Below are 138094 nucleotides of genomic sequence, written 5' to 3' on the forward strand. Positions count from 1 at the left end.
ACCTAGCAGTTCGAAAGCACGTCAAAGTGCAAGTAGATAAATAGGTATCGATCCAGCGGGAAGGTAAACGGTGTTTCTGTGCGCTGCTCTGGTTCACCAGAAGTGGCTTAGTCATGCTGGCCACATGACCCGGAAGCTGTACGCCGGCTCCCTCAGCCAATAAAGCGAGATAAGCGCCGCAACCCCAGAGTCGGCCACGACTGGACCTAATGGTCAGGGGTCCCTTTACCTTTACCCACCACCCAAAAGTACAATAGAAGTTCCTGTGTCTGGAGCCTGAGGCGAGTCAGGTGGTGAGATTTGGCTTCCCTTGGCTAACAATGAGCAATTGTCACCTCTGGGCACTTCCTGGAGTCCTTTTTCAAGGGAAAAATAGCTTTGGAATGGAGGAAACTGGCAAAGGAATTGATTTTATATTATTTTTAAAGCTAGGTAACTTCCCTGAGCTGTCAAGCTGAAAGGATACATTCAGGCATAATCTTCGTAATATTTAACTTTAAAGATGTGCCCCCCCCGGTAATTTCCGTAACACAGCCAAGACACCACCTGTGCAGCCAGGTATTCAGAGGCATGCTAGCTTGCCATTGTGCCTGAGAGCCATTGAAAGTTTAAATATCAAAATCTAATTTGTGCTGGAGATGCAAAACAGATAGGAACCATGTGTCTGTCATATGTGGTGGGAGTGTGTGTATATTAAACAATTTTGGAGTGACATTCAAGAGGAACCTTAAAAAATGTTTAAAATATCATGTAAAAAAACAACACAGGCATACCTCTTGGGAATTATATTGACTGATAGTCCTTCCACTAGGAAAAAAGTTTTCTTATATGCAACCGCTGCGGCCAGAATGATTATAGCAAAAAAACTGGAAGGGAGAAAAAACTCCCTCAATAAGAGAATGGCAAATAAGATTTTGTGAATATATAGAATCAGCAAGACTTACAGCAGTGGTAAGAGGCCAGTCAGACCAAAAACTGATAGAGGAGTGGACTTGCATTAAGGAATACATCAAAAACCATTGTTCTGGTATTAATATATCAATATGCAATGAATGAAACTTATAGAGTAAAAAATTAAGAAGAAATGGGTATAAGATGAGATAGTCAAAAATAATATTGATAACACAGCAAAAAGAACAAAAGAAGCCACATATAGGTGGAGGGAAGTCAAAATTTATGTCTGTATGTTTAGTTTGTATGTTTGTTTTCCTTTTTTGTAATCTAAATTGAGAGATGTATGTATCTATGTATAATAACTCTGTTTAGTGTTCTGGTTTGTGTTTGTAAGAATTGCATTTATTAATAATTTAAAAAAAAAAAAAGTTTAAATACCCTCCATTAATTTGTCTAGTCCTCCTTTAAAGAGGTGAAGGTCCCAGAGAGGAGGGACTAGGTGCCCCAGGGTTGCGACTGTCTCTTCCTGCCAGGAAGGGGAAGGCTGCAGCAGTGATTGCGTCCCTTCCCAGAAGCTGCAAGGCTCAGTCCCCCCCTCCTCTTGCGGAAGCAGCCCATAGAAGGTCAGGCCAGGCCAGGCCAGGGCAACCCCCACACTGCCCTTTGCTCCAGTGCCAGCTGCGGAAGTCTTGCCAGAGGGCACAGGAAGGGGGATTTCCAATGTGTCCTTGTTCCTTTATTTGGGAAGAAAGGCGGTAATATTTGCTCAGGCAGGGATCATGTTAACCCATGTAATTCTGAGAAGGAGCTGGTGGACAAACATGCCCCCCCCCCTGCCCGCAAGTCACAATGTGCCAGACCACAGGGGATGTTTTCCTCGCTGAAGCAATTCAAATTACAACAGACCTGAAGCAGGTTCTGGCCCACGTCCATCCAGGCTGGATGCTGCTGCAGATGTGTTTATCTTGTGTTTGAAAGACCTCACTCTGTCTGGCGGGTGGGATTTGACCCAGGCACCTCACCTCCTCTCTCTGGTTCTCTTGGCATCATGTTCTGGGCAGGATGGGGGATGCACTGACAGCCAAAACGAGGAAGGGCTTTGGCTTGGTGACAGAGCATCTCTGCCTGCTATGCAGAAGGTCTCAGGTTCCGGTCAGGCTGCAAGGAATCTCAGCTTGAAGACCTGCAGAGCCACTGCCAGGAAGTGTCGGCAGTCCTGGGCTCCCCAGATCAGTGGCCTGCAGGTGACATCTTCCTATGTACCGTATTTTTCGCTCTATAACACACACCTGACCATAACACGCACGTAATTTTTAGAGGAGGAAAATCCGTAGGCATGCCACCCGTAGGCATTCCCTCCATAACACGCACAGACATTTCCCCTTACTTTTTAGGAGGAAAAAAGTGAGTGTTATGGTGCAAAAAATACGGTATGCTTGGAAGGCAGCTGGCAGCAACACAGGGGATTCTTGCACAAGAGTGGAAGGGGGAAGCACAGAATGAAGCAAGTGGTTCTTGTTTCTGAGCAGCAGGGTGTGGGGCAATGCGAGTCTGGGGCGGAGAACAAGGTGAGTAAGCAAGCCGTCTGTGTCCAGTATAAACAGCAGCCAGTCATCCGTCTGTAAAGTGCAAAACCACAAAATGTCAATGGAAGTGAACCATCCTCTTTGCTCCAACCTGACCTGCAAGAACCTGATTTGTGTGAGCTTAACGCCCTCCCTTCAGATGTGAAGGAAATAAGCAGATATCTTCTTTTTAAAAGACATCTGAAGGCAGCCCTGTTTAGGGAAGTTTTTATTATTGAATGCTGTGTTGTTTTTAACACTCGATTGGGAGCCGCCCAGAGTGGCTGGGGAAACTCAGCCAGATGGGTGGGGAATAAATAATAAATTATTATTGTTGTTGTTGTTATTATTATTATTATTATTATTATAGAACCAAGCTCTGCCAGGAGCTCCTCTGAAATGCAGGAAAGGGGAGATCGGAAGGCAGCACAAATTGCTCACCGAGGGTCCTCCCCCCCCCCCAGCAATGAACAGGATTGACTTCTTCTTCCCCATTTCTGCATCTGGCTATATGAAAAGCTGCCCCTCACCTTGGCTAGAGTGGAAAAGGCTCTCTGTGTTGGGGTGTCACAGATGTGCTGTAGCCAAACCAACCTGCCTCCATGATCGCTGACATCATCTCCCGCCAACAAAATCCTGCAAGCCAGGTTTCTTGCTGCCGCCGTTTTGCCACAGATCTCAGTGAAATCAGCCTGGTCAACAGGAGTGTCAAGATTGGCACCACCCCTTGTCCTCTGTGGTTAGGAGGGTTCAGGAAGGAGCAGGGCTTGGAGTGGGTTTGAAGCCCAGGTTTGCACCAATCCTGATAACCACCTTCATTCAAGTAGTCTTCAACTGGTGTATGTGTGTGTGAGAGAGGGGGGGGGCAAATGAGTGAGGCATCCTGCTAGCTCACAAGAAGACCAGAGGTCCTCTCCCAGCCTCACCTACCTGGTGATTGAACTCAGGGCAGTGGCTCAAACTTCCAGGTTTCCATGGGAAACAATGGGGGCCCTGAAGGAACTCATTCTCCGCACTCTGCAGCAGCTGAAGGCCCCCCCCCCCTCCTGCCAGGCAGCCAGCGGAGCTTCCTAGACTGGAGCTCTGCACTTCCAAACTGGGTTGCTACTGGTGTTAGGTAACTGTCAAATTATTCTGCAAAATGGCCACATACAGCATACTATTAGAATGGGAGACGAAAGATGAAGAGGTAAAATCAGTTATGAGTAAATGGGCACAAGATGTAGGTGACAACATCATGATGGAAGATTGGGAAAAATTATGGAAAACTGATTTAAAATTTACAGATTGTTCCCTATTGAAGGAGAATTACATGAAGATGGTGTATAGATGGTACACGACACCAGTGCAGTTAGGGAAAATGTACAAAACTTGTTCAAAAAACGTTGGAAGTGTAAGGAAAACGAAAGGACATTTTATCATATGTGGTGGGATTGTAATGTAATTTTAAAAAATTGGGAAATGATATACAACGAATTGAAGAAAATGTTCCATTTAACATTTGTTAAAAAACCTGAAGCATTTTTGTTAGGGATTGTAGGGAAAGATCTGCCAAAAAAGCTGAAAAACATCTTCTTGTATGTGACAACGGCCATGAGAGTTTTAATAGCACAAGGATGGAAGGCTGAAGAAACCCCAACTAAAGAATCACAGCAAGAAAATTGATGGACTATGCAGAACTGGCAAAATTGACATATAAGCTACAGGACAAGGAAAACTGTGACTTTAAGGATGAATGGGAATTCCAACTCTACAGTTCTATGATTCTATGATTCACAAACCTTTTATTGATAATAATCAGCTAAATAGTTTGAGGATCTATACAACTTTGTAACATGCAGAAAACAGCATTCTCAGAGAAATCAAAGACTGGAACTGAGGGAAGCTGGGGGGTGGGGGTGGGTGGGTTTTGTGTGGGGGGAGGAAAAATGGGGGGGAAATAAGGATGATATGTTTCTGGATAATATGTTTTGTTTTACTTTTGAATAAAAAATAATGAAAAAAATTCTTCTGAAATTCCAAACTGCCCTGATTTGGATGCTTCTGAAAGCCTTGCTTCCCACTTGTGTATTGTGGTCCTTGACATTGAGAAGGAGGTTTGGATCTATAACTGGATGCCCTTTGGAATCAAGATGGTGCACTGACCCATTCCAAACTGCACTGATTTAAAGCAAGTTTGACAGGGAACTAACAGGGCTGTGCGCCGGATTAAACTGAGGTTCAGATTCTGAACCGAATACCAGTTGCCAGAAAGCGCAGGAGGTGAGATTGCTCCTCTTGGACTCAGGACCCATAGTGGGCATCTGGTTGGCCCCCGTGAGGACAGGATGAGACCTCCTTTGGGCCTGTCATGTTTCCTCCCAGTCCCTCCTCTCCTCCCTGTCAAAAGCGAAAGTTGGCAGGCACCTGGGCACAAGCTCAAGGTGAGGGCAGGCACACAGCTCGGGCAGAACTTGGATTAAGGATTGTTACTGAAAAATAACTGTTATATAACAAATTGCAAATTGTGGAAAAATAAATGTTACACAGCAAAATATACAGGAAGTGCAAATGCTGGAGCCAGGTCAAGCCTACCGCAGGAGGTCACAGTGATCCTTCTCAACAAAATCCTGGCCCTTCCCAGGTCCATCTGGTACGCAGGATGAGACCCTCCCTGCCCGCAGACTGTCTCGCCAGAGTGGTGCATGCTCTGGTTATCTCCCGCTTGGACTCCTGCCATGCGCTCTCTGTGGGGCTCCCTTGAAGGTGACCTGGAAACTGCAATTAATCCAGAATACGGCAGCTAGACTGGTGACTGGGAGTGGCCACCGAGACCACATAACACCAGTCCTGAGAGATCTGCATTGGCTCCCAGTACGTTTCTGAGCACAATTCAAAGTGTTGGTGCTGATCTTTTAAGCTCTAAATGACCTTGGCCCAGTATACCTGAAGGAGCGTCTCCCATCAGATGTCAAGGAAATAAACAACTATCCGACTTTTAGAAGACATCTGAAGGCAGCCCTGTTTAGGGAAGCTTTTAATGTTTGATGTTTGATAGTCTGTTGGGAGCTGCCCAGAGTGGTTGGGGAAATCCAGCCAGATGGGCGGGGTATAAATAATAAATTCTTCTTCTTCTTCTTCTTCTTCTTCTTCTTCTTCTTCTTCTTCTTCTTCTTCTTCTTCTTCTTCTTCTTACTGTTCCCAATCCTAATCCTGAGGAAAGCCATCTAATTAGACTTAAATTTGATTTAGACCTGTTTTTAGGAGGTAATTTAATTATTGTTTGATTTTATACCAATGTTATATGTCTGATGTTAGCCATCCAAGCACTCACAAAATTCCCTATGAAGGGGCCAGGCACCCACAAATTTTGGTGCCAGGGCCATGCATGCTGCATTGCACCCACAGCCCCGGGCACCCATGGTCACGGGACCAAGGTGGCATAAGTAACTTTGGAGTGCCACATTTAAGCCAGCTGGGTCTCTGTGTGATAATTGGAAGGAGCTGATGCTGCTTCCCATGTGGGCTGTTTTTGTTTTTTAAAAACAACAACAACAACCCCCGCCCCAGCCCTCTGACTTGTTATTTCCCCAGTTTTGGGAGGGAAAAGAGCTCAGTAAGAGCCCTGAAGGAAGGCCAGGCCAGTGGTCCATTTGGTCCAGCCTCCTGTTCTTGCAGTGGCCGGCCAGATGCCTCAGAGGGAAGCCCATAAGGAAACAGGACCGAAACACAGCAGCAGGACTCCCCCCACATGGGACACCCGGGAACCAGCATTCAGAGGCCCAGGGGAGGACAAACAGCCATTCTGTCTGGTAGCCAAGGCTGTTCTCCTTTATGAATGGTTTCCTATAAAGCATGTCAAAGTGATTTCACAATACAATCCAAAAACACAGGGAACAATTGCAGATATGAAAAGAATTACAAACCCAATACAGTTCCTGGCTGGGAGGTGCCAGGAGGTTTGTTGAAAGAGGGAATTCTTCACCTGGTGCCAAGAAGCCAAAAGAGACAGTGGATTGGAAGGTGGGCTGCAGATAGCAGGGTAGACGGGGCACAAGGCAGAAGGCCACCAGACTCTTTGTTTTCCTTTAAAAGGCAGTAAGCCAATTGGGAATCTATAAAGAAAGTTAGGGATGCAGGTGGCGCTGTGGGTTAAACCACAGAGCCTAGGGCTTGCCGATCAGGTTGGCGGTTCGAATCCCCTTGACGGGGTGAGCTCCCGTTGCTCGGTCCCTGCTCCTGCCAACCTAGCAGTTCAAGAGCACGTCAAAGTGCAAGTAGATAAATAGGTACCCCTCTGGCGGGAAGGTAAATGGCGTTTCCGTGCGCTGCTCTGGTTCGCCAGAAGCGGCTTAGTCATGCTGGCCACATGACCCAGAAGCTGTATGCCGGCTCCCTCGGCCAGTAAAGCGAGATGAGCGCCGCAACCCCAGAGTTGTCCATGACTGGATCTAATGGTCAGGGGTCCCTTTCCTTTAAAGAAAGTTAGAAAGCAAACGTGAGCGCAAAGTTCTAAGGCTTCTTAGGGGCAGAAGCAGAGAAGCTGCTGGTGGGGAGGGTGAATGGGAGGAAGGAATGCTGACCATCCTCATCTGGGAATTTGTAGGGAGGGCATCCCAGGGCAACAGAAAACAACAACAGGAGAAGACCACAGTTGCTGAATGGGAGCCTGTTCTAAGGGTTGGGGCCCTCACACTGTATGCCCAATTCTGACCTTGTGCAAAACAGACCTCTTGTAAGATGCAGGTTAATAAAGCAATGAATTGCAAGTGCCTGCAGGTTAATTATTAATAATAATTTTATGATTTATATGCCACCCATGTGATTGGATTGCTTCAGCCACTCTGGGCAGCTCCCAACAAAATATTAAAAACACACAATTCCTGAACAATGTAGGTCCAGGGTCCCTGAGCTCTTCTCAGCCGCTGAGATCATCTGCCGTAGCATCACTGGTCATTCCACAAGTTCGCCAGACTCAGCTGATGGCAGTATAAAACTGAGCCTTTGGTGTCATTGACCAAGTCCTATGGAACTCTCTGCCACTGGAGATTCAGCAGACGCCTTCTGTGCCAGATTTTAAATGCCTGCTGAAACCTCTTCTTTTCCTCCAGGCCTAGGCAGGCAGCTAAAAATACAATCCCCACAATGGTCAACAGAATATTGTTTCTAATTCTTTTGATTTTCACGTGTTTTCAACTTTTTATGATTTTACTGTATGGTTTTATATTGTTGTAAACTGTTTTGATATATTTCCATGGAACAGCAGTATACGAATACGTATTTTTAAAAAATAAAGAAATAAGCAAATAAAAAGATAAGGGCCGCTTGGCAGGTGGTCGAATATCTTTCCTGGTCGGGGTGGGGAGATGCGCGAGATGCCTCTGCCAGCCCCTCCGCTCTCTTGGCACCGGTCTCCGCGCCGCGCCCACCCAGTTTGCGCAATTGACCGCCGCCCGGGCGCTATAAGAGGGCGGCCGCCGGCTCGACGGGGACCTTCCCTTCCCGGCATCGAGGATGGCGCAGCGCTCGGTCTCTCTCGGCGGCCTGGCAGGCTTGGCGCTCCTGGGCGCCCTTCTTGCCCTCTCGCCAGCCTATTCGCTGGCGCTGGACGTCCAGAGTAAAAGCCAGACTCCGGCCAAGGTAGGGCCAGGCAGAGGCGAGCCAAGGAGGACGGGGGGGCAGGCGGCCGCGCAAGTGGCGCCGGCTGCAGTCGGAGAGATCTCCGCATCTGGGCAGAGGGGCTTTGGTGGTCTCCGCCTCGCTCTCCCCTCTGCGAAAGAGACCTGCGGCAGCGCCTCACCGGAGGGGCGGAAAACGAAGCCCCCGTCAGGGCGCGAAGGGAGCGGAGACGTCCGGGCGCCTGCCGGCGCGCTTGTGGAGCAGGGCGGGCTGCCGCTGGCTTCCTTTCCTCTGGTTTAAGGCTCCTTCTTTCGCAGGGTCTTAATTTCTGACCTGCAGCTGCAACAGGCGCCTTGGAGGGGATGGGATTGGAAAATGTTGCGGGGAGGGAGGCAGTAAAAACTACTGGCTTTGTCGAGCGGGGAGCTGGAGCAGGCGCGATATTCACGGGGCGCAAGGTGGCCACTGGGGTCTCCGCGCCCGTTTGCGTGAGGCCGAGGGGTCCCTCTCTGATCTGCTGGGGAGTCGCCTTTGGGGTTGGACTTGATGACCCTCTGGGGTCCCTTCCCCCTGTCCCTTCTCTGACCCGCTCCTCTCCGCAGTGCAACCTGGCGGGGACGTGGGTGAACGATCTGGGCTCCAAGATGGTCATCGGGACCACCAACGAGGACGGCCAGTTCTCGGGCTCCTACCTGACCGCAGTCTCGGCTACCACCGACGCCGCCATCCGGGAGTCGCCTCTGCACGGCAGGCAGCACCACACCAACCGGCGCGCCCAGCCCACCTTCGGCTGGACCGTCAGCTGGTCCTACTCTGGTAGGCGGGGGGGGGGGGGGCAGAGCCCCGCGGGGATGGGGGGGCAGAGCCCCGCGGGGATAGAGAGGGGTCCGAGCAGCTCTGTGGACGGAGAAGGGAAGGGCCCCCAGTCGCCCTTCCCGGTCATGCGGTGGCTTCTCGGCCTCCGGCTGGGCAATCCCCCCACCCTGCCGCCCCGGAAGCCCCTCGCAGGGGAAGCAGAGCGGCCTCGGCGCCGGCCCACCGACCTCCCTCTCTCTGCCCCCTTGCAGACTCCACCGCTGTCTTCGTGGGGCAGTGCTTCGTGGACGAGAAGGGCGAGGAGACCCTGGAGACGACGTGGCTGCTGCGGGAGGAGGTGGCGACGCACGCCGACGACTGGAAGGCCAACCGGTAAGCGGCCCGAGGGCCGACTGGGAAGGGGGTCCCACTCCAGCCATTAAAACAGGCAGGCGAGACCCTCGAGGGGCGCCGTCGGGGCTGAGCATCAGTTCCCTCCCTTTCAGGATCAGAAGGAAAAGAAGATCTTCCTAGGAAGGCTCCCGCTCTCCCCTACGCTTCCAAGCAGATCTCAGGGGCCATTCAGCTCCCTCCGCCCCCGAGAAGCGGGGAGCAAAAGTCCCAGCTCGACTCCCCTCTGCAAAGAGGGTATCCTCATAAAAACGCAATCCTGCCAGAGGCGTCCAGGCACTCGCTTGACTTAGCCCAGTCCGCGAGAGCTCGGGGCTGAATTAGGCTCCGTCTCAAATCCCCTTTGCTATCGGCCAAAGAATGCCTTCAGCCTCTAACTAGGTAACTGCAGCCCATGATGCTCTCAGAATACGCTGCTTGCTTCCGAAGAATTCAATCTTAAATTTGCCCAAACTGGAGCGCGGAACCCTGCTTGCCTCACCTCTAACGCGCATCCACGACTGGTCTTAATTTTATTTTAACCTGGGGGGGGGGGGGAGAGAGAGAGAGAATAAAACTGCTTACTAACCTTAGGTGATGTACACCTCCTCCCCAAGCAAGCAAGCAAGCAAGCAGCTAGACTAGCCGGACAGAACATCAACCGAACGAGGCGTCTGGCTAGCCTTCCCGCAACGAAAATGCTTTCAGCTGCCCGCCTCCCGTTAGTAGGGAAGGCATTGGGAAGCCCAGCGATGCCGCGAGAGCACTTGGGGAGGGAGCGCCATGCAAAATGGTCAAGGAGGCCTGTGGGGGGCGGGCCAGTCCTCTTGAGAAAGATGCGAAGAGCTTTGCAAATTCTTAGCCAAGCCCAGTGACGGCATTTCCAGGACCAGCCGCCAAGGGGGGCCTCGCCTCACACGGGGCTTAGGAGCAAGACCCTCTTGGAATTCCCCCGCCTGCAGGACGGCGACCAAGGCATCTCAAGAGCAAAAACAGCCCCCACCGCACCCGCAGAAGCCAGCAAAAGGTTCTCCGAGGCCAGTTCACAAAGGTGGCTCCAGGAGCCCCGTCAGCGGGGAGGACAGCCCATCCAGGTCTTGGCTATGGAAACTCCTCACCCAGAGAGCTTCCTCTATCCTGGGGGGATTCCAGCTGTTTATATTACCCCCCCCCCCAGGTCTTAAGGGGGCGAGTGTCCTCTGCATCCTGATGGCACCACAGCCCAGAAGGTGGTCCTGCCAACCGAAGACCGCTTGGCTCGTCCCTCACAGAGCGGGAGCTCTTTCTGTGGTTTAGGGTTAGCCTAAGAGTTGCCGTCAGGGCAGAGAAGAGCTTTTGTGCCGCTAACAGCTGTGTGGCAGGCAGGAATCCAACAGGTTACTCCTTTTTACTATAGAAAAACACCAGGAAAGATTTGCCTTTTGTTATCTGTCAGGGAACTTGGTCCGTGAGTTAACAGCCCCTCAATTCCTCATCCCTGCCAGGGGCCAAAGAGGAGCCCCCCAGGTTGAAACTCCAGCTGCAGAGAATCCCCACCCCATCAGCCACTGGAGCCAGCTCCAGGGGGCCATGACAAGAATACATTTGTGGGTCTGGGCCCCCACAAAGTCAACGGGCAAAGTTGATGCCCTTCCTTGCAGGCCCCCACAATCTTCAGCAGACCTGGGACTGGAGCAGATAGGGACTGGCCTTCTCCCCACTGCCCGGCTCAATATCCCTTGGGGACAGGCCTACAAGTGAAGCAGGGCTGCTGCAAACATCTCCCTCTGACTGGCTTGTGGGGAGGGGGGCTTACCCAACAGCAGGACAGCCCCTCACTGCCTTGGGTGAAGAAATGGGGGCTGGCAGCTCTGTGCCCCAGTCCATGCTTGCTTGCAAGGGGGCTGCCCGGGAGGCCATCGCTCGGCTCCTGGCCCATTCTGGTGCCACTGCTGAGGGCGCACGTGGAGGAAGAGGGCAAGGCTGGCAGCTCAAGGGGCCGTGGGCACAGGGAGGCTCATCCACGGACACTGAAGCCAGTCCTGGCACCCACAAGGCACCAAAATCAGTGAAGGGCATTTGCTGGACAATTCTCAGCCTCTCTCTCTCTCTTTCCTTGCAGGGTTGGCAAGAACGTCTTTGTACGTGTCAAATAAAAAGGAACCAGGATCCGGGCCTGCTTCTGCTACTCATGCGTAGGACCAGCTAGAAGATGGCTCCCCCTCCCTCTGCACTGCACCAGCACTGCCCCTCTGGCCTCTTCTATGGGGAAGGACAAAAATCCCCCCTCAGGGGTTGCGTGTGTGTGCGTATATGTTGAGTGTCTCGCTTTTGGTGTCACCCCCCCACCAGCCTGCAGCCCCCCCTCCCGGTTTGGCCAAGGGTGGCTCAAGAAGGGCTCACCATTGCACTCGCTAGAGCAGGGGTCAGCAATCTAAGGCCCATGGGCCACAAGCGGCCCATGGGTTGTTTAACCAGCCCACGAGCCGCCCCCAAATTGAGCCGCCTGCTTGGTGAGTCCCCGCGCGCTGCGCTAAACCAACACAGTGCGAGGACTCCCTTCTGTGGCACCGGAAATCGCGTCTGCGCAGACTCTGGACATTGTGGCCGTGCACGCGCTCCGGCCCACGGAGGTTTCTCTGCTGGAGGGAACCAGCCCAGGCGAGGAAAACCTTGCCGACCCCTGCGCTAGAGAGGGCATTTGGTGGGGGAAACGTCTGATGCAGCGGTTGCCAATAGTTTATTCACTGTGCTTGCTCGGGGCTTTTTATTGGCCTTTCTGTATTCTTAACCAATAAAGAAACTTTTCCACCATTGTCAATGAGAAATCACTCTCAAGGCTAGCTTACTATTTGCATATTGGCATCCCAGAAGGGAGCCAGACCCCACCCCACCCCACGACCCCCCTGGAGAAGGCCGAGGGGCAGGCACTCCCTGGAAACACAGAGGATCACTGGGGGGGGGGCAGGACGTTGATGCAGCCCCTCCCCACATTTAGGGAACTATGCTGGGCCACAGACCCAACAGGCCAGGCAAGCCCCAGGAATGGCCAGGGGAGAGGGAGGTCAGCCCCACCCCCTAAAAGCACACCTGGAGCAAGAGACATCCGCCCACAAAAATACACAGAGAGCCCCCCCATGCCAACAACTGTTTATTTTAAATTAAAATTATTCTGCATCTAAAAATAACTCTGGGGCAGCCCCCAGATTGTACAGAGCTTGATTGTGTGCAAATCAATCGTAGGAGAGAAAAAGGGGGGGGGGGGAAGCAGGTGGTGAAGGGCCCCTTCCTCCACTCCCCCTTGAAAATGGAGCACCGCTCCTCTTGTGAACTGGGGGCGGGGCGGGGGCAGGCAGGGACACCTGCCACTGACCCCCAAGAGGAAAGGGCAGTCAGAAAGGGGGGGGGGCAGAGAAAGATCCTTCATACACACCGTGCAGCAACAAGACCCCCCCCCCGCCGGGGAGCGGCTCAGCCATGCAGGCCCCCCCACATGCTTAAGAACACCAAGGGGGGGCCTTGCCCAACAGGGAGGTGGCAGCAGCCCCACCCACAGGCCCCTCCTTCCTGGCTGGCCAGTTGTGGGACCCCCACGCCTGCAGTGAGAGGGAGGGAGCCGCTTCATGGGCTCACGGCAATGGGGGAGTCAGAGGCCTCTGAGGAAGCGGGGGGCGCCTGGGCCTCCCCTGCCCCCCTGCGCTCCAGGGCCAGCTGCATGCTCCAGATGCTGAGGGGGCGCATGTAGGCCAGCGAGCGATAGACCCTCCTCTGGCAATAGGCCTCGGGGGTCTGGAAGGCCATGCCCAGCCTCTCCCACACCGTCCGGTAGCAGCCCTCAGCCGTCCGGAAGCCCTCCTGGACCAGCCCCTGGAGAGGAGGAAGAGGAGAGGGGGGTGAGAGCCAGCCCCCAGCCCGCCTCTCTCGCCTGCCCATCCCAGCGCCCACCCCCTGCTCACCTCCTGGATCATGGTGGCGGCCAGGGCATACACCACGCCAACCCAAACCTCGTCCGACTGGACGCTGGAGCGGTCCGGGACCCCGCTGGGACGCATGCCGTTGACGGCGCCCATCGTCCCCTGGGAGAAGCCCATGACGTTCCGCTCAAAGATGGTCTTCAGGGCGCTCAGCACGTGGCTCTGGGGGAAGACCTGCAGGGAGGGAGAGCAGCGGGGGACCCCAAGGGCCATCTAGTCCAGCCCGCTCGGCAATGCGGGAGGGGCAGAGGGAGGGTGGGCAGGACTCTGGCCTCCTGACACCCAGGGGACCCTGGCCCCTCGCTTTGCTTCTATTCTGCATTTTGTCTTTTGACTGTCTGTTTTTATGCTGCGAACCGCCCCGATATCTTCAGATGAAGGGCGCCATACAAATCTTAATACTGTATTTTTCTGTGTGTTAGATGAGGCTTTTGACTCAAAAATCATGTCAAAAAACTGGGGTCGTGCTGCTACAGGCGGAAAATGATCTAGGGAGTGTTTCCCACCCGCAGCGGCAAGGGGGTAGAAGCTCAACAATTTGGGGGCATCTCCCCTCACTTTCTTAAAACTGAGTCCCCAAAATAGGGGGTGGCTTATACATGGGGGTGTCTTATAGACGTGAAAAAACGGTAAATAATATTAATAATTATAGTTATTATTCATATGCTGTCCATCTGACTGGGTTGCCCCAACAAGGTATTAAAACCACAAGCCCTGAACAACGGAGGTCCAGGGTCCCTGAGCCCTTCTGTCCCAGCGCAGCCACTGAGATCATCTGCTGTAGAATCACTGGTCAATTGAGCTTGCAAGACTCAGCTGATGGCAGTATAAAACAGCCTTTAGTGCAGGGTCAGCAAACGTTTTCAGCACTGGGCCAGTCCACTGTCCCTCAGGCCTTGTGGGAGGCCAGACTGTATCTTGAAAAAATATATGAATGAATTCCTATGCCCCACAAATAACCCAGAGATGCATTTTAAATAAAAGAACACATTCTACTCATGTAAAAACATGCTGATTCCCAGATCTTCCACAGACCGGACTGAGAAGGCGATTGGGCCGGATCCGGCCCCTGGGCCATACTTTGCCTACCCACGCTTTAGGGTCCTCAACCAAGTCCTATGGAACTCTCTGACACTGGAGATTCAGCAGGCGCTTTCCCTGCACAGGGCTGCTTTCGGGTGTCTTTTGAAAGTGATCTGATGTGAGCCTCCAAGAGGGGTGCCTGACCCCCCACCAGCCCCTGGGAAAAGGAGGGGGGTCCCTCCACAGGCTGACCCTCCACTGCCATGGAAGCTGACCAAGGATGGCTCCCTGCGTCCTGGTGGGACCCTCGCGACTGCGGACGAGCCCCCTCCCCCTCTGGGACCCTCCTTGCCCTCCTTACCTCAGACTTGCCCTCTCCCAGGCCGCAAGCGCGGAGGAACCACTGCCCAGCCAGCTGGTCAGACATGATGCTGTCCGATGAGGTGCTGTTGCTGCTGTCGTAGTTATAGTACTTCCCTGGAGGAGAGGACGGAGGGAGGGTGATCCCGGGTGGGAGAGAGACGCCTGCAGACATCCCAGAGCCCCCCCTCACCCCCAGAGAAGGCAGGCAGGCAGCCGCCTTTGCCCCCACGCACCGTTCCAGAGCAGCTTCTCAAAGGCCGCTGTGCCCTTCGCCAGGATGGCAGAGTACGTCTGCCGGGCATCCTCCTCGCCCAGGAGCTGCGCCATCTGGCACATCATGCTGAGAGCCGCCAGCCACAGGCTTCCGCAGTAGGAGCTGCCAAAGCAAAGGAGGAGGAGGTTGGCAGGAGCCGGCCCTGGCACACGGGCACCGTGGGGAGCCCTCCTAGCTGGGAAACCGGGGCCCACGCTGGGGCCACCACCAGAAGGGGGGCTGGAGGGCAGAGCAGCTCTGGGGCTCTGGGGTCCTCAGACCGGTGGGCTGCAGCTGAGGAGGGACTCACTGCTCAGGCCTCTTGCTGTGTCTAGCCAGAGGGGGGCGCTGTTGGCTATTTGCAGATTAGTTGCTGTGGGGCCACATGCCAGCCATGCCCTGGGCTGGCATGAGTAGAGATAAGTTCATGTTAGCCCAGAGTTGTCGTGGAGGTCTTAGTTTCAATCATTGAGTGGAAGTCAGAAGTCAATTATGGATCAGAGACCAGGACAGGGCCCTGTATTCACCTTTATCAGCTAATTTTTAAAGGGTCATGTAAGTTTGAAGACTTTCGGATAAATATATCCTGTTATTTTCTACATTTCTCAAGGATAACAACTACGTGTGGGTAGAGCAACATGTATCTTGAGCACAGAAAAGCTACCACGACGAATCTGGACTAACATGAACTTCTCTCTACTGATAAACTCTTATCTTTAATTCTGTAATGAATTATTGTGTTACACATATTTTTATGAGTTTGTTTGTAATCTCTGTTAGAGTTTGTAATCCTTGTCAGAATACATACTTTTGGATTAGTTTTTGTTACTATTGACTATTGATTTGTAAGTAGGGACCAGCCCCCAACTCTGGGCGCAACTGGGCGTGCCTGCTCCTAAAAGACTCTCGTTTTGAGATGGGGCCAGTCTAGTCAAGATTTGCCAAAAGAGAAGAAAAAACTTCTCATGTATGCTACAACTGCAGCTAGGATATTGCCAGCACAAAGATGGAAAAGTGTAGAAGAAGAATGGCAAGGGAAATGGATGGAAGACGCTGAAATGGCCAAGTGAACGGAAAGACTTCGAGACAAGGCAATAGAGATTTCAAGAAAGACTGGGAACCGTTCATGTCATATTTACAGAATCAATGCAAAGAAATGGACTCACTTGCAGGGGTTCATTAAACACTTGCAAATAACAAAATAAATGACGGAAATAGAATATGCCAAAATGATTAGAAAATAATGATAAATATTTTAAAAAATCTTAAAAACTAAGAAATAACAAAATAAGCAGGAGGAGTTCATATGCCAAAAAACCAGAAGAGGAAGTGGAGGGAAGTCATGGGGGGGGGGAATTGGGGAATGGTATTTTTGTTATATATTATGATATTTTGATGTTAAAAAAATGTAAAACTTTAATAAAATTTATTTTTAAAAAAGAGAGATGGGGCCAGTCTTGCTACTTGACACATGAAATGTGGGATATGAAATGTGGCTGGAAAAGCTAAAGAAGAAGCCAAGAGTCCTCTGGGGCCAAAGAAAAAAAAAGGGGGGTTGTAGCTGTCTGCTTTGCCTTTATTTCATTTGTAAGAAAGGAGGAACATGGCTGAGGACCACCTCCTTGGCCCACAAACCAAAAGAGCCACTGACTCGCAGGGTTATTTGAATACTGCAATCCTTTCCCTTGGTATGGCAAGGCCCGTGTTTTACATTCCTGCCTTGTTTAAACATCAAATCTGTGCCATAATCTGTTCCAGTTGCTGCCTTCCAGGCACCCAACACACCTCTGGTGTATTTATTTATTTGGGTTTCATTTTATGTCTGTACTTGTTCAACTGCGGTCTCTAATTGCATATGGATTCTGCATGTTGCCATCAGATCCTGTGTAATGACTCCGGAACAAATTAAGTACTTAACCCAAGGTACCACTGTATTGGACTCTGTGAACAGACAGGTGGAACAGAAACTTATATATGTGTGGACCTTATGCATGAACTGACTAGAGGATGAACTCATCCACTGGGTCTTCTGCTTTTTTTGTTGAACTTTATGAGACTTCTGTTGGAATCTACAGTTTGATACAATGAATAATATACCTTATTTATTCAAAAGTACAGCCGGTTACGTCTTGTGGTTTATTGAGTGTGTTTCACGTAACCAGAGGTTTGTTGTTCTTGTTTTGCCCTCTCAGCCTAGGCAGCCATTTTGGCAGAGGGAGCCCCTCCCCTTTCAAAGCGCAGATCCTCCCCGCCAGATGCCCGCCTGGGCCTGCCCCAAAACTGACCACTCTGCCGCTGCAACCACCTGGGGGTGTTGAGCCCAGCTCAGCACTTGGCCAGGGCAGCCCTCCTCAAAGAATCCCGGTTGGAAAGGGCCCCATGAGGGTCATCCAGCCCATCCCCTCCTGCCTGCTCACCTGGCGCCCGTCACCACCCAGGCGTCGTAGGTTTGGTCGGCGAAGCCAGAGTTCTCAATGAGGCCGTCGCCGTCCTTGTCAAACTTCAGCTCAGACTCCATCACGGCCTGCAGGGAGTGGAAGGGAGGAGGTGGGGGGCGTTTGGGGCCTGCCCCCTGCCATGGCCTGCCCCAGCCTTGCCACCGCCCCCCAGCCCGCCTCCTGGCGTTACCTGGCAGACGGGCCACATGTCCCGCAGGTAGGCAGAGTCTTTCGTGAGGTAGTAGTCGCGATACACCTGCAGCACAAACTTCAGGTTCAGGTCCTTCCAGGCGGCCGTGTCGTGGATCAGGTAGGCGTTGAGGTGCTGCCAGGGCTCGTCATCTGGGGGGGGGGAGAGGGGGGGAGAGTGAGGCCCAGGGGGTCCCCCTGCCCGTTGCCCCACCCCTGCACCCTTGGGAGTCTGCACCCAGGGCACGATCCGAGCACGCGCCTGAGAACAGTCAAGCAGAAAGAGGGCTGACAAGGGAGACAGGTGGGAGAAGCAAAGGAGGAGGACCAGGGTGGATAAAAATCAATCGTGTCTTTTTAAAAAAATTTAAAAAATCAGATTTTTAAAATTTAAATCTGATTTTTAAAATAAAATGCTTTCAGAAGGAAAATCTTTCCAAAGGTTTTCTGTTCAAGTTACATTATAGACCAAAGGCTATTCATCAGGAAATAAGGATTTGTTTTAAGTTTTTTTATGTGTGCTAAAACTCAGTTCAAGTTGCTTTTTAAAAAAGAATTGTTTAACCACATCAGTTAACAAACATGGATACATATGCTATAATGTTATTGTTTTAGTTAAACAAATTGTTTAAATTGTTATGAAGGAAATTATTGTTTTTCTCCAATAAAGTGCAGCAGAAAAGCTGTCCAAATCTAAACAATTAACTTATTAAACCTCACTGTAATTTCATAATTCTCTTTCTATGTATTTCTAATAGTATAACCATATCAGTAATTTTTTATATAACTGTAAAAACTACTCTGAAAATTTATTATTCCAAAAAGGAAACCTTCATCTGGTTGTAAATATTAAGATTGTACCAGCAAGGAGGAGTCTTTCTGTAAAAAATGATTGAAACCAAGTCTTACTGACTAGTGATCGAAATTGTGATTGAAATCGATTTAAATCAAATCCACCCTGAGGAGGACCCCCTCCAAGCGTGTCTCAGGCCCCTCTGAAGGCAGAGGCAGCCCCACGGAGAGAGGGCAAAAATGCACAGAAAGGACCCCTTTCACCCGAGATCAGAGGGGGCACTGGGGGGCAACTGAGCTGGCGGTGAATGCCAAGCAGCAGCAGCGGCTTAGGGAGACTCTCAGGCCCCATCCTGCCTGACGTGGGGCCTCGGCTGGAGAGCCAGGGAGGGGCAGCGGGTCAGGCGTTGGGCTACTGAGACCTGGGAGGGAGACCCGGATTCCAATCCCCACTGGGCTATGACAGGAGAGTCTCAGACCAAATGTAAATGAGGTGCAAACAAGGCTCTTGGAACCGATGGTGGAGACGCTCTATGTACCTTTCCTTGTTTGTTTGTTTTGTAACACAAGAACTTCTTTAATAAAAACTATTTTTTTTAAAAAAAACCATGGGGCCACTAAGCTCACTGGGTGTCTTGGGGGCCAATTGCTGCCTCTCAGCCTAGCCTCCCTCGCAGGGGTGTAAGGTAAAGGGACCCCTGACCATTAGGTCCAGTCGTGACCGACTCTGGGGTTGCGGCGCTCATCTCGCTTTACTGGCCGAAGGAGCCGGTGTACAGCTTCCGGGTCATGTGGCCAGCATGACTAAGCCGCTTCTGGCGAACCAGAGCAGCACACGGAAACGCCATTTACCTTCCCGCTGGAGCGGTACCTATTTATCTACTTGCACTTTGATGTGCTTTCGAACTGCTAGGTTGGCAGGAGCAGGGACCGAGCAATGGGAGCTCACCCCGTTGCGGGGATTCGAACCGCCGACCTTCTGATCGGCAAGTCCTAGGCTCTGTGGTTCAACCCACAGCGCCACCCGTGTCCCTTCGCAGGGGTGTGGTGGAGACTAAATGTGTGCAGGGAGAATCGCTGGCACCCCTTTGAGCTCCTGGGAGAAAAAGGTGGGATAGAAATGCAATACGGGAAATAAATGAGATGAGCCCCCAGCTGGAAGGGGGGGTTCTCGGATCTGGCAAGTGGGGGCCGGGGGCCATCGCTGTGCCTGCGGTGAGATCAGCCTGTGCCTCTTTTGCCAGGGTGGGGGGCTGCCCTTTGCCCAGTGAGCGCCAGGGCGGCTCTGGAGGTGCGGCCTCACCAGGCTCCCCGATGTCGTGGGGCACCACGTTGCGCAGCTTCACTTGCGCCGTCTGCCCGCTCATCAGGTACATGCGCGGCCGGGTGTCCTCGCTCAGGATGGCGGCCGCTGCGGGAGAGAGAGAGGGGGGGTCCAGGGTTGAGGGGTCTCTCTCTCTCTCTTGCCCTCCCCCCTTTGGCTCAAGGGGCCTTGGCCTCCCCAGAAAAAGCCAAGGCCCAGGGAGAAGCGATGCCCTGCTGTTACCCCCCCCTCCGTTCACCCCCGGGACCCGACTCCAGCAGAGGCCCTCCCGTGGGGCGTTTGGGGGGGGGGAGAGACGACTGGGAGGGGGTGGGCAGACGGGCAGAGGGAGGGGGGAGGCTCACCCACCCATGTCGTACTGCAGGCTCAGCTCCAGTTTGGGCCACAGCATGGCAAGGGCAAAGGAGGCATAGAAATGGACGTCGTAGGTGTTGTACATGAGGTACTCCTGGCCTGGAAGCAGCGGAGGGAAGCAGGCAGGTGGGCACCGGCGGAACTCCCGGCCCCAAGAATGCACACACCATACGTCCAAAGAACTCCCCCCTTCCATAATCCTGGGAACTTTAGTTTATGGCTGCTGGGAAGGGCAACTAAAGTTCCCAAGGTGCACATTGCTTTAAATTTGTGGTGCCTCAGTCTGACCCAAGGCTGGGGGTGGCAAAGCCCCTGGTGCCCTTCCCTCTCCCCTCCCGCCACATGCCACAGACCCCCCCCCTGCCGCTTGGGGCAGAAGCCGTGGCAGAGGGCAGAGTCCTGCCCCTCACCTTCCAGGTATGCAAACCTCCCGTACTCCTTCAGGACCGCAAGGTGCTGGGAGAGTCCCAGGGGGGCCCCCAGGGCGGCCGCGGGGTCTTCCGGCTGAAGCTCCACCCACAGGGTCCCTCCGTCTGCCAGGAAATACAGCTCATTGAAGATGGCAGACTTGTACCAGGGGGGCAGGTCGCTGCAATGGGGGGCGGAAAGAAAGGCACTTGTACATGGGCCCCCCAAGGAAGAGCCAGGAGGGGGAGGACCCTCCTTTATCAGAGGCTGGACGACCCCCTGCCAGGTGCAGCAGGTGGGAAGAGATGATCCCTGGGACCCCCCTCCTACTCTGCAATTCTGGGATTCTGTCACAAGGAAGGAGGCGCAGGGATCCCCAAGCCCCCACCTGGGAGCAGGGCTAGAAATTCGCCAGGGGCCAGACATCTTGGCTACTGGCATGGGTCCAACCCAGAGGTTTCTGGGCACCAGGTTGGCAACTGCAGTTCAAAAACCTCTGCCTTAGTCCATAGTTCACGCCATTTTCACTGTGCATCTTTCTCCCTCTTGCAAACTGGGACAAACGAATAATTTTATGAGCAAGTGATGGCCAAGCAATGTAGCTGAGACCATAGAATTGGAGAATTAGAAGCAACTTGGAGGGTCATTTACCAGATTTTTCGCTCTATAGGACACACCGGACCATAGGACGCACCTTGTTTTAGAGGGAGAGAACAGGAAAAAACAATTCTCTCCCTCTCTGCGCAGCGCCCCTTTAGCGAAGCGGTAGGAGAAACGGAGCCCCTTCCATTTCTGCTCCCGCTTCGCTGAAGGGGCGCTGCGCAGAGAGGGAAAACTGTGCAGCGCCTCTCCAGCGAAGCAAAGCCTGGAGAGCAAGAGGGATCGGTGCGCACCGACCCCTCTCGCTCTCCAGGCTTCAGGCGGCTATCCGCAAGCCTTCGGAGCACAGAGGGAACTCCCGCTGCGCTCCAGGGGCTTGCAGGTAGCCGCCTGAAGCCCCCGGAGCGCAGCGGGAGTTCCTGCTGCGCTCCGGGGGCTTCAGCGAAAGCAACACGAAACCTCCGGAACGCTTCGGAGGCTTTGCATTGCTATCGCTGAAGCCAAGGAGCCTGCATTCACTCCATAGAATGCACACACATTTCCCCTTAATTTTTGGAGAGGAAAATGTGTGTCCTATAGAGCGAAAAATACGGTAGTTCAGGCACCTGCCGGGCAAACAGGTGTTCTGTTGGGTTTAAGGGGCCATTTGGTGCCTAGCAGATATATCGGAGGGTCTTGCCCTATTAGGGAAGGAAAGGGAGCTGGGGGGGGGCAGAGGGCCACACCACACTCAGGGAGGGGCAGGACTGTCCCATGGGGGCAGCTCACATCACGGACCCCCATGCGGGCTTGCAGACAGTCACTCGCCTGCCCTGGCCTGGGCCCTCTGGCCTGGTGTGGGTGCCTGAGCAGCCTGGCCAGGAGAACCCCATCAGGCGGGGGGAGCCCCCCCCCGGCCCTTCCTGGCAGCCAGGATCTGCTCCCGGCCTGTGTCTGCCAGCAGAGGGAGGGCTGTACCTGTTCTCCAGGATGGGGCGCTGCCAGGCCTCAATCTTCTCCTCCCACGCCTGGTAGCACGAGAGGGTGTAGTGAGAGAGAGCCGGGCAGGCATCTCCCTTGCTGCCAAAGAAGCGCGTGTACCTCCTGCAAAGGAAGAGGAAGAGGAGGAGGAGGAAGGCACATCAGGGCACCAGACTCAGCACTCGCCAGAAACAGCAGGCAATGATTCCTGGACTAAACTCAAAAAAATAGCAGCAACTATTTGCTACAGGACACAAAAGAACAAAGTGAGTCAAGGTCACAGGCTGGGTCTAGTTATTTCCTGAGCCAACAGCTCAGCTCCCGCCTCTCCCTTTGTGAGCCTCGGTCTGGGAATCTCCCTGGTTTGGGGAGGGATACAAGGGCAACTCCGGGGGGGGGGGGGTCTGCACAGAGCCCCGCTCAGTGGTTGGGGGGGCGGTGCATGGGTCACGGGGGGCTAAGGGAGGCCACAGCCAGGACAGTGGAGTCAGGATGAACCAGTCATTTCCTAGGGGTAAGACTGTGCCAACCGACCAGGAGGCCTGCAAACAGCAGTCAACACAAGGTGGCAGGTCAGGGGGGCTGGTTTCTCTCCTGCCTGCCTGCGTTGCCCCCCCCCCCATGGAAAATGCCTCAGAGCAGGTTGGGAACAAAGGGGGGGGGCACAGCTTCTTACACTGGACACAAGGACATAGAAGAATGCCTGCTGGATCAGGGCCACCATCCTCTTCCCGCAAGCCGGGGTCCAAGCGCAAGAGCAACACTTTCCCCTGGGGGGGGGGGATTCAGAAGCATCACTGCCTCTGGCTGTGGGGAGCAGAGCAGCGCCAACATGGCCAGCGGCCCTCGATTGCCCACTCCTCATCCTCCCCCCTGAATCTCTCCAGCCCTCTTGGAAAGCCCTCCAGGTCGGGGGCCGTCCCTGCCTCCTGGGGCAGAGTGTTCCACAGTTTAACTCTGCGCTGTGCAAAGGACTTTCTTCCAACATCCAGCTTCCCTGGGTGCCCACAAGTTCTCGTCACCCGGTCTGGGTGAGGCTGGGTGTGTCAGCTGAGCACACTGTGGCACAGCCTGCCAGTGCAGCCAGCCCCACCCGCAGCAGCAGAATGCCTGGCTGAGAGGAGGCTGGAATCAGGCCCACACTTGCCTCAGGTGATCCCTCAGCTATGAAGCCAAACCTTAAGAAATGTATCATCCGGCCACAGCATCAGGCGCTCACCTGCGGTGCTCCTTCTCTTTGGAGCCAAACCGAATGCAGGGCATATCCCAGGCCAAGGCAAACTCCAGCGTTGAGTGCCCGGAAGCTGGCACCGTGCAGGTGGCACACACAGCTGCTGCACAAGCCTCCCCCTTCTCCGTTGGGGGGCTTTTCCCTGAAAGAGAGAGCACACTCTTTGCATGTCAGGGCGCCTGGCCTTTTGGTCCCTCCCCGCCCCCTCTGTGCCACCCCCTCCTGGGGGGCCTGGGGCTCACCTGGTGGGGACGCCAGCTTGCCATCTGCCAGGAGGTCCTGCCACACTTCCTGCCCAGTGCCAGCAGGGTTGAACGTGGTGAGGTGGGTCACGGTGGTGCCTGCCTAGAGGGGAGAGCGAAGGAATCGAAACCCGGCCCTGTGGCAAAGACCGGGCGCCAAGGGAGGGGGCCAGCAGGGATAGGAAGCCCAGCAGCCCAGAGTCCCACCTGTGAGACAGGTGAGTTGAGAGTGGAGTGATCTGTGGGGGTCAGGTGGGATTGCTATGAGGAATTATGAAAAATGAAGCAAGCCATTGTGTCAGCAATGAAAGCATTGTGTTGACTGGGCTTGAGTCATTGACAATACTTTCTGATCAAATCCCATAAGCCTCTGCATCTCTGCCCATCTTCTCTACTGTTCATTTTCTTTCTCTCTGCCTGACAGGCACGTATCAGCATTCTGAAACACAGACTGGTTGCTTCACCAGGCATCCTGGGCCATAAAGATAGAAGGTAGCTTTGATGTAGCTTTTGTTAGTCTAGGTAGATCTTAAGGGCCAGGAAGAGAGTTCACAAGGAGATGCTAAAGATGCCTATCTTTCCTTGCCATCCCTCCTCTCCTGTTTACTGCTGTTTATGACCTCCTGGGCTTGCGAAATGCATTCCTCCTTGATCCCTGTTTTATTTAGCCTAAAAACGTGTATGCATGCTCAAAGTAGTTTTTGTAGTTAAAAGGAGTTCTCTGATCTAACTCTGTACCACGTGGTAGGTTTTTTTGAAATGCTCAGAGGACATCTGATTGGTTCTTACAAGCGCTGTGTTATAAGTTCTTTTGTTAATAAAAGGGACCTGGGCCAGGGTTTGACAGATTATTATTGGCACTTCCTCCCAGAGCCTTGCTGGCCAAGCCCCGTGTGTATTTTATTCATCAGGGTCCAATCCTTCCTTGCCTTCGGAACGCAACAGTGATCTCCTCCACCATGGCAGGAGGGGCTGGCCTCCCTCTGGACGTCCTCCCTGCACGACGCCCTCCTCCTTACCTTCTCCCGGGCGGAGATGGCCAGTGTGTAGGGGTTCACTGGGAGGCAGTGGTGAAGCAGCACGCCCCGGACGCAGCGGCCGTCCTTCTCCAGGCAGAAGGGCTCGTTCCAGTGGCCCCCACTCCGGTCCCCCTTGGACTCGGTGCCGTTCTGGAAGGTGAACATGAGGGAGACCTCCATGTCCTCCCCGCTCTGGTTCTCCACGTCCCAGAGGAAAGCTCCCACGGGCAGGCTGGTGTCCTGGAGGTGACAAAAGGCAGCGAGGGGGTCAGGGGCTGCAGAAAGGAGGCTGTGTGGGGCAGGAAACAGGGACAACCGAGCATATTGATATGTATGGTAATATTGATTAAATATTGATATGTGTAGTAATATTGATTAAAAGTGTAATACAAAGGTAAGTAAGTCTCTACTTGCTTTATCAATCTTAATTTCAGCTTAAGAGCCATTTTAGTTTATTTGCCACTCACTGGTGATAATATATTTGGAACCTAGTCCTGGGTTTTTACTTTTTGAAAAATACAAATATTACCCTGAAGATCTATTGAGACATAGTCAGAACTGTCAACCCCTCTCTTGTTAGCAACATGCTTGGTTGAGTTTGCATCCGTGGTTCTGGAATGGAGAAAGGCTTCTCAGCTGTTTGATGAAGAGCGCATGGCTAGGCAGCATTGGAGGGAAGGAGCTCCACAGTTTGCTTGGTATTCATACAAGAAGTAGAAGTAGTTACCTTGGGCCTGCCACACTTGAGAACCAGCTAAACAAGAGAGAGACGTTTGTGTGTCAAGATAACAGCAGACCAGGAAGTTTGAAAGAAATTGAAGTGAAAGAAATGGGTAAGTTTCAAGCCATCCTACAGAGATAGCATTGTGCTTGCCACACATGGCTTTTGGCATGTGAATTCATAGCTTGTGGCAAGGAAGGAAAAATTGGTTCGTTCGTCCCCCCACATAGTTTTGGGTTTCTAAAAGATTAACGCACACCCCAGTATGCGTACAAGAGCTGGTCAAATCAGAGTGTCTCTGCTGTTCACGGCGCTGCTGGCATTAGCGGAATGGCACAGCTCAGGGGTAGAGAACTGGGCCCAAAGTAACAAAAGGAACTTCAATAGGGGCAAAGTTTCAATAGGGCCCGCAGACTGACTTGCCAGAGTGGTCCATGCTCTGGTTACCTCCCACTTGGACTACTGCAATGCGCTCTACATGGGGCTCCCTTTGAAGGTAACTTGGAAACTGTAATTAATCCTGAATGCGGCAACTAGACTGGTGACTGGGAGTGGCTGCTGAGACCACATAACACCAGTCCTGAGATCTGCATCGGCTCCCAGTACATTTCCGAGCACAATTCAAAGTGTTGGTGCTGATCTTGAAAGCCCTAAACTGCCTCGGTCCTGTATACCTGAAGGAGCGTCTCCACCCCCATCATCCAGTCCAGACACTGAGGTCCAGCGCTGAGGGCCTTCTGACAGTTCCCTCCCTGCGAGAAGTGAGGTTACAAGGAACCAGGCAGAAGGCCTTCTCCGTAGTGGCGCCTGCCCTGTGGAACGCCCTCCCAGCAGATGTCAAGGCAATAAACAACTGTTTTACTTTTAAAAGACAACTGAAGGCAGTTCTGTTTAGGGAAGCTTTAATGTTTGATGCTGTATTGTTTTTAATATTCGGTTGAAAGCCGCCCAGAGTGGCTGGGGAAACCCAGCCAGATGGGCGTGGTATAAATAATAAGTTGTTGTTGTTATTCTTATTCTTATTCTTATTCTTATTCTTATTACCAGCAAGGATGCAGGTTGCGGGACTTTAGGGCCAGCTGCTCTCTGCATTGGGCTTGGAACTGCTCTTACGTAAAACAATTTGCATTGTGAAACCGCCTCAAAACAGTCCAGTGGGAGCAACGGGCTCCTCTTGTTTTCCACAGGACTGCCCTCTCCTGACCTGGCCCCGGGTTCTGTCCCAAATGGCACCCAAAGGAACAAGTTTCCAGCCTGCCTATCAGGAAAGAGTCACAGGATGTTGGACTGGGAGTTTCTGCCTCATTGTCTCAGTAAGACAATTAACGTTTCAGTGGTAGAGACACTGTTTGCTAAAGAGGTTATTCCAGCAGTTCTGGTTTGGGAGCGAAACCCCCAAACTTTCTGCAACCCTGGTCAACAGCGCTTTTGGAAAGGACAACATGGAAGTGAGCAGGCCCTGAAAACTAGTATTTCAGGTCCCTGAAGATTCTTCTATCGCCACTTCCTCTACTTAAGGCATGTCATGATGCTAGTCCAGAGAGCCAGAGCTGCAATGTTACCTGTGAACTGAGCTGGAGGAGAGTCTGCCGATACTCTCTCTACATTATTCTTATTCTTATTCTTATTATTACTACTACTACTACTACTCTCTCTACATTAGTGACAAATCCGCTTACCACATGCTCATTAAAACTACCACATGTAGGTTTAATAAAGATACTAAATCCTGTTATGCCCTTATTGGTTTGGAACAGCAGCTTGTGCCAAAACCACAAAAAGGTGTTTGTTGCCTTGTTCAACCCTCTGAATGGAAGCCTTTTTGTTACGTATCTCAAATCAAGAGTTACCTAAAGAGAAATGGACATTATTTACAACAGCGGCAAGAATCTTGATTGCACAATACTGGAAGACGGAAGAAATACCATCAAAGGAACAATGGCAAGAAAAGCTGATGAACTATGCAGAATTGGCTAAGCTAACAGACAAACTATGTGAGAAGGACAAAAAGGACTTCAAACAACAGAAACAGAAACAACAGAATGGACTGGGTTCACTGGCAGGATTTGAATAAACGTTCACAATTTCATTTGAGTAACAGATATTTTAGATAAATGATAAGGGATTTTATTTTTGTGTAGGAAAAGCAGGATACAATAAATAAAACTAAATAACTCAGCAGAGGGGGAAGTCCAGAGGAGGGGAGGGAGAATAATTGTATATAACACGATGAATGAGATTTGTATCATTATTTGTTATAAAATTCGATAAATATTCATATAAAAAATATGAATGGAAGCATAATTCCTCTTGCCTCTTCCCTTTCAGAGCAGCCACCAAGACCACCATCACCTCCGAGGGGAAGCGGTGTCACCTGAAGCCACCTGTCACCTGCGCCTTGCCGGCTTGTGGACCCTCACCAAGCCCGGCCAGCTGCTCTTGGCCCTCAGGTGTCTGAGGATGGGCCCCCGCTCTGAGAGGGGGCCAGGGTCAAACACCCCGATGGAGGGGGGAGCCTCAGGGTGCTAAAGAATTCACCCAGTGCCACTTAATCAGGAGGTGCTGGTTCAAGATACAAGCTGGGACTGGCCAGCCTTCCAACTGCTGCCAGGATGGGACACAGCCAGTGCCAAATTTACATATAAGCTCAACAAGCTCTAGCTTAGGGCCCCACTCTCTTGGGGGCCCCAAAAAAATTTAAAGGGAAAAGAAACGATGTACATTTCCAAAATATAAGATAAAAAACAAATAAAATGAAACCTACATACAGCAACCATGTTTTGTGTTGTGGAGGTGCCTATGATGTAAGTCATGGGCCCCACCTGCTCCCTCAAATATCCCTGCTTTGCTCCTTTCTATATATAGGGTGCCAACGTTCTGCATGGACTGGTTGCAGGGCAACATATGCAAATGGCTTGAAATACCACTTAGGTCCATAAATTGCCATATAGCATATATTCAACACAAAAAACTGCAACTATTTGTTGTTGACAAAGCTGGACATACAAAGGGCCCCATTACCTTCAGGAGCCGAGGGCCTCATCAAACCTAAATCTGGCCCTGGACACAGCTGGCCTGCCGGCTTTTCCCAGCTGGTCCCAAAAACTGCTCTGCAAAGAGTTTCTCTCCAGAGAAAAGCATGCAATAAAAGGATGAGCATGCAATGAAGGGCCAACAAAGTGAGCTGAAAGGCTCCCAGGTGCCCCCACCTCTCTTTCCCTGCCATGGAACAATGCAACCCACCCTCTGCCCCACAGAGGTACCTTCACAGGCGCGGAAGAGGCTCACCTGGTAATCGTGAGGGATGATGGGGGAGACCTGCCGACAGGTGAGCACCACGTCCTGCCCGGGCAGCTGGTAGACAGCCCAGGCGCGGGGGTAGAGCGCGTGGTAGAAAGCGTAGTGGCCGCAGAAACCCCAGTTCCATTCTTGCAGGCGGCTGGGCTTCTCTATCGACAGCACCTGCTGGTAGACGGTCTGGCCCTTCCGGCGCAGGCAGACGGTGAACTGGTATGGGGGGGGGTGGAAAGCCAGGTGAGGGGCAGCCTGAGCACAGGGGAGCAAAGGCAGGGAAGGGAGGCAGGTTTCCGGCCAACAAGGCAGCTGATCCGAGAGGGCAGAGAGTCCCAAGACCCCCAGAGCCTCGGCCAGCCGCGCCAACTCTGCCACGCCCACCCCAGGGGCACAGACCAGGAGGCCAAGTCCTCGCACAGCTACGCACCTGGTCAGCGATCACCGTCTTGTAGTGGTAGAGCCCAGGGTTCAGCTGCCACCGGCAGAAGTCCCCCCGCCAGCCTCGTGTGATGGTGCCGCCGCCAAAACCCCCCAACGGGCAGCCTGTGGGGAAAGCGAGGGTGGCAGGCTGGTGAGCTCCAGCCCTGCGGGAGGCAGGCAGACCCTTCCCCTTCGCCAGCAAGCCATGGCAGCGGCCCAGCCAGGCCCCCTTCTGCTCCCTGCCTCCCACTGCAGGGAATCCCTGGCTGGCTCTGCCCGTCACCCTGGGCACGGCTCCCTGGGCACAGGAGAAGCCAAGCTCCGCCCTGCTCACCATAGATCTGGCGCAGGGGCTGGGAGTTGAAGAGGTTGATGAAGGGGTGCTTCTTCTCCACGCGAGTCTTCCGGTACCACCACCTGAAATACCTGGAGGGAGAGGCACACCTGGACGGTCACGGCCAAGCTCCACGGATGCATCATAGAACCTGGCTAGGGGCCACCCCAGCCGCGCAATCTGTTTTTATTCTCTGCTATTCTTTACATGCGCATGTGTGAGCCTGCACATTTATTATCATCATCATCAATTTATTTAGTTAGATGCTGCCTTCATTGCTGACAGGGACTCAAAGCAGCTTACAGATAAGAGCAAGAACATCTGTGACAAATCAACAAAAACAGAATAAAATAAGATGACAAAGGCCCAGAACCAGCACACAGTTAAAGGATGGGTGACATTCCGCTAAGTTAGGCCCATTAACTTCAGTGGGTCTACCGGGAGTAAAACTAAACAAACCCCACCCAATGGAATCCAGTCCCTGCAGAGGCCACGAGGGTCCTCCCTCCGGTTGGGTGGCTTTCAAAGGGGACTGGGCTAAGTCACAGAGGGCAGCTGGGCTTCCAAAGGCTTTGGGGGGGTGGCTGTCAAGGGCACTGTTGGGGGCATCCTGTTGGGGCGCCTTTTTGGCCAAGATGAGGGCGCTGGAGCCCCTATTTGGTAGCCACAGAGGCTTTCGTCTTTCTGAGTGCCAGTGGCTGGCGCCGCAGGAGGGGAGTGTTGCTGCAGCGCCTAGGTCCTGCTCGTGGGCACCAGGTTGGCCGCTGCAAAATCAGGCTCCCGTGTCTGATGCAGCACGTTACGCCTTTGGACCCGGGGCAGCAGAAGAGGAGGAGGAGGAGGAGGAAGAGGAGGAGGAGGAGGAGATCCCCTCGCGGCTCCAGCTCCTCTCCAGCGTCAGCTGCGAAGGGAGACCCCCCCCCATCCCGGAGGAGCCCCGCGCCGCCTTCCTCCCGCCGGGTCGGGGGGCCTCTGCGCACGTCCAGAGTGCCCCGGGGAAGGAGGCCCCGCTCCCGGGCGCGGCTTCTCCGCCTCCGCCCGAAGGTCTCCCTTTCGCAGCTCCGGGAGCGCGCCCCGGGCACGGCGCCAGTGCTCGAGCCCGGCGGCGCTGCAGCGGGAAGCGGCCTCCCGCTCGCCTTTGCCCGGGCGCGCCTTTGCACGGGGCGCTGCTCCCGACGGGGCGGCCCAAGGCGGCTCCCCCCCTCCTGCCCGGCGGCGGCGGCTCGTCTGCCGCGCCCCCCGGCCTCCCCCGTCGGCGGCCGCTGACCTGAGCGCGAGTCCCAGGTGCTTGACGGCGTCGGCGGCCGAGACGTCGGAGGCCTGGTAGGGCTTCCTGCGCTCGGCGAAGCGGTGCGCCAGGCACAGGCGCCAGCCCCAGCGGGGAAGCCCCCGGCCCGCCGCCGCCGAGCCCTCGAAGGCGCGCATCAGCTCCGGCGCCCCGGGCGGGGAGCTCCCCCGACGACGGGCGCCCGGCCGGCCAACGCCGCTGCTCTCCTCCTCGGGGGTGGCCATCGGGGCAGGCGGCGAGTCTGCGGCTCCCCGCTCGGCCTCGGCTCGGCCAGCAACGGCCCTCCGCCCCCCGCCCCCCGCCCCGCCCCCTGCCCGCCCGACGGGGCGGAGCAGCCGGAGGGAGCCGGCAACGGCGCGGCGGGGGCGGAAGGAGCCGAGCTCGGCCGAGGAGGCTTGGCGGGCGGGGACTGCCGAGGCGGAAAGAGCCGAGCTGCGCCGAAGGCAGGCGGGGGGGCGGGGCCTCGGGCGGGCGCTTCCGAGGACAGCCGAGCGGGTCCCCGTGGCGCTCTCCCCTCCCGGACGCCTGGGTCCCTCGCCCCCCCGCCCGCCGGCCATGATCGAGGTGTCGGCGGCGCTGCTCCGCGGGGCGGTCTTCCTGGCCGGGGAGCCCCTCGAGTGCCTCGTCACGCTGCGCAACCCGCTGCCGCCCGACGCCACCTCCGCCTCCAGGTAGAGCCGGGGGCCGGGCGGGCGGGAGGGAGGGCCGGGGCCGGGAAACTCCTCCGTCGGACCGGCGAGCGTGGGCATTTCTCCGTCGCGCCCGCCTTTGGCACGAGAAACGCGCAAAGCAAGCGAGACGGGCGAGGCAGGAGCCGGAGGGCGCCCGAAACGGAGGTCGCGGGCGCAACCTCGGGGTGTCCAGGGGCGCTTTTTGAGAAGCAGAAAATGAACGAAGTGCAGCTAAGCTCTTATGCTCTTTTTCACATGCTCTAGTGCAGGCTTCTTCCTCAACCTCGGCCCTCCAGGTGTTTTTTGGCCTACAACTCCCAGGATCCCTCGCGAGCAGGACCAGGGGTCGGGGATGATGGGAATTGTAGTCTCAAAACATCTGGAGGGCTGAGGTTGAGGAAGCCCCGTCTAGTCCTTCCCCCGGTGCCGGATTGACATATAAGCTCAACAAGCTCTAGCTTAGGGCCCCACTCTCTTGGCCCCCCCCCCAAAAAAAAATTAAAAGGAAAAAAACCTGGATGTACATTTACAAAATAGAAGATAAAAAACAAATAGAAAAAACCTACATACAGCCACCGTCTTTTGTGTTGTGTAGGCTCCTATGAAGTAAGAAATGAGCCCCGCCTGCTCCCTCAAATATCCCTGGTTTGCTCCTTTCTATATATAGGGTGCCTACATTCTGCATGTGCAAATGGTTTTAGATACCTATTAGGTCCATAAATTACCATAAAGCATATATTCAACACAAAAAACAGCAACAATTTGTTGTTGACAAAGGATAGCTGGGCCTCATCAAACCTAAATCTGGCCCTGCCCACCCCCCTAGTATTCTTAAGAGGGTCTCTTCTCCAGTCTTTGGAGAGTAGCTGGAAGCGGGGAGGCAGAAAAAGGTCCCCCTCTCCTTCCATTCTGCAGTTTTGATCTGAAATCTTAGGCCCAGTTTTGCACCCAGAGATCAGAAACTGCTCACGCTCATGAAATTCCCTGCTGCAAAATGCGCCTCGAACAAGGGGAGTTTTGCACGCAGCTTCTCAGTCCCTCTGGAATCGCAGATGAGAGCGAAACGCGGAGGCCAAAGGGCTCTTTGCTTCTTCCTGGTTGATGGTGCTTCTAGCCAATGGATGAAGCCGTCTCAATGATTGACATTCAGGAAGGTGGATCCAGCCAATTAGGCAAAGAGGAGATGAGTATGAAACGCCCATTATATAGAGAAGGAACTTGTAATTTTCTGCTGGTTTTTGCTGGTGGAGAAATAGCAAAGCAATTCAAAGAGGTCCGGGACTGAGTGTAAATTCAGTTCATACTCTTTTAAATTCTTGAGTTTATTTCACCCCAAAAGAATATTTTTCTGAGATTGTAAACATTTTAAAAAATTCTCTGCCAGGGCAGATCAAGTCCCATCATTGTAGGGCTGTGGCTGAGCGAGTGTGGATTACGCCAGCCTTGCAAGGAAATCCAGTGCGGGTATCCCAGTTTAGGGCAGGGCATGTCCAGTGTTGCCGTGTTGGCATTTTTGGGGGAGGGGGGTGCAGAGTTGATTGCATCAGCAGTGCCATTCATAAAGGGCTTGCTGGGGGGTGGGAGGCTCCCTGTGGGTTGAAAGAGCAACCTGGATGCTGGGCTGACTCACTGAGAAAGGGTGGATCACAGAGGTAGAGGGGTCCCCAGGGGTCTTCTAGTCCAACCCTCTGCAGGGCAAGTTTCTTAGTGGGCAGGTCTACCTGCCAGGCCTCACCACTGCTCAGCCACCACATTTTCCCGAAGGGGTAGGCCTGTCTTCTGATGCTAGTTAGGAGCGTTTGTGGGGAGCGTCAACACCCCCTTGAAAGCAGGGGCTCATGTCCTCCTGGGGGCTTCCCAGAAGAGGCACCGTGAGCTCAGGCCGCCTGGAGAACCGGATGCTGGACTGGACAGATCCAGTGCAGGGATCTATTTGTTTAAAGGATGGGATCAGTGGGGGAGACCAGTGAGTCAAGTCAGGCCAGGCAGGGAGTTGGGGGTCTTGCCAGGCCTTGGCTCGCTGACCGTATGCGCTGAAGTCCAGGGAGGCTCCTTGCCCCTCACAGCCGCGTGGCCAAAGGCTGCTGGACTCTGAGGCAGGGCTGGGGAGCTGTGGCCTTTGTGCTCCGTGGCCTCGGGGCTCTCTTCCTGAGCCTGGCGCCAGGCCCCCTCCGCAGGGTTGGCGCTGCCTCTTGTGCGAGAGGGAGGCTAAAGAAACATTAGAAAATTGTCCAGTAGCACCTTCGAGACCAACTACGTTTGTTTTGGGTCTAAGCTTTCGTGTGCATGCACAGTTCTTCAGATGCACACGAAAGATTATACCCAGGACAAACTTAGTTGGTCTCGAAGGTGCTACTGGACAATTTTTAATTTTTTAATTTATTTTGACTGCGTCAGACCAAGACGGCTACCTACCGGAATCGAGAGAGGGAGGCTGTTCTTGAGGCTGCCCCAACAACTGATGCAATGTTTTATGTGGCAATTGAGCGGTCACAGGTGAACCTGGGAGCAGTTAAGGACTTGAGAAAGTACAGTACTGTACAGATAAGTGCTGAAAGTACACAGAGATCCATTAAGGCTTCCCCACCCAGTTCAGAGCAGCCAAGAGCGGCCCCTTCCCCCCCTCCACTGGCTGTGCCAGCCTGGGCTCCATTTTGCTGCATTGCCACAGGCCTTTAAGGTTGCCGTTCTGCCTGCTCTGTGCCCATGCTGCCGGGGGTGGCAGTGGCAGCAGCAGGCAGATGGGGACCCGCATCCCCTCAGCACTGTGGCCGGGGCTCCCTCAGGAGGAGGGGGTCCTCTGCAGGCTTCCTTTGGGCGGCCTTCGCCCAGCCGGCCTGTCCTGGAAGATGCTGGTCTCCTCAGAAAGGAGTTCCGTGGGTGTTTGGTTGAGCCCAGCCTGTGCGTGCCAGCTGCCCCTGCCCTTCCCTCCCGCTTTTGGCCTCAGGCCCTGACGTGGGATGGCTGCCTTCCTTGTCACCTACCAGATCCGAGAGAGATGCTTCTCCACGGCCGGCCCCAGCCTGGTTATGCGGTGAAGCTGGCTTGACCAGTTTGGACACTTTTCTTGAGGTGCCCAGGTCCTCAGGCGGGGTATTTGTTTTTCAGCCGGCTGGCCTGTGCGGGCTGTTGATGGGCTTTGCGGTTGCCACTCCTGCATCACAGGGGGTTGGACTAGATGACCCCAGGATCCCGCCCAACTCTGCGTCTATTAAATCTGTGTGGTGGAGAAAGGAGACATCCAGCAAGGGAGGGCAGCAGGTTGGGTTTGGTGCACAGTAGAATAATAACAACAGTTAGCCCCCCATCTGACTGGGTTGCTCTCATGCGCTCCCGCTGGTTTTTCTCCTCCCAATCATCTGGAGCGGCATGAACCGGGCAGCCATCTCCTGGAGCCTGAGGGTGGGGGGCAGTCAAGTGTGGGAAGGGCTGGCCCATACCCTCTTTGCTTCTGCCAATCTCCCGGGGCACATCCTGGCCACCCCAAAGGGAGCAGCTGTGGCAGCCAAGTGGGTCTGCCTTCCCGGATGCAGTTCTGGCTTGCTGTGGCATTGCAAAACCCTCCTTCTGCGGCCTCTCAGGACCCCCGCCTTTCCCCCACTTCCATTTGATGCAGAAATGGTTGTTTTATTTACGGTGTTTTTATTTTGATCTTTTGGTCAGAAAGACCTTCAGAGTGGCTAATGGCAAAGTAATTAAAAAGCAGCTCATAGCAGCAAGACAAGGACCCCAGCGACCGTGGGGGGAGTCACTGGCAGAGTGTGGAAGGCGAGGAGAAGCAGACTTTTGGAGTTTCTGGTCCATGGTCTCCAACATCTGCCATGCTCTCCTTGCACTTAGCCGGCGTGCGGCTGGGGTGCCTGTAGCCAGGCCCATTTTCGGTGAGAGGCCATGGCTGGCACCCCAGACCAGACACTCCCCGTTTCTGCTTCTGCTGGAGCCTCCTTTGTGAGGGGGGCCCTCCAGGCGCACCCCCAGGTGAGGAACCAGGTGCTGATGGTTTCAAGGCAGCCTGTGAGGTGGAATCCAACTGTGGTCTCCCTGGTGGGTGACTTGTGCTGGGAGATGGACAGCGGGAAGGGGACCCCCCCCCCCAGTTCTCCTGGACCTCTCAGTGGCTGGGACCAGCTTGGTGCAGTGCCAGGGGGGCTCTGGGGCTGCCTGGTGAGCGCTGCAGCCCATAGTCGCCTGGCAGAGCAGTTCTGTGGCTCTCAGCTCGCTCTGGGGTGCCACAAGCTTCCTGTCTCCTGCGCTGCGGAACGTTTCTGTGAAAGTGCTCCCATCTTTGAGCCTCTATGTGGAAGGAAACAGAATGGGATGTGAAAAGGAAAGAACTTTTCACCTCTTTACTGCAGCCCAGGGCTGTGTTTTCGAATCCTGGAAGACCTTTAATCTTGATAATTTGGATTTCTGGCATTCCAGGGTTTGGCAAGTTGCCCTTCTTGAAAAGGGTGCAGCTCGAATGACTGGTTTTTAATATGACTTTATTTTCTATACAAAAATTGAGGCACACAAGTCACCCACTGTCACCTGTATAAGCTAATTTCTGGCGCATTTAAGACCATATTGAACCTTTAATCTGAATAATGGGGCACCTTTACAGCCAGAGAAGACTCTCATGTTTATAACGAATTGTAAAGGGGACCCTTGTATGAGTTAATACAGTACTTTATTATCCCTTTGGAGCTGTCCTCTGTTTTTGTACTTATGCCCTTCTGGGCTGTGACGTTTTATGGTTTGGAGTCTTGATTATTTAGGTTATTGGTCAAATTTGCACTTTGTTTTGTTTTGTTAATAAATAGTAGAAGTCCTGGAAAGTGTTAGACAGAGGGGCTGGCGTGCCAGGTGACCTTGTCCTCCACCATCAGGAATTTTTGGAGCGTTGTTTTCCAAGCATGCTTCTGGGATCATCCCCTCGAGGCTCCCCGAAAATATTCCCAGAGCCCCACCAGGGCGTTTTCCCTCTTTCTCCCCTTGGGCCAGTCGGTCACCTCCACACCAGGCTTGAGCCCCATTTATTCCCGAGGGGCATCTTGTGGCCTCAGACCCTCCGTGGCTTTTGAAACCTGCCCAGGTTTGTGAGTAATGTGGGAACAGATCACCTGGGGGTGATCTAGATAGTTAGGTTCCTCATCACAAGGTTTGTGTTGTTTTCCTACCTGGTGTGCGGTGCTGAGAAGGGAGGAAGAGGGGCTGGGGTTCCTCCAGACACCACAGGAACATGGTCCAGGGGGTCCTCTACCCCCAAGGGGTCTGGAAGGCGCTGGGTTCCAGCTTGCCAGCCTTTTTCCTGGAAAGAGGTAGCAGAAAGCCCTGAGCTGTCTGGGTGGAGGGACTCCTCTGCAGAGAGCAGGCACTGGCGGCGGAGCACACCGCCCCTGGCACCATCGGGGAGGGGGGTACTATCGCGGCTGCCCCCCCGACACACACCATGTACCCCCCCATGTCGGGCGCCACACCCCCAGGACGCACGCCACGCCTCTGTGGGCGACGTGCCATGCCCCACCTGCTCTCCGCCCCCGGTGCCAGAGCATGCAGCTTCACCACTGAGAGCAGGTGGCACTTTCAGATCTGGAAAATCTGAATGAATGAGGAAAACACACAGACACCCCTGAGCTGGGATGTCTTTCAGGCTGCGCTTGCCTTCTCTCCCCACGGAGGAGAGGGCCATCGATGTCTCCTAGTCGAACAGCTGTGCGCTGCCTCCCTGGTTAGAGGCAGGAACGCTTCTGAATCCCAGATGCTGGAAACCAAATCGTAGACTCCTGGAAGGGCCCCCGAGGGCCATCTAGTCCAACCCCCTGCAATGCAGGAATCTCAGCTCAAGCACCCAGGAGGGGAGGGAGTTGCTGTTCTGCTCCAATCTTCTTTGGGGGTTTCCCATCCTAGGCACCTGGCTGGCCAGTGTGAGAGCAGCATGCTGGACTGGGTGGGCCTGATCCAGCTGCAGGCTCTCCTCATGTTCATGGGCCTTCTTCCCCTGGGTCTCTGCCCCGTCTCCCTCACGACCTGCCCCTCTCTCTCTCCCCCCCCCCCAGTGAAATGCTGGCCTGGGCCAGCGCTCAGATCCACTGCCAGTTCCACGCCAGCGAGAGTCGGGTAGCTCTTCCCCCTTCGGAAGACAGCCGGCACGACGTCCAGGCCGAGAACGAGACGGTTTTTGTCCCCAACAGAGGTGAGGCTGAGCTCCTTCCAGAGAGCTTCCTTCCTTGGCCTGGAGGAGGGGCAGGGCGGGGGGGTCACTTGGGGGCCGGTGAGAAGGCAGGAGAGCCTGCCAGGGTGGCAGGAGGATGACGGGTAGTCCTGGGCGTGAGTCTGTGCCCACGGCCCCTTTTGCCTTGCAGGGGAGCGGGGCCACTGCATCCTGTCCACCCCCCCAAAGATCCTCTTCTGTGACTTGCGACTGGATCCAGGAGAGTCCAAAACCTGTGAGTAGCCCCTTCTCGCCCGTCTGCCTTGCCCCCCACCCTAGGGGAGGGGTGCTGGGGAGCCCCAAGGCGGGGCTGGGCGGAGGCGAGGGATGACCTCTCCTGTGGGGAAGGGCTCTGGGCTCCCCACACGCCAGCCCCACTTTCCCACTTCCATTGCCGCCCAGAGGTGATCTGGAAGAGGAAGCCAGGCAGTGGGGCTGAGACCCCCAGGGGGAGGCCAGGGCAGCCCCAGCCCCACCTGACCCTGCATTGCCTCATGGGCTTCACTGCCCCAACCTGCCTGCTGCCCCCCCCAAAAAAACCCAAAACCCGGCCTCTGCCTGCTTGGGAGTCTCTAAAAAGGTGGGGAAGGGGCATGTGGAAGACCCCCCCCCCCCAGCGTGCTCAGATCTGCCCCCTGCTTTTCATACCGAGGGTGTTGGGGGGCTTGCTCAAGAAGGATCCCGGGGCACATGGAAGCAACAAGAGGCCTTCTGGGGAGGCAGCCCCGTGGCCCTGCGCTTGGAACTGGGCCCTTTTGGAGTCGGAATAAGAGTTGAAAGGGACCCCATGGGTCATCCATCCCACCCCGCTACAGTGCAAGGCTTTTTCATTTGCTCTTCTTCTCCTCCTGCTGGCTGCCCCCTCCCACCCAGCCATGGGAGCCCAAGCCCTTGATGCTGAGGCTCACGCCCCCCTTTCCCCAGACTCGTACTGCGAGACGTTGCCGGTGGACGGCCCCCCCTCCTTCCGGGGGCAGGCGGTCAAGTACGTCTACAAGCTGACCATCGGCTGCCAGAGGGTCAACTCGCCCATCAAGCTCCTGCGCGTCCCCTTCCGGGTGCTGGTGCTCCATGGTAAGGCGGGGGGGGCTGCCCCTGCGCAGACCGGATTGGGGGGGGAGAGGACCTCTTGACGCCCCCTCCCCGCAAAACAGCCCATGCTGCCTCTCCCTCCGCAGGACTCAAGGACTACCAGTGCCCCCAGGATGAGGCCGTGGCCCCCTCCAACCCTTTCCTGGAGGAGGAGGAGGGGGCCAAGAAGGATTCCCGGCTGGCCGACTTGGCCACCGAGCTGCTGATGGCGGCCACCTCCAGAAGGAGCCTCCGTAAGTCGCCTCACCCCCCCCCCCCCAGTTCACCGGCTCTCCTGCCCCACTGCCCTGGGAGAGAAAGCCATTTGTCAAAAAAAGAAATCTAGGAAGAGCAGCATGAATAAACTCAAATAGACGTGGTAATTTAAGGGTCTCCCCGAATGGGGGAAATGACCCTGTTCAAGGATCCTGTCGACGGAGTTGGATACATGCTCAGCATCTTTGAAGATCTATCTGCTTACTTCAAAGCCCAAAGAGAAAATGAGCAGAGCATCTTCCAAGCTCAATACAATGGAATAAAATCTCTCCTGCCCTGAAAATAAAGTTGAGAAACGGTAAAAAAGAAAGAAAGAAAAGCTATTTGCCATGTGACCAGGGTGGATTTGAATGAAATCATATCAATTTAAATCAATTTGATTTCAATCATGATTTCAATCACTAGTCAGGAAGACTTGATTTCAATCCTTTTTTTTACAGAAAGACTCCTTCTTGCTGATATAATCATAATATTTACAGATGAAGGTTTCCTTTTCAGAATAATAAATTTTCAGAGTAGTTTTTACAGTTATATAAAAAGTTACTGATTAGGTTATACTGTTAGAAATACCTAGACAGATAATTATGAAATTATTGTGAGGTTTAATAAGTTAACTGTTTATACTTGGGACAACTTTTCTGCTGTACTTAATTGGAAGGAGAAAAATAATAATTTCCTTAATAACAATTTATTTAACTAAAACAATAACATGTATCCAAGTTTGTTAACTGATGTGGTTAAACAATTAAAAAAAAAACTTAGAGTGAGTTTTAGCACACATGAAAAACTTAAAACAAATCCTTATTTCCTGATGAATAGCTTTTGGACTATAATATAACTTAAATAGAAAGCTATATTTAGAAAGACTTTTCCTCTGAAAGCATTTTATTTTAAAAATCCAATTTAAATTTGGATTTAAAAATTTAAATTTTTAAAAAATCCAATTTAAATTATTATTTTTTAAATCATTGATTTTTATCCACCCTGCATGTGACTCCTGGAACTTAGGTTATGGGCACAAAAACAGAAAGTCTAGTCACCAGGTTGCCCTTATTACAAGGGAGACTTGGAAAGTTCTTCCTGATATTTCGCTGGGATCCCCTTTGCACCTTGCATCCTTTTGTCTGGACCTCCCTTTGGAGCAGCAGAAAAGGAGCCGGCGCCTTCTTCCGTGTGGCTTAAGGTGCCCCTCATGCCACGGGGCACAGTGCCTCATTCAGCCACCGCACAAGAGGCTGGTTTTCACTGGGCGGGGGGAGCGCAGCCGTGTTCAATTCCAGGTGGGGCGCACCTTTTTCTCTCCCGCCCCCCCGACTGAGTCCCCCCCCCTTGCTCCCAGACTTGTACAACATCAGCAATTCCCGCGGCAAAGTGGGCACCTTCTGCATCTTCAAGGCCGTCTACAAGATTGGCGAGGACATTGTGGGCACCTTCAACTTCTCCGAAGGGGACATCCCATGCCTGCAGGTGAGGCTGGGGGGGTGGGGGTGCCCTCCAGGATGGCAAAATGGGGGGGTGGGGGGGTCGAGGGTGTGGGGTGCCAGTCGGGTGCTCACCCGGCCTCTGGGCTTGCCCTCTGCTCTCTGGCCGCTAGTACCTGGTGAGCCTGCAGACGGAGGAGCGGATCCAGGAGGCCTTCCAGCACCGGCGCGGGCAGCCCATCTCCTACAGCACCCACGCCCGCCACCAGGAGTCCTGTCTGCACACCTCGCGCACCAGCTTCAGCCTGCCCATCCCGCTCAGCTCTGCCCCGGGGTTCAGCACCAACATCGGTGAGTCCTTCCAGGGCCCGGGAGGGAGGGGCCGGGCAGCTTTCAGGGGGGCGACTGCTTTGCAGGCATAGAGAGCTGCTGCCAGTCAGTGCCCAGGGGGCAAAGCTGGGCAGTCCAGTACGCCAGCTCTGAGGCTGGTTCCTGTGCCCCTAAGCCAGAGGGGGCTGCTGCTGGAAGCACCTCTTTGACCCCCTCCCTGTACCAGCCACAAGATGGCACTCTCCTGGCACCCCTGAACTGCAGAAAGCTGATGCCAGTCAGTGCCCAGTGGGCAAAGCTGGGCAGGCCAATATGCCAGCTCTGAAGCTGGTTCCTGTGTCCTTAAGCCAAGGCCACCTACAAAAGAGTCACAAAAAGGTGCTGCTGCTGGAAGCACCTCTTTGACCCCCCCCCCGTACCAGCCACAAGCTGGCACTCTCCTGGCACCCCTGACCCATGGGCACCCCCTCCTCCCTGCCCCTTGGCTGGCTGTCACCCACTGACAGAGGGAGCCCCCCAGATGTTCTCGCTTCCCTTGGTTTGAACAGAAGGGGGTCCTTGCTGGCCCCCAACACCTGGGAGCCAAGTGCCGGTTCCGCTCTCCCTGCCGCTGTGGGGTGGGGGGTGAGTGGAGGGGGCTGTTCAGTGGGAGCAGCCCAGAGCGCCTCTGCTGATGCCACCCCCCTCTTTGCAGTGTCCCTGAAGTGGCGGCTGCACTTTGAGTTTGTGACGTCCCGCGAGGCGTCGCAGCGGCAGGTTCCCCCGGAGGGCCCCCCCTCGGAAGAAGCCTCCCGGTGGTTGGGGGTGGAGCAGATGGACGTGGACACCTTCAGCTGGGACCTGCCCATCAAGGTCTTGCCCACCAACCCGCTCCTGGCCTCCTCCGTCTCCCAGGTCCCTGGCGCCAACTCCCTCACCATCTGAGGGCGCCTCTGCGTGTCTGAGTGTCCCGTTCCTCTGTGTGGCCTCAGAGAGGCATGATCCTGATTGGGGGGGGGCTTTGGCTGGAAGGTCTGGGGTGCAAGCAGGGGGGGCTCTTCAGCTGGGCTCCCTCCCTCTCCCTGCCCCACTCCCCGTCTGGTGTGTGAATTTCTCCCATGGAGAAGGGGGCGCTGCCTCCAACCTGCCCTTGTCCTTTTTTCCAGAGTGTTGTGGGGGGGGGGGGCTGTTGCAAACCATGGGGGTCACTGTGGTGAAAAGCTGGAGGGGCTTCCCAGCTTCATCTCCCCCAATGCTGTGTTTTGTGTCTGTTGGTTAATAAAAATCTGCTGCAATGGCTGCCCCCCCCATACTCTGCAGGTGCCATCCTTTGCCCAGGAGGGTGGGGGCCACAGGAGACCCTTCCCCTCCTGCCCATGTCTCTCCCCCCCCCCCAAGAAATCCACGGAATCAGAGCCTTTCTGCTGTTTCATGGGGTGTTTATTTGAAGAGTCAGACATGCTCTCTCTACGCCCTAAGGAAGAGCTTTGGCTGCGGATCGCGCCCATCTCTGGGTCAGGCCCAGCCCTCTTCCCTCATGGCACACCCCCCCCCCCGCACAGAGTGGTCTGGACCCCTAGTTCTCTTTAGTGGTTCCCTTTAGTGGGTTTTTTGGGGGGTGGGGGGCTTTGGCTGCTTAACAGAGGAGCCAGCAGACTGGGGTGGGGGGAGGGAGAAGAAGCTGGAAATGGGGGGCAGCAGCCCAGGACATCCACACCCCCTGCCCACCCCGTTTTGGATATATTTGGGGATAAAAGCAGGCCCAATATCTGCAGGGGTGGGGAGCCAGCCAGACCCCAATTTCTGGGGGAATTCATGGCAAAGGCGTCTGATCAGGAGAGGGTCGGGGTGCTGGCACCCTCCCTGCTTGGCATCTGGAGGAGGGAAGGGGCAAGGTGCCCACCCTAGGAAGAGGGCAGGGGTGGGCAGTAAGCAAAGCTGGGGGGAGTTCTTGCTCTACAGGTGCGGGGGGGGGGGTCCTCTGGTGATGGTGGCTAGCAAGACCCTCTTTCTTTCTTTCTTTCTGGGTGCCTCTGGCGCTGCTGCTTCGCCCCCCCCCCTTCAGCGCTTCGCTTCCAGGCTCTGCCTCCCCAGCCGGGCCTTGGCCCCCCCTCGGCTGCCAGGCTGCTGCTCAGGGGCCTGGCCTGACCCCCAGCCGGGCTCCAGGTTGTTCACGCAGGGCAGCCTCGGCCTGCCTCTCTGCACCAGCGAGATCTTGCAGGCCCGGGAGTCGTAGCGCGCTTCGCACCAGGCGGGGAAGTCGACCGGAGGCTGCATCCTGCGCGGAGGAGAGGGGGCAATGAGAACATGGGGAGAGGCTGCCGGATCAGGCCCAGCCAGTCCAGTGGCTCTTGAGCTTCTCAGAGCAAAAGCACCCCCCTTGGCCTACTCCCCCCCCCCCATGGCACTGTGGGCCTGATCCAGGCTCCCTGCAGCCACTGGGTGCTGAGGGGGCCCCAATCCTCCTCCTGCTTTCAGCCATGCAGCTCCCCTCCTTGGGGTGGTTGATGTGGGTGGGGGGCCCGCCGGGCCCCGCATGGCCCTGTGGCTGATTTATAGGGGGGGCCCTGGGGGGGGGCTTGGCAGGGAGCGAGGAGGAGAAGGAGGCATCTCTCTCAGACACCCAACTGCCTCTCAGCTTGATCCTGCCATCCCTGCAAGGAGTTGAGCTGGGGCTGTGAAGGTCTCCACCCCCCCCCCACTTTGCACCTGCTAGGCTGGCCATGGGGGGGCATGGGGCTGGCTCTGATCGTCCAATGAGACCAGCAGGAGAGGATTCGAACTCGGCCCTCCCTGGCCCTCTGAGCTGCTGTGCCAGGCGGTCCCGTCCCCACTCAGAAACGGGGGTCAGACTTCACCCCTCCTTGGGCAGGTGGGTTTCTTCTCAGTGGGCCCCTCAAAGAAGTGTAGATTTGGAAGGGACCACAAGGGTCATCCAGTCCAACCCCCTTCAATGCAGATTTTTTTTTGCCCATCGTGGGGCAAATCTCTTGCCCCGAGTTGAAGAGTCTCATGCTCTGCTAGACTCGGCATCTCCTCAGATCGCAGGCTCAAAGCTGCTCAGGCAGCAACACCGGGTCCCAATCCCTGACTTTTGCTTGCTTTTCCCTACTCTTTCCTGTGTCCCAGAAATGACCCCTTTGCCCGGCCTTGGCCCCGGGTGCAGCAATGCCAGGAGAGCCTGGAGCAAGGATGCCTCAGGGGCCAGGACCCCATTTTCACCCTTGGGTGGCGTCTTCCAGGCGCCTCACCTGCCCGGGCCCCTTCCAGGTGTGGTGCCCTCTGGGAGCTGCTACTTGGGAGGGGGGTCTCCTTGCGTTTCCCCTCCCAGACACGTGCCCCCTCCCTGCTCATTGCAGCCCACATGCACCCCCCTTGCCCAACTCACATGTCGCAGCAGCCCACGCCAAGGGGGTCCAGGCAGAAGCACTTGGAGCAGTTGGCATCCTGCCAGGACTCTCCGGGGCCAAAGTGCTTTTCCTTGTAGAGGCAGGGGGCTGGAAGGAAGGAGGGAGGGCGGTCAGGGAGGAGGGCTGGCGCCGGATCTGGCCCTCGGCTCTGCCAGCTGCGTTCTCAGCCAGATCCCGGCCAAGCGGGGAGCACTGGGTGCTCTTGGGCCACCGCCAGTCTCCTCCTGCCTCTCTAGAATCAGGCTTGTAGGGTGGCAAGGGAAACCCAGGGATCATCCAGCCCAACCCTCTGCGATGCAGGACTCTCGGCTGAAGGAGCCCCAACAGACGGCCGCCTGACCTCTGCTTAAAAACCTCCACGGAAGGAGAGTCCGCCATCCTCCAGGGGAGCCCGTTCTGTGGTTGAATCACTCTTACTGTCACAAGGGTCTTCCTAAGGTCAAGTCTGAATCTGCTCCTTTGCCATGTGAAGATTTATTTATTTTTTAAAAAAATTATTTTTAATTAAATTTTGCAGTTTTATATTCATCACTGTAACATTGTTCACAAAAAGAAAAGACAACTTCCCCAGATACAACCCCCCCCCCAACTTCCCTCAACTTCCTCTTCTGGTTTCTTGCATATTTACTTCTTATACTTGTTTAATTTTCTTTTAATATAGCTTTCTTAAAATAAAAATAAAATGTTACTATATTCTTATCATTATTATACCTTGATTGTTCTCTCATTGCCTCTAGATTCTTTCAATTATTACCATACATTCTCTACCTTAATTTTGTTGATTGTAAGGGCTTACTACTCAAAGCCTGCTAGTGAGTCCACTTCTTTGCAATATTTCTGTACATTTGAAGATTAGTGCTAGCCTTGGGTAGCCTCAAGGCTGCGTAGCCCAAGGGCCCCTGAGGGCTGTTCCTGATCTTCCAGTCTCTCAAGGCCAGTCACATGGAGCAAGATTGTTTTCTCTTGCGCTAGATGGTGGGACTCGAACCCAAGTTGCAAGAAAGGGGATTCCCACTCAACATCAGGGGAAACTTTCTGGTGGCAAGAGCTGTTTGACAGAGGAACCTTCCTTGGAGGTTTTTGAGCAGAGCTTTGGTGACCCTCTGCCACGGATGCTTTAGTTGAGATTCCTGCACTGCAGAGGGGTTGGACTGGATGACCTTTGGGGTGACCTCCACAATTCTGTTGTCCCTCGCCTTGGACCCCCGCCTGTTTCCCCCACGGCCGCCTCACCTTGCGCATGGAAGTAGCAAAGGGCCCTTGCTCCTGGCAGCTGGAGCAGGAGCGTGAGGAGTAGGCAGCCCCTCAGGGGGGCCCAGAATGCCGCTGCTGCCCCCAGCCTCGCTTTCGCAGCCATCGTGGGGCTTCTCGTGGGTCTCTGGGTTCTGGGGGAGGCTGCTTCTCCTCCTGCCTCGGTCTCCCTGCGGAATGTCTGCCCCACAGGTGCTTATAAAGGGGAGCTTTATGGGCCTGGCCTCCGGCTGACTCTCCCTGGCAAAGTGGCAAAGCTCATTTCCTGGTCGGAGGCACGAAAACAAGAGGTGGGACGGGGATTTTTTAACAAGCTGCGAAAAGCTGATTCATGCCCTCCGGGAAGGCCTCCAGTTGGGAGCCCCAGAGGGGGTGCCCTGCGGGGCAGCGAGGTAACTCTCCTGTGACCCCTCCACCACCGGGGGAAGAAGCCAGCCAGGCCACCCTCCTCCTGGCGGGGACATAAGGAGAGCCTGCAGCCGGATCAGGGCCATTGCCCACCTCGCCCAGCATCCTCTTCTCCCAGTGGCCAACCAGATGCCCATCGTGGGAAGACCACTAGCAGGATTCATGCGCAAGAGCCACACTCCCCCCTCCTGCCATTTGCAGCAGCATCGCTTCCTCCTCTGAGCCTCCTGCGCATGGGATGCAGCTGCGCACAGCTGCACATCACCTCTGAGGAAGCCAGCGCCCATGGGCACAGAGGGGCATGAATCTCGAGGTGCCTTTCTCTTGGGCTAGGCGTTGGGCTGGTTAACGTTCTGCATCCTTTGAAATGTGCATGGGAGCGAGGGAGGGCATTGGCCCGTATTGCTTTTGTTTTATTATGTATCTTGTGTTTTCATTTTGTATTTTTATGTTGTGAACTGCCCTGTGATCTGATGAAGGTGGTATACAAATTTAGTAAATAGAATAATAGGTTTTTGGGGGGGCAGTGCATGGAATCCACCCCAGAACCAAACTGAGGGCCAGCAAAGGCCTCTCAATGCTGCCCCCCTTCCTAGCCACCACATTCGGCACTGGCAGATACTTGGTTCAGGAAGAATCTCTTGTCTGCTTCCCTTCTGTCCTGATGACAATAATTGGCAGCTCATTTCAGTTCCTTTTGAGAAGTAACAGCCATTTGACAGTGGAACAGACGACCTCAGGAGATGGTGGCGTCTCCTTCACTGGAGGTTGAGAAGCAGAGGTTGGATGGCCACTTGTCATGGATGCTTGAGCTGTGATTCCTGCATTGCAGGGGGTTGGATTAGATGGCCTTTGGGGGTCCTTTCCAACACTATGATTTTATGGCCTGAATTTCTTGGCTGTGCCCTTTTGGGGGGCAGCGTGGCAGCTCTGTGTCACTTTGTTGGGGTTCCTCTTGGCTCCTCTCTTCCCGCCCTTTCCCTCCCTGGCTGCCCTCTCCTCGCTTGGCACCTTTCCTGCCCCCCTCCTCCCTATCTCTCTGCCCCATAGCATCACCCAGGCCCCTCCTGGACTCCTGGCTCCACTGCACATCCCAGCGGCCAAGCCTCTGCCACAACAATGGCAGCAAGAGTGTGGGGCAGCCCCCCTCCATTGGGATTTTAATGCCAGAGGACGAGGTGGGCTTCCCTACCCCATAGCACTATTGCAGAAGGACTTGAGGGCCACCCCTCTCTGGCATATCTGAACTGCCAGGAGAAAGGGAGGCAGTGGGGGGAGTCTCCCCCCAGCTCTCTTGCAGCCCCATCTGTCCCATGTGCCACTCTCTGATCTCTGCAGGCAGCCTTTGAAAAAGGCAAGGGCCCTGGGTGGGCATCCTGGCACCCACCAAGGGAAGAAGGTTCAGCATCCTGGGCAAGGGAGCATCGCAGCTCCCAGCAGGAGGGCAAACCTCTGTTCGACCCCTAGGGCCAGGCTGGCAGCTGCCGCACAGGAAGCAAACAGGATGCAGGATTCCGGCTGGCAACGGGCACTGCCAAGAGATCCCCATGCCAAGGCAGTACTGCCAGTGCTGTTTTAGGCATGGAAGGGGCTTGGCTCCAGAGCCCAACATCTCGGGGTGTTTTCTCTGCAAACACCAGCAGGTTCCAAGAACCGCTCGCTTTGGGGCTTGGCTGGGCGGCTTCCAAGGGCCCACCTGGGCCAAGAGCAAAGTCTCAAGACTCTGCCCCCAGGCCAGTGGGGGAGGGAGGCCTCCCTGGGTGCCCTTCTCCTCGCCCCAACAGCTGTGAGCAGCAGCTTCCTGGGGAGTTGGCTGGGTCAGGCTCCCTCCTTCCCGGGAGCACCAATCTCTTGCTGCCCCCCTCCGCCTGGCCTGGCCTGGACCTCCTGCAGCCATTGGGACCCAGAGGGTGGGAGCAGCTGGAGAAGGAGCCCTTTGCTGGGCTGGAGGGGCACCATTGCAATGGGCTGCCCATTGGCTGCTTTGTGTGAGGGAAGGGCAGGGGGGGCAGCTCTGCCTGGGGCAAGAGCATGCTGTGGGGCAGCTGCAGCTGGGGCAGCGAGTTGGGGAGAGGTGGCCCTAGCATCTGAGCAGGAGCCCCCCAGGTGAGAGGCAGCATCCCTGAGCAAATGAGGAGAAAGATGGAAAGGGGTGGAAGTTGTGTGGCTTTCGGATGTGGGAGCAGAGAGGAGGCTCCAAGTGGCCTCTGCAAAGAGGGCCCCAGCTCTGCCCAGGGTGGCCGGAAGGGAGCAGGCAACGCCAAGTGGCTCCAAGGGCGACCACAGAGACTGAGGCCACAAAGACTCTTCTGACTGTCCCCTGAGGCTTCTGCCTTTGGGCTCCCTAAGAGGCAGTGTGGGGTGAGGAGTCCAGTTTAGCAAACTCTTGAGAGGCAATGGGGGAGTCTCCTGAGACAACGAGAACACAAGAAGAGCTTGGTTGCTGGATCAGGCCAAAGGGTCCCCATCCCGTCCTGCACCCCAGTCTCGCAGTGGCCACTCAGATGCCTCTTCTGAGAAGTCCTCAGGCCAGACCGGAGGGCCAGCAGTGCCCTCTCACCCTGCGGGTTCCAGCAGCCCCTGGGATTCCAACACGGCTGGCCTCAGAGCTACCAGCCGCCTAAAGGCCTCCCATGTTGCGCCCCTTTTCAAAGCCTAGGGGGACGGGTTCTGGTCAAAAGTGGATTGGTATGAAATTTTTAAAAAACAAAAGTTTTTATTTAATATTTGAAGAACCAGCAAATAAATTTAACAAGATACAACTTGACAATTGTTCCATCAACGTTGAAAATGTTCCCAGTGAGTTCCAAAGGAGCCTTAAGATGTCCAGCATAATGAAGTGTTACAATTTGACAAGTGTTGGTGCTGACCTTTACAGCCCTAAAAGGCTTTGGCCCAGTATCCCTGAAGGAGCATATCCATGCCCATTGTTCTGCCCAGACACTGAGGTCCAGTGCCAAGGGCCTTCTTGGTGGTGGCACCCGCCCTGTGGAACGTCGTCCCATCGGATGTCAAGGAAATGAACTACACAATTTTGGGGAGACATCTGAAGGCCGCCCTGTACGGGGAGGTTTTTAATTTTAATTATGCTTTTATATTTGTTGGAAGCCATCCAGAGTGGCTGTGGCAACCCAGTCAGATGGGTGGCATATAAATTATTACTGTTACTGTTATTCTTATCCAATAGCCCTCTCCTCTATGAATGTGTCCCATCATCTAGGTTGGTTCACTGCTTCCTGCATAAGGGTGCTGGTAATCATCATCATCATCATCATCATCTATACCACCCTTCATCCATAGTAACAAAAAACAAACAAAACAAAACAATATCAATCCCCTAATTCTAAAAGGCGATAGAATTCCCTGGTATAACTATTTCTCCTCTGCCCAAGATACCTCCCTCTTTGTGAGCGCACTGTGCTTTGCAGAGCAGCCTGGCACCCAAGCCCCTTCCCTTTCCGCTCCCTGTGACCCTCTGCTTGGAAGCCGGTCCTCTGCCATGGCCATGCCCTCCTTGCCCCCCTGGCCGGGGTCTTTGCCCTCTTCCAGAGAACTGTGGGACGTGACAGGAAAGACCCCGGGAGTTCAGGGCCAGGGGCTCTGGCACCGGCTGCCCAGGCAGGAAAATAGCCGCCTCCGCTAGCGGCAGCGTGTCAGGAGGGGCGAGCAGCTGGCACCCCATAAATCCTCTCCGGCAGGTGCTTTGCAGGCTCTGCGAGGAAATGAGCGCATGGTGGTGCTTCCTGTGTGGTGACTCAGAAAGAGTCCCGGGAGAGCGCCTCTCCTTCCCGGCCGGGGAGGGGGCTCCAGGAAAGTGCCACTCACCTGGCAGAGGGGATGCCCCTGGGAAGTGGGGGGGGGGTATTATTACTAGAGTAGTCAAGTCCAACCTTTCCCTGTTGCCTGGAATGGACACCCAGGGGAAGGTGACTCCAGACTGGGAGGACTGGAGCTTGGAGCTTCCTCGTGTGTGTGACCAGGTTGATGGGGATGACCCTGGCTGACCAGATCAAAGGGCTGCCCACGCAACCCTCTCTCTCTCCGACTCTGGGACTCTCCTGGCTCTTAGCCAGTGCATAGGATGGAGCCCACAAGCAGAAAGTCTGAGATGTAGCTCACACAAGATAAAGCCTGGCTTCAGATTCCTGCTGTGAACTGAATGTGAATAAAACACTATTCTTTTAAAGAAGGCTGTGTTGTTCTGTTATTATTTTAAGGGGGAAATAAAAGGGGAAACCTACAAGGAACAAGCCAGACTGGATTGCTTAATTAAAGTATTCTAATGAATCATCAACTTGCTTCCAGTAGGTTTTCGATATTACGATAATCTTTAAGATTGTCATTGTCCCATGCAGAACAATGAAATTGAAAAAAATCTACATCAGACATTCAAAACCCACAAGCCTGCTATCCCAGCCTGGTTAACCCCCTAAAAACTCTGATGCCCCATAATTAAATACAATATACTCCCATAAAGACTGCCTTACACAGCATTTAAAACCAAAATCGCATTTGGATAGAAACTGTTTCTCAGGTGGCTAGTCCTAGTCTTTATAACCCTGTACCAGAAGGCAGAAGCTGAAAGAGATCATTTCCGGGGTGCGTACTATCATGTGCTATCTCTGCTGCTTTCTTATAGCACCTGGCAGCATAGATTTGATCCAAGGTGGGAAGAGTGCACCCAATTATTCTCTCCACAGTCTTTACAACCCTGGACAGCATTGTTTTTCCCCTGACCGTGCAGCTCCCAAACCACACCCACAGACCATAAGTTAATACACTCCCCACAGTGCAATGGTAAAATGCCATCAACAGGTCATTTGAGAGATTGCAAAGGGAATGTGCTCTGCTGTTTACCCACTGGAGTGAGCGAGGAGGGATCATATCAAAGCAATATCTTGTCTTCTACCTTCCTTAACATTCCCACAGGACGGAGCGGGAGGGGTGCTTCAGGTGCAGCAGCAAGAGCGCCCGCACCTGGAGAGATGGAGCCTGGCAGGGGAGAGGACACCAGCACAGCCTCACTTTTCCACAGCACAGTCTTTTCCAGCAACCCCCAGAAGGCTGAATTTCAAACATGGGTGCTTGACCCTCCAAGTCGCAGCCTCTGGCCTAACTTTAGAGAGACATCCTGAGCAGATGCCATTTCCAGGTGTGCCCCCGAGATACCTGTGGGCCTTCCCGCCCCCCCTCCAGTCCTAGCAAGGCGGAGTGTGCCCACCCCCTTCTCTCTGGGAAGGAGCCCCCCCTCCAGAATAGAGCACCTGCAGAAGGCCCAGGTTCCATCCCTGAAGGCACCTCCGGGGGGGGGGGGGGATGATGAGGCTGCTCTGAAATCCTGGAGAGTCATTGCTGCCGGTCAGTGTAGACAATACTGGGCTCAGTGGACCAGGGGTCTTACTTGTGCATCTGCCTGCCTGTGTGGAGGGAGGCAGGTGGGGAGTGTTCCTGAAGAGGGCAGCAACTTGTCCTACCTGCAGAGCATCCCCTGCGAGGGCTCTGAGCAGCCCCCTGCCAAACAGCTTCTTTGGGGTTGGGGGGCATGAATAAGCTCAGCTTGGTTTTGGAGGGGTCCCAGTTCAAACCTGCTCTCTTGGGGCTGGGGGAGCAGTGAGCTACAGCCCCTCTTCCCCCACTCCCCATCTCCCAGTCCCTGATATTTTTCCTGGCACAGATATTGAGAAGCGGAAGGGGCTCCTGCAGGCTGGCCCAAAACCCCTGGAGAAGAATGTTCCAGAAAGTCCAGGAAACATCTGGCCTGGTGGGTGGGTGTTGATGCGTCTCAGCTAACCTGGAGCCCACGCACTCCTGCGCATTCTGCTGAAGCGGATTTCCACTGACTGCTCGTGGTGCTCTTGTATTTTTCAGGTCTTGCCCCTGAGAGGGAGGATGGTTTGAAATGCAGAGAGCGCTGGATCTGCAAAATGGATCCTTTGCATCCCCTGGCAGCTGCTCCCTCCTCCTCCTCACAGAATCATAGATTTGGAAGGGACCCCAGAGACCATGTAGTCCAACCCCCAGAGACCATCTAGTCCAACCCCCTCCTTGAATCTCAACGCAAGGAATCTCAACTAAATCTGCTGCTTCCGTCCTTTGTCTCTAGCTCAGCCTTTCTCAACCTGTGGGTCCCCAGATGTTGTTGAACTACAACTCCCATCACCCCTAGCTAGCTGATCTAGGAGGAACAGAAGGTGCAGGCCGAGACTGTAGGAATCATGAAGCCTGTGGTTGGCTTTGCTCCAAAGTCTCCCTTGGGCTCACCAAGCAGCAGGAGGCCCAGTGAGGGCTGAGCGAGGGACTTGGGTCGGGAGAGGAGAAGTGGAGGACTTCTAGAGCAGAATTCTAGAATAACAGAGTGGGAAGGAATCCTGAGCATCATCTAGTCCAACCCCTGCAATGCTACCCCCATGCGCCTGGCTGGGTGCAGCCCCACTCCCCCCACGCAGGGAGGGAGCAGAGGAACCCCAGAACATTGGTGTGCAAGCTCTTATATAGACTTTCGAAATTGCCTCCCCTGTAGCTCAAGACCCACCCCCAAAATCATCCATCCATCCATCACAGAAGGAGATGGTCCCCAGCAGAAATTTGAGAGTGTTGCTTCTCTCCTGATAAGGCCTTACTTGGTTGCCTTTTCTGGGTAGCCTGGCCATTCCTTGGAGATGGTAGATCCTTAGTTCCTGAATCTCTTACTCATATTGAGAGTGTGCTCAGCTGAACAGAAACTTGCCACACCACTGTATTTACAGGGAGGTGTAAGCAGCCCCTACAGTCCAAAGACCATTGGAAAGCTTTTCCCATTTCCTTCCTCCTTGAAGAGAAATATTTGAGCTCCATTTGGGAGAGTCAAAATGGCTTCAGGATTGCTCTCCTGTACTATTTCAGACACGCGGTTTATATACTTATGTACGTACATGTTTGCCTTGTACATTTATGAACATTTATGTTTTATATATAAGACCTTAGAATTCCTATATCGGAGTGTAATGCACCCAAAAGAGATGGTGCTGCTGCTCTGGAAAAACTCCTGCTCAGAGGCCAGGGATTTGCCCGCCTTGGGGGCATGGGGGTGGGGGAATGGAGGGGGCATGGGGGTCCAGCCCAGGGCAGGGGGCTCTGCCAAGGGTGGCCCAGGCAACCCAGTTCATGGCCCCCGTTTGGAGTTGGGAGCCCGAAGGCAGCAAGTCCCCCTTGTGAGCATCTGCCGTGAGGACGTTCTCCCTCTGCCAGGAGCAGGAGCCTCTGCTGCCCCTCCAGCCACAGACGGAAGGTGCCCAGCAGACCCCCAAGGCTTAATGAAGTCATGAGGCAGCAATTAGTCACGTAGGACACAAACCTCCTCTCCTAATTTCCTTGCTGCTTTTCCTTCTGGGACCCTGCCTGGCACAGCCTCATGAGGCGGAGGGAGTCTTCTATTAACCCCCCCCCCCCCAGTGCAGGCTCCCTCTTTCTCCCCTTCACACCCCCACCCAAGAGGGTCTTTTCAGCCCACCTGGAACAGGAGTCCTCCAGGGAGCTCTGGGGAGAGACAGCTTTGGGGCTCCCTTCCTAGAGAGGTTGGATTGGCTTCCTCCTTCTTGTCCTTTGGGCTTTTGAGTTGTTTTTAATATTTATGCTTTTATGGTGAGGTGATGTTTTTTATTGTAATTATCTGTATTTTTAATAGACCTCTCTGTATATGGTTTTATTGGCACTTGATTGCTTTTTCATTGCAGCTTCCCCCCTATGTTTTTAGCGGTTTCTATTTTATCTGCAAGCCATCCAGGGTCCCTGTGTGGCTGAGGGCAGAGAGACTCTGTTGGCCAGAGAGCACTTGCTTTCTCCACCCTCCAGCCCTAGGAGCCTTCCCAAGGGAGCTCTTTCCAGAGGAGGAAGAACTGCAGGTGCAGAGAGACACTGTTTGCTGTCAGTAGCTGGTTGGTCTCCCTCTGCTGCCCCACCTCCAGCCCAAGGAGCCCTCAGGAGGGAGTTGCTGCCATGGGCATTAGGGCTTTGGGTATTTTAATGAGCGAAAGATTATGAGTCATGGGGGTCAGAAGAGTGTGTGTGTGAACATAAAAAAACTTTATTGGAAGATAAAAAATACATAATTACAAGTGCACAGAGTAAAATAAGACACAAAAATAAATATGGTATTTATAAAAATGAACTCAACAGTGCTCAGTTTATTTTTTGGTTGCTGTATTGTTAAGGTTTTTATATTGTTTTAATCCAGCATTGCCTGAGCTCTGCGAGTGTGGCTTTCTCCCGATTGAAGGGCAGAGTGTTTGAGGACCAGGACATTGGCAGAGAAACCAAAATGCTTGTTTACAAAGCTATTGTACTACCAGCCTTACTGCATGCTTCTGAAACGTGGACCACTTCTAAACGCCATCTCCAACTCCTCAAAAGATTCCATCAACGGTGTCTCTGAAAAATTTTACACATTCACTTGGGAAGACAGGCAAACTAGTGCCAGTGTCTTGGAAGAAGCAAAGATCACCAGTGTCAAAACAATTATTCTTCAACCTCAACTTCGTTGGACTGGTCATGTTGTTTGGATGCCTGACTGTCGTTTTCCAAAGCAATTACTCTATTCCAAACTTAAAAATGGAAAGAGTAATGCTGGTGGTCAACAAAAGAGGTTTAAAGACTGTCTCAAGGCAAATCTTTAAAAATGTAGTATAAACACTGACAACTGGGAAACACTGGCCTGCGAGTGCTCCAGTTGGAGAACAGCCTTGACCAAAGGTGTTGTGGGCGTTGAAGACACTCGAACTCAGGACGCAAGGGAGAAACATGCTAAGAAGGCGGCATACTTGGCAAACCCTCACCGGGACCAGCTCCCACCCAGAAACCAATGTCCCCACTGTGGAAGGACGTGTGGATCCAGAATTGGCCTCCACAGTCAGTTACAGACTCATAGTTCCAACTGTGTTTATGGAAGACAATCTTACTCAGCTATGAGGGATCGCCAGAGAAGATAGATTATAAACACTGTATTGTTAATAATATAATGTGTCTTTTGCTATAATTGTGATGTTTAATTTATGTTTTAGCTGTTCCTTTGTTAACAGTGTTTTATAAATTGTGATTGTTTCACTGATTACTTATTATTCTATATGATTTATGCTGTATTTGTGATGCTTTATTACGTTCTATCATTATTGTTATTTAGTGCTTTGGGATACATTTGAATGAAAAGAGGCAAAGAAATATAATAAATCAAATCGGAAAGGCGGGATATAAATAGATATAAAATAATAATATTTGTGTTCAAGAGTCTGCACATCATGCTTGCACCCATACGGCTGCTCAGGATGTTGGTGATTCACTTGGAAGGTCCCAGGGGCCCCCTGCAAGACCCCGGCCCTGCAATGCGCCTGTTGCCTCATGTGAATCGGCCTCCCTCTGTCCTCTTTCCTCCAGTGCTGGGTGGAGCTCTTCTCTCCCTCCCCCCATCAGGCTGTCCAATGTCTGAAGTCACCTGCAAGCAGACCAAGATGGTTTTCTTGGCCCCAGGACAGACGTTTACATAAGGATGTTGGAATTTCCTTCAGACAAGAACATCTATTCATAAGTTATCAAGATGCAGTTGACTTTGGCCACAGAGGGAATTCCTGGCTGATGGGACGTCTCTGGAGCAGGTCAGTTATCTGACTCTGTTGGGCATGTGTGGCCCTTCGCAGCAGACAAAGGCAGCAAGCAGGATGCCTCAGCCGGGAGCATTGGCTCTTTCCAAAGGGGCGGGGGGGGGGGTAAATGATCGCCCTCTCCTCACAAAAACAAAGCTTCGTGCATGAGGGTTGTTCCAATGAGCTGCAAAGCTGGAACAATCCGCCTAGGGTGAAATTTGAACAGAACCCATTTCCAGGATTATTTTCATAGATATTTCATAGAATTGTAGAGTTGGAAGGGACCTCAAGGGTCATCTAGGCCAGCCCCCTGTAATGCTGGAATCTCAATTAAAGCACTCCTGACAGGTGTGTACCTGACCTCGGCTTAAAAACCTCCAAGGGCCCACCACCTCTATGGCTGTTGACCAGCAGTGCACTATCTTGACTCCATCATGCTTCCCTGCAGGGTGTCCCGAGCGCCTTCTAATTATGGCGGTCCTGGATCCAGCAAAGGTTAAAAAACTAATGCAGACTTCTGCTGTTGAGCTAGTCAGACAAGTTCTTTTGCAAGATAATGGCCACAGCCTGCCATCTGGTTATTGGCACCTGTCTGTCTCGGGAGGCAGTGGAGGAGTGGAGGGGTGACGTTTACAGTGCCTGCTGTGGCTCTAGAGACCAATACAGGAGAGACATCTGGGGCAGGTGAAGGCGTCCGGTTGCAAATGCACCAGAGCGCTTCTTCTCTCTGTGCTCCTTCCAGTGGTCATCCCTTCTCAGTTGTCTGAAAGGGATTCCCACGCAGCAGGATTGATGTTGCCAGCCTTCATGTCTCGTTTGGGTATAAGAGTAACACAAAAAACTTTAAGAAAAGCTAAGAAAAGAAAAGTACCGTATGTGCTGATGGCAAGGAAGCTGCATTCCCATCACTGGCCAGCAGGCGGGACCAGGAGGCGCTGCTGGGACCCCGGATGTCCCCCCCTCCCCCCGCTGCTTTGTCTCCCTGGGCTCCACCATGACCAGCAACCTCTCCATCGATGCTGAGCTGGACAAGCGTATTGGCAAGGCAGCCACAGCAATGGCTCGCCTCTCTGCAAAGGTATGGGAGAATGTGATGCTGGTGACCAAGAGCAAGGTGAAGGTCGACCATACAGGCTGCTGCTTTGTGCAAGTGAGTCTGGGCAACTTGCAGCCCTCAGGAGCGATGCCTCACCACCTTCCACATGCACCGTGTCAGGGAGATTTGGGGCATCAAACGGCAGGGCAGAGCTTCTGGCAAATACGTGCTCTCCCAAGCCCAGGTTCCCAGCACGTCTCAGTGATGACTTCTTCTTCAGATCACCAGTGTGGAAGCAATGATTCTTCAGCATCAACTTCGTTGGACTGGTCATGTTGTGCGGATGCCTGACGATCGTCTTCCAAAACAACTACTCTATTCCGAACTTAAAAATGGAAAGCGTAATGCTTTCAACAAAAGAGGTTTAAAGACTTTTTCAAGGCAAATCTTTAAAAAATGTAGTATAAACACCAACAATTGGGAAACACTTGCCTGTGAGCGCTCCAACTGGAGAACAGCCTTTACCAAAGGTGTCATGGGCTTTGAAGACACTCGAACTCAGGACGCAAGGGAGAAACGTGCCAAGAGGAAGGCATGCTTGGCAAATCCACACCGTGATCAACTCCTACCTGGAAACCTATGTCCCCACTGTGGAAAGACGTGTGGGTCCAGAATTGGCCTCCACAGTCACTTACGGACTCATTGTTCAAACCGTGTTTATGGAAGACAATCTGTCTACGCTGGCTTGGTCATGTACACAGAATGGAAGGCGGCAGGATCGCCCAGGATCCTTCCCTATGGGGAACCAGGCCCCTTGGCAGAACAACTGCATTACAAGAAGTATGCAAATGTGACGTGAAGGCTGGCAACATCAACTCTGCCCTGTGGGAATCCCTTGCAGATGACCTCAGTACCTGGAGACAGTCAGATTGTGCATCTACAGCAGTGACCAGAGGAGGAATGACCGCTGGGAGGAGCAAAGAGAGGAGAAACGCCCTGGTCCATCTGCAGCAGCACATCCGGGCACCTTCCTCTGCCCCAGCTGCAACAAAACATGTCTCTCCCTTATTGGTCTCTGCAGCCACAGCAGGCACTGCAAGAGCCCAACCCTTCGACTCCACCCCCAAAGGCACACACCTTCCTTGTCTCCCGAGGCAGACGGGTGCCCCCAGCTCTGCGGGCCATTGTGATGTCCTCCCCGCCAAGTCTTTGGGCTGGACCAAAGTTCTCTTCCCTCTGTGGCCCGTGGAGAACTATGGGAGAAGGAAGACGTGGCCAGATTTTGGGGGGGGGGGTCCTCTGCCGGGGAACCGCTTGCTCAGAGACACCCCGCCCTCCTCGCAGACTCAGCCACCAGCCCAGCCCTGCCCACACCACCTTCGGGACCCCAAAACACGTCGGTGCCGGGTCACTTCGCGGCCACTGCCGGAAGGGGTCCAGCCAGGAGCATCCGTCTCCCTCCCGCCGCTCGTTTCCCGAGCTTCGGCAACAGCATCCCTGGGCGGAGGGATGGGGGGGGCGGCCTCCCGCTTGCCTCCTTCGCACTCCGGTGATGGCGGGCGAGGGCTCCCCACATACTCCCCTTCATCCAGGGCATCGACAACGCAAAGGAACCCGAAGAGGAGGAGAGGCGGAGCGTCGCCTCCTTCCGCCGCCAAGGCTGCAGCGACTTCGCCCGCCTCTCCGAAGCGCCGCGAGCATTTGGCCTCGTCCCTCATCCCGGAGGGGGCGCCCGCGGTCTGTACGGAGCAGTCTCCAAATATTTCCAGACAAAAATAAGTGAATTTCAGCAGCCTAATTCAGGAGGGATGAGTCATTTTGGTGTCGAATGAATGTTGTTGTTAAGATTATTATTGTTGTTGTTAATAATTAAATTTGTATACTGTACACTATACCTTCACCCGAAGATCCCAGGACAGTTTACAACAGAAACACACAAAATGAGAATACAAAACAGAAACAGAAACAGAAGCAAACCCTCCCACAAACACATTTTAAAAACCACAGAATGTTAATCAGCCGAATACCCGGTGCCTGAAGACATGCTGAGATTCCTGCATTGGTGGAAGATGCTCAAAGCGTCTTGCTCAGATGAGCAACCTGGCCGCAGAATTCTGTATTCGTTGAAATTTCCGAACCACCTTCAGAGGCAGCCCCACGTATAACACGTTGCAGTAATCTAAACTTGATTAAACAATTGGGAGCTGGGAATCCTTTTCAAATCATCAAATCATCCAGAGGTCGACCAGTTTGCAAGGCGGCGATTTGGGCTAAGGTCCCTGAACAGAAATAGGGGGGGAGGGCGTGCATGTTGACGGGAGGATGCTGGCCTGAGACATAATTGTTCAGCCCCCCCCCCCCTTTAGAACTCTGCATTCGTATCTGCTGAAGGCGGGCGGATTTGTTGCAAAGCTTGCAGAGAACCCGGGGTTCGCCAGGACCCAAACGGGGTCATTTGAAGAAGTTATTTCCTTCTGTCAGTTCAGAATATATAGCCCCCGCTCCCACCCCAGCACCAGAGTGGCTAGGAGGAGCGGGGGGGGGGCGAGGACACAGGGGGGTTGTCAAGCACGGGGCGCCACCGCAGGCCAGGCTCAGCGCTCCCCAATGGCTCAGAGCAGCGTCTCCTCCATCATCAGTATGGGAAGATCCGAGCGCATCTGAGGCACAGTCAAGACACCAAACACGAGTCCTACATGCACACGACTCCTCACATCGGGTCCTGCTTCTCGCGCTGCTCCTCAGGGTCACTGGGGCCGCCCCTAATGCTGCGCTGGGGGGGCGGGGCTATCTTGATCCCCTTCCACTAATGAAGGGGAGTAGGACTCGAACCACTGGTTTCAAGTGACGTACAAGAAAGGCGATTCCGACTCAATATCAGGAAGAACTTTCTGGTGGCAAGAGCTGCTCAACAGTGGAACGGTCTCCCTGAGGAGACAGGGGACTCCCCTTTCTGTTTTAAGCACATGTTGGATGATCATGTGTCTTGGATGCTTTAGCCGAGATTCCTGCACTGCGGGGTTGGACTAGATGACCCCGGGGGTCCCTTCCAACTCTATAATTCTATGTTCCTCCCCATATCTGCGAGTAAAAAGAACCCAAAGGCTTCGGGGCTGCCCATTCTGCCCACTTTGCCGGGTCTCCGCTGCTCTCCTTGACTGACGCGCCCTAGCGAGGCATCTGAGTCGCCCTCGAGATTTCTTTCCGGAGAGGGCAAGCGAGAGCCAATGGGGAGCCTCGCCTTTGGCCCCTTTCCACCGGCAGCTGCCCGGAGGAGAGGCGCGTCTCCGGCTTCTTCAGCCGCCACCGCAGGCAGGACTCCGCGCACAGCTTCCAAGCGGCTTGGACGGCGCTCCCGCCCGGTTCCTTCCATCTGGAAGGAGCAGAGCGAACCAAGAGGCTGCTGGATCCGCGGCTAGGATAGAAAGAGAGCCGCGGCCAGCGAGCCGGCCTCTCCGGCGCCGCTAAGAACCCTCCGGAGAGGCCCCGAGGAGGAAGAGCCAGCCCCGCTCCGAGGCGCCGAGGGCAGCGTGCGCGCTCGGGATAGTCAGGGCTGCCGCCGCTCCCTGGCCAGCCCCAGCTTCCCTCGCCCCAGGAGCGCCGGGCTGCGAAGCGAGCAGGACGCTCGAGGGCGAGATGGAGGCGTCCGGGCAGCTGCCGCGGAGCCGGCGGGCGGACCGCCCTCCACCCAGCGGCCGCGTTCAGTAGCAGCGGGCCGGGTCCTGCCCGGCGGGCGGGATGGAGCCGCGCCCCGGGCCGCCGCCTCTGGAGCGCGTCCGCCGGCCTGGTGGGGCGCCTGGGCTGGCGGCGTCGGAGGACGCGGACGGAGGCACCAGGGGGCGCTGCCCCCCCACGTCTGCAGGCGGCTCTGGCACGGCGTCCGGAGGGAGGCGCAGGGTGGGCGGCTGGGGCTGGCCGCGGAGGGGGCGGCCTCTCCTGGGGAGCGCAGGGCAGCCCGGCGGCCCACAGAAGGGATCCGGCGGCGCCGCGGCGGCAGCAGCAGCAGCGAAGCGAAGGAGGTGGTGGCGAGCGGCCCCCGGGCAGCCACGCAGCAGCCGAGCGGAGCAGACTCCCTCCCCGCGCGCCCCGCCATGGCCTCGCCAGCGACGTCGCTGCTGGTGGTCGCCGCCGTGGCCCTGTCGCTGTCGGCCGCCTCGTCGGGCCTGGGCGAGGGCGCCAACGGGAGCGCGGCCGCGACGGTGGTGACGGTGGCCTTGGTGCTGCCCGAGCACAACCCCAGCTACCCGTGGGCCCTGCCGCGGGTGGGCCCCGCCGTGCGCCTGGCCCTCGAGGCGCTGGAGCCGGCGCTGCGGGCCGCCGGGCTGTCGATGCGCACCGTCAACGCCACGTCGGAGCTGAACGGCGCCTGCTCGGAGTCGGTGGCGCCGCTCCAGGCCGTGGACCTGAAGCTCTACCACGACCCGGACGTGCTGCTGGGGCCCGGCTGCGTGTACCCGGCCGCCTCGGTGGGGCGCTTCGCCTCGCACTGGGGCCTGCCGCTCCTCACGGCCGGCGCCGTCGCCTCGGACTTCAGCCACAAGAAGGAGCATTACACCACGCTGGTGCGCACCGGCCCGTCCGCGCCCAAGCTGGGCGCCTTCGCCGCCCTCCTGCACGAGCGCTTCAACTGGAGCTCCCGCGCCGCGCTCCTCTACGTCGACCGAAAGACCGACGACCGGCCCTTCTACTTCACCATTGAGGGCGTCTACCAGGAGCTCCGCCACGCCGGCCTCACCGTCGGCTACCACATCTACGCGCCCCGAGACAACGGCAGCAGCAGCAACGCAGGCGGCGCCGCAGACGATGGCGGCGGCCCGGACACCGCCGTGCAGTTCATCCGGGCCAACGGGCGAGGTGAGCGGGTCGCAGCGCTTGGGGGCCGCCTGCTGCTGCTCCTGGACGGGAAGGGGGGGCGCGCGTCCCTGGTGCCTGCAGTCCACCCCACCTTCCCACCTCCGTCTGCATGCAGTCCCCCCCAGCCCCGCTCAGTCTGCGGGCATTTCCCGGCGAGACGGCACCTCCTCCGCTGCCGTCGGGCCTCCTCTGGGCCGGAGATCGAGATCTCTGTCCCGAGTTGGGCTCTGCGACTCCGAGAGGGGATGGGGGGGGCACTCCTGGACTGGGGGGGGGGGGAGCCAATGCGGAGGAACTGCCCTTGTGTGGCCACGGAGAAATACATGCCCCCCCGCCCCATCCCAAGGCCATCCATCCAAGGGAACCCGCTTGGAACTATCTCAGCATCTACGAGGACCGCTTGGCAGTTTGGGGTGGGGGTGGCGCTCACAGACCCCGAAGCCGGATCGAGCCCTCCACTTTCCGGGCGTAGGCGGGGAGGGGGGGGCGCTGGCCAAGGGCAGCCTGACACTCCTCCTTAATGGATGCGCCAGGAGGCACTTATCGATCCGAGCTGCAGCTGCGGCTGCTAATGGAGCCTCTTCGGCGGCTGCTGTGTCATCGGGACGGGCACGGAGCCCGCCTGGGACAGCCAGGGAGGGAGGCAGGAAGGCGTGGGGCGGGATCAGCCCCCACGGCCAGGCCGGGGGAAGGGGCCTGGCCCGAGCGCCTCTGCCGGACGCCCCCTGGGGCAGCCGGACCGGGGGCCGAGGGAAGCGGGCGCAGGAGCGCCGTCGTGCTGCCGGATGCGCCGCGCGCTCGCCTCGCCAGCCTCCGCCGCCGCCGCCGCACCTGGCCAGCTGCCTCCGCGGAGCTTTCCGGGGGCGTTTCTGGCGCGGGCCGAGCGGGGGCCGGGGGAGCCCTGAGCGAAAAGAACAGCTGCTGCTGCTGCTGCCTCCGCCGCCTTTTTCCGCGAGGAGGCTGTCGCCCCCCGCCAGCCCAGGGCAAGAGGGCGGACCCCCGGCCCACTCGCTGCCCCTCCGCTCCGGCCGGCTGCCCAGCGGGGACCTGGCGGGTGGGCGAGCCGGCCCGGCCTGAGACAGCTCTCCGTGGGCTGGAGGTGCCGTCCAGTGCCGCCGCCGCCGCCGCCTTGGAGCCGCGCTGGGACCCATCTCAGGCCGGCCTTTGTAGGGAAGAGCGGGGCAGAGCCAGCCCGCCTGCCTGCCTGCCTGTCGGGAAGCCGCCGCCTCTCCCCCTTCCGAAAGGGGGAAAAAGTTTATTGCTGCGTCTTTTACGACGGGAGCTGGGTTAGATTTAAATGTGAGAATTTCAGGAATGTCACACCCCTGGAAGGCCGGCGGAGATGTTTGATGTCTCCTGGCTGACAGTTGCTGGGAGCCCAGAGGAGACGGCGGCCCCGGTTCTATCTCCCGGCACCAAAAAACAACCCCGAACTGCCGCTGAACTCCTTCTGAGAGAGGGAGCCGACCGTGGCTTGAGAATAGGGCGGGAGGTTCTTCCCCATCCCTTCCTGCAGCCGCAGGCCAGGCTCCTGTGAGATGGCCGGAGGCTGCGTTGTGGGGGGAGGCAGAGGAGGGTCCTGTCCTCTGCTCTTAGGGGACGGGGGTCTGGCCTGCGGAGAACCAGCTTGCTGCCTCTTGCTCTGGTCTGAGGCTCTGCCTGGCAGCACCCACTGCTGGGATCTTCTGGTCTGCCTGACCCTTCACTTGCCCCCCCCCCCAGCCCTGGGCCTTCTCTGAACAACCCCTTCCCCAGCCCCCTTCTCCCTCCCTCCCACTTCATGCTTTGGCCCTCAAGCATCTTCCTTATGGCAGGCTTTTGTAAAATCTGCAGCACTCACCTGGGAGTCAGCCTCACTGAGCTGCAGAGGACTTGTGTTTGAATAGACATGCATAGGATTGTGGTTTAAATTAAAATTTTTGAAGGTGAGTGCTCTCCCTCAGTCTTCTTGGGGGCTCCACAGCTGTTGCACAGCAAATATTCCCCTGATCTTTGGTCTTCAGCACCAGGGTTTGAAATTCTAAGATTATGCAGGAGACAAACAGGGTCTTAGATCAGTGAGGTCCTGGGCACTTTGGAGGAGCTGTTTTCATCAGGATTGCAGCTGGGGAGGAAAGGGTTAACCCCACTCCTCTTGCCTGCTTTGATCCTGATAATTACTGCCCTCCCCCATTCAAAGAGGCTGCTATTTACATTAAAGAGCACATTACATGCAAATACACATTTAATGTCATGTCTTATGTGACCCCAACCTAGAGCCTAAAATAGAACTTTCCATGTTGTTGACACACATTTTAGACATGCATCATTTCGTGACACAGTAATTCAGTTTTACTTGCAAACTGGCAGGCTGCCTGCTCCCTTTCCAGCCCCAGAAGGAGAGGGGATGGGGAGGTGGTCCGTGGTCAGCACAGTGCAAGCACCCTGACAGGCACACCATATTTCCTCTCCCAGTGTGTTTGCACTGCATCAACCTCCCCTCTCCTTCCTGGGGAGCAGCAGCAGGATGGACACATCTGCTGCTGACTCATCCGGAGACCCCAGGTTGTAGGCCCTAAGGGGGAAGGCAGAGCTGCAGGCAGGGGCAGGGAGAAGGGAAGGAGGGAAGGCCCCAGAGGAGCCTGTTGCAGCCTGAGCTGAGGCTGGCAGGTTGGTCAGAGCAGGCGGGAGAGCGGAGAGCTGTCATCCGTCATCCCCTCAATCCCTGGTGGCAAATATTCCTTCCGCCCACACTGTGATTTTTATGGCTTAAAGCTGAGGGCTAAATTACATGTTTCATGGGCGATCCATTATTAGCGGGGATATATATATATATATATATATGTATATAAAATCTCAAGTGGGACCTGCAATGAAGTGTGCTAGCCAGTCCCTCATGCCATTTCCCAGGGCACTTCATTCCATCTCCCCAGCCCCAACCATCTCTGAGCATTCTGTGCAGGCTCAGAATATTGTTTTTGTCCTTCTTCAAGCCGTTGGCTGTCTCTGCAGCTCCTGCTGAGGCTTCTCCCCTCTTGGGCCCGGATACAGGTGGGTCATTTGGGTCGACCAGAACAATCCAGAGAATGCAGCAACCCTCCTTTGCAGAAAGGTTGCAGTGTTTGGGAATTTATAGCTTGGAGAAAAGAGAAGTAAGAGAGGTGGCATGGTATATTTATTATTATTATTTAATTATTGAATTTATATGCCACCCTATACCCGAGGGTAGAAGTTTATAAAATGATAGCAGGTATCAAGGGAGCATGGCTGCCTCTCACAATACTATACATTGGTCCCTTGCTTCTCAAACTTAATCTATTCCGGAGGTCCGTTCCAAAACCAAAGCGTTCCAAAACCAAGGTGCGTTTTCCTATAGAAAGTAATACAAAATGGATTAATCCATTCCAGGCTTTTAAAAACAACCCCTAAAACAGCAATTTAACATGAATTTTACTAACTAACGAGACCACTGATCCATAAAATGAAAGCAGTAATCAATGTACTGTACTATAAAATAAATAAAACAGTATTGTAGATGATAATTTTTAAAAAAAAAATTCTTACCTGCATTGATGATAGTCACTGATTGGATGGTGGGCTTTTATCCATTTCTGCAGTCTCACAATCCATCAATCAGTAGCTGAACTGGGTTCCACACAGTCACAAAAACAAATTAACCAAAACAGCCTCAAAAACAAAAACGCAAAATAAATAGCAAAAACAAAAGCGTCAAACTTAATCCATTCTGGAAGTCTGTATGACTTCTGAAATGCTCAAAAACCAAGGCACAGCTTCTGATTGGTGTAGGCACCCCAGAAACAATAGCCGACAGCCGCATCGAATGTCCAGCTTCCAAAAAACGTTTGAAAGCTGAAACACTTACTTCCGGGTTTTCAGCATTTGGGAACGAAGGTACCAGTGTAACTTGTGGGCATTCAGTGAAGCTGAATGTTGGAAGATTCAGGATGGATAAAAGGAAGTCCTTCACACAGTGCTAACAGGCAAGGAGAGAAATTAATGATGGAAAATAATGAGTATACTTCTATTATTGTTTTTATATTCCAGTTTTCTACACGCATAATGAATTTCATGTTATTCAGCAGCATCGTGTCACAATCCCCCTTCAAACGTGGTCACAGAGTGGCTTGGGAGCCCTCACAATGCTCCCCCGCTGCTTTTTGGCTATTGCGATTTCTGGTGTGAGATTTGTGTCCATTTATAGCTTTATTTACTTATCAAAAACACTTGTATACAGTACTGTAGTTTCACAAATTTCAGAGTGGTTTACAACAGTGACATATATACAAGAAAAAACACATAACAACTTAAAATCATAGTTCGCCAGCTAACAAGTACAGAAGGTTTTTTTCTGAATTGCCTGTATGAGGCCGGTGGCAAAGAAAAGTTTTCAGCAAACTTAGACTGAGAGGTGCCTTCCAAATCTCTGTGGCAGAACATTCCACAGGACTGGGCTGATGACACCCAAGGCGGACTTCCTTGTTCTTGTCAAAGGAGCTTTGCCAACTCAGGGAACAGCCAACGATGCTCTTGCAGATGATCTCAGTGCCAGAGCTGGGAAAGAAGGCGTCAGGGAGTGCCTGGGGTGCCCTGGAGCTAAGTGGTTCAGGACTTTGTAAAGTAAAACAAGGACTTTGCCCCTGCCCTGATAGTGTATGGGCAGCCAATGCTGCTGTTTATAATAGAATAATAATAATTTATTATTAATACCCCGCCCATCTGGCTGGGTTTCCCCAGCCACTCTGGGCGGCTCCCAACAGAATATTAAAAACAACGATAAAACATCAAACATTAAAAACTTCCCTAAACAGGGCTGCCTTCAGATGTCTTCTAAAAGTCAGATAGTTGCTGATTTCCTTGACATCTGATGGGAGGGCGTTCCACAGGGAGGGCACCACCACTGAGAAGGCCCTCTGCCTGGTTCCCTGTAAGCTCCCTTATTGCAGGGAGGGAACCGCCAGAAGGCCCTCGGCGCTGGACCTCAGTGTCTGGGCAGAACGATGGGGGTGGAGACGCTCCTTCAGGTATACTGGACCGAGACCGTTTGGGGCATTCAAGGTCAGCACCAACACTTTGAAATGTGCTTGGAAACATACTGGGAGCCAATGTAGGTCTTTCAGGACCGGTGTTATGTGGTCTCAGTGGCTGCTCCCAGTCACCCTGTGCCCCCATCAGCAGTCCAGCTGTCTTCCATCCGCTTTGGCTAGTAGCCCAGCTGCATCCCTATCTGGCCAGGGACAGCCTCACTCCTGTCGTCTATGCTCTGGTAACCTCTAGGTTAGATTGCTGCGATGTGTTATAGATTTAGCTGCCTCTGGAGATGGTTTGGAAACTTCAGCTGAAGTGCAGAATTCAGCAGCCAGGTTGCTCACTGGGACAAAACTGTTTGACCATATAATGCTGATCCTGGTCTGCTGCAGGCGCAATTCAAAACGCTGGTTTTGACCTATAAAGCCCTCAATGGCTCAGAACCACAACACCTCAAGGACCGCCTCTCACCATATAAACTGATCCAGACCCTGAGGTCATCCTCTGAAGCCCTTTTTTGTGTGCCTTTTCCACGAGACATCCAGAGGGTGGCAACACAAGAAGGGGCCTTTTCTGCAGTGGCTCCCCATTTGTGGGATGCTCTCCCCAGAGAAGCTCACCAGGCGCCTTCATTATACAGGTATAGGCACCAGGCGAAAGCATCCCTCTTCAACCAGACCTTGGGTTGATTAATAGCCTTAGGCCCTTTTAAATGTGGAGAGGGGGTTATTGTTTTGTAGTTGCCTTTATTCTGTATTTTTATCTTGTGAACTGCCTTGAGATCTTAAGATGAAGGGCAGTATACAAATTTAACAACAACAGCAATGTTATTCTGCCCCAGGCCCCAGGGCAGCCCCGCATATAGTGCATTTCAGCAATCCAGCCTTTAGGTTGCTAGTGCATGGACTATAGTGGTCAGGCAAGTCATTCCCTGACCAGTGTTCCTTTTGCACACAGACGGGCCTCTCTGTTTGGGGCAGAATTGCATTTTACGTCAGGCTGGAAGGTGAGCAAGTGAAGGAGCCCCTGGTGTTCTGGAGTCTGTGATACTATTGCCGGATCTGGCATGGCGGGCAGAGCTGGCATCTGTGCCTGATGCAGGGGCTGCCCCTCTGTCTGCTTCTCTTCAGATGTGCCTGTCGCTGCTGCTGCTGCTGCTGCTGAGAAGCTGTTTTAGCTTAGGGGTTTATCTGTCAGCAGGGCTTGCCGTGGGGGAGAAGATTCGCGGTCAAAGGCTGGAGATCCTTGGTGAGGCATTGAAGGGCTTTCAGCTGGTTGCTGGAGGGGAAGGCAAGTGGTTCTCTGCCCTCTCTTGCCTAGGCGGCTCCTCTTGGTTCTCTGTCTTTTTCTCTTTGTCAGATGTGTCTTGCTGTCTAAGAAATGCCTGACGTAAATCACCAGTAAGTACAATATTATATATCTGGGTCTGAACAAAGGCAATGGCCTCCTGTTGCAATGCAGCTGCCAGTTAACTCAGCAACACCAAGTCCCTCACCTGTCAGGGTGCTGAAGGCCCTCCATTATTTTGCAGGCCGCCTAGTTCTAACTGAATTGTCCTTGCCTGGACTTTGCACACTTCATTTCTCTCTCATCTTCCTGCTTACAACCCTCCCTCCCAATGGGTAAGTGAGGGTTTCTGCATCTGATGAAGTGGACTCGAGACCACAAAAGCTTATTATGCCATAATAAATTGGCTAGCCTTGAAGGTCACACAAGACTCTTGGGTTTATTTTTGGTTCCTAGAAGTTGCAGCCACAGAAGACCTCAGTTGTTGCCAGGCCTACTCCTCCTCCTCTTCTTCTGCCTTCTCCATCATACATTTGTTTAAATTGTCTTGTAAAGCCACCTCTAAGCAAGTCATTTCCATCCCTCTAGTATTCCTTATGCCCAGACCACACTGCTTAATATACAGTGGTACCTTGGGATACAGACACTTCAGGTTACAGACGCTTCAGGTTACAGACTCCGCTAACCCAGAAATAGTACCTTGGGTTAAGAACTTTGCTTCAGGATGGGAACAGAAATTGCATGGTGGCAGCAGGAGGCCCCATTAGCTAAAGTGGTATCTCAGGTTAAGAACAATTTCAGGTTAAGAACGGACCTCCAGAATGAATTAAGTTCTTAACCCGAGGTACCGCTGTATTCTCATCAGGGCTTTTTTCAGCTGGAACTCACTGGAACTCAGTTCTGGACCCTCTCAGGTGGGCACTGTTGCCGTTATAAGAGAACAAGGGAGGTGTTCATGGTGAGTTCTGGCACCTCTTTTTCTAGAAAAATAGCACTGCTTCTCGTGAAAACAGGCCACTTGTTCCTACCCTCTCTTTCTATTTTTCACCCTCCCTCTTATCCCATGACTGCGAAGGTCACTCGGGACCCTTGTGGGAGGGGCTTTGTCAAAAGCTTTTGGGAAAGTCCAGGCCTGCAGGGTCTTATCAGATCACCTCTGTCCACTTGCTTGCTGACACTCTTGAAGAACTCCAAAGGGTTGGCAAAGAAGGACTTGCCTTTGCTGCAGCCAGGCTGCCATTTCCAAAGCGAAGCTTGTTCTTCTGTATGGTGGACAGCCCTTCATCAAGCTGTCAGTTTTTCTGTGATGGGAGTCAGGCGGACTTTGATGCCAGCCAGTCCTTTAGCTGAACTCGAATTCCTCTCCCTGCCCGGAAATCTGGAAGGCATGCCTGGACTCTGCCAGGGCTCATCCCAGGCTGCCGGTTCTGGTGCAACCTAATTTCCTGATCTCATTTCCCTCCCATCTGTTTTTGCCTTTGGAAGTGATAATGATTCCCTGCCCCCCTTCAAGGGTGCCAGTTGCTCTCCCACCCTAACCAGATCCACTTGAGACAAAGGCGAGGGAGGGTCTGGCGTCCGAACGGGGCCCTGGGGCCCGGGACTCTGTGCTGGTGTGGCAACGTTGGTGTGCTGCGTCAGCGAGGCATGGCCTGCGTTCCAGGCAGCGTGGAAGTCGTGCCAATGCGCCGTGTGTGCCCTGGAGGTTGGTCTGCCGCCTGCCTGCTCCTCAAAGGCCAGAGCTGGGGTTCGTGCAGAAGCGAAGGTGAGACCAGGGTGCATTCAGGGCTCCTCTGGGCGACTGTGGGCTGCCTGATATCCCGGCATCTGCTGCCTCTCCAGCTGTTGCTCAACATCCCTTGCCTGCCAGCTGGGCCAGGTTGGGGCGAGCGCTTCAGGCCTTGGTGGGGAAGGAGGGGGCCGTGCTTCCTGGAGAGGTTTGGAGAGGGCCTTCCTCCCCTCCCCTCCTCTCTGGAGAGGCTGCAGCCCACTTTCCTATGGCAGGCTGCCTGCCGTGGGCTAGGGCTCCCCCCATCATGTGCCACGCAAGGAGCCGCCCCCTCCTTCCTGTAACTGGAGCTGCCTGGTGGGGCCCTCTGTTTCCAATTACGGAGCCAGGCAGAAGGTGCTGGAATCCGGGAACCTGCAAATTCTTTCGCCACAACCGCAAACCCAAACATGTTTTTGTGCTGTTTCTTCTCGCTGCCTCGGCTGCGCCAGGGCTGCTCCTTCGCCATAACATCGGAGTCGGGAGAGGATGGGCACGACCTGGACCGTGGTCTGGGCACAGCAGTGGGGCCGGGGGACTGAGCTAGACCCCTGGGAAGACGGAGGCACTTTGGGGTGTGGGTTCCCAGAGATTTCCAGGTTTGGGGTTGCTCCTCCTGGACCGGTCTTGGTTGCTGGAGGCTCAGGTAGTCTCAGTGGCTTGGAGTGTGGCTGGTCTGCCAACTATGGCCGTTCTTGGGCAAGGGAAATTTGGCCATGGTGATACATGCATTGGTAGCCTCCATGTGCTCTGGGTGGGGCTGGCCTTGGTCTTGGTTTGAAGGCTGCAGCTGGAGCAAAAGGCTTGACTCTTGATGGGGTCAGATGATCACCAGCTCATCCTGATCCAAAGCTTGCATTGGCTGCCCATACGCCACCAGGTCAGGTTCAAGCATCAGCCGAACAAATTGGATCACACACATCCTGCTCAGTCCCTGAGGTCCTCAGTGGAGTCACTGTCCCTGGTCCCCCAGGACTCAGATGCCTGCCTTGGCTCATCTGTGTGAAGCTAACTCCCTCCCAGCTGAGGTCAGACAGGCCACCTCCCTGGGGCAGACCCTCCAAGTCTCCCTATTTTTCCAGGACAGGACCGGATTTACAGAAGCTGTCCCGGTTTCTGATTTGACCCCGGAATGTCCCGCTTTTCCCTAGGACATCCCTATTTTCTTCAGAGAAATGTTGGAGGGGATGGAGTTATGTGACCCCTGAGCCAAAGAGATACAACCTTTTGAAGACTTCTGAAGGCAGTCCTGCATAGGGAAGATTCTTAGTGTTTTAAATGTTTTGTTACGTTTTTATATATGGTATGTTGGAAGCTGCCCAGAGTGGCTGGAGCAGGGTATAAATACTAAAAATATCATTATTATTATGGAATAGGACGTCCCTATTTTCATTGGAGAAATGTTGGAGGGTATGATGTTGAACCTCCAGAGCCTACTGAACGCCTTTTAAAAAATTTATTCCAGCTGGCTTTTTAATTGAATTCTGATGTGAAACGTTTAAGTCATTTTTAGTCTTATTGCATTGGGTTTCTTGTACGCTGCTTAGAGATGACTGCGATTAGGTGGAATACAAATGGTTGAAACAAACAAAGGCCTGGCAGCCAGCGATTTGTGGCAGCCCTCTCTCCAAGCCCCGAGGCTCACGGGGCTCCTTTCCTTCCAGTGTGATGTGCCCTTAAAAAGGCTCCCCCCCCCCCAGCTCTTCAAAAAGCTGCCAGGCCAAACCTGACAGATAGCTCAGTGCCTGGGTGGGAGACCCCCTGGGACCCCCAGGCCCCCTGCCTGAAGTGCCATGATATGGGACAGAATGTGAGGAAGGAAATAATATGATCAAGGGCTTGGAGCAAGTCTTCTGTGAGGGACTGTTAGAAGATGTGGGTTTTTTTCATTTACAGAGAAGGGCCAATAAATGGTAACATGACCAAGGCGTGCACAATTATGAATGGTGATGAAGATTCTCTTTCTCTATCTCACCCAATGAAACTGAATGCTGGAAGATTTGGGAGAGACAAAAGGAATTGGCACTTCTTCACAGGGTGCACGGTTCAATTGCTGCAAAACTTAATGATGGCTTTAAAGAGGGATTAGACAATCTGGGACGCGGGTGACGCTGTGGGTTAAACCACAGAGCCTAGGACTTGCCAATCAGAAGGTCAGCGGTTCGAATCCCCGTAACGGGGTGAGCTCCCGTTGCTCGGTCCCTGCTCCTGCCAACCTAGCAGTTCGAAAGCACCTCAAAGTGCAAGTAGATAAATAGGTACCGCTCTGGCGGGAAGGTAAACGGCGTTTCCGTGCGCTGCTCTGGTTCGCCAGAAGCGGCTTAGTCCTGCTGGCCACATGACCCGGAAGCTGTACGCCGGCTCCCTCGGCCAATAAAGCGAGATGAGCGCCGCAACCCCAGAGTCGGCCACGACTGGACCTAATGGTCAGGGGTTCCTTTACCTTTAGACAATGGGGGGGGCAGGCTATCGGTGGCTTCTAGCCATGCTTTGCTTCCCCTTTTGGAGGGAGAAAACTCTGCATACTGGGATTCCCAATGAGTGGGAGAGAGAGAGTTCTCTTGTGCTCAGACCCCATTTTCAGGTTCCCCATAATGGGCACCTGGTTGGCCAGCCCCTGTGGGGAAGAGGATGCTTGAGCAGGTGGGCCCCCTTGGGCCTGATCCAACAGGCTCTTCTTGGAAACTGCAGGAGGAGAGAGCTGCTCTTGTGCCCCCGGGTCCTGGATGCTGGGATAGATGGGCCATTGGCCTGATCCTGCAGCCCCCTCTTCTGTCCTTATGAGCCAAGCCGTCTGAGGAGCTGACGCTGGGCAAGGCAGCAGGCATGGAGAGGGTCTCCCTGTCAGAGGCTGCAGCAGCCCCCCGCCTTGTGGTCTACGCTTCTGGGCAGGTGGCGCGAAGGGAGCTGGGGTTAGGCTGTCTTCTCTGGGCACCCCGAAACGGGGGATTCTGTGGGAGTAATAAATAAGAGCAGGATAGCCTGATGGAAGCAAACCCTCAGGCCGACAGCACTCCAGGAGCAGCAAAGAACCGGTCAGGAAGCACTTCAGACGCCCTTGCTCTTGAGGAACAATGAAATGGAAGGACTCCTGGCGCCTCGCTGTACAAAGACAGCCGACCTTTAAGGACCAGATGCTGGGAGAGTCTGTGCCCTGCCAGTGACTCGGAGGAGGAGGAGGAGGGTGGCCTGGACAGACCCGATCGGCTGCAGCAGCAAAATCATTTCTAGGTTATAACAAGAGGGAAAATGGGTAGTTAATAGCTGAGTACGTTGGTGCTTGGTTCTCAAACTTAATCTGTTCTGGAAGTCCGTTCCAAAACCAAAGCATTCCAAAACCAAGGTGTGCTTTCCCATAGAAAGTCATGCAAAACAGATTAATCCATTCCAGACTTTAAAAAAAAACCCTAAAACAGCAATTTAACATGAATTTTACTATCTAACAAGACCATTGATCCATAAAATGAAAGCACAATCAATGTACTGTACTATAAAATAAATAAGACAATATTGTACATGATAAAAATTTAAAAAATTCTTACCTGTACTGATGTTAGTCATTGTTTGGATGGGGGGCTTTGATCCATTCCTGCAGTCACACAATCCATCAATCAGTAGCTGAACTGGGTTCCACACAGTCGCAAAAACAAATTAACCGAAAAAGCCTCAAAAACAAAAACGCAAATTAAATAGCAAAAACAAAAGCGCCAAACTTAATCCATTCTGGAAGTCTGTATGACTTCTGAAATGTTCGGAAACCAAGGCACAGATTCTGATTGGTGCAGGTGCCGTGGAAACAATAGCCGACAGCCACATTGGGTGTTCAGATTCCAAAAAATGTTCGAAAACAGCAACACTTATAGGTTTTCAGCGTTTGGGAACCAAGGCGTTTGAGTACCAAAGCACCAGTGTACAGAAATGCAGGTGCCTTTAATCCAGGGGTCAGCAAGGTTTACCTCGCCTGGGCCGGTTCACTCCAGCTGAGATCCCTCCATGGGCCGGATTGCATGTGTGTCCGCGATTTCCGGCTTCTGCGTCCACATAGACGCGATTTCCGGCACCATGGAAGTGAGTCCCTGTGCCACACTGTGCCGGTTTAGCGCAGCGCGTGGGGACTCGCTGAGCGGGAAGCTCGGTTCAGGGGTGGCTCGTGGGCCAATTAAATGACCCCCGTGGGCCGCTTCTGGTCTATGGGCCTTAGCTTGCCTACCCCTGCTTTAATCCTTTCCTCCTTTTCAAGGCTGGCAGGATCCCTTTCACCTGCTGACGTGTGTCTTTGTTCCTTTTGCGTGTCTTTGAGACGCCTGTGTCCCTCTTTGGCAAGAGAGGGCTTGTCTCTGTTAGGATCTAGTTCCATTCCACCTTAAAAGGGAACAGGCATGACTGCTGTGTGTCACATGCCTGTTTACTTCCAGCACAGATCTGCTGGGAACTTCCGTTTGTATGTTGCTTTTGCTTTTAGCTGTTTTGCTGGAGACGAAGGGAAGCAGACATGTTTTTTCCTTTGTTCCCGAACTATGCTGAATAAATGCTGTAATATACTGCTTACACATGGCTCTGTCCGCCTCTTCTGCTGCGAGAAGATTTATTCACTCTGCTGACAGAGGGTGCACAGGTCTCTAAATGTATCTGAGGCTCGTGTCGCTGATGCTGTTCCAAGGGAGACCGGTGATCGCCCGGCTGCCGGCCGGTGGCTGGAGAGGCCCCTTCCTCTGCCTGAGCCCCCTCCCTCTGTGCGCTTCCTCCCTCAGTCATCTACATCTGTGGGCCGCTGGAGATGCTGCACCAGATCCTGCGCCTGGCGCATTACGAGAGCATGACCCTGGGAGACTACGTCTTCTTCTACGTGGACGTCTTTGGAGAGAGCCTGCGAGCTGAGGGCAACCGGGAGGCGGGCAAGCCCTGGCAGAGCAAGGAGGGCCAGGACCCAGGAGGCCTCCAGGAGGCCTTCCGAGTAAGTCCAGCAGCGGGGGCGGGGGGGGGACCAAAGAATCATAGAGTTGGAAGGGACACCCTGAGGATCATCTAGTCCAACTCCCTAGAAGATGATATAGGCCCTGATGAAGACTGGTCCTGGGGCTTCAGACCCTGCTCAGGAGGGAGTCCAATGGACACATCAGATGATATGACTTAATCTTAAAGACAAGAGTACCTCTGAGCAGGCACAGAGGGCTCTCTTCCTGGTGCTCTAAGCAAGGCCAGCTGTCTTCTGCTGCCTATCTGCAATTTTGGACCAGTATGAAGTAAGCAGCACATAAGTGGCACACAAAACACAGCCAAACCATTCTACGTTCTAAATCTTATATTAATAGTCCAAAAATTGAGAGAACAAGGTACAAAATCTACTACAGAAGCCACAAACAGAAAACTCATTCAAATTGTGTCCAAAAGGAAGATTCAGTCTTAAAGTTCCTTTAGCCAGGCTCCTGTAGATATCAACAAAGGTAAGTTTGATCAAACAAAGTGTCAGGGATGTTACGCTGAAGGGTTAGATATCAACGATCCGATGCCGCTGTCAATGAAGATGTAACTTCCCCGACACTTCGTTTGATCAAACTTACCTTTGTTGATATCTACAGGAGCCTGGCTAAAGGAACTTTAAAGACTGAATCTTCCTTTTGGACACAATTTGAATGAGTTTTCTGTTTGTGGCTTCTGTAGTAGATTTTGTACCTTGTTCTCTCAATTTTTGGACTATTAATATAAGATTTAGAACGTAGAATGGTTTGGTTGTGTTTTGTGTGCCACTTATGTGCTGCTTACTTCATACTGGTCTATAACGAGAATTGGCAGCCTAGGTTCATTTCTTCAGTATCTGCAATTTTGGGCAGAGCTTTTGGGGTGAGTTAAGAAGACTGGTCCACCTTGGCCCTCCTTTGAGTAACCCCAGACTGCAGGTACTTTTGGCTGGTCAGGTTCAGTTGGGCACCTTCATGAGGGTGAGAAGGCAGCCGGGGGCACAGTTTTCCTAAGGAGCTGAGAGAGGGGAGGAAGGCCTGGCCTGGAGCTGGAGCTGGAGCTGGCAGGGCCACGTCCCCCCCCCCCCACGGTTTCGGCCTCGTGTGCTGACTCCTCATGGGCGCCTCTGTATAGGGTGACCGGGTGCCAGAGGTTGGGTGGCCATCCATCATGGATGCTTTAGCTGCAATTCCTGCATCACAGGGGGCTGGACTAGATGACCCCTGGGGTGCCTTCCAACTCCGCCATTCACACCCCCCTGCCTCTCTTGCAGACGGTGCTGGTGATCACCTACCATGAGCCCCAGAACCCAGAATACCAGAGTTTCCAGAGCCAGCTGATCCTTCGTGCCCGGAGGGAGTCCAACGTGGAGCTCAATGACTCGCTGGTAAGTCCCCGTCGCGTCCCCCCAGCTCCCCCTCTGGAGGAGAGACAAGCAGCCCACACTGTGGGCCAGAGGCTTTCCCCTGGCCAGGGGGCTGAGCTTGGGGGCTGCTGGAGGGGGGCACCGAGGGACTGGCTTCAGAGCGGGGGGCAGGCAGGCAGGCACCCCCCGTGGCCTGGGCTTTGAGGTGACGGCCTTTGCCAGGCTGAGGGGAGGTGCTCCAAACAGGAGCCAGAGATGAGGAGAAGAGGGCGCTGTGGGTTTGGGGGAGGGATCTTGCTTACGGCTTGCGCTGGGCAGCAGAGGCAGCAGAGGCTGGCTCCAGCGTCTGTGGCAGAAGGACCAGGCAGGCGCCACTTAGCATGGAAAGGGTCACAGGGCAGCCGTGAAAGGGATTTCTGGGAGGGACCCCCCAGGAGCTGAGGAGCATCTGGTCCCTCCAGGGAGGGTGAGCTCAATGTTCCCCAGGCAAGATGCTGATAATGGGCCTTCAGAGACAGAGGGGAGCCAGTCGAGGGGGCAAAGGGAGCAGATGGGACCGTGTAGCGTAATGCCCCCAAGCACTGTGACTGTATTTTTAGAATGGGTTAGTCGCCTTATGCAAAAAAAGAAATGTCTCAAAGCGATTTGACAGCACAATAAAATGCAAACAGACAGAAAAGTGAATGAAAAGCCAAATGATGTCATTTAAAATGGCGTGTTCTCCTGGGGATCTTCAACTGGTCCAGGCCTGAGACCCAGCCTGCACCAAGGGGTCCCCTTTTGCACATTCAAGCCTGATTTATACAGTATCAATGCTAAAGTGATAATTCCATTGTTCCATTAGTATTATTGCTAAGTGATTTTTGCACTGGTTCTGAGCTGAAAGGCTGAAAAGACTCTGAAAATCAGTGGTGCTGAGCAATCTCTCTCTTTCTCTCTGTAAATTAAAACTTAAACCTCCTGACCCACATGTGTAGAAGAAATAGGAGAGCAAAACAGGCTGTGAAGCCCTTTTAGCAGAGTATAAACACTTACGTGCTGTTGCAGCTTACCGGAAGCTATGAATTAGGCAACTATCCTTGTTTATTTGTGGTCTACTGACCTTCCATTTTCTTTGTCCTTGTTGCTAAGAATGAACCACACATTTTAGTAAGATAAACTTATAAGGTTTACTTACATTTCAATGCAGGCAGCAAATACATCAAAGTTGTATGCAGGCAAAAATACTGCTATGTTACAAAATACAAACTTAGTTTCCAAAATGGAGTCTGGGTTTTGATTGGAACCCAGGCATGTACATCTACTCACATTGCTGGCTTGAAAGAAGAGAGAGAGAGAGCACTCAGGCAGGGAGGAAGTAGATAAGATTATCTCCTCTGTTAGAAATTTCTGCAAAAGCATTAAGGAAGTAACCTCAAACAGCCCCTTCTATATTGATTCAGGAACTCTATGAGTGCCAGACCCTCATGTGCCTGTCTGGCAATCATGTATTTGTGATTTTGACTGGAAATGCCACAAATAGGAGAATGTGTCCCAGCCAGATGCCATCTGTGGCCTTAGCTGGAGTCCCACATGGCAGTAGCAGCCAGGCCCATGTAGAGGGTGGCAGGGGGGAACACAGTCCTCCCTACAGCTACGTCGGCTGCACCCCCAAGTCATCATATGTAACTGGGCCAGCTGCTCTGTCATTTTATTTTAACCCGACTCCTGTCCCAGGCCTCAGACTAGCTCTGTGTAGGCCTGGCAACAGCCTTGCTCCACCTGGGATGCCCTCGCAAGCCCCCCATAGCTTCTGACCCACCGACTGAGGTCCTGTGTGCTGCAAAGTGCTCATCCAGTGAAGTCTGGAAAGCTCAAGTACTCAGGGCTCAGAGCCCCTTCCCCAACTCGACAGGCATCTTGGAAACGTCAGAGAAAGGAAGGCTCAGGGGTTGAGGTGGGCGGCTGCAGTGATCAGGCTTCCTATGACAAATCTACAGGAAGAGCAGAGTCCGCCCTTGTGGTCAGCAGCAGAGCCTGCTCTCAAGGAGCCCTCCTTGTCGCAAAAGGGGGCAAATGTCTTCCTGTGTTCTTGCCAGCCAGCGTGACCCGTGAGTTTCTGGGGATGCCTGCATTCATAGTTTAATAGAATTGTATATTTGGAAGGGACGCCAGGGGTCATCTAGTCCAGGCCCCTGCAATGCAGGAATTGATATCCTTAATTTAAAAAAAACCACGTTATTAATATTGCTATGTTATCAGTGCTTCTGAAACAGAACATGAGGGTTTTCCCCAGAGTCAGTATGGCTTAAGGGATTTATCTCCAATGGAAATTCCAAATCAAGCAAAATAATTGGGGGACAGAGATGTGAGTCACTTTCCAACGAGGAGAAGCTAAAAGTGTTTTGGGCTTTTGGGTTTAGAAAGAAGGAAGCAGGACAAGATGAGAGGTGTTTATGTAACTCAGCACAGTGTGGGGAGGTGGGGGCTTTCTGTCTGCCTGCCCTCCTGGGAGGCCCAGAACTCAGCTCTCCCTCCGAGATGCTCCTCCCAGCATCTTTGTGTTGTTTCTTCCTGTGCGCAGGAGGAGAGTCACCGGCTGGCTGGGGGTCCCTGAGTCCCTGGGACTGGGGGTGAATTGAACCAAGGTCTGCCCCCTTTGGCCACGCTTTCTATGCCTTGCAAAGGGGTCCTGGGGTGGGCAGCCCTTCCCTCTCCCTGTCCACTCATGTACCAGGATGAATGTTGTTGTTGTTGTTGTTGTTGTTGTTGTTGTTGTTGTTGTTGTTACATTTATATGCATCTCACAGCTTGTGTGGGATAGGTGATTGGCTGGTAGCTCTGGGAGCCTTCCCAGCATGTGACTGGAAAGAGAAAAGGGGAACAGCTGGTTGTGAATGGGCTTGCGGGTGTGCGGGCGTGTGCTCCTCCTCCTCTGTTTTCCCATGAGTGGCAATGGGTGCCAAGTGTTGGGCTGCTGGTCCTGATGCCTCTGCCTGCCTCCAGAATCAGAGGCTGCAATGCTTCCGAACCCCAGGAGAGGAGAGGGCTGCTCTCGGGCCTCAATCCTGCTTGCTGCTTTTCCAGAAGAGGCATCTGGTCAGTCCCTGTGAAAACAGGATGCTGAGCTAGATGGGCCGCTGGTCAGATCCAGCAGCCTCCTCTCCTGTTCTTGTGGTGGGGGAGGCGATGACGAGAGTCCTGATCTGGGACAGGATGTTGCAAGCCTGATAAAGATCAGCTGCAGAGAGGACCAGTCTGGAGAGCCTCTTTCTCCCGCCTGCCTTGGAAGATGGAGAGGGACTTCTGTGCCAGATGCAGGGACACAAAGCCCACCGTTCTTGGGGTGAGGAGCTGAGTCTTTCCCTCCCCATCCCCAGAAGATGTTTGGGGAGGAACAGAAGCTCTCCTCCCCAAGGTGTGTGCCTGGAGGGGAGACCTCGGAGCTCAGCCCAAGCCAGGCCCATCCGCACCCATCTTTGCTGACAGGAAGCTGCCCCCCCCCCCGCATTGCTGTTCCTATTTCCAGGCTTCCTCTCCTCCCTCCCCCACCTGCCTCCCCAGGGAATTCCTGAGAATCAAGTCAGAATCCAAGGAGGGGTCCTCAGAGGGACCCTGTTCAGGTCCCCCGCTCTGCCAGGGAGCTCGCTGCTTGACCCGTGACCCTCTCTTGAATTGACCCACCTGGCAGGGTGGTTGTGAAGAGAGCATGGGGGCACCCCCTGCCCATTGCTGCAGCCATGGGGTTCTGGGAGGAGGAAGGCAAGGTGAGAAATAAATAGGGAGGCAAAGAGGAGTCAGAGGAAGAAAAGTGGGATGCTGTCAGCTATACAAAGAGGCGGTGTTAGAAACTCAGATATATAAGCTAGGTGTCAAATGGCTCCTTAAAGCAGGGGTATGGTTGCCAAAATGGAATATCTGGTTGTCATTTTGGGGCAAGATGGCTCTAAAGTCTTATTTTTCAAATGATGGACTAACTGATTGATTATCAGTTAAACATCTGGCTAGTTCAGATGACAACCTTGAGCTAGGTTAAGAATTTTGAGAACTTAATTTTGGTCGCAAGTGGGAGAGAGCCGGGTGCAAAATGTGCCTGGTGCCTGGCTAATTTTGAACACTGCAAAGATGGTGTGGTGGGAATCTGGGGGAGGAGGAATGTTCTTCCTCAGGGGCCATTTGCTGAAACCATAGAATGGCAGAGCTGGAAGGGATCTGAAATGTCACCATCACGTACAACTGCCTGCGATGCAGGAATCACAGATAAGGATTCCAAAGTGCAGCCCTTCTTCTCTGTAAAAATGGACATTTCGTTTGGGGTGGAAGGAGAGTGGACCTGGGATGCCTGAGAGGAAGTCCCTGTGCCTGAAGGGGGATTCCTTCCGTGGGACATTCCTGCGACATCTTCTGAACTTGGCCATCGGTGAGGGTGTAAGGAGACAGCTGCGGTGTCCCTTGGGTGCTGGTCCCACTTGACCCCCAGGACCTGAGAGGGATGGAGGCTGGACAAGGCTCCTCCAGATCACTGAGTCCCAGGGGCTGGTGGGGCTTTGGGGGCTGGGCCTCTGCCAAGGCTGTGGGAATGTTCAGGAAGGCAAGAGAGGATATATTGTTTATTAATATCCTTCCTAACTTGTGCTAGCAAGTTCCTTTACTTAGCAGAGTTTCACATTCCCCTTTTAAATGCACAGTGGATAGCTGGTTGCAGGCTTGTGTAAGCCTCTCACTATTAGGTTCCTGGTGAGTTCCCTTAGATCCCTCTTAAAATAATAAACACACCACAATCTTGGTGTGTTTATTACTCACATTATCAGTTCACAGTTGGATCCCTGAAGGCAGACTTAGTTACAAAGTATATACATGTGGATCTACCCCATATAGGGGGTTAATCCCAGTGACTGCAGACTGGCAGCCACTGCAGTTCACACGACAAAAGGAAGACAGAAAAGAGGGAGGTTTTGCTTTTGTTACCTGCACAGGTAAGGTCACACCTACCTCTAGTCATATGCAAAAGGAAGTATGTCCCAGCCCAGGAGGAAACAGGAAGTTCTGACTGGCTGGACCAAACATCCCCTTGCATGTCCACTCTAGGAAAACAAGGAATGTTGTACTTGACTGCTACGTATGTAGCACGTCCCACAAAGTCTGGTGGTGGCCGTGATGAGAGTGTCCAGCTGCCTCCAGGCTGGGCTTGGTATCTGCCTCTGCTTGTGGGCCTGCAGATCCTGCCTTCAATCCCACCCACACCCTGTTTCCTTTCTCTCTGTCCCACATGGCAGAAGAACCTCGTGGCCGGCTGCTTCCACGACGGGCTCCTCCTCTACGCCATGGCCCTGAACGAGACGCTGCAAGAGGGTGGCACCAAGCGCAACACCAGCCGCATCCTGGAGAAGATGAAAGGGCGCAAGTTCCAGGGTAACTGGGCGCTGGAGGCCGGCGGGGTGGGGCGGGGGGCCTGTGGGAGGCAGCTGGCAGGTGGCCTGAGCCAGGACAAGGCAGGCAGGGGTGGGCTCTCATGCTCGGAATGGGTCCCCAGAGCATGATAATGTGGGAATGTTCAGGGTGGCAGGAGAGGATATATTGTTTATTAATATCCTTCCTAACTTGCGCTAGCAAGTTCCTTCACTTAGCAGAGTGCATTCCCCTTTACACAGCAAAAAGCTAGTTGCAAACTCGTGTGAGTTTCTTAAGACAATACGCAATTCAGTCTGGCTTGTCCAGATTGAAATGTCTCCTAATATTTTCCTGGTAAGACCCCTTGAATCCCTCCTGAAAGAATAAAGACACCGCAGTCTTATTCATAAGCAACAAAAAGAAAGTTTACTCATGATCAGGCAGAGAACAGTGTGATCCCTGAAGACAAGCTTAAGGCTTAAAGTTACATACAAACAGGTTTACCCCATAAGGGAGATTTACCTAGTGACTGCAGGTAGCAGCCCAGCAGTTCACAGGACAAAAAGAGGAAACAGGGAGGTGTGCTGCGTGACTCGTCCATTTGTTACCTGGACAGGTGAGGTCACGCCCACCTTTTATCACATGCAAGGAAGGATGCTCCAGCCAGGAGGAACAGGAAGTTTCAACTGGCTGGACCAAACATTCCCTTACATGTCTTCTCTAGCATTACAAGGAATGATGTACTTGACTGCTCCCAGTGGATTACATCCCACAGATGACAAGGCAGGAGGCCATCTCTTCCTCCTCCTCCTCCTCGCCCTCCATGTGTCATGAGCAGCAATGGGGGTCAAGTAAGGCGACTCTGCTCTGCCTCCATGATCAGAGGCCGTCGTGCTTCTGAACACCAGTTCCTGGAAACCACAGGAATGGAAGCGTAGAAGGGTAGAGCTGGAGGGGACCCCAAGGGTCATTTAGTCTAACCCCATGCAATGCAGGGATCACAAAGGAAGCATCCTTGTCAGATGGCCATCCAGCCTCTGCCTAGAAACCTCCAAGAAAGGAGAGTCCCATGGGGCTGGCCATTGTGAGAACAGGATACTGGACAGGATGGGCCCCCTTTGCCTGATTCAGCAGGATCTCCTTATTGTGGTAAGAAAATAGATCACCGTGATCCATGTGTGTAGGGGAAATTTTAAAAAATCAGCTGGATACCTGGATTCAAAACACGGGGCTTTACACACTTTCCAGTGTGTTACTTACAAATTCCAAGGTCTGATTCGTGCATTATTCCAGGCAGCAACAAGAAGAACACAGGTAGAAACGTTTTGGGTAAAAAATACAGATGGCTTCAAATACATGCTCTAAGCTTGGAGCACTAGGTTACATGGCGAGAAGAGAATGTGAGGAACAGGAAGAGAAGGCTTCACTTCCTCTCTCTCCAGTGAAAAGGGGGCGTGCCCCACCTGAGTCTAGGAACACAGCTCTGTGATCTTAACCCTTTTCTGCACTAGCTAGCACTCGTGCATAGTTGTGTTTGACTGCCATTTTCCCCACATATAGCCTTCTCTCTTTCCTGCCCTCCTCCTGCCCACAGGGGTCACTGGGACAGTCAGCATGGATGACAACAATGACCGTGACACAGACTTCAACTTGTGGGCCATGGCGGACGTGGAGAGTGGCAAATTCCAGGTGTGAGCGGGAGCAAATAAGCAGTGTGGAGAGGGTGACCCTGGTGTGGGTCGGGGATGGAGGGTGAACCAAACAGGCGCCAGGGAGGAGTCCTCTGGGGAGAAGAAGGGCTGGATCCAGTCCTCGGTTTGGAATGCCTGCCCTTGGGGCAGGGCGAGAGGGGGCTGGGGGGCCCACACGGGTGTGTTGGAGCGAGGCAGGGACCCTCTGCCCTCATGAGCCAAACTCTTCCCCCTCTCCCCACAGGTAGTGGGGCACTATGTGGGAGCAGAGAAGCAGATGAACTGGCTGGGAGCCATCCCCTGGGTGAAGGGGGCACCGCCGCTGGACAACCCCCCCTGCTTTGACATGGACGACCCCTCCTGTGACAAAAGTGGGTGCATCTGGTCCCCCAAGGGTTGGCCCTCCCACCTCATTGCACCCCAAGCCTGAGGGTGGGGGGCGGCCACCTCTCACCTTCCTTTGCTGCCCCTTTTGCCACCCCCCCCCAGATAGGCAGCGTTGCCCCTCCCCCCCTATGCTTCAGCGAGTCCAGCTGGCCAAAGCAGATCTCCTCCTGAGGCAATTCTGGCCAGGTATACCAGGATCTTCCCCCCTGGTGCCACTCTGCCACTGTCCTTGCAGGTCCCCTCAACACGCTGGCCATTGTGGCGCTGGGCGCGGGACTCACCTTCCTCATGTTTGGCGTCTCCAGCTTCCTGATCTTCAGGTGAGTGAGCCCCAGGTGAGAGTCTCCTGGGCCAGGCGCATGGGAAGGTGGGCGGCGGGAACGAGGGAGACCCAAGGTGCTGAGGCAGAGCGCAGTCTGCTGTCAAGGGGGGGCAAGGACCCCCCCCCATGACAGGTGGGGCTGAAACACCACGGCTTGGTTCTGTGCCCACCTGGCTTAGCTCAGATGCTTTGGCTCAGCCGAGTGTTTCCACTGCACTGCCCCCCCCCCCACATTCTGGAGCTGCCACAAGTGGGGAGGAGAATTAGAGCCCCAGAGTGATTCTGTGAATCGCACTCGAGCCCTTGCAGCTGCTCAGGACTCTAAACATTGCTTGACTGATGCCAGCTGGCTCAGTAGCTCTGGACCTGCTCTGGGCAAGGGGTGCCCCCCCCACGCCACCCCGTGACCTTCTCCAAGGACAAGCGGTCTCTCCTTCCCAGCCCTCAGTGTATGCCTGGCCTGACCGACTGGTCCACTCCAATGCCCTGCCAGTCCCAGAACATGTGAAAGGATGGCAGAGCACAGAGAGATTCGGAGCATGTACAGAGTGCTTTCAAAATGGCCACTGTGGAACCGCAGCCAGGCCTCAGAAACACACCTTCGTTTCTTCCGTGAGTCATCCCAACCCAGCCTCACAACTGGGACTCCAGAGCAGAAAGCAGGACTGTGGGAGACTGAGTGAGGATTAAATCTGTAGATTAAAATTTAAACTACCCGCCCCACGTGTGTGGGAGAAAGACAAAAAGCAGAAGCACTTCCATGTTTGGCAACTTATTGAATCTTAGGAATTGGTTAGTGATAACTTTTCATTGTGTTCTGCTGACCTTCCCCCCTTTTGCAGAGAATGAACCACGTTTCTAGTAAGATAAGCCAAAAAAGTTTACTTACGTTTCGACGCAGGCAGCAAATACAGCAATGTAGTAGGCAGAAAAATACTTCTAAGTTACAGTAAAGTAAAAGTTGGTAGTGTCAAAATAGGGTGTGTTTGTCTGGAGCTCCCAGACACACGTCTGCTCAGCTTGGAAGAATGGTGGGAAGACAGTCTCCTCAGAGGCAGAAGGAAGTGCAAGGGACTATCTCCTTTGTTCCAGTATTCCTGACCAGAGGAGGCAAAGGAAGCGGCCACACAAACAGGGTAGTTTAGTAACTCTATGGGTACTAACCCTGTACTTTAGCAAAACATGCGTTTGTGATTTGGCTACAAAGCCTTTTAGCGCTTGTTAGCCAGGACGCCTGAGCAGAGCCTCCATGTTGAAAGGCGGTCTACCTGTGAGTAGGAGAGACAAGCCGTGTGTGCGGTGGCAGCCTGGTGGGCTTCCCGGAGGAGGCATTTTGGGGTGGGGTGAGGCTCCTTTGAGGGGAAAAGGGAGGCTGGATTTGCAGTGGGCGGGGCTCACCTTGGTCTGACTCCTCCCCCTTCCTCCCCAGGAAGCTGATGCTGGAGAAGGAGCTGGCCAGCATGCTGTGGCGGATCCGCTGGGATGAGCTCCAGTTCGGGAGCTCAGAGCGCTACTACAAGGGGGCTGGGAGCCGCCTCACTCTCTCCCTGGTGGGTCTCGTTGGAGCCCCATGGTCTTCCCAGAGACACCCCCCCCATTGCCCTGGGGCCCTCCAAGGCCCCCCACCTCTGCTCTTCCTTCCTCTCCAGCAGCCATCTCCCCCTCCCACCCTTCCGCTCTGGCCTGGGCAGCTGCCCAGCTGGCACACACAAAGACACAGCTGCCCAGCTTTTGCCATTCAGGCAGGTGACTCTCTGTCTTCTCTCCCCCCGTCCCAAGCGTGGCTCCAGTTACGGCTCCCTGATGACAGCACATGGCAAATACCAGATTTTTGCCAACACTGGGCTCTTCAAGGTGAGTGTTGTGCTTTTCGGCCTGCCTTCATATCTATTGGGGGCTCAAGTTGTGGGGAGCGGTGAAGTGGGGGTCCCACCCCTCCCCTTTCTCCCTCTGACCCCTCTTCTTCTCGGCCAGGGGAACGTCGTGGCCATCAAGCACGTCAACAAGAAGAGGATTGAGCTGACCCGCCAGGTCCTCTTCGAGCTGAAACACGTAGGTACCTGCCATGGGGTGGGGGTGGGGGGAGAAGCCAAGCTGGGGTGGGGGGCGACTTGTGGGGCCTGGCCTGGCTCCAGCAGGTGTTGAGCCCAGAACCACACCAAGAGCATGTTTGTTGCCTGGGCTGCCACTGCCGCTTTTGGACCATAAGAACAGAATCACAGAATCATAGCGTTAGAAGAACCCAGGGGTCATCCATCCCAACCCCCTCCAGTGCAGGAATCTCAACTCAAGCATCCAAGACATATGGTTACCCAACCTCCACTTTAAAAGCTCCAATGAAGGAGAGGTCCACAACCTCCCGAGGGAGTCGTGCTGGATGAGGCCAATGGCCCACCTGGTTCAGCATCCTCTTCTCCCCCATATGGACCTAGCAATTGAGATAGACTGCCTCTGGGTCTGGAGGTTCCATAAGAGACCACGAAGAGCCAAAGGGGGCCCATCTGGTCCAGCCTCCCAGTGGCCAACCAGATCCCTCCCATGGGAAACCCTCAAGGAGGACCTGGGCACAAGAGCAGCCCTCTCCCTTCCCTTGGTTTCCAGCAACTGGAATTCAGAAACATTCAGAGGCAGACCACAGCCATCCTGGCTCAGAGCCACTGATCTCTCTCTCCCCTGAAGGAATTTGTCAAATCCCTGTTTAAAGCCCTCTTGGTTGGTAGTGCCAGATTGACGTATAAGCTAAACAAGCTATAGCTTGGGGGCCCCAATTTTTTTTAAAGGAAAAAAACCTGGATGCACTTTGATAAAATACATATTTTGTTATATGCAAATGGTTTTAGATACTTATTGGGTCCATAAATTAGCATATAGTATATATATTCAACACAAAAAACAGCAACAATTTGTTTTTGACAAAGGACACCTGGACATAGAAAGGGCCCCATTACGGATTTCCGGGGTGGCGCCATAGGTAATGGCGGACTCCCTCTGATCCGGAGGGACTGGCTCTATGGGAATCGGGTCTGTTCCGCTACGGCGAAGCGGGGACCCTTTAAAAAATCACAGGCGGGTGAAGCCTGTGACCGTGGGACTCGGCGGGCACCTTTTGCGCCCCCCAATCTGCAAAGGAGCCCAATTACGGGCTCCGGAGTGAAGCGGGGAAGCGGCGCGGTGCTGAGAGTCAACTGCTTCTTCCGTGGAGCGAAGCCGCACAGCTGTTACCAGAGAGCGCTACCTTTTTCCTGTGACAATCTGGCAACAAAAACAACTACCCGTGAGTAGGTTAATTTTGGAAAATAAAGGAGAACAAAGACGTAATTTGACACCGAAGCGGGGAGGCATAAACAGGAAGTCTGCCTTCCGTTCTTTGTAAATAGAGCAAAGCAATGAACTTGTAAGCTAAAACCTTGAAAGACGCTTGAAAAGGACTATAATTCTAACATCAAAACAAGCGATCTCCCCCCTTGGCTGCAGGAGAGGAGGGGGGGAAAGGTGTGAACTGTATTTCCCTGCAAAAAGAGAGAAAAGGAAGCTAAAATCCACTGCTTAAAACCTGGGAACGGGCTGCCATTGGACAACAAGAATGCCGTACTGTGAAATGCGCTGTTAGTGAATAGAGTACTTTTTGACAGCTAACTCTGCAAGTGAGATACAATGTTTCTGGCTGGCTTCCCCTGGTTTTAAAGTAACTAGAAAATAATTGAAATTGAAACTGTTGTCTATTTTGTGAATTGGGGGATTAAAAAAAAGGTTATTTATTTTAAGGCAACAACTTTTGACTGCTACTGTGTCCCCCTAGAGGAAGTTTGAAATTGTTACAATAACAACTGGGCCAGGGGAATTTTCCACTTCAAAACAAATTCTGGCCGTGGGACTGACCTTGGGTTTTAACTAGAGTGTTATGGCAGATGGAAAAGAAAAGACAGATTTGCCTCAGGAAAAAACAACGAGGTCTGGTAGATCTTTTCGCCCAGACACTGGGCTGCAGCGAAGAGCTTCAACATCTGGCCCCTCTGCATCATCAGGGGCTGCATTTGTACAACCTAAACCTAAAGAAATGACATCCGAAGATGTTTTAGCTCAAGCATTAGGCAAAATTAATGAATCTCTGGAAAAACTAAGTAAACAAGTAGCTGAAGCATCAATCAAAATTGATCAAAATACTACAAGTATCAACAATTTGGGACAGAAGGTAAATACTAATACAGAAACTATTGAGAAACTGCTACAGGAATCTACTTTGACCCGAAAGACAGCTGAAGAAGCAAAGGAAATAGCAGTTTCTGTAGAAGAGAAGATACCACCGATACATAAGCAACTTGAAGACCACAGGTCGATATTGTCTATGATTGAATTGAAGGAGAAACAAACGAATTTGAGGATCAGGGCCGTACCTGAACTTGAGAAAGACAATCTGACTGACTTTCTTATGCAGGAATTTGCAGACTTTTGGAACCCAGATTTGGAGAAGGAAGACTTTAAGATAGTGAGTGCTTTCAGACTGGGAAGAGGAGGGAAGAAGAACAGGGTGAGAGACTGTTTGATCACCCTCCGAACAAAAGAGGAGAGAGACAAAATCTTGAGTCTGCACTTCCAGAAGACTTTGGAGATACACCAGTCAAAAGTGGAGATATTTAAAGACATTCCGAAATATCTTTTGGACCTTAGGTCCAATTATGGAGATTTGGTTGCCCTGTTGAGAAGTAACAGAATCATCTTTAGGTGGGAATTTCCCCAAGGCCTATCTTTTAGCTTCAAAGGAAGAAAGATAAAAATAAGATCAGTGGACGACAAAGAAAGATTTTTGAAAGACCACGGAGAAGACCTGCAGAAAGAATCTGGAGAAGAGTTAAGAGCACTAGAAAGAGGAATATTAGACATAGCAAAACTACCTTTTGGATTAAAAGACTGCCCAGAGAAGGTGATACCACCGACAGAGCAGGAACAGGCACTTGGTGCAGTTGGAGGAAAAGTAAAGTAACTACATCATGGCTCTGCAACTATTAAGCTGGAATTGTAATGGTCTCAACTCCCCCCAGAAAAGGAAAAGTGTGTTTCATTTATTAAAAAAGGAACAATTGGACTTGATTTGTCTACAGGAAACACATGTGATAAGGCTACATAGAAAAGTATTGATTAATAAAAGACTGGGCCAGGAATTTATCTCATCGGATAAAGTTAAAAAAAGAGGAGTAGTGATTTATGCAAAGGAGAGACTATCACCGAAATTTATCTTTAAAGATGACCAAGGAAGATTTGTGGCAATTGAAATTCAAATACAAGGAGAGAAATTCTTAATAGTAGGAGTTTACGCACCAAATGAGGGGAAATCTGAATTCTTTAAAAAGTTGCATGAGACCTTGATGGACTATTTGGACTATAATGTGATTTTGATGGGAGATATGAACGGAGTGGTATCTACAAATATGGACAAGGCACAAAGACAGGTAGTCACTAAGGATGGTAGACTACCGAAAACCTTTTTTGAGATGACAGACAATTTGGATTTAGTTGATATCTGGAGAACAAAGAATCCCTTGGCTAGAGAGGGAACCTTCTTCTCTGAAGCCAAAATGACATGGACAAGAATTGACCAAATATGGGTAACTAGAGGAATGGCACCAAAGACAAGAAAAGTGGAAATTTGTCCAAAAACCTGCTCCGACCATAATGCTGTGAAGATGGAGATGAAACTAACACCAACTGGCTCTTTCAGATGGAGGATGAATGACACCTTCTTTAGAGATGAAGAAGTGACTAAGAAGGCCCAAAAAACCTTGAGAGACTATTTCGAGATAAATATGAACACTAATGTTGAAAAAAGAGTAATCTGGGACGCAAGCAAAGCTGTTATGAGAGGGTTCTTGATACAACAGAATGCAATAAAGAAGAGAATTCAAAATGAGAAGAAGGATAAAATATTGGAGAAAATAAAGGAAAGTGAAAAGAAATTGAGAGCAAAACCAAAGTCGCAAGAGATCTTGAGAGAAATAAAGCTATATCAAGTACAATACATGAAAATGATGAATCAGGAGATAGAATGGAAAATTAAACAAAAGAGACAAAAGACCTTTGAGTCGGCTAATAAATGTGGGAAATTGTTGGCCTGGCAAATGAAAAAAACAAAAACAAAAAAACCCACTATTATAAATTTAGAAGTGGAAGGAAAGAACATACAGAACCCAGTCGAGATTAGAAACTGTTTCCAGAGGTATTTTAAACAACTATATACACAAGGGCCACAGAAAGAAATTGATCTAGACCGATTTTTGAAAATAAATGGATTACAAAAAATCTCTCAAGAAAATAAATTAATGCTGAACTATAAAATAACTGAACAGGAGGTAGAAGGTGCCATTCAGAATATGCAATTTGGTAAATCTCCAGGACCGGATGGACTGACTTCTAGATATTACAGATCCTTAAGAGAATGGTTAGTACAACCTTTAAAGGAAGTCTGTAATGAAATAATGGATGGGAAAGGGGCACCAGAGTCGTGGAAGGAAGCTTATATTACACTTATACCAAAAACAGAGACTGAAAAGACGCAGCTTAAGAACTACCGCCCCATATCACTGCTTAATGTGGATTATAAAATTTTTGCAGACATTTTGGCTAAAAGACTAAAAAAAGTGTTAGTGGAAGAGATTCATAAAGATCAAGCAGACTTTCTCCCGGGTAGACACTTGTCTGATAATATGAGAAACATAATTAATATTTTAGAAAAATTACAAGTGAATATTAATACCAAGGCAGTTTTGATATTTGTGGACGCGGAGAAAGCTTTTGACAATATTTCTTGGAGTTTTATGAAGAAGAATCTACAGGGGATGGGAGTAGGCCAAGGCTCTGGAAACGGTATGAGTGCAATTTATTCAGAACAAAAGGCTAAATTAATTGTTAATAACGTGGTGACGGAGGAATTTAAGATAGAAAAAGGGACACGACAAGGTTGCCCAATTTCCCCATTGCTTTTTATATCGGTCCTGGAGGTTTTGCTGAATATCATTAGAAGGGACCAATTGGTTAAAGGTATACAAGTCGGAGCTAAACAGTACAAATTGAGAGCATTTGCAGATGACTTAGTATTGACATTACAGGAGCCAGAATCTAGTACTAAAAGAGTTTTGGAACTGATTCAAGAATTTCGTCAGGTTGCAGGATTTAAACTGAATAAGCTAAAAACAAAGGTCTTAGAGAAAAATTTAACAGCGATTGAGAGAGAGAGGTTTCAGAATGAGACAGGTTTAACAGTGGTTAAGAAAGTGAAATACCTGGGGATTAACATGACAGCTAAAAATGGGAATCTATTTAAAGACAATTATGAAAAATGCTGGACTGAAGTGAAAAAAGATTTAGAAATCTGGTCAAATTTGAAGCTTTCACTGTTAGGCCGTATTGCTGCGATAAAAATGAATGTATTGCCTAGAATGTTGTTTCTGTTTCAAACATTGCAAATTTTGGATAAAATGGATTGCTTCAAGAAGTGGCAGGGAGATATTTCTAGATTCGTCTGGCAGGGCAAGAAGCCTAGAATAAAATTTAAAATACTAACGGATGTAAAGGAAAGAGGTGGATTTGCCCTGCCAGACCTCAAACTTTATTATGAATCAGCAGCTTTTTGCTGGCTGAAAGATTGGCTGCTTCTTGAAAACACAGACATTTTGGATTTAGAAGGTTTTAATAATGTATTTGGATGGCATGCATATCTGTGGTACGATAAGGTCAAAAGCACATAAAGCATTTAAAAATCATATTGTCAGGAAAGCATTGTTTAATGTCTGGATAAGATATAAAGACCTACTTGAAAATAAAACCCCAAGGTGGTTGTCACCGATGGAAGCGAAGGCTCAGAAAAAGCTCAATATGGAGGCCAAATGGCCGAAATATTGGGAAATCTTGGAACAAGAGGGAGACAGATTGAAATTGCAGAGTTTTGAAAAACTAAAAAATAAAGTGCGAGATTGGCTTCATTATTATCAGATAATGGAGGCATATAATTTGGACAAGAAAATTGGCTTCCAGGTGGAAAAATCAAAATTGGAAACAGAACTGTTAGAACCCAAAACCAAGATTTTGTCAAAGATGTATAACTTGCTGTTGAAATGGAATACTCAGGATGAAACGGTGAAATCTGCTATGATTAAATGGGCACAAGATGTTGGACATAACATAATGATGGCTGACTGGGAACAGTTATGGACCACAGGTATGAAGTTTACGGCATGCAATGCCTTAAGAGAGAATATTATGAAAATGATTTACAGGTGGTACATGACACCAGTCAAGCTAGCAAAATCTATCATTTGCCCGATAATAAATGTTGGAAATGTAAAGAAACTGAAGGTACTTTCTTTCACCTTTGGTGGACGTGCCCAAGGATTAAGGCTTTCTGGAAGATGATTTATAATGAAATGAAAAGGGTATTTAAATATACCTTTCTGAAGAAACCAGAGGCCTTTCTCCTGGGCATGGTTGGCCAATTGGTGCTAAAGAAGGATAGAACTTTCTTTATGTATGCCACAACAGCAGCAAGAATACTTATTGCAAAGCATTGGAAGACACAAGATTTACCCACTCTGGAAGAATGAAGGTGATGGACTATATGGAACTGGCGGAAATGACTGGCAGAATCCGAGACCAGGGAGAAGAGTCGGTGGAAGAAGATTGGAAGAAATTTAAAGACTATTTACAGAAATACTGCAAAATTAATGAATGTTAGAATGATGTTGGATTGAAGTTAAGTGGTTTTTAGCAGCAATGTTAAAAGGAATATGTAAAAATGGATTGTTAACAGGTGATAATCTAAAGTTATTATATTTTAAGATAAGAGATTAAGATAAAATCAAAGAGGGAAAGGATTTGCTGAACTAACTAATTTGAACTGGAATACAAAAAGGGAGGTGTGAGGAGGTCGGGGAAACAAGCAAATGAAAGATAAGACATGGAAAGACTAATTTGTTTTTTAATTGTTTTTATCTTGTATTTTTTATTTTTTTTCTTTATTTCTTCTTTCTTTTTTTGCTTATCTTTGTAATATGTTGAAACTTTAATAAATATCTTTTTTTAAAAAAAGAAAGAAAGAAAGGGCCCCATTACCTTCAGCAGCTTAAAGGTAAAGGGACCCCTGACCATTTCCTGCTTGGCAGGGGGTTGGACTCGATGGCCCTTGTGGTCTCTTCCAACTCTATGATTCTATGATTCTATGATTCTAGGTCTAGTCGTGGCCGACTCTGGGGTTGCGGCGCTCATCTTGCTCTATAGGCCAAGGGAGCCGGTGTACAGCTTCCGGGTCATGTGGCCAGCAGGACTAAGCCGCTTCTGGCAAACCAGAGCAGCGCACAGAAATGCCGTTTACCTTCCCGCCAGAGCGGTACCTATTTATCTACTTGCACTTGGATGTGCTTTCAAACTGCTAGGTTGGCAGGAGCTGGGACCGAGCAACGGGAGCTCACCCTGTCGTGGGGATTCGAACTGCCAACCTTCTGATCGGCAAGCCCTAGGCTCTGTGGCTTATCCCACAGCGCCACCCGTGTCCCTCTTCAGCAGCTTAGGGCCTCATCAAACCTAAATCCGGCTCTGGTAGCCATCACTGCCTCCTGCAGGGGAGAGTTCCACAGTTTAGCAATGCAGCCCTCCCCTCCTTATATGTGTGCCTGTGGGCGGATGGAGAAGGGAAGGATGGCACCAGGAGACAGGATAAAGGCATGGGCCACATAAACCAGCCTTTGCCAACCTGGTGCACTTCTTCGTGGCCATTCTGGGGGCTTTTGGCCGACAGATTTCCTACCTGTCTCTGCCCATCTGCAGATGCGGGACGTGCAGTTCAACCACTTGACGCGCTTCCTCGGGGCCTGCATTGACCCGCCCAACATCTGCATTGTGACTGAGTATTGCCCTCGGGGCAGCTTGCAGGTAAGGAAGCACCTGGGCACAGGTGTGTGTCTGTTCCCTGCATGGCTGCAGCCGGGGAAGGAGAGGGAGGTCACGGTGAGCATCCTGGGGGGGGGTGCAGTGCCCTCCCCAACCCCCCAGTGCTGTGGGAGGGGCTGTTTTCATGTGGGGGCAACACCTAACTGCTGCTCTGCTTCATCTCCCCTCCCTCCGCCCCCCCCCCGACAGGACGTCCTGGAGAATGAGAGCATCAACCTGGACTGGATGTTCCGCTATTCGCTCATCAATGACATTGTCAAGGTGGGGGGCTCGGGAGGCGGCAAGAGGGAGCCCCACAACCAGGCTTGATGGGGGAAATGCAGCTGCCCTCTGAAAAGAGAGGAGCCCCCCAGAGCATGGAAAGGGACAGACTGGGCAAATAGCCTCTTTGCTGGGGGCTCCAGCCGCGGCCAGGATGGCACCCCACTGTGGGGCCTCTCTGCCCTCCAGCTCCATCCTGGCCAGCAATGCCAGTATCTTCCAAGCCTTTCCTTGGTTTGGGTCCCTCTGCTAAAACCTTCTCCTCTAAGTCCCGCCCCCACATGCTTGATCATTGCAGGAGCTGCCACTCACCCAATCACCTGTGTGGGTCTTGGGCCTGCCCTGGCCTTGCGCCTCCTGCCTTGGGAGGAGAGTGGGTGCCCCTGGTTGCTTCTGCTTCTCCTGCGGGGCCTTCTCAGCAGCCTCCCCCTCTCTGCCTGACACAGGGCATGGCTTTCCTGCACAACAGCATCATTGGCTACCACGGGAGTCTCAAGTCGTCCAACTGCGTGGTGGACAGTCGCTTCGTTCTCAAGATCACGGATTATGGCCTGGCTAGTTTCCGGCAGAGCAGTGAGAGCGAGGGCAACCATGCCCTGTATGCCAGTGAGTGTCCTTCCCACCCTGGCGGCAGGATGTGCCATCTCCTGTCTTTCCCCCTTTCCTCCAGACGGGCGAGGGCCTTCTCTGCTGCCCTCTCTGGGCTCAGCGAGTGCCCATGCTGCCAGGTTGAGGGGTCCCCATCTCCACTACTTGGGCTGGTCTTTGCCATTGGGAGCAGAGGTGGGAGCCCCTGGCCTCCTGACCCCCACCTCCTTTCCTTGATTTTCCCCCTACCCCCCAGAGAAGCTGTGGACGGCCCCAGAGCTGCTGCAGAAGGGGCCTCTGGTCCTCTCCCCACTGGCCATGCAGAAGGCTGACGTCTACAGCTTTGGGATCATCCTTCAGGAGATTGCGCTGCGCAACGGAGCCTTCTACATCGAGGGCATGGACCTCAGCCCCAAGGGTGAGGGGAGAGGGAGAGGGCGAGCCCCACCCCTGGCCCCTTGGGGGGGGTGGCAGAGGTGGTGATGACAACCACCATGGGGTCCTCTCAGGAGACCCCCTCACAAAGTTGGCCACACTTGGACCACAGCCCATCCTGGGGGCTGGGGCAGGTCCTACCTGGGAGGGGTGCTTCACCTGCCACACCTCAGCACCCACCAGGTATCATGCGTGGCACTTGTCCCAGCAGCCGGGGAGAAAGCCTTCCTGATCTGGGTGAGGGGTCCTCCCCTCGCCCCACCAGGCCTTGTGTTTAGAGGGGACAATGCGCACAGCTCCGCCAATCACAGGGGAGACACGACTGGCGCTTATGCTGGAAGCACATGCGCGTTTCTGCGTGAGCAAAAGAGGATGGGGGCAAGCACTGGCGACCTCTTCTGGGTCTGTCCCGAGACCCCTGCAAAGCCCCCGTTGCTCCACCTGCCTGCTCTTCAGGTCTCCCCACAGGCTCCCTTGGGCTGTGCCCGCCTTCGCATCCCGGATCAGAGCCTTTGGCCTCGGGAGGAGGAAGGAGCGCGTTCAGCATCACTTGATGGTGATCACGTCTGTCGCCGCTGCTGCTGACCACCCAGGGTGACCCCTCCCCCATTTTGTCTCCCCCGCATCTCCCTCCGACACCCGCAGGGTGCTCATCACACCCACATCCTCATTGTCTCCGTGGCCCAGTCACCCATTCCGCCCCCCTCACCCGCCCCATAACAGCCTCCCACCGGCCAGCCGTGCCCCCCCTCCGCCCGGCCTGCGCATTCACTCCCCCCACTCGCCCTCCCCATCCCGCAGAGATCGTGCAGAAGGTGCGCAACAGCCAGAGGCCCCACTTCCGCCCCACGGTGGACCTGCGGCTGCACAGCGAGGAGCTGGCCCTCCTGATGGAGCGCTGCTGGGCGCAGGATCTGACCGAGCGGCCCGACTTTGCCCAGATCAAGATCTTCATCCGGAGGTTCAACAAGTGGGTGCTGGCTGCATTTTTACTATGGGGGGCAGGCCTTTTGTTGGGGGGGGGGGGGCAGAACCTCAGTTAGCTATGTACCGTACTTTTCCGTGTATAAGACTAGGATTTTTTTTTCTTTTTTCAAATAATTGTTATCAATTTTTCATGAATAACATTGCAATTAATAACATATCAAATCTTGCCACATCATATCCGGCCGGTCCGGAGAAAGTCTTTTATTTTTGTTCCTGCGTTTTCTCTGTTGTTTATTCCCAATATCATAGTTCCCCTTCTTATCGTCACAGTCACTGGTATGAGACTTTTCCATCGTGCTTAATGAATCCATATTATGTTGGCATGCAAGAGGAAATATTCTTTTTCTTGTTGTTATTCTTCCATTGTTTTTCTGCGCAATCCCCCACTGGAAGGATTTTTTTCTTAAAAAGTTATGTTAAAAATTGGGGGTCGTTTTATACATGGATAGTGTATCCCCCCTCCATTTTCTTAATTTGGAGTCCCCCCGAAAAGGGGGCGTCTTATACATGGAAAAATACGTTATTTTATTGATGGGGGTGTGTGAGAGCAAAACACGGGGAAAGGGGGGCAGGTTCCCCACCCCGATGTCCCTGTGAAGCAGCCCCTGCCCCCCTCACCGCACTTCCTGCCGCAGGGAAGGGAGCGCCAGTATCCTGGACAACCTGCTCTCTCGCATGGAGCAGTACGCCAACAACCTGGAGAAGCTGGTGGAGGAGCGCACCCAGGCCTACCTGGAAGAGAAGCGCAAGGCCGAGAACCTGCTCTACCAGATCCTCCCCCAGTGAGTCGCTGGGGCGGGTGGGGGGCCCTGGGGGGGGTGGAACGCAGACCCAGCCAGGCAGGCAGAGGGGGCGCCAGGCAAGTGCCAATTCATAGGTATAGATGCTAGATTAGTAAGCCAAGCAGATCTCCATCCAAATCCCCCCAAATAAATCCCTTGGCTAATTGGCACCTTGCCCGCCCGCCCCACTTCCCTCTTCCGTTCACTCCCCCCCCCCCATATTAAATTTCCTGAATCAACTGAATTCTGCCAGGACCCCCCCCCCAATCCGTTACCTTTCAAAGCAGGGGCCATCTTACACTATTTCTCCAAAATATCCTACCAGGTAACCCAGGCTAAAAGGGACACGGGTGGCGCTGTGGGTTAAACCACAGAGCCTAAGGCTTACCGATCAGAAGGTCGGCGGTTTGAATCCCCGCGACGGGGTGAGCTCCCGTTGCTCGGTCCCTGCTCCTGCCAACCTAGCAGTTCGAAAGCACCTCAAAGTGCAAGTAGATAAATAGGTACCGCTCTGGCGGGAAGGTAAACGGCGTTTCCGTGCGCTGCTCTGGTTCGCCAGAAGCGGCTTAGTCATGCTGGCCACATGACCCGGAAGCTGTACACCGGCTCCCTCGGCCAGTAAAGCGAGATGAGCGCCGCAACCCCAGAGTTGGCCACGACTGGACCTAATGGTCAGGGGTCCCTTGACCTTTACCTTTAACCCAGGCTGCCCCCCCACCCAATTCAGTGGTGAGAAGATCTGGGGCCACCTTGAAGCTGGGTACTTGTCTTCGCACGCCTGGCTGCTGCACTGAGGGAGAGGCCCACCCTCACCTGCCTTCACAGTAATGGATGCGCAGGGGTTCGGGGTCAACCAGCGGCTCAGTGACTCACTTTACGTACCCCCCCCCACAGCTCAGTGGCCGAGCAGCTCAAGCGTGGTGAGACGGTCCAGGCCGAAGCTTTTGACTGCGTCACCATCTACTTCAGCGACATCGTGGGCTTCACCTCCCTGTCGGCCGAGAGCACCCCTATGCAGGTAGCGGGGGCGAAGGGGGCTTGGGTGGGGGCCCCTTGTCTCTGTCCCACTGGGCTGGCTGGGGGGGGGGGGTTAGCTTGACCCCGCCCACACACCACAGCCACGCCCCCTCCCAGCAGCAGAGGGAGGCGGTTGGTGTTAGGGGATTGTAGGGCTGGAAGGGGGGCCCAAGGGTCATCCAGTCCACCCCTGCAATGCCAGATGGCACACCTGGCTTTGACACCTTTGCAGTCCTGTCTTCAGCTTCAGTTAGGGTACCACACTGCTGCGGCAGGTGTCAGGAGTTCATCCTACACTCAAGTAGGATCCTGGCAGAGACACATGCCCGACTGGCATGTTCTCTCCCTCCTGGTCTTTTGTTCGGGAGCTTCAAAAGCTTTCTTCAGCCCGAACATCACAGCGACCGATGCCAACCGACACCGGTACACTTAGGGATCCGCAGAGTCTTTGCAGCTTGTGTAACAGACCTCAGTAACTTAGCATTTTGGCTAATCTACTTTATTTACATATAAAGACACACGGAGCACTGCAACATCCTCCCTCACTCTCTAGCATCAGACAGCAAAGAGAAAGAACAAAGGACAATGGTCCCACTTCACGGAACACAGGAACACAAACATCCTGTCTCCATCACTTCCCACTTTGTGGAGTCAAAACATACACCGTCATGTGAAAGACAACAATCCCATGACTGCAATCACGGAGCAGGAATTCTAACAGCAGGAAGGAAAATGACATTTCCATGAGCTCTGGCTTCCGTCAATGTGTCTCGTTGAGCCAGAAGCGGTTTAGTCCTGCTGGCCACATGACCCAGAAAGTTGTCTGTGGCAAACACCAGCTCCCTGAAAAGCAAGATGAGTGCCGCAACCCGAGTCACCTTTGACTGAACTCAACCATCCAGGGGTCCTTTTCCTTTTCCCTTTACGACACATTGCCTCCCTTGGATCAGGTGTAAAGGGAAAATGCCTCGGGAGGTGATAGACCCTCCTTCAAGAGTTTGGGTGGGCACCTGCCAGGGATTCTTCAGCTCTGAGTCCTGGGGGGTTAGGCTAGAGGACCTCTGGGGTCCCTTCCAGCCCTAAATTGATTTTTGAATTCTGAATGTATTATTATTCACGTTTTATACTGTATTTTATGCTGTTTTTTGTTGCATCAATTAAGTGTTATAAATTTGTTGTTAGCCGCCCTGAACCCAGTTTTCTGAACCGGGAAGGGCGGGGTATAAATAAAAAAATATATTTTATTTTAATTTATTATTATTAATAATAATAATGATAATAATAATAATAATAATAATAATAATAATAATACAATTCTATGACTCTAAGCAAAGCACATTGGGGACTCGGTAGTGAAAATCCCCAGGTGGCCCTATAGCGATGTCTGTGTCCCCCTCCTGGTGCTTCCACTCAACCTCTTCTCTGTCTCCCCCTGAAAGCTCACCCCCCCCAGGCTCCCTTGGCAACTCTGCCCCTTCTGCCCCCCATCTCTTCATTCTCCCCCAAAGATCCTCCTCTGCCCCGCTGCCTTGGCTCCCCCCAACTTACCTGAGTGTCTCCCTCCCCAGGTGGTGACCCTCCTCAACGACCTCTACACCTGCTTCGATGCCATCATTGACAACTTTGACGTCTACAAGGTGGGTGCGAAACATGCCTGTGGGTCCTGGCTGTTGGACCCAAAGCTGTGCCTCAGCCCCCAAACTAGAGCCAGGATTGGACCATATAGCTGTAGGGAAGAGGGCCCCCCTCCCCACTTCTGGCCTGACAGGTTCACCCCACAGGTGGAGACGATTGGCGACGCCTACATGGTGGTGTCAGGGCTGCCGGTCCGGAACGGGAAGCTGCACGCCCACGAGATTGTCCGCATGGCGCTAGCTCTCCTCGAGGCCGTCAAGACCTTTCGCATCCGGCACCGGCCCAACGAGCAGCTGCACCTTCGCGTTGGCATCCACTCGGGTGAGTCCTGGCACAGCGGGGGCACCAGCAGCAGGTCCTTCACCGGGGGATTTTGCGCAGAGGTCGGGGGGGGGGGGCTGTCTGTCAGGGACTCTTGCTGTTCCGGCGTTGAAGAGGGTTGGTCTAGATGACCCTCGGGGTCCCTTTGAACCCTACGATTCTAAGCCGCCACCTCCCTTTGCCTGCCTGCAGGGCCTGTGTGCGCAGGTGTGGTGGGCCTCAAGATGCCCCGCTACTGCCTCTTTGGGGACACCGTCAACACAGCGTCGCGCATGGAGTCTAGCGGCGAGGGTGAGCCCCCTCTCCCCACCCCACCCCCAACCTTGTTTAAGTTTCTGCTGCACAGCATTGCAGGGGGGGTGGACTAGAGGGACTTTGGAAGCCCCCCAACTGCCGTTCTACGATTCCCCCACAACTGGTGTCCCTCCTCCCTCTGGCCCAATGTGGACGCTGGCTGTGCATCTTTCCCCAGGCCCATATCTGTCTCTTCTGGCCCTGTTTTGGGAAGGAGGGGAGGAAGGAGGGGGGTCCCGCTGGCCCTGACCCCCTGACTCCACACCCCACCCCTTGTGTCTTCCAGCCTTGAAGATCCACGTCTCCAGCACCACCAAGGAGAACCTGGACGAGTTTGGCTGCTTTGAGCTGGAGCTGAGGGGGGATGTGGAGATGAAGGTGGGGGTCTCTATCCTCCCTGGTTGGGTGGGAGGGAGGGAGCCCCCACCCCACCAGGCAGCCCCCGACCCATGGCTCCTCCGCCAGGGAGGAAAAGGTCGCCGTTCCTGGTCCTCCTGCCCTGGACCTTTGGGAGAGTTGTGGCAAGATGCTGGAAGCCATGACCCCCTCGGTTTCTGCTGGGTGAGGGGCACGGGTGGGGGGTTTTTTTGGGGGGTGACCTGTCCCAGGGCTGAGCCTCTTCTTCTCCCCAGGGGAAGGGCAAGCTGCGCACCTATTGGCTGCTGGGCGAGAAGAAGAAGAATGTGGTCATCTGATGTGGCTCCTCCCCCTCCTGTGACTCCTCCCACTTACGGGTACCGGGCAGCAGGCTCCTCCCACCACCAAGAGCCACCGAAACTCCCCTTTGCCTTGGAGCAATAAGGCCCCCCCACCCCAGCCATGAGAGACAGGCGGGCGGACGAGAGAGAAGGAAGCACTTGGAGCCATAATGTCCCCGCTATGAGAGGAAAGCGAGAGAGAGAGAAAGAAGACGGGGCAGGAGGGGCAGGATGAGAGGCCCCCCCCCCCCGGGAATGTGCCCAGGGCTGGGTCTTGCCACCTCCTCCATCCCTTGCCCCCGCCCAGACCAAGATGCGCCAGCAAGGAGGCCCCAGGAGCCCAGGGAGAGGCAGCGCACCTCTCGGAGCACGGATCATCCCAGGCTGCTTGTGCTCCCCACGCCCAGGCGGGGGGCTGGCTGGTTCCTGACCCCCCCCTTGCAGGTGGGATCCTGCACCACAACTCAGCTGGCTGAGCCAACCCAGAGCGCCGCTGTTCCTCCCCCCTCCCTCCGGGTGTAAATATAGTGCAAAATATTTTGTCAAAATACAGACTTTTTAACCTGGGGCAGCCTTTGAGATTTGTCCGGGGCAGAGCAGGGGGCCGGTGCAGGTTGGAAGGTGCCTGGGGGGGGCAGCCTGGGGGGGCAGCCCTCCCTGCTCTCCTTCTCCTGGCTTTGCTGCTAGATCCAAAATGGAGAGACACACTTTGCCTGTCCAGAAGCTCCTCAAATCCTGCGCCCCCCCCCAGCCAGGGGGCTTCAAGGGGGGAAAAAGACCCAAAGCAGCAACACCCCCAATCTACCAATAGCTGCCCCCCTTTATTTTGTTAGAGCTTGGGGTAGTTCTCTGGGCCGTAGGGCAGCGGCTGGTCGAGGTATTCGGTGGTGGGGGTCGTGAATGTCGCACACTTCTTGAAGGGGGTGTCACCAGTCCGGATATTGGAGACGCCCTACGGGGGGGGGGGGAGAGAAACAGTGAGAAGGCAGCTGGGGGCCAGCAAATGCACCACCGTGGGCCACCCCTCCCTCTGCCTGTCAGGGAGCCAGCATTGTCTTGGTTTTTTTTGGGGGGGGCAGCCTCGTCAAGTGAAAGCAACAGGTGCAAGGGGGGAGGAGAGAACCCAACTCCTGTTCCCCTTCCTTTTTCAGTGCCCTCCAGAGCCTCTTCAAAGTCAGGACCATGGGGGGGGGGGAGAATGTAGGGCATTTGGGGTGGGGTGTTGGGGAGGGGGGGGGCCACTCACCGGCACCTGTCGGCAGTGCTCCAACCAGAAGGTCTGCGGCTGCTCCAGGCGGTAGTCGTGGGGCTGGGGGAGGGGAAGAGCAAGAGTCACATGGCAGCCTCCTTTTTGGGGGGGTTGGGGGGATGCCCCTGGGGGGGGCGCTTTCCTGCCTCTATCTCACCTTGGTGGGGGCAGGGGCCACCGACACGAAGCCCTCTTTGCGAAAGTGGTCGTGCGTGGTGGAGATGGTATCCATGGGCCCACATGGGGGGCCGTCGTCGTCCTCCTCCTTCAGCTCCTTGCTGCAGAGAAAGACAGGGGGGATGGGAAGCAGCTTCTTGGAATGGGGGGGGGGGGCAATGTCCAGTTCCCTGCCACTGGGAGCCCCACTGAGGAGACCTCAGAGATTTGCCAGGAAGATCTGAGCTTGGGGTGCTGCGTCAACCCCAAAGAAGACGGAGCAAATTTCGGCAGAGAGCTCCATCTTCCCCCAAACCTGCCTCCCTTCTCTGGCCCTATGGGACCTGGGGGAAGGGAGGACCCCCCTCCATGAGGTTCAGCATTGAGATCTGGGGCACGGGGGCTGGAGGCTGCACCCCTGAGACCCTCCGCCTGCCTCTGAGGGAAGGGGTCTCCAATCTCCTTTTGTTCAGGGGTCAGCAAACTTTTTCAGCAGGGGGCCGGTCCACTGTCCCTCAGACCTTGTGGGTGGCCAGACTATATTTTGAAAGAAAAGGAAAAAAAACGAATTCCTCTGCCCCACAAATAACCCAGAGATGCATTTTAAATAAAAGGACACATTCTACTCATGTAAAAACACACAGACAGATTGAGAAGGCGATGGGGCTGGATCTGGCTCCCGGGCCTTAGTTTGCCTACCCATGCTTTTGTTATTCCCCACGCACAGATTCCTGTCCTGCTTTCTTTTCCATCCCTTGGCTGGAGTTACCAGGAAAGGATTGATGCAACTGGTCTTTTCTTTAATTCTTCAAACACCTTCTTCAATTCGGGAAAAGTCTCCCACGCTGGTCTCCTCACGGTGCCTGACCTGCCACGCTGGTTGGGAGGGATCAGAAGGATCCCTTCGCCTAACCCCCTGCAATGGCTCCTTCGAAAAAGGAGCAAACTGGCCTTCGGCGCCAGGCCCTTTCCATGCCACTCTCAAAGTGGGCAGCTTAACAGTCCGTGCCCCGGTCCCATTCCTCAGAGAGCCCCTTTGCTTCCACCTCTCCATTGTGCCCAGTCCCCACTTGCTCCCAGGGTCATTCCACATCAAATCAACACACAAAACAAGGGTTTTGCCACCCACTGTCTCAGATTTTGATGAAACTTGGTGTTCACCTTTCCCTTATGGTTGAAAGAAACCCCCTTAAGTTTTTTCCCTCTATCTTAAACGGTTTAAATTTTATAGCACTTCAAAGTTTCGTGAAATCAGTGTTTCTGTCCCTCTTGAGATCCTCGGCCTTGTGTGCATTTTATTTTTTCCCTCCATAGCCAATGATCAGACATAAGAGACCCATAAATTTTATTCTTTGTTGAGAAAGAACACGTCTTTACAATAATTTTCACCATCAAAAACTTTTGATTGCAGTGTGCCCTAACGCTGAAAATTTAGGTTTTCTAAACCTAGTTTTTACACCAAAAAAGCTACATTTATACATTTTTTAAGGCATTTATAAAATCTTTTGAGTGCTGGTGTATTTTTCCCTGATATCCTCATCGTGTTATTGATGTTGGTGTAAAATTTCAAAGAGATCTGATCATTGGTTATGGAGAAAGAAAATTAAATGCACAGAAGGCCGAGGATCTCAAGAGGAAGACAAACACAGATTTCACGAAACTTCGAAGTGCTATAAAATTAAAACCGTTTGAGATAGAGGGGAAAAACTTAAGGGGGTTTCTTTCAACCATAAGGGAAGGGTTTACACCAAGTTTCATCAAAATCCGAGACGGTGAGTGGCATGACTTCGTTGAACTGACGTGGAATGATCCCGCAATCTGCTTCCAGCAAGGGGGGACCAGGGGCGGAGGAAGGGGGTGTGGTGGGGGCGGACTGCCCCAGATGTCTTCGCTGGGGGGGTGACATTTGGCACGCCTGCAGCCCACAAGCCTACCCCTTTGCCAGCGGCATTCCCCCCTTCCTCCTTCGTTTTGACAGCTGGGGGAGGCCTGGGAGTTGCGGGCGGGCATCTGAGCGGGTATCCCACACCTGGGAGGACTCCCTCGGTGCCACACCCCCCCTCGGGAGCGCACCCGCCCTGGGCAGCGCGGGCATATGCACTGCCGCTGGGGGGCACCTGCCCACCCTCTCATCTAGTAGAAGAAAGACCGCCACGGAACTGAGAAATTACACAAAACAAATACCGTGAAAATCCCGAAATGAGAAGTAATCAACTAGAAATATTATCTTATAGAATTAAATAACAAAAATCAAAAAGTTTAAGGAAAAAATTAGAAAAACCTAGAATTGAACAAAGCCTTAACAGGATGCCGGCTACAAACCTCGTTTCTTGAGTTTGTTTAAAATCATTTAAGGTTTATGATTTCTCTACTTCCTTCTGAGGAATCTGAATAGTTCAGTGAAACGAGGTTTGTAGCCGGCATCCCATTAAGGCTTTGTTCAATTCTAGGTTTTCTAATTTTTTCCTTAAACTTTTTGATTTTTGTTATTTAGTTTAATTCTATAAGATAGGTAATATTTCTAGTTGGTTACTTCTCATTTTGGGGATTTTCACAGTATTTCATTTGTTTTGTGTAACACCCTCTCATCCAGGGCTGCCTTGGGGCAGGGAAGCCCAAAGACGGACTGCCCCCTCCAGCGCCAAAGCAAGTGTTCCTGGCTGGTGGAGCCTCTGCCATTTGGGAAACGGGCGATGGCACAGCGGGTGAGACACCTGGGGGGGGCAGCTGCAGTTCTGTACAATTGAGCACCCAAATCTCTTGCAGAGCCAGAGGGAAGGAAGCCTCTCTCACCTTGGAAAGCCCATTCCAGAGGCAGGAGGGGAGGCCCCGCTGGGGGGGGGGGGCAACCCACGGCTCACCTGCTGTTCTGGGGGGGGGGGCTGGGCTTTCTGCCTGCTGCTCACCTGTGCTTCTGGTACAGGAGCCACTCCAGCATGGCCTCACGCTGCCCTGCGGGAGGAGGACAAGGAACAAGGTCAGATCTCAGAAAGCAGGACAGGGCCTCAAGTGTGGGGGGGAGAGGGGGGAGCAGAATGTCCTCCTCTGCCTGCCCCCCACACGTGCCAGTCTCCTTCGCCTCCCTGGGCAGCAGTGACGTCTTCGAGCTCCAAGCCAGGGGAGGGCTCTTCCCCCCTCTCTCGGGGCTTATATTGTGGTCTAACACCAGAACTCCTGGGTGTCCAATGAAGCCAAATGTTGGAAGATTCAGTGCAGAGAAAGGAAGTCCTCCTTCGTGCAGCACCGTTAAACTATGGAACTCCCTTCCACATGAGGCAGTGAGGCCACCAACTTGGATGGCTTGAAAAGGGGACGAGACACATTCATAGAGGACAAGAGGAATATTGGGGGCTCAAAGCCACGATGGCTCAGCTCTGGCAGGAATGCTTCTGAATCCCAGCTGCCGGAAACCATGGGAGGGGAGAGGGCTTGTGTTCAAATCCTGATTGCTGGTCCCGCCCCCGCCCCCCAACAGCTGGTGGGCCACTGTGAGAACAGGAGGCTGGACCAGATAGGTCACTGGCCTGATCCACTAGCAGTGGTGAAATCCCCAGCAGGCTACAGAAATGTTGCACAGAAAGGCTGCCTAGTGGGCTTGGGCTGGGGGGGGGGTGGCTGTGAGGGGCAGTGGGAAGAAAGGGGAAAAGGAAAGGGGGACCCAGGCGAGAGGTCAAGGACGGCTTCACTCTTTCCTCTTTATATGAGACAAAGCAGCTCAGGGTGCGAATGCAAAGGTGATCTACCCAGGTAAGCTCAGGTTACAGCTCTCCAGGCCTCACAAAGATCCCATTTCAGCCTAGAAGCTCCAACATCATCACTCTGAGAAGACGGTCAGGTTGAGGGGAGGGGGGCCCAGGGGGCCTTTGGGGGCTTTGCCATTGACTCCAGCTCAGCCTTGCAAGGAACCTTGGGGAGAAAGGCACCCACAAGGAAAGCCCTTTGCAGCCCCCATGGCGATTGCTTGGAGCCTGTGGGAGCAGAGACTCTTGAGAAGCCTGATTTAGACTGGGGTGTGGGAAGCAGTTTCTGGGGAGGGGGCACAGGCTGCTAAGAGCTTTGCCTGAGTGGCAGCTGGAGACTTCCAAGAGGCCAACGCCCCCCCCCCCCAGCTGCTGGGCAGGCTCCCCCTCCTCCAGGAAGCCCCATGGAAAGGGTCCCCAGCCTGTGGCCCCTCACACTGTGGATCCCCAGAAATTGGAGAGAGGAGGTGGAGCTGCTGCCTCCCCCCCCCCCCCCGCTCTGCGAGGGCTCAGGGCAGCGAACAGGAATGAAATTGGCTTAATCGAAACACGGAAGAAGACTCAAAGCCAAATGAAAAGGAGGAGCTAAAGGTAAAACGCCGTCATTCCCATGGAACGCTGGTTTTTCAAGGCAGCCCACACCGGAGAGCCTGGAAGGGCCGCCAGAGGGGCTGCCCCATGGAAGAGGGAGCAAGCTGGCTTTCTGCCACTCCCGAGGAGCCAAAGCAACAGATTCAAGTGACAAGAAATGAGATTCCCAGTGAACATCAGGAAGGGCTTTCTGATGGCAAGAGCGGTTTGGCAGTGGAACCGTCTCCCCGGACAGTGGTGGACTCTCCTTCCTTGGGGGCTTTGAAGCAGAGCTTGGGGGCCCTCTGTCATGGATGCTTCAGCTGCGATTCCCGCATTGCAGGGGGTGGACTAGAGGACCCTCGGGGTCCCTTCCAATTCTACAATTCTATGCTTCAAAGGCATTTAAGGTCCGTATCTGACTGAGTTCAGGCCAAGGAGGAGCCCCTCTTTTGAGGAAGGGGCTTTCACCCACAGAGACCACCCACCCGCCCCGTGTTGCCATTTCTGCAGGAGGGCCGAGTGGTCAGAGCCCTCCAGGTCAGGGACAGAGCCGGAGGTGGGTGTGCTTTGGGCGGGTCTGGACCCAAGAACAAAACGTGTCTGTCTGCTTAACGAGGAGAAACCGGAAAGCAAACAAGAAACACTTTTGTGGCAAAGTTTTTTCCCTTGACTGTCTGGAAAGGACGCTCTTGGCTCTGCGCCCCCGCCCCCGATCCTCACCTCTTATGGGGAGCCCAGTCCTCCAGGGCCTGCGGTAGGCGTCCTTCATGGTGGTGCTACTGCTTAGGCCAGCCAGAAACTGCTGGGTGAGCAGCCCCCGGTGGCCGTGCCGGTAGAAGGAGGCCTCTGTGCCCCACTCGGGACAGGGCACGCGGTCCAGGTCGTTGGTGGCTCTCTGGAAGAGGGCAGAGAGGGCGGCTGCAGGTTAGCCAGAGAACTCCACCTTGGGCAGGGCAGGGCAGGGGGCTGCCAGCTGCTCCCTCTCCCTGGAGTCTCCTGGCACACTCAGGGCTCTCCTTCCTTTAGGCAGTGAGGGGCAGCAGATTTAGCCCAGCCACCCCACAGCCCTGGCCCGATCCCTAGAGAGTCCTTCCCCAATCAGCGGGGGAGAGGCACTTTCATTTCTATTTTATTTATTAAATGTATATACTACCGTTCCTCTGAAGATCTCAGGGCGGTTCACAAGATTAAAATACAGGATAAAAGCACAAAATTAGTAGGACAAAATCAAACCAAAACAATACCCCCCCAACACATTTTAAAGGCTGCAGAATGTTAATCAGCCATAGGGAAAGCTGAACCAGGCATGTCAGGGAAATATAGTCCAGTTGCCCAGAATGGCAACCATGACCAAGCCAGCCCACGCAGGACAATTGAGGCACAAGGTTTTTGGGGGGACAGAGTTAGCTGAAGGTTGAAGGGAGTTTTGTGGTGCTGGGGGCAGGGATCTCTCTCTCCACTCTCTGGAGATCTGATCTAGAGTGGAGCATGCTCTAGTTATCTCCCGCTTGGGCTCCTGCAATGCACTCTACATGGGGCTACCTTTGAAGGTGACCCGGAAACCAGAATGTGGCAGCCTGACTTGGGACTGGGAGTGGCTGCTGGGACGATATAACACCGTTCCTGAAAGACCTACATTGGCTCCCAGGACGTTTCCGAACACAATTCAAAGTGTTGGTGTTGACCTTTTAAGCCCTAAGCGGCCTTGGCCCAGTAGACCGGAAGGAGCGTCTGCACCTCCATCGTTCTGCCCGGACACTGAGGTCCAGCGCCGAGGGCCTTCTGGCGGTTCCCTCACTGTGAGAAGCCAAGTTGCAGGGAACCAGGCAGAGGGCCTTCTCGGTAGTGGTGCCCACCCTGTGGAATGCCCTCCCACCAGATGTCAAGGAAATAAACAACTATCTGACTTTTAGAAGACATCTGAAGGCAGCCCTGTTTCAGGAAGTTTTTAATGTTTGATGTTTTATCGTGTTTTTAATATTCTGTTGGGAGCCGCCCAGAGTGGCTGGGGAAACCCAGGCAGATGGGCGGGGTATAAATTATTGTTGTTATTTGGTGCAGCTGAGGATTTGCTGCTGGGTCTGTGTGCCTCCATAGATCATCTACTTCCAACTAAACATTGGGAAGAACTTTCTTTTTTCTTAAAGATTTCTTGGGAAGAACTTTCTGACCGTAAGAGCTACTTGGCAGTGGAAAGGCCTCCCTTGGAATCTGGTGGACTCTCCTTCTCCTTTTAAAACAGATGGAGGACCGCTGTAGCCACCCCCAATGACACGTTCTCAAGATGGAGGGGGAGGGAACAGCTGCAGTCGCCTGCGGTTCCTGCGCAATGTTTGCCATCTTGCCAAAGGTTGCAGGCAGTTTTACCTGCAGCAATTGCATGTTGATTGCCCTCTTAGAAGACAAAGTCCAGCAACTGGAGGAACGTGTAGCTACGCTCCAAAGAATTAGAGAGCTGGAGCTCTTCTTGGAAGCAACAGAGCACACCGACTCCACCAAGGAGGAGACAGGGGACTCCCCTGAGAAGGAGGCTAGTTCACCAAAACAGGAGCCAGATATATGGAGAAACGTGACTCAAAGAAGTAGGAGGCCCAGGGTTCGCTCTGATTGTTTAGAAATACACAATCGCTTTGAGGTCCTCTCCCCTAGCATGGAAGACGAAGAGCAGACTCCATTTGAGGATCTCTCCCTCATTACAGTCGATCAGGTATATGAAGACAAGCAGCAAAGTCAGTCCTCAGGGAATGTGCAGGCGACCTTGGAACGGACAGCTCACGGAAGAACCCCGACCAAACCTAAGAGGAGGTGTGTAGTGGTGATAGGGGATTCCCTACTGAGGGGAACAGAATCAGTGATCTGTGGGCCTGACAAGATGTCTCGGGAAGTGTGCTGTCTCCCCGGGGCTAAGATCCAAGATGTAACTGAACGACTGCAAGGAATCATAAAACCCACTGACAAATACCCCTTCCTCTTGGTTCATGTGGGAACCAATGACACTGCAAGCAATAGCCTCCAGAAGATCAAAAGAGACTACGAGGCTCTGGGCAGGAAATTGAAGCAATTAAATGCACAAATTGTCATCTCATCTGTCCTCCCAGTTGAACGACGTGGCCCAGGGAGAGAGGGAAAAATACTGGAAGTGAACAGCTGGCTTCGCAAATGGTGTAAACAGGAACGGTTTGGATTCTTAGATCACGGACTGCAGTTTCTTGAAGATGGACTTCTGGCAAGCGATGGGCTGCACCTCACAACGGTTGGGAGAAATGTTTTTGCCAAAAATCTCAGAAACCTCATCAGGAGAGCTTTAAACTGACTAATGTGGGGGAGGGAGACAGTGCTCCTGAAGGTAGGAGGAGGGCAAATGTTGTCCCTATTTTCAAAAAGGGGAAAAGAGAGGACCCAAATAATTACCGCCCAGTCAGTCTGACATCAATACTAGGGAAGATTCTGGAGCAGATCATTAAGCAAACAGTCTGTGAGCACCTAGAAAGGAATGCTGTGATCACCAATAGTCAGCATGGATTTCTGAAAAATAAGTCATGTCAGACTAACCTGATCTCATTTTTTGACAGAATTACAAGCCTGGTAGATGAAGGGAACGCAGTGGATGTAGCCTACCTTGATTTCAGCAAGGCATTTGACAAGGTGCCCCATGATATTCTTGTAAAGAAGCTGGTAAAATGCGGTCTTGACTATGCTACCACTCAGTGGATTTGTAACTGGCTGACTGACCGAACCCAAAGGGTGCTCATCAATGGTTCCTCTTCATCCTGGAGAAGAGTGACTAGTGGGGTGCCACAGGGTTCTGTCTTGGGCCCGGTCTTATTCAACATCTTTATCAACGACTTGGATGATGGACTCAAGGGCATCCTGATCAAATCTGCAGATGACACCAAACTGGGAGGGGTGGCTAACACCCCAGAGGACAGGATCACACTTCAAAACGACCTTGACAGATTAGAGAACTGGGCCAAAACAAACAAGATGAATTTTAACAGGGAGAAATGTAAAGTATTGCACTTGGGCAAAAAAAATGAGAGGCACAAATACAAGATGGGGGACACCTGGCTTGAGAGCAGTACATGTGAAAAGGATCTAGGAGTCTTAGAATCATAGAATCATAGAGTTGGAAGAGACCACAAGGGCCATCAAGTCCAACCCCCTGCCAAGCAGGAAACACCATCAGAGCACTCCTGACATATGGTTGTCAAGCCATGTTCAAATATATAAAAGGATGTCACATAGAGGAGGGAGAAAGGTTGTTTTTCTGCTGCTCCAGAGAAGCGGACACGGAGCAATGGATCCAAACTACAAGAAAGAAGATTCCACCTAAACATTAGGAAGAACTTCCTGACAGTGAGAGCTGTTTGACAGTGGAATTTGCTGCCAAGGAGTGTGGTGGAGTCTCCTTCTTTGGAGGTCTTTAAGCAGAGGCTTGACAACCATATGTCAGGAGTGCTCTGATGGTGTTTCCTGCTTGGCAGGGGGTTGGACTCGATGGCCCTTGGGGTCTCTTCCAACTCTATGATTCTATGATTCTATGAGTAACCACCAGTCCAGGATTCCTTAGTTGTGATTCCCAAACTGCAGGGGCTTGAACTAGACGCCTGTCAGGCGCCCTTGCATCCAAAAGTGACACCCCGGCATAGGGGCTGCTGCTGTGGGACTGTCTCTTCATTTGGGAAATGCAGGGGGAGAAGGGAACAGGAATTCCCTGGTGACACCCCCCCTTGCCACCCCCTCCTGCCAGTCCAGGGGTGTGGAGTCCAGGCAGCCTTACCTCCTCCTGCCAGTTGTAGATCAGGCACTTTCCCCGAATGGGGAGCTCCCTCATGGGCTCCAGGGGGACAACGGGGATGGCCTCCTGTTCCGTGGCCGGCAGCTCCCCAAGAGCGGGTCCCGGGACCCCGTGGCAGGGAGGCAGCTCCACCGAGTAGGCTGGGGTGCGGACCACCACGGGGGGCTCTTCAGGCAGCATCTCCTTGGGGCCGTACACCACCACTGGCTCCTGCCCCTCCTCTCCCAGGCACAGAGGGGGCTCCGCCACACAGCAGGGGGCTTCTGGGCCAGGAGGCGCCGCCTCTCCATCGCTGGGCGCAGGTGGGCCTGGAAGGACGGGAGCCAGGGACCTGCACAGGTTCAGGAAGGGGGAAAGGCAGTCAGACGGCTCTGCTCCAGGCAGAAAAGTGAATGGCACAGACCCTTCCCTCCAAGAAAGAAAATGGGAAACTCTGTTTATTTTTAAAATTTGCATCTTGCTCTTCATCAAAAAGATAGCCAGGTGGGAGGCCTGGCAGTGCCATAGCTGGGGGGGGGGGGTAGCCAGGTTTTCTTGCCCTGGTGAAGCCGCCAGGGGGCGGAATTGAGGCTCCCAGGCTGGGGGTGTGTGTATGCAACTATTCATGAGGTATGTGTGCCAAACTGGGTCTTTGACCCAGGTAAAATAGAGCCTAGTTTTGCCCCTGCATAACACAGAACACCAAGCCAAAGTCACACAGCAGTACATGAAATTAAAACCAGGCTTCGCCTCATCATTTCATGGGGGAGGGGGGATTCCTGCCGCAACCTATAGAGTTCAGTCTTTAACTGAAGGTCAGGGAAAACATGGGGCTGGTATTTATTTTTAAAATCTGTATACCGCCCTTTAGTTGTAGATCTCAGGATGGTTCACAACATAGGATGGCTCCAAGTGCAGAGCTTTAGGAAGGGGATTCCGTGCCCAGGACAAGAGCCACCACTAAGAAGGCCTGTCTCTGCAGCCTCTCAGCCGAATGAATCTTAAAGGGGGGCTCCCAAGCGAAACCTCCCAAATCCCACCTCAACATGGGCAGGTTCCTTTGGTGTGGGCAGTCCTTGAAATAATGGGCTCCCAAACAGTTTAAGGCAGGCCTGGAGCCAAATGCGGCCTTCCCCTGCCCTCTGCCTGGCCCTTGGCATTCCCAGCAGGCCACCCCACCCCTGCTCTGTGCCCTTCTCGAGGGCTTTTGCCTGGCTAGAGTTTGCTGTGAGGATGCCCCTTGCTTGCCTAGGTGGCGCCCACTTTTGATTTTGCCGGCCTACCGGCATGCATCTCAGGAGACCACGGCCCCCATTCACACGTGCAGAAAGACACGTGTTGGGCGTAGCCTCGCCTCCTCCCCCGCCCCGCGCGGCGGCCCCTTCCTCTGCGCCTCCGTCACTTTCTTCCATTCCTCACCCGTCCTCCGGCTCCATCCCTCCGACCGGCGCCGCTCGGGCTGGGGGGACCGGAGACGTTGTCGCGGAGACGCCAAACACGGACTGGGGGCCCAGCTGGCCACTACCATGGCGACAGCGACGCAGCGCGCCCATTGGCCCGGCGGCGACGGCAGGAAAAGCTCCCATTGGCGCGCGCCGAGGGCCGCCGCCCCGCCCCTGCCCCGCCCCTCTCGCCCGCGCCAGGCTCCGCGACGGCCGGTCTCTGCCCCGACGGGCGTCCAGTGGTGAGCCAGGCGGAGCCGGCGAAGACCTGCAGCCCTGCTGCCCTTGCCCGGCCGAAGAGGCTGCGCCTTGCGAGGCCAAAGCGAGCCTGGAAGAGACGCAGGCGGCTCGCCCGCTCCCTCGGGGCCAGGGCAGGGGATCACTGCCGGATTTACGTATAAGCTATAGCTTAGGGTCCCACCAGAAAATGTAAAGAAAAAAACCTGGATGTACATTTCCAAAATATAAGATAAAAAAAACAAAAACCTACATACAGGAACAGTGTTTTGTGTTGTGTAGGCTCCTATTAGGTCCATAAATTGCCATACAGCATCTATTCAACACACAAAACATCGACAATTTGTTGCTGACAAAGGACAGCTGGACATGTAAAAGGGCCCCATTACCTTCAGGAGCTGAGGGCCTCCTCAAACCTCAATCCGGCCCTGCAGAGGGTCATGGGGGCCGAAGAGACGCCTTCGGGTCTGGAGAGCCACACCAGGGAGTCCGAGGGAAGCTGGTCGTGCGCTCCCTCGACGGCGCCTACGGTGGAGCCGAGCGTGCCCCGGGCCATGGGCAGAGAGTTTGCGAATGGCCACATCTGGCCCCCGCGCTGGCCGGAGAGGCTCCTCCTTTCCAGGCCCCTCCCCAGCCCCGCCTGCCTCCCCCGAGCCTCTCCGGAAAGGGGCTGTCGGGCCGCGGGGCGCATCTGCCGAGCAGCTGCGGCGAAGACAACGAGGAGGCGGCGGCGGGCGCGGGGAGTTTGCCAAGCTGTCGTGCCCGAGGGTTGCGTGCCGCCGCCAAGCTCCTTGGCCCGCGAAGGCTGCCCTCGGCTGCAGCTGTAGGTCACCACTCTGCACGTGCTCAGAAGAGAGGGGCTGATCCTGAGGCGTTTGCCCAGCTCTCCTCCAGCTCCCTCCCAGCTCGACTGCATCCGCTGCTCCTGTTATTCATTATGGAGTTTGTTCTCCCTCCTCTGGCTCTTCTCAGACGGCCAAATATTATGTCCCTCTCATGTGGAGCCTCCAGTATCCTGGTGTTTCATTTAGTCTTCTTTGGCGATCACTCCTAACTGAGTAAGATTGTCTTCCATGAACACGGTCTTAATAGGGTGTCTGTAAGTGACTGTGGTGAGAAGAGAAGACTCCCTGGAAAAGACCCTGGTGTTGGGAAAGATGGAGGGCACAAGGAGAAGGGGACAACAGAGGAAGAGATGGTGGGACAGTGTTCTCGAAGCTACCAGCATGAGTTTGACCAAACTGTGGGAGGCAGTGAAGACAGGAGGGCCTGGCGTGCTCTGGTCCAGGGGGTCACAAAGAGGCGGACACGACTAAACAACTAAACAACAACAAGTGACTGTGGAGGCCAATTCTGGATCCACACATCCTTCCACAGTGGGGACATTGGTTTCCAGATGGGAGTTGATCATGGTGAGGGTTTGCCAAGCGTGCCTTCCTCTTAGCACGTTTCTCCCTTGCGCCTAAGTTTGAGTGTCTCCAAAGTCCATGATGCCTTTGGTCAAGGCTGTTCTTCAATTGGAGCGCTCACAGGCCAGTGTTTCCCAGTTGTCGGTGTTTATACCACATTTTTAGGATTGGCCTTGAGAGCATCTTTAAACCTCTTTTGTTGTCCACCTGTATTTCACTTTCCATTCTTAAGTTGGGAACAGAGTACAGTGGTACCTCGGGTTCCATACGCTTCAGGTCACAGACTTTGCTAACCCAGAAATAGTACCTCGGGTTAAGAACTTTGCTTCAGAATGAGAACAGAAATCGTGCTCCGGAGGCACAGCAGCAGCGGGAGGCCCCATTAGCTAAAGTGGTGCTTCAGGTTAAGAACAGTTTCATGTTAAGAACGGACCTCCAGAATGAATTAAGGACTTAACCCGAGGTACCACTGTAATTGCTTTGGAAGACGATAATCAGGCATCCAAACAACATGACCAGTCCAACGAAGTTGTTCGCCTGTCTTTCCAAGTGATGTGTAAAAATTTTCAGAGACATCGTTGATGGGATCTTTCAAGGAGTTGGAGATGGTGTTTATAAGTGGTCCATGTTTCACAAGCAGACAGTAAGGCTGGTAGTACAATAGCTTTGTAAGCAAATCTGCACTTCCAGAGCTCAGGTGATGCTGGATTTCGGCATCAATGTTGGCCCTTGTGGAAAGATAACTGCCCAGGTAGGAGAAGTGATTGACACTTTCCAACATTACACCATTGCAGAGCTTCAGGCCAGTATGTTTCTGCCCCGACCTTCTGCATGCAGAGAGGATGGTCTCCTTAGTTTACTATCTGAGTGCTGGTCAGGCCAGGCATAGCCTAGAGGCCCCCCCCACCAATGGCTGAGACACTTGCTTCTGGATCACGTCTTCCCCCTAAGCACATTCAGTCCAGGCAGGAGTGGGGCATTCCCAGCCCTCCCCACCACCACAATATATTTATTTTTTACTTTCAATCACATAAAGCAGTTCACAATTTGTGTTGTGCTTATTATTCTTTTTTAATTAGGACACCCACAACCCACCCTCTCGATGACAAAATCAAACTCAAGGCAACTTACAAACAGAAATACAGATCACAACAGAAAAGGTGCCAGACCTGATTTAAAAAGCACCAAGTGAAAACAGCAGCATAAAACATCACCATGTACTGCTCTATGTTATTAATGTTTCCCTTAAAAAAAAAATTAACCTAGTTTGTACTCACTAATGCCTGAAATAGAGAGCAATTTTATGTAATATTGAAGCCACAATAGGGGAAAGGGGGCAGAATTCCTGCATTTGTTATAATGGTTACATTTATAATCTCTGTATTGACAGATACCCTTTTGTATTTTTTCCATAAAATCAATTTTAAAAAATCACACAATCAACAGCTGAGCAAAACTAAATAAAAATGCACTCAGGGCTCCAACATAAGAAATGGCTATCAGAATAAAACAGTCTTAAGAGCCTTTTTAAAATCAGAGCAGGCTAATTGGTGGGTGACAGCCCCACCGTGCCAGACAGGCATTGCCAGAGTTTAAGGTGCCCCACTTTGAAAGCCCCCCTTCTCAGCCCAGGCTGCAATTCAGCTGGTTAAGGAACAGCAAACATTGACATCATGGTGTAAAACAATAAAAACTATTTATGCAAATATTTCAAATGGCAGGAGAGTGACAGAAGCTTCTGCCCTTGCAGCAGAATGTCAGCCATATTTAGAGGCCGAAATGGGGGCTCCCATGTGGTTCTTGCTGGAAAGACCCCCCCCCCCCCCATTAACAGGAGAAGTATGGCAAAGCTGCCTCTGGCTCCTGTTGATTGATTGCCTGTGTGCACGTCATGAAAAATGATGGCTGGGTTTTTGTTGTTGTTTTAATGGAGCCTAGAAAGAGAGTTCTGGAAACTCCACCCGTCTCCCAATTGTGCCCAGCATGGTGGAGAGGCCAGACAGCCCCACTTGCAGCCTGGGGGCGGTGTGGGGGGGCCAGGGGCAGCTGTTTGGCAGTCAATTGTGTGCCTGGTGGAGGAGCCTGTTGCTGCTGCTGCTGCTGCTACTGCACTCTGGACCCCCCAGGCCTGTGGGACTAAGAATAGCCTGGCCTGGCCCTGCTGGGGAAATGTGGTCTGCAGAGCCTGCACCAGCCGCTCTCCCTCTGCTGTGGGTCGGGAGGAGGAGGAGGAGGAGGAGGAGGAGGCAGCTGGCCTGGCACAAGGAGGTTTCCGAAGCCCTTGCTTCTGAGGCTGCTCCCTCGCTCGCCCCGCGTGCGCCACAAAAGTGGGATGGCGGGAGGAGAAGTCCAGGTCTGGGCCTGCAGGTTCTCCCTGGGAGGAAGTGGCCCTGGCAGAGGCTTGCCTGCTTGCACCAGGGGGCCACTGCAAAGCAGGCCATGGACTCTGAGCCTTGCACCTGGAAAGCCCTCTCTGGGATGGAGGAGAGTCTTTCATCTACAAGGACAGAAGCCACAAGAAGTTTACCCTTTCTCCCCAGTTCAATGACCATAAAACACCAAACCCCGTCCTGGGCACTGTGCATAAACAAGCAAGCCCCCCCAGCCCCCCCCCCAGATCCCGTGTCTCTGGCTCAGACTGCAGGACCACCTGAGCCAAAAGGGGGGTCCATGTGTGGCTTTGGGACCTCAAGAGTCCAGCTGGTGAGTGGGGACAAGCAGCCACTCCTTTGCGCTGCACTCACGCCACTCTTTCAAAGCCCCCACCTCCCAGCACCCTTTGTGCCCTTTCCAGCTTCGAGTTAAGGAACCTTAAACCCACACACAGCACTTGGGGGTGTGCCCGTGGGGCAGGGGACTCACTTGAAAGGGAAAGGACTCTCCTGCATGGGAGATTTTTGATGCTTCCATTGTGGTTCCTGAATTGCAAGGAGTCGGACTGGATGGGGATCCCTTCCCCCTCAGTTGCTGGCATCCATCTGTCTCGAGAGACAATGGAGTGTGCCTCTGGGGGCTGGAGAATCACAGCGGCTGCTGTGGCTGCAGAGACCGGTAACTTGTACCTCCTGCCTCCTGCATCGTGTTGGCTGCATCTGCAGCACCCAACTGACCACCCCAGGGTGCAAGCTTGTGTTTAGAGGTCCTGGGCTGCCCAGACGACCAGCCCTCCCTCTTCCAAGGGAAAGCAGAGCAAGACATCGGCACCAGCTCAGCTGCAGGAGTTGCCCAAAGGAGGAGGCATACCAGGCACCATCCCACCCCTTCAGGGACTCCAGGTTGCTGAAGAATTTACTCCTGAGCCTGTTCTTCTCCTGAAGATGTAATTCCATACTTTTGGATGCACCAGGAGGGTGCAAATGGAGCCAGCCTTGGAGAGCCTCAACAGGGAGAGCTGCTGGAGGGCAGCCCCCCAAGGCCCCCAGGCTGTGAAGTCTCCCTTTGGGTTGACCTCTGGAGGCCCTTGGCTCCCCGCTTCTCTTGCACAGGCAGCTCCTTCAGGCCTCTCCCTGCCCCCACCGTGTGCTCAGGGCTCTGCTATTCGTTGACTTTGGCTGGAGGAGTCAACGACCGATGGGGCTTGGCAGTGTGTGTGTGTGTGTGTGTGCGTGCGCTGGAGGGGGGGCTGTTTGCCTTTCATTAGGAAACTCCTAACAGCCCACCAGGGATGACGCACGTCCCCAAAGGAGACCGGAGGGGGTGGGGGCGGAGTTCTCCCTTGGTAGCCTCAGCTGCTCCCAGACATCTCGGTGGCTGTCAGGGCCTGGCCTTGGACTGTGGGCAGCTGAGCGGGGGCGGGGGGGCAATCTCTCGCTTGCCTGGCTCTGGCTCCAACCCCACTGCTTCCAGGGCTCTTCAGGGCTGGGGTGATTATGCTGTGGCCGCTTTAAGTCTGTGTGTCACTAACCCCTCTTGTATTTTTTAGCTCTACTCCCCCCCCCCCAATTTGCAGATGGTGTCTTGGCTGCCCCAGAGAACATGGGGTTGGACTAGATCAGGCATCCCCAAACTCAGTCCTCCAGATGTTTTGGGACTACAATTCCCATCATCCCTGACCACTGGTCCTGATGGGAGTTGTAGTCCCAAAACATCTGGAAGGCTGAGTTTGGGGATGCCTAGACTTGGGGGTCCTTTCCAACTCTGCCATTCTAGGATTGCACATCTGTGTGGGTCGAGGGGGGAGAGAACGTCTGTGCATGCAGAACAGATTGGAACTGGCACTGGATGCCGTCCCCCTGGGGGTGGGACCAAATTTTTACATCTGTTGAAAATGTGGACGGCTTCCAAGCCTCATGTCCAAGGGGGGGGGAGAGAGAGAGAGACCCCATAACCCACACCCAGGTAGTAGTAATAATAATGATAATAATTTATTATTTATACCTTGCCTATCTGGTTGGGTTTCCCCAGCCACTCTGGGCGGCTTCCAGCAAAATATTAAAATACAATAATTCATCAAATATTAAATATTAATGTGGCTGCCTTCAGATGTCTTCTAAAAGTCAGGTAGTTGTTTATTTCCTTCACATCTGGTGGGAGGGTGTTCCACAGGGCGGGTGCCACCACTGAGAAGGTCCTCTGCCTGGTTCCCTGTAACCTCCCTTCTTGCAGTGAGGGAACCGCCAAAAGGCCCTTGGAGCTGGACCTTGGTGTCCGGACAGAACGATGGGGGTGGAGACGCTTCTTCAGGGATACTGGACCAAGGTTGGGCTGTGGACCCCCAGTCTAAAATCCTGGAGAGTCTCTGCCACTCAGTATGAAGGCTACTCAGCTCAATTGACGAATGGCCTGCCTTTGTATAAAGGCAATTTCCTATGATCCCCCCGCCCTGTACCCCAAGATCTGCAGGCAGTGGGAGGTCCTGGGGAGCCTCTGCAACAGCCCCCTTCTCCTCAAGGGAGAACCACACAGCCGCTCCAGAGGTGAACTGTGGCTTCCCTTTGCTCACTGCCTGGCAGGAGCCAGAGAAAACCAGCCGGGCCCACAAGGGCCTATTTTTACTTCTAAAAGGTTGCACATCGATCGCTTCCTGATGGCAGCAGCAAAATGTCTCCTAGGTCAGGATTTCTGCTGGAAGGAAACAGAGAGATGGGCCTTCAACCTGGGCTTGCAAGAACAAATCTTGAGGCGTCCTCAGCAGGCTAAAATGATCCTCATGGGCTCAGAGAAGGCAGAATTAAAAGTAGGAGGAGACCGGAAACTCTGCAATTGTTTGTCAGATTGTGAAAAAGGCAGTCAGCCCTGAACACGGCTGGACTGAGGCATCAATGCTACAACATGCAGGCTTAAATTTACAATCGTACGGTGCAATTATTATCGTACAATCTTGTAATTTTCTAAGCATGCTTAGAAAGGCAGTGATGGAAGGATGGGAGGCTAAAGAGGATGGGGAGAATTCATGGGGCAGAGGGATCTCGAAGGCTGGTAGCCACAGCGGCTGATGCTCTGTCTCCACAACTGGAAGCAGCGATGCGCCTGAATCCCTGTTGCTGGAAGCCATGGAGGGGAAAGTGTTGCTCTTGGGCTGGGGTGCTGCTTGTGTGTTTCCTGTAATGAGCATCTGGTCAGCCTCAGGGAGAAAAGGAGGCTGGGCGAGATCCAACAGGCTCCTCTGATGTTCTGAGGCATCTGGGATAGCACAAGACTCTTAATCTCAGGGTTGTGGATCCAAGCCCCACATTGGGCAAAGGATTCCTGCATTGAAGGCGGTGGGACTAGATGACCCTCACGGCCCCTCCCAACTCTACCGTTTTATCTGGCCTTGGCTCACACCTCACAGAACAGCATCTGGCCTGCTGGATCAAACCCAAGTGCCCCCCCAGGCCAGCAGCACTCACCCTGTTTGCCCAGTGGCTGGTCTGGGCTTCAAGGAAGCCAACCAGCCCTTCTTGCTGTTGTCCCTCAGCAACTAACATCTACAGGTAGGCTGCCTCTGCAAAAGGAGGTTCATGGCAGAGCTCATGGTCTCCTTCAGAAGCATAGACGGTGCATCTAACGTCTCCTAACTTTATCCGAGGCGACCCTTCCTGAATCCCAAAAAGGTTTTCGACCTTCTAGGGGGACAGTGGACATGATTCTCACGGCTCGACAGCTTCAAGAGGAATGCAGAGAGCCCAACCAACCCCTGTATACGGCTTTTATTGACCTATCTAAGGCCTTTGACACTTAAAATCTTAATGCCCTGTGGACTGTCCTTCTGAAAACTGGCTGCCCAGATAAATTTGTGAACATCCTTTGGCTCCTCCATGATAATGCGACAGCAACAATCACAGATAACAATGGCTCTCAAAGTGAACCATTTACAGTGGGATCAGACGTTAAACAGATTGTGTTATCGTCTCAACTCTATTTATTATTTTCATTGCCATGATCCTACACTTTGTCAAAGGGAAACTCCCCACCAGAGTAGAAATCGTATATCGAACAGATGGAAAGCTCTTTAATCTGAGCAGGCTGAAAGGAAAGAGTAAGGTTACCATAACTTCCGTCACAGAGCCTCAGTATGCTCAACGTAGTGTGCACACGCTCAGATGACCTCCAAACCATCCTAAATATCTTCACAGAAGCTTACAGAAAGCATGGCCTATCACTCAACATCCAAAAAACCAAAGTGCTGCACAAACAAGTACAAAATCACCCCTCTGCAGCGCCACAAATCCAACTCAATGGTGTAACGTTGGAAAATGCCGATCGCTTCTCCTACCTGGGCAGTTATCTTTCCACAAGAGCCAACATTGATGCCAAAATCCAGCATCGCCTGAGCTCCGCGAGTGTGGCTTTCTCCCGATGGATGTGCAGAGTGTTTAAGGTCTAGGACATTTGCACGGAAACCAAAATACTTGTTTACAAAGCTATTGTACTACCAACCTTACCGGATGCTTGTGAAATGTGGACCACTTATAAACGCCATCTCCAACCCCTCGAAAGATTCCATCAATGGTGTCTCTGAAAATTTTTACACATGACGTGGGAAGACAGGTGAACTAATGCCAGTGTCCTGGAAGAAGCAAAGACCACCAGTGTCAAAGCAATGATTCTTCAACCTCAACTTCGTTGGACTGGTCATGTTGTTTGGATGCCTGACTGTCAACAACAAAACAAAAGAGGTTTAAAGACGCTCTCAAGGCAAATCCTAAAAATGTGGTATAAACACCGACAACTGGGAAACACTGGCCTGTGAGCGCTCCAATTGAAGAACAGCCTTGACCAAAGGCATCATGGACTTTGTTTTTTGTTTTTATAATATATTTATTAAGATTTTCAGACTATTACAAAACAAAAAAAGAAAAAAAGAAAAAAGAAAAATACAGAATAAAAACAGTTAAAAACAATTCCTTCCTTCCGTTACTTAGCCTTCATTTGCTTATTTCCAGGACCTCCTCACACCTCCCTTTTTTGTATTCCAATTCAGTTATTAGCTCAACAAATCCCTCCCCTCTTTATGTATCCTAATCGTTAATCATAAAATATTTGTAATTTTAGATTTTTACCTATTAATAAACCATTTTTTTTCATATTCCCTTATAACATTTCGGCTAAAGACCACTTAGTTTCTATCCGACATCATTCTAACATTCATTAATTTTGCAATATTTCTGTAAATAGTCTTTAAACTTTTTCCAATCTTCTTCCACCGACTCTTCTCCCTGGTCTCGGATTCTGCCAGTCATTTCCGCCAATTCCATATAGTCCATCACCTTCATCTGCCATTCTTCCAAGGTGGGTAGATCTTGTGTCTCAAAGGCATCATAGACTTTGGAGACACTCAAACTTAGGCGCAAGGGAGAAACGTGCTAAGAGGAAGGCACGCTTGGCAAACCCTCACCGGGATCAACTCCCATCTGGAAACCTATGTCCCCACTGTGGAAGGAAGTGTGGATCCAGAACTGGCCTCCACAGTCACTTTGTTGTTGTTGTTTAGTTGTTTAGTCGTGTCCGCCTTTTCGTGACCCCCTGGACCACAGCACGCCAGGCACTCCTGTCTTCACAGTCACTTACAGACACATTAATTAAGACTGTGTTCATGGAAGACAATCTTACTTGGCTACGAGTGATCGCCAAAGAAGATAAGATTATAAATACTGTATTGATTTGTTAATCGTATAATGTGTCTTTTGCTTTAATTGTGATGTTTAGTTTATGTTTTAGTTGTTCCTTTGTTAACGGTGTTTTACAGATTGCTAAGACCCTGTTCATGGAAGACCATCTTACTTGGCTACGGGGGGGGGGGTCGCCAGAGAAGACAGCTAGACAGGCCGATGGCCCGACTCCGACCCACGCCGCTTCGAGCAGTGCTCCGGGGCAGTTCTGAGTTGGAGGCGAAGGCGAATTATTATTAAGAGAGGCAGGAAAGGGGGCTCTACGGGCTCCCCCCGTCCGGTTTGCATTCGCCCCCTTGCAAGGCAGAGCAAAGCGGACCCGGCTCCGCAGCGCCACCTGGCGCGCCGCCCGCCCGCCTTCCCGGTGGGAACAAGCGGGGCATTCTCCTGGCCGGGCTGCTCCCCCCTTCCCGGACCCCCGACGAGACCCCGCCCGGCCCACCGCGCGCCCCTGCCAGGCAGGACCCAGGCCTGGGCACCGGGTGAGGCCAGGCGAGGGGAAGAGAGCCAGCCTTGTCCCTCCGGGGCCCCGACGGCTCCGCGCGCCCGCAGAGTGGGGGGGGGGGGGGGTGCTGGCGGGGCTAAAGAAAGAGGGACCGAGGCGCGACTCCTGCCCTGCAGAGCGCGGACCCTCCAGACCTCCCGGCCAAAGGGAAGAGCGCTTGGTGCCGCGCGTCGACCTGCGGAACTCCTTGCCACCAGCTTCGGGGGCGTCTCTCGCTTCAAGAGCAGCAGGGGGGCACCTTCCTCGGTCTGCGGGCTGCACCCGCCTCTGAGCAACTATCCGCAGGTGGGGGCAGAGACCAACGCCGGGGGAGAAATGGATAATAATAATAATAATAATAATAATAATAACAACAACAACAACATTTATTATTTATACCCCGCCCATCTGGCTGGGTTTCCCCAGCCCCTCTGGGCGGCTCCCAAGAGAATATTAAAAACACCATAAAAGATAAAACGTTAAAAATTTCCCTATGCAGGGGTGCCTTCAGATGTCTTCTAAAAGTCAGATAGATGTTTATTTCCTTGACATCTGATGGGGGGGCATTCCACAGGGTGGGCGCCACCATTGAGAAGGCCCTGGTTCCCTGTAACTTCTCGCAGGGAGGGAACCACCAGAAGGCCCTCGGCGCTGGACCTCAGCGTCCGGGCAGAACGATGGGGGTGGAGACGCTCCTTCAGGTCTACTGGACCGAGGCCGTTTAGGGCTTTCAAGGTCAGCACCAACACTTTGAATTGTGCTCGGAAACGTACTGGGAGCCAGTGTAGGTCTTTCAAGACCGGTGTTATGTGGTCTCGGCTGCCGCCCCCAGTCACCAGTCTAGCTGCCGCATTCTGGATTAGTTGCACTTTCCGGGTCACCTTCAAAGGGAGCCCCACGTGGAGCGCATGGGTCTTATTTTTATTTTTTCTTCCTAAGAGGAAGGCACATTTGGCAAACCCTTACCAAAGAATGAGGGGGGGGGGCAGCAAATGGGGGCCTCGTGGCAAAATTGGGCTGTTCAAGGGACTGAGCAGGAGCCCCGCTTCACCTTCCCCCCTCGATGGATTCCGGGCACCTCCGAGCAAACAGGGGTCCATCGGCCTGCATGAAAAGGTTCTTTGGAGCAAGTTTCTAAACTGCTTTTAGTTGTGTTTTCTACAGGATTCGTCGCTGCTGCTGTGTCTGTGCCCTGGCTCCCCCTCAGATTCAGCCAGTCACCCCTATACTCCGCCCCCCCATCTTGTGGCTCCCCCACCGAGGGGAGATTTGGGACCCCACCCAGTGGCGTCAAGGCAGCGGAGGCCGGGGACAGATACTGGGTGCCTTGTCTCCCTCAGGCTTCCTTTGCTTTTGGGGGGGGCACCTGGTGATCCCCAAAAATAGAAATGCTGGGCTAGTTGGGCCTCTGGGCTGATCAAGAAAGACACAGCACATTTCATGGAACTGTAGAGTTGGAAAAGGCACCCCTCCCTATTTTCTGGTAATAGAAGCGACTCTGGGGGCCACCTAGTCCATTTATTTCATGGGCTGCACCTTGGGCCGGATCCTGTGCTGGTCCTAGGCAGAGCAGACCCACTGGGACTACTAGACATGGTAAACTGAGGTCCATTCATTTCAGTGCATCTCCTCTGAGTAAAAGTTATTTGGACCCAACACCTTGGCTTTCCTTTCTGCACTGCAAGGCTGAAATGTTTTGGCGCTTAGGAATATCCTGCCCGGGTGGCTGGCAATGGAGATGTTTTTAATATTGTTACAATGTTTAATTCATTGTGACAGCTAAGTTTTAAAATTATACACACACACACACACACACACATATATATATATATATATACACTGTATATTAACTTGCTTGTAAGTTTGAACTATAGAACCTGCTCTGTCTGGGGCAATGAACAAACTGGAAAAATAACACTTTGTTTATGATCAGATTAGGACAATGGCTTCCTGTCCCACTACCAATAACAAAGCAAAATGGGAGGTTTTATGACTATTCTTCATTTGACTTTCCCAACCACCTTTAAAGCAAAACTGCCTCTCAAAGCATTTTCCAAGCATACACAATGGAACTCCATAAAATCCAGCAATAGAATCAATGAACGTCTAAAATATCCATTTCCATCCAGGGTACTCAGACCAGAGCACCTTTCAAGGAAATAAGCCACTTAGCTTATAAACTATGTCCAGTTGAGATAGCTTAGCCCTCAAAGGCCATGACAAAAAAGCAAGGTTTTAAGGCCCTTAAAATAAAATTCTCATCTATCTATCTATCTATCTATCTATCTATCTATCTATCATCTATCACAGTGGTGTACAATGTATTAGGATAAAACCCAACAAAATAAACGCCCAGGTTTTGGAGATGAGCCAGGGAGGCTCAGGATCTGAGCCCACACTGTGGATGAAGCATGCTCCCCGCCCCCCCACCCCCCCCCCGGACTGGGAAAGACCTTTCTCTGCCCAAGACCCTGCAGGGAGCCCCCCGCCCCCGCCCCCGCTGTCAGTGTAGGACACAGATACTGAGCTGATGGCTCCTTTCACTCCCATCCACCTTCTAACACCACGTTGGGCCTGGGGGTGGGGAGCAGGACTCCCTGGGCAAGCAGTGGTGTAGCGCAGGTTGCCAGTGCTCGGGGCCATGCAAAGCGGGGTGGGAGGGAGGGAAAGGGTCAGAGTGCACATGCACATTCAACTGCTAGATCATAGCAGTAGGGATAGGGAAAGTATTTTCGTGGTCTATAGAGGTCTCTACCTGGAGAAGCCGTTTTCAACAGCCAAGTGATGGAATTACGTAGCTTTGTTGAGGCAGCACCGGGCACTGAAATTTTGCGCCCTAACAAGTTTTGCACCCAGGGCTACCACCCCTGTGCCCCACTATGCCACTGCAGGCAAGGCAGGTCTCCTCACCCCTGGTTAGATGCACATGAGGATGGTGGCCTCGCCTTCTGGTCATGAAGCTGGCCTGAAGCAGCCTCTGCTGCCCTCCCTCCGTCCAAAGGGGTCCTTTGCCTCGCTGACCTTTCTTGAGCCGCTTGTTGAGAGCAAAGATTTGTGTGTGTGTGTACACAGCCAGGTGGGGCATGGATGGCGCTGTGGTCTAAACCACAGAGCCTAGGACTTGGCGATCAGAAGGTCGGCGGTTCGAATCCCCGTGACGGGGTGAGCTCCCGTTGCTCGGTCCCTGCTCCTGCCAACCTAGCAGTTTGAAAAATGCAAGTAGATAAATAGGTACCGCTCCGGCGGGAAGGTAAACGGGGTTTCTGTGCGCTGCTCTGGTTCGCCAGAAGCGGCTTAGTCATGCTGGCCACATGACCCGGAAGCTGTACGCCGGCTCCCTCGGCCAGTAAAGCGAGATGAGCGCCACAACCCCAGAGTTGGCCACGACTGGAGCTAATGGTCAGGGGTCCCTTTAACTTTACCTTAGCCAGGTGGCAACACACCTGTGAGCAGGACAGGGAGAGGGACCCCCTCTGGCAACCGCAGGACAACAGCAGCTGAATGACTTGCTGTTCAGGATGGAGAAGTCCCCCAGATCTTCAGGTGAGGGTCTGGGGGCAACTGTGGCTGACAAATAACTGACAGCACATCTAGAAAAGGGTCCCCTAGGCATTCCCTCAGCGCAGACCCAGACTGGCACCCTCCCCAGCTCTAGACAGCTCTAGAAGGGCAAAAGAACCCACCCACTTTGGCCATCCCAGCTTGATTTGTTCCACAATGTTTGCAGAATGTCTGCCCCCAGGTGGCGCTGATGTCTGGCTTTGTGCTTCTGATCTCACGCCTGCACCCTTGGGTGCTGTGGCTCCTCAGGGAGGCCGAAGGCCGCCTCTTGGCTCACCCTGCTGACTGGGAGCTTACCTGATCTGAACTTCACTTGGTGAGCATGCAGTGCCCCCAGCTGGCCAAAGGCAGAACGACAGCTTTGCCCCACAGATGTGGAAACTGGGCCGCTCATAGGCCTTGCAGAGAGAGAAACTCCAGAAGCAGAAAACCTTAATGGGGATGAGCCAAGACGATTCACACCCACTTGGGACCATCTAATCCGGCCTCCTGCTTCCCAGGGCAAAAATCTCCTGTAGCAAAGGCCTCTGGGAACTGGCATTCAGGGATAGACTGCGCCTGCGCCTGGAGGCTTGTCATGAGCTAACAGCCATCGGCAGCCTTCTTCCTCCTCCTCCATGGAGATGTCCAGTCCTTGCAAAGCCATCTCAGTTCCTGGCCGTCACCACATCCCTGGCCGTCAGTTTCACTGGCTAAGCCCCCTCCCCAAGCAGGGGTCTCCTTTCTCCAGGTGGCAGGTCCCACTCCGTCAGTCTTCGCAATGGCGGCAGCTTTCCCTTCCTGCCCTGAATCCTTTCGGCCCCCCTCTTCTGTTTCTTTCCAAGCCCCACACTTTCCTTTTCAGATGTGGGGACCAGACCAGGACACCTCCGAGAAGGAATCGGACTTTGTGGTCCTGGGCTCTGTGTCTGGGCTGCTGCCTCTCAGATGAGGGGGCCTATTTTCCTGTCTGCTCATTGGGGGGGAATTGCAGGGGGAAACCTCCATGGTGTGTTGGGGGGGGGAGGGATGGCACATCTCCTGGCCAAGGGGCTTCTTGTGGCCCCCTGGGGACGGGATGAGATTGCCAAGGGAAACCTGTAGGGACAGGTGGGCAGCCGGAGACAGACCACTCAAGGGGGTAAAAGGAAATATTTGCATGCCTGGAGAGGGGCAAGGAAAAGACTGCTACTCGAGAGTAAGGTCCTTGGGGAGTCCAGGGAAGGTGGATGAGTTTTAATATTTTGCTCTTTGGCTTTGATATTTGAAGCCATGGGAGATGAGAAAGACGTCTTTTGCCTCTCTCTGGCTGAGATGCAAGAACAAGCCTGGCTCACGGGAGCAGCATCTCCCCTGAATGTGTTGTAAGAATTTAAGGTCTCAAATATATAAATTAAATGTTCATAAATGTACAAGGCAAACTCGTACAGAAGTATATAAGCCACATGTCTGAAATAGTACAGGAGAATCCTGAAGCCATTTTGACTCTCCTAAATGGACCTCAAATATTTCTCTGCAAGGAGGAAGGAAATGGGAAAAGCTTTCCAATGGTCTTTGGACTGTAGGGGCTGCTTACACCTCCCTGTAAATACAGTGGTGTGGCAAGTTTCTGTTCGGCTGAGCACACTCTCAATATGCGGAAGAGATTCAGGAACTAAGGATCTACCATCTCCAAGGAATGGCCAGGCTACCCAGAAAAGGCAACCAAGTAAGGCCTTATCAGGTATCCTGGCAGACAGGAGAGAAGCAACACTCTCAAATTTCTGCTGGAGACTGCCTCCTTCTGTGATATATGTATGATGTTTTGGGGGGTGGTCTTGAGCGGGTGGCGCTGTGGGTTAAACCACAGAGCCTAGGACTTGCTGATCAGAAGGTCGGCGGTTCGAATCCCTGCGACCAGGTGAGCTCCCGTTGCTCGGTCCCTGCTCCTGCCAACCTAGCAGTTTAAAAGCACATCAAAGTGCAAGTAGATAAATAGGTACTGCTCCGGCAGGAAGGTAAACGGCGTTTCCGTGTGCTGCTCTGGTTTGCCAGAAGCGGCTTAGTCATACTGGCCACATGACCCAGAAACTGTACGCCAGCTCCCTCGGTCAGTAAAGCGAGATGAGTGCCGCAACCCTAGAGTCTGGACCGAACGGTCAGGGGTCCCTTTACTTTTACCTTGAGCTACAGGGGAGGCAATTTCAAAAATCTATATAAAGGCTTACACACCAGTGTTCTGGGTTCCCCCTCCCTCCTGAGTGTGGGGAGTGAAATACCCTGTTGCAGCAATTTAATAAATATCAGGCTTGCTAGCCTCTTTGCTTCTCAATATTCTATAGTTAGCCTCTGCAATTTTCTCCTACCAATAAGGAACCCACTTAAGGACTCTAGATGGGCTCTTGAGTACCCAATGATGGGAAAAGGAGCAAGTTTTTCTTATAACAATTGCAAGAGGGGATCTTTCCTATCCAGCATGCAATTCTTGCAATAAACGTCGCTTTCTGGTTTCCCTGAGCTCAGAGACTCCGTGAGATCAGATCCGGGCAAAGGGTGCTCCTGAGACATGGAAAAGTGTTAGGTCCCATTCCTGGGGGTTGGACTGAGGACCCTTCCAAGTCCACAGCTCCACCATTATCTGATTCTGCACCCTTCTCCAGGGGCAAGAGCAGAAGCTGTGAGCCAGATGAAGCCCCAGCTGCCCTAGGGAGAAGGACCCGTCCCGAAAAGGGGGGAAAGCAGGCACCCTCCAGGACCCACACAAAGCAAAGACCACGCCGACCGGGTCCCAGGGCTGCTGTTGCGTTTATTCCAGGGTGGCTCCCTTGTGGCCCAGCTGAGGGGCTGCGGGCTCAGCCGGGGGGCCAGCCCATCTGACGCCCGCCCAGAACGTGGAGGTGGAGGTGGTAGACGGACTGGGCCCCCTGCTTCCCGTCGTTGATCACTGGAAGAGAAGAAAGGGCAGAAGCATAATTGGCAGGGGGTCTCTGACGCGGCAGGGAGAGCGCAGGGGAGAAGGGCCCCAGGGCCCCAAGGCAAGGGCCCCAGCCCAGGAGGAGGGAGAGGGCCCCACAATCTGGCTCCAGAGGGGCGACTTGGGGGGCAGGAAAGCCAGGCCCTCTCTCTGCGCCTGGTCTACCTCGCAGGGCTGCTGTGCAGAGAGGGCAGCATGCAGTGGTCGCCCAGGTCAAAGGAGGAGGGCGGCTGGGGCTGCCAGCGAGGGTTGTTCCAGGGGGATGGTGCCCCCCTCAAGAGGCATTCAGAGGGGCACAGCGCCCCTTCCCGGACTCCAAGGGGGCTCAGGCATCCTGGGGTCACGGGAGGGTGATGGCCCAGAGAGTCTTCACCCAGAGGGATATCTACAGGATTCCCGCCAGCCTCCAGGGCGGACCAAACCCCCTCTCTAACCCAGGGCAGAGGGGCAGGGTTTCGCGGGGTGGGGGCAGGGGGCTGGTGTTCTGGGCTCCTACTCACCCACCCGGTAGCCGTCCTCCAGGCCCTCGGCCTTCGCTGTCTTGCTGGCCACCAGCAGCAGGTGGCCCAGGAGCTGGGGACAGGGGAGGGGAAGGGGTCAAGGGGTGGCTCTGAGACCCACAGGGCCAGGCGGGACCCCCACCCACCCTCTGCATTGCAGGCAGATTCTTATTCTCATTACTTATTGATTTTTATTTTATATCTCTATCTCTATCTATACAGTGGTACCTTGGGATGCGAACGGGATCTGTTCTGGAGCCCCATTCGCATCCTGAATGGAACGTAAGACGCGACTGCGCGTCTGCATATGCTGCGTTTTGCCGCTTCCGCGCATGCGCGTGATGTCATTTTGACCGTCTGCACATGCGCGAGCTGCGAAACCTGGAAGTAATGTGCTCCATTACTTCCGGGTTGCTGCGGAGTGCAACCCGAAAGTGCTCAACCTGAAGCACATTCAACCCAGGTACGACTGTATGTATCTCTATATATCTACAGTACAGTGGTACCTCGGGTTAAGAACTTAATTCGTTCCGGAGGTCCGTTCTTAACCTGAAAATGTTCTTAACCTGAGGTACCACTTTAGCTAATGGGGCCTCCCACTGCTGCCACGCGATTTCTGTTCTCATCCTGAAGCAAAGTTCTTAACCCGAGGTACTATTTCAGGGTTAGCGGAGTCTGTAACCTGAAGCGTATGTAACCTGAGGTACCACTGTATATACTTGGTTGGTTTTAAAAGAAAAAACATAGTGCAACAAAGAAAAACACATCACATATGTAGTATTCAACCAAAAGTAATCCGAAAAAGAGTTTACACTTCGGACATCCAGAACTGAATTAATTCTTCACTAATTCTAGTATGACTTCCGATCTCCTCACTGTGGTTCCTAAGTTTCCTTTCACTGCGCACTAAGATTCATCTCTCCTAAATAATCATCGTTTTGGCTCTGTAACTATCACCCAATAGTTGCAGAAAATCCATCCAAACCTGGCACAGAATTTATGTCGTTACAATATTTTTTAAAAAGTATTCTCTATATACATTCCACTTAAAAAAAATATTGTAACCACATAAATTCTTATTCTCTATTCTTTTTATTTATTGAATTTATATACTGCTCTGTACCCTGAGGTCTCAGGGCGTTTCACAGAATAAAATCAAGATATAAAACCACAAAATACATAAAAAATAAAAACAACAACCCAATAGCTTCCCCCTCCGACCAAAAAACACATTTTAAAAGGGCATAAGATGTAAATCGGATCAACCAAAGGCCTGCTTAAAAAGGAACATTTTTGCCTGGCGCCTAAAGGTGTACAATGAAGGCACCAGGCGAACTTCCCTGGGGAGAGCATTCCACAGACGGGGAGCCTCAAATAAAGAGTCCTCCAATAAGGGACGAAAGGGCTTTGGGCAAATTGGAGCGTTTATAATGTGCCCTTGGCAGGGCCAGAGTTAGGTTTGTTGAATATATGCTATATGGTAATTTAAGGACCTAATAGGCCATTTGCACATACCAAAATAAGCATTTTATCAAAGTAATTGTTGAACTGAAACACAACTAAGAAGTATATTAATAGTGAAATATAGAAATGAGCAAAGCAGCGATATTTTAGGGAGCAGGCTAGCAGGCGGGGGCCATAACTTACATCACAGGAGCCTGCACAACACAAAACACTGTTGCTGGATGTAGGTTTTATTTTATTTGTTTTTTATCTTATATTTTGTAAAGGGTCATCCAGGTTTTTTTCCTTTAAATTTTTTGGGGGCCCCCAAGAGAGAGGGGTCCTAAGCTATAGCTATTTAGCTTATAGGTAAATCCAGCACTGGCCCTTGGTGCCAGTGACGTTTGGCAGAAGCGTAAGGAAATAAATTGCAACGGCAGGTCCCTGCCCCAAGGAAACTACATGTGAAGTTTCCACAAATGGGAAAGAAAGGGCACAAGTGAGAGAAAAAGCACCTCACCCGGGACGCTTTTTACTGCTCCGTGTGGAATATGGCCATAATAGAGATTGTTACAAGTAATTTGAGATTCCAATGAGGACTAGAACCCTCAGGCTCCTTTGGGATGACCTGGCATTCCTCCTTAATGAAACCATCATTTCCAAGACAGCTGCCCTCTCACTTCTGTGCCACGGCTGAGGGTTTCTGGTCCCCCCCCCCGGATCTCCGAAACCAGCTCCCTATTGATCCTCTCCCCCCTCCCCCCTTAGAGCAGGGCTGGCCCACCCCCCTCGGGGCAGAACCGGGGTGCCCTCAGTCTTGCCCTCGCTCACCTGGGCATCGCTCTCTGCCACGCGGCTGATGCGGGGGATGGGGCGCCGGGGGATCACCAGGAAGTGCACCGGGGCCTGGGGGGCCACGTCTCGGAAGGCCACGCACTGCAGAGAAGGGAGGGGGCAGAATCAGGAGCCCCGTGGGCGGGAGGGAGGGGGTGCCCACGACCCTCAAGTGCCCGGTGCCAGGCCTCCTCTGCCTGACCCCAGAGGGACATTAATGTATTTTTAATCTTTTGTTGGAAGCCACCCAGAGTGGCTGGGGAAACCCAGCCAGATGGGCTGGGTATAAAGATATTATTAGTATTATTAGTATTAGTATAATAATTTATTATTTATATCCCACCCAACTGGCTGGGTACTAATTAGTATTAGTATTAGTATTAGTATTTTTTGAATGTTCAGAGTGCGAAGCTGTGCAACTTGGAAAAAAATGGTTCTACCAAACTGCTGGACTATGCTGAAATGGCAAAAGTGACTGGGAGACTCAAGATTCAAGAAGATAAAGACTTTAAAAAAGAATGGGCAAAAATTCATAACTTATTTAGGAGACCATTGTAAACAAATAAAACATGAGCTGGGCTTTAAAAATAACTTGTAAAAAGGTATCTACTAGAAACTTTACAAGTCTTCTTAAGCCAGTCCTACTAGTGTTGTTAATTGCTTGCAATTGTCCTTCAAATATTGTATGAATTTACTCCACTCTTTTTGGAATGTTTTTACATACCGTATTTTTCGCTCTATAGGACGCACTTTCCCAACTCCAAAAATGAAGGGGAAATGTGTGTGCGTCTTATGGGGCGAATGCAGGCTTTCGCTGAAGCCTGGAGAGTGAGAGGGGTCAGTGCGCACCGACCCCTCTCACTCTCCAGGCTTCAGGAAGCTCTCTGCAAGCCTTGGGAGCCCGGCGGGAGGTCCCGCCGGGCGCGCAAAGCTTGTGGGCAGCAGCCTGTTCTGGGGGCTGGGGTCGGGGGAAGCTCGGGCTTCCCCCGCCCCAGCCCCACGGCTGGTGGGGGGGGATTTTTTTTTTTTTTTTAATTTCCCTCCAAAAAAACTAGGTGCGTCCTATGGGCCAGTGCGCCCTATAGGACGAAAAATAGGGTAGTTATTTTAAAATATGGGAATTGATATGGACGAAATATAAACAGGAAAAGTACAAATGCTATGATATAGAAAAGAATTAGGGTAACCATGAGGTGGGAGGGAGGGAGGTCAACAGCTCATTTGAGCAAATACGAATGTGAAAAAATAAGAATGTATTTAATTAATTCAAAATGGAAATTTAATAAATATTATATTAAAAATAAAATAACTTGTAAAGAAACGAAAGACATGGATAATTTAGAGAGATAAAAACTGTGGAGAACGTAATGATATGTAGTCGTAGAAAATGTATTTTAATGACCCACGCAGGGGACGGGGGGAAGTCACAAGATTCAGAGAATCTCATATGTGGATATGGTAAATGTTTTTTCCCCTTTTCATTATTTTAAATTGCTTCTTGTAAAAACCAATAAAAAATATTTCAAAGAGAGAGAGAGAAAGAGGAAAAAATGGTTCTGGCACACCAGGCTGGCACCATCCCATATCCTGCCCCCCCCCCCCCAGTACCCACCTGGTCGTCCTTGTAGATGATGTTGGCGGGGATGGAGCCATCCAGGATCTTGCTGAAGATGGTGGGGCCAGACCCCTCGGCCGCTCGCTGGGCCTTCTCCACCTCCCCGCCGGGGGGCCCTTGGGTGGCCACAAACGCCCTCGGCTGCAGGCAGACAGGGGGGCAGGGGGGCATCAGCTGCCATGGGCAAAGGCCTTGCCAGTCTCCGGAGGGTGGGCAGCGCCAAGCCTTCCTGCTAAGGGCTGTGAAGGCTGGAGGGGGAGCCCTCGGAGCCCCTCCCAATCTGGCAGAGGGGGAGCACCCCACACTTTCCGTCTAGCCTCCCCTCCCACTCTGCACAGCACAGGATGGATCAAAATGATTTTTTTAAAATGGATTTTCAAAATTTAAATTGGATTTTTAAAATAAAATGCTTTTGAAGGAAAAATCTTTCCAAAGATTTTCTATTTAAATTACATTATAGTCCAAAGGCTATTCATCAGGAAATAAGGATTTGTTTTAAGTTTTTCATGTGTGTTGAAACTCAGTCTAAGGTTGTTGTTGTGTTGTTGTTTTTTAAAAATGTTGAACCACATCAGTTAACAAACATGGATACATTTGCTATAATGTTATTGTTTTAGTTAAATAAATTGTTATTAAGGGAATTATTATTTTTCTCCTTCCGATAAAGTACAGCAGAAAAGCTGTTCAAATCTAAACAGTTAACTTATTAAACCTCACAATAATTTCATAATTCTCTGTCTTTGTATTTCTAATAGTACAACCAAAACGGTAATTTTGGATATAACTGGAAAAACTACTCTGAAATTTTATTATTCCAAAAATGAAACCTTCATCGGGTTGTAAATATTAAGATTATACCAGCAAGAAGGAGTCTTTCTGTAAAAAAATGATGGAAATCAAGTCTTACCGACTAGTGATTTAAACCAAGTCAAGGATTTAAACCAAGTTACCGACTAGTGATTTAAATCGTGATTTAAACCGATTTGATTTAAACCATATCCACTCTGTCACAGTAGTTTTGTTGCCTTTTCTGAGCCTTTCCCAGCTCTAAGAGGTCCTTGGGGGGGGGACACCTGCTTTGCATGCAGAAGGGCCGGGGCTCACTCCCCGAAGACCCTCCATCCAGACAGGGGCTGGGCGAGACCCCCTTCCAGAACCCCGCAGCCCAAACTGCTTTTCCGCCTGGGGCAGCAGTGGCCTAGTGGTTAGAGCGCCGGACCAGGCTGCAGGTCCCTCCATGGCCAGGAGGCTGACGGGGCGACTTGGGGGGGGGCAGGTGCTTCCTCTCAGCCTAGCCCACCTCGTAGCCTAGCTGTCAACTTTTCCCTTTTCTTGCAAGGAGTCCTATTTGGAATACGGGAATTTCCCTTAAAAAAAGGGGGGGGGATGTAAGTTGTTTTTATATGCAATGACAGCAGCAAGAATATTATTGGCACAAAAATGGAAGCAAGAAGAATTACCGACAAAAGAAGAATGGAGGATGAAATTGATGGACTATGAGGAATTAGATAAACTAACAGGAAGGATTTGAAATCTGCGGGACCAGAAATTCACAGAAGACTGGCGTGAATTTACAGACTGTTTGAAAAGTAACTGTGATGATCAGACCACGTTTGTAGGTTTGCAAGAAGTTTTGTGAGGAGAATTATTGGAAGTATTGCAAAAATGGATAAAGGGGAGGATGATGAGTTAAGATAATTAAAGGCAATATGAGCTTCAGAAATGCATAAGAAGTGGTGAAAACGGTGGATCATCAGAGGTGCTGATGGAAGTCCAAAAAAAAGATTGTATAGGTGATGAAATCTTGTGGTTTGTACTATAATTTATATATTAAATTTGATAAAAATTATTTTTTTTAAAAAAAGGGGAAAAGTTGACAGCTCTGCCTGGCAGGGTTGTTGTGCGGACGAGAGGGGCGGGCTAGGAGCGAGCCTACCTCGCAGGGCTGCTGTGAGGATGGACTGGGGAGGAAGAGGAAGAGGAAGAGGAAGAGGACCACCCAGGTCGCCTTGAACTCCTTGCAGGAGAGAGATGCAACAAATGAGCCTCGCGCGCCCCCCTTCCCCGCGCGCGTGCCCGTGCGCGCCCCCTCCCGTCCGCCGCTGGAGGCGCTGCAGCAGCTCAGGTCTCCCTCGGGGGGGGGGGCGGAGAGAGAAAGAGTTAGAGACGCTTCCCGCGGAGAGTGAAAGGCAGACCACCCACGTCGCCCCCCCCCCCGGTCTGGAGCAGCGGGGACCCCCGGCTGCCGGGATGGGGCGACTTGGTGCCCCCTCCGCCCGGGAGGAGAGACCCAGGGGGCGCGGGGGGGGAGGAGAGAGAGCCCCGAGGGGGCGGGAGGAGGACCCAGGCGTCCGGCGCCCCCCTACCTGCTGCAGCCGACCGAGCAGCCCTCGTCGGAGCGCCCCCCGCGCCAGCGCCACCGCCGCCGCCGCCATGCCCGCTCTGCTGCCGCCGCCGGAGCCCCGCCCCTCGGACGCCTGGGTCCTCCCGCCCCGTCCTTAACCCTTCGCTGGCCCGAGACCTCTTAGAATCATAGAATCCTAGAGTTGGAAGAGACCACAAGGGCCATCGAGTCCAACCCCCTGCCAAGCAGGAAACACCATCAGAGCACTCCTGACATATGGTTGTCAAGCCTCTGCTTAAAGACCTCCAAAGAAGGAGACTCCACCACACTCCTTGGCAGCAAATTCCACTGTCAAACAGCTCTTACTGTCAGGAAGTTCTTCCTAATGTTTAGGTGGAATCTTCTTTCTTGTAGTTTGGATCCATTGCTCCGTGTCCGCTTCTCTGGAGCAGCAGAAAACAACCTTTCTCCCTCCTCTATGTGACATCCTTTTATATATTGGAACATGGCTATCATATCACCCCTTAACCTCCTCTTCTCCAGGCTAAACATGCCCAGCTCCCTTAGCCGTTCCTCATAAGGCATCGTTTCCAGGCCTTTGACCATTTTGGTTGCCCTCCTCTGGACACGTTCCAGTTTGTCAGTGTCCTTCTTGAACTGTGGTGCCCAGAACTGGACACAGTACTCCAGGTGAGGTCTGACCAGAGCAGAATACAGTGGCACTATTACTTCCCTTGATCTAGATGCTATACTCCTATTGATGCAGCCCAGAATTGCATTGGCTTTTTTAGCTGCCGCGTCACACTGTTGGAGTATAGCATCTAGATCAAGGGAAGTAATAGTGCCACTGTATTCTGCTCTGGTCAGACCTCACCTGGAGTACTGTGTCCAGTTCTGGGCACCACAGTTCAAGAAGGACACTGACAAACTGGAACGTGTCCAGAGGAGGGCAACCAAAATGGTCAAAGGCCTGGAAACGATGCCTTATGAGGAACGGCTAAGGGAGCTGGGCATGTTTAGCCTGGAGAAGAGGAGGTTAAGGGGTGATATGATAGCCATGTTCCAATATATAAAAGGATGTCACATAGAGGAGGGAGAAAGGTTGTTTTCTGCTGCTCCAGAGAAGCGGACACGGAGCAATGGATCCAAACTACAAGAAAGAAGATTCCACCTAAACATTAGGAAGAACTTCCTGACAGTAAGAGCTGTTCGACAGTGGAATTTGCTGCCAAGGAGTGTGGTGGAGTCTCCTTCTTTGGAGGTCTTTAAGCAGAGGCTTGACAACCATATGTCAGGAGTGCTCTGATGGTGTTTCCTGCTTGGCAGGGGGTTGGACTCGATGGCCCTTGGGGTCTCTTCCAACTCTATGATTCTATGATTCTATGATTCTATTGATGCAGCCCAGAATTGCATTGGCTTTTTTAGCTGCCGCGTCACACTGTTGGCTCATGTCAAGTTTGTGGTCAACCAAGACTCCTAGATCCTTTTCACATGCACTGCTCTCAAGCCAGGTGTCCCCCATCTTGTATTTGTGCCTCTCATTTTTTTGCCCAAGTGCAATACTTTACATTTCTCCCTGTTAAAATTCATCTTGTTTGTTTTGGCCCAGTTCTCTAATCTGTCAAGGTCGTTTTGAAGTGTGATCCTGTCCTCTGGGGTGTTAGCCACCCCTCCCAGTTTGGTGTCATCTGCAGATTTGATCAGGATGCCCTTGAGTCCATCATCCAAGTCGTTGATAAAGATGTTGAATAAGACCGGGCCCAAGACAGAACCCTGTGGCACCCCACTAGTCACTCTTCTCCAGGATGAAGAGGAACCATTGATGAGCACCCTTTGGGTTCGGTCAGTCAGCCAGTTACAAATCCACTGAGTGGTAGCATAGTCCAGACCGCATTTTACCAGCTTCTTTACAAGAATATCATGGGGCACCTTGTCAAATGCCTTGCTGAAATCAAGGTAGGCTACATCCACTGCGTTCCCTTCATCTACCAGGCTTGTAATTCTGTCAAAAAACGAGATCAGGTTAGTCTGACATGACTTATTTTTCAGAAATCCATGCTGACTATTGGTGATCACAGCATTCCTTTCTAGGTGCTCACAGACTGTTTGCCTCTGCAGGAGGCGCAGAGTTAACCTGCGGAACTCCCTGCGCAGGAGGCAGGCAGGGCAGGGCCGGATTGAGGTTTGACGAGGCCCTCAGCTCCTGAAGGTCATGGGGCCCTTTATACGTTCAGCTGCCCTTTGTCAACAAATTGTCGCTGTTTTTTGTGTTGAATAGATGCTATATTGTCATTTATGGACCTAATAGGTATCTCAAGCCATTTGCACATGCAGAATGGAGGCCTCCTATATATAGAAATGAGCAAACCAGGGATATTTTGGGGAGCAGAGTAGCAGGTGGGGCCCTTGACTTACATCATAGGAGCCTACGCAACACAAAATACGGTTGCTGTATGCAGGTTTTATTTGTTTTTTAGCTTATATTTTGGAAATGTACACCCAGGGGTTTTCTTCCATTAATTTTTTTGGGGCCCCAAAGAGAGTGGGACCCTAAGCTAGAGTTTGTTTAGCTTATTTATAAATCCAGCACTGGAGGCAGTGAGGGCCTTGGATGGCTTTA

At 52.9% G+C, this 138094-nt stretch overlaps 6 protein-coding genes and 2 long non-coding RNA genes across 10 annotated transcripts in view; 4 read left to right on the top strand and 4 right to left on the bottom strand.

Moving 5' to 3' along the window:
- Positions 1-7919: 7919 nt before the first annotated feature.
- On the top strand, positions 7920-12037 carry LOC308458928 (avidin-like). Its single transcript, XM_080973792.1, has 4 exons — positions 7920-8078; positions 8660-8873; positions 9125-9245; positions 11344-12037. The coding sequence occupies exons 1-4, from the start codon at positions 7953-7955 to the stop codon at positions 11375-11377; spliced, it is 495 nt and encodes a 164-aa protein (XP_080829918.1). The 5' UTR covers positions 7920-7952; the 3' UTR covers positions 11378-12037.
- Positions 12038-12359: 322 nt separating this feature from the next.
- GBA2 (glucosylceramidase beta 2) lies at positions 12360-30702 on the bottom strand. Its single transcript, XM_080973791.1, has 17 exons — positions 30428-30702; positions 29161-29252; positions 28834-28949; positions 28401-28619; positions 24392-24631; positions 23373-23475; positions 23119-23272; positions 21897-22022; positions 20342-20520; positions 19926-20030; positions 19557-19664; positions 17463-17614; positions 17252-17358; positions 14815-14957; positions 14580-14695; positions 13178-13369; positions 12360-13088 (listed from the first exon to the last, which is right to left on the bottom strand). Exons 1-17 carry the CDS (start codon positions 30670-30672, stop codon positions 12843-12845), a joined length of 2643 nt encoding a protein of 880 aa, XP_080829917.1. The 5' UTR covers positions 30673-30702; the 3' UTR covers positions 12360-12842.
- A 234-nt stretch (positions 30703-30936) lies between these two features.
- Positions 30937-44504, top strand: RGP1 (RGP1 homolog, RAB6A GEF complex partner 1). Its single transcript, XM_080973608.1, has 8 exons — positions 30937-31119; positions 37158-37294; positions 37464-37547; positions 38237-38386; positions 38491-38637; positions 39999-40126; positions 40254-40431; positions 41105-44504. The coding sequence occupies exons 1-8, from the start codon at positions 31004-31006 to the stop codon at positions 41332-41334; spliced, it is 1170 nt and encodes a 389-aa protein (XP_080829734.1). The 5' UTR covers positions 30937-31003; the 3' UTR covers positions 41335-44504.
- On the bottom strand, positions 42396-50018 carry LOC308458795. The gene is made up of 2 exons (XR_013977670.1): positions 43248-50018; positions 42396-42777 (listed from the first exon to the last, which is right to left on the bottom strand). It is a non-coding gene; the product is annotated as an uncharacterized lncRNA (long non-coding RNA).
- Positions 50019-59995: 9977 nt separating this feature from the next.
- On the top strand, positions 59996-100652 carry NPR2 (natriuretic peptide receptor 2). 3 transcript variants are annotated; one of them, XM_080973434.1, is made up of 22 exons: positions 60064-60959; positions 73791-73993; positions 75272-75385; positions 80620-80755; positions 82329-82423; positions 82670-82796; positions 83048-83132; positions 84564-84684; positions 84914-84988; positions 85109-85186; positions 92945-93049; positions 93257-93328; positions 93775-93934; positions 94173-94334; positions 95153-95321; positions 95974-96120; positions 97015-97138; positions 98706-98774; positions 98919-99093; positions 99286-99384; positions 99674-99765; positions 100020-100652. In XM_080973434.1, the coding sequence occupies exons 1-22, from the start codon at positions 60197-60199 to the stop codon at positions 100080-100082; spliced, it is 3234 nt and encodes a 1077-aa protein (XP_080829560.1). In that variant the 5' UTR covers positions 60064-60196; the 3' UTR covers positions 100083-100652. The 3 variants fall into 3 exon arrangements, with proteins under 3 accessions (XP_080829559.1, XP_080829560.1, XP_080829561.1); XM_080973435.1 differs by lacking the exon at positions 60064-60959 and adding an exon at positions 68747-69036; XM_080973433.1 differs by having other exon boundaries at positions 59996-60959; positions 84914-85186.
- A 235-nt stretch (positions 100653-100887) lies between these two features.
- On the bottom strand, positions 100888-113175 carry SPAG8 (sperm associated antigen 8; the record flags this gene model as incomplete). Its single annotated transcript, XM_080972119.1, has 8 exons — positions 100888-101037; positions 101332-101394; positions 101492-101612; positions 104397-104442; positions 106524-106698; positions 110584-110932; positions 112000-112404; positions 112676-113175. 8 exons carry the CDS (start codon positions 113173-113175, stop codon positions 100915-100917), a joined length of 1782 nt encoding a protein of 593 aa, XP_080828245.1. The 3' UTR covers positions 100888-100914.
- A 15375-nt stretch (positions 113176-128550) lies between these two features.
- Positions 128551-135595, bottom strand: HINT2 (histidine triad nucleotide binding protein 2). Its single transcript, XM_080973699.1, has 5 exons — positions 135497-135595; positions 133128-133271; positions 131513-131617; positions 129239-129311; positions 128551-128708 (listed from the first exon to the last, which is right to left on the bottom strand). The coding sequence occupies exons 1-5, from the start codon at positions 135563-135565 to the stop codon at positions 128617-128619; spliced, it is 483 nt and encodes a 160-aa protein (XP_080829825.1). The 5' UTR covers positions 135566-135595; the 3' UTR covers positions 128551-128616.
- The window catches only part of LOC308458809, a 5139-nt gene continuing 2321 nt past the window's right edge, over positions 135277-138094 (top strand). Inside the window, exon 1 of the long non-coding RNA XR_013977688.1 lies at positions 135277-135348. This is a non-coding gene — a long non-coding RNA (uncharacterized lncRNA). The remainder of the gene's footprint in view (positions 135349-138094) is intronic.

The sequence above is a fragment of the Podarcis pityusensis genome (genome assembly GCF_964106645.2).
Source record: "Podarcis pityusensis genome assembly, chromosome: 11".
Lineage (NCBI taxonomy): Eukaryota > Metazoa > Chordata > Lepidosauria > Squamata > Lacertidae > Podarcis > Podarcis pityusensis.

Bases quoted from the DNA above. Each gene is read 5' to 3' on its own strand.
- HINT2 (XM_080973699.1), bottom strand. From the start codon at position 135,565: ATGGCGGCGGCGGCGGTGGCGCTGGCGCGGGGGGCGCTCCGACGAGGG. The intron at 131,618-133,127 runs GTGGGTACTGGG...CCTTCTCTGCAG, and splicing joins TCATCTACAAGGACGACCAG to TGCGTGGCCTTCCGAGACGT. The intron at 128,709-129,238 runs GTGAGTAGGAGC...CTTCTCTTCCAG, and splicing joins GGAGGACGGCTACCGGGTGG to TGATCAACGACGGGAAGCAG.
- RGP1 (XM_080973608.1), top strand. From the start codon at position 31,004: ATGATCGAGGTGTCGGCGGCGCTGCTCCGCGGGGCGGTCTTCCTGGCC. The intron at 31,120-37,157 runs GTAGAGCCGGGG...CCCCCCCCCCAG, and splicing joins GACGCCACCTCCGCCTCCAG to TGAAATGCTGGCCTGGGCCA. The intron at 38,387-38,490 runs GTAAGGCGGGGG...CTCCCTCCGCAG, and splicing joins CCGGGTGCTGGTGCTCCATG to GACTCAAGGACTACCAGTGC.
- NPR2 (XM_080973433.1), top strand. From the start codon at position 60,197: ATGGCCTCGCCAGCGACGTCGCTGCTGGTGGTCGCCGCCGTGGCCCTG. The intron at 83,133-84,563 runs GTGAGTGAGCCC...CTTCCTCCCCAG, and splicing joins TCCAGCTTCCTGATCTTCAG to GAAGCTGATGCTGGAGAAGG. The intron at 98,775-98,918 runs GTGGGTGCGAAA...TTCACCCCACAG, and splicing joins ACAACTTTGACGTCTACAAG to GTGGAGACGATTGGCGACGC.
- GBA2 (XM_080973791.1), bottom strand. From the start codon at position 30,672: ATGGCCACCCCCGAGGAGGAGAGCAGCGGCGTTGGCCGGCCGGGCGCC. The intron at 24,632-28,400 runs GTGAGCCTCTTC...TGTCACCTCCAG, and splicing joins TCATCCCTCACGATTACCAG to GACACCAGCCTGCCCGTGGG. The intron at 20,521-21,896 runs GTACAGCCCTCC...CCCCCATTGCAG, and splicing joins CGCCCCATCCTGGAGAACAG to CGACCTGCCCCCCTGGTACA.
- LOC308458928 (XM_080973792.1), top strand. From the start codon at position 7,953: ATGGCGCAGCGCTCGGTCTCTCTCGGCGGCCTGGCAGGCTTGGCGCTC. The intron at 8,079-8,659 runs GTAGGGCCAGGC...TCCTCTCCGCAG, and splicing joins AAAGCCAGACTCCGGCCAAG to TGCAACCTGGCGGGGACGTG. The intron at 9,246-11,343 runs GTAAGCGGCCCG...CTTTCCTTGCAG, and splicing joins GACGACTGGAAGGCCAACCG to GGTTGGCAAGAACGTCTTTG.